This window comes from Sebastes fasciatus, chromosome 9 (assembly GCF_043250625.1).
Source record: "Sebastes fasciatus isolate fSebFas1 chromosome 9, fSebFas1.pri, whole genome shotgun sequence".
In the NCBI taxonomy this organism is placed as follows: Eukaryota; Metazoa; Chordata; class Actinopteri; order Perciformes; family Sebastidae; genus Sebastes; species Sebastes fasciatus.
The window spans coordinates 26,369,270-26,498,572 of NC_133803.1; the positions used below are offsets into that span (position 1 = coordinate 26,369,270).

Genomic DNA, 129,303 nt, shown 5'->3' on the forward strand with positions numbered 1-129,303 from the left:
TGTCTATTCCCACCCAAGACATTAGGACCTTTTCGAAGGCAGTTATTGTAAATGTTGATCAAGTTCACACGTTTTTGCTCCTCTGTTTTAATATAAAGCAAAATAACTAAATAAAACAGCTCAGGGTTTGAGATAATAAAGATATTTTCTTCAAGAGGAGTCATCAAACTTGTGTGGTGCACTTCAGTGTTGACTTCTACTTCAACAGCACCATCTAGTGGATCCAAAAGGGAAACACATCCAGTCACAGTCTAACACCTCAGTGCACCTCTACACACAGACTTTATGGGTAAATGAAGCATGAAACTCACAATGCTCCGGGATTAGAGGCGTTTATTGTCAGGAATCAATGTTTTCCTAACACAAAGCCTCAACACTGACAATCATCACCTGATTACTGATTCACAAATACTGGCTCTAGTTCAAACGTTGGAGTGCTGGCAGCGTTTTACCTTTTACATTTAAGGTACAGCACTATACAGAGAAATCTTTCTTTTACTTTTAGAAGTATTTCATTGCACAAAATGGATACATGATCAGATGAGAAACACACAATTTAGATTTTTCATCTACAACTCGAACTCTTTAATTATAGGAAGCTTATTTTTTGTCATTAAGTCATTTGAAAATCTCACACAAAAATATTTGTATTTAATTTGATTTTAAAATACTTTCTGCTACAAAAGAAAAAAAAAGCTCATGCATGATCAATTTCCTATTAATTATTATTTTTTTAATTAGTAGAAATTCTATATTTTGCTGAAGTATAAAAATCTAAGATGCAAAGGTGAAATGTACTAAATCATCTACTACATGTGATCTGTGTGCCAACTTAATTATGCAGAGATCAGGTCAATACATCCGTAGATATAAAGGAAAACTGGGCTAAGATTTTTAGCAATGTTGTAATAAAATATGGTAATTTCACTACTCTGTAATGATGGATGAAATTTCAACAAACAGAATAATTAAAAGTTTTAATTAGTTAAATAGTTTTGGGGGAAATTATAGATGGACCTCATAACTTCCACTTGATTGCAGTGTTTTAAAATTAAAAAATTCTCTTCATGTTCATGTTTTATATCACCTAAAGTATAGGCTATATTAACAATATTTTCACCAATTTGAATTAAAAAAGAAATGTTAGTCTAAAAATATGAAACCTATAGGTGTTGTATTTCCTGTCAGAGTGGGTCATCGATGCTCTGGGTGATGTGTTCTCCAGTGTACAGGCCATAGTGCAGGGTGTCTTTCTGAGCTGCAGCCCAGGCCATCTGCCGGCTGGAGAACCGAGCGGCCCAGCGACCCTGAGGGTCCACAGTCACCACCCCACCCAGACCTTCCACTCTGGACTTCATGTAGGCCAGGCCTAGATCACTGGCAGCCTCCGCTGACTGACCTGAGATCAGAGGAGAGAAGAAACAATAACTTTATACATCACTTTGTTCGGTGCACTAACTTTCGGTGTATTACCAAGAGTAACTGAACTACTCTTCCATATCCAGAATACTGTATGTGTGTGTGTGTGTTACCTTGCTCCATGTGGAACAGGATGAGTCTGGCCAGAGTGACTTTCATGATGGCTTCTCCGTGGCCTGTCGTCGACACGGCTCCCACCTGGTTGTCAGCGAAACCTCCACACCCTGCAGTGACAATATGATTTAGTTCTAAATTCACTCATTTTTATAGGTGCAAAGTTTTTTATTTGTAGTATCAACGCAACGTGTGACTCTCAGGTGGGTGTGACAATACAGTAAGCTAGAAATGAACACATACTGTGGTAAATAGGAGAAAATAATAGACTGTTAATTTAAAGCTTTGTTTTTTTCCAACAGTTTGTTTTCCTTTAAACATGTCAGAAAATGAAACCTTTGCTACTCTGGTTAGGATTGTGAGGTGTAGGTTTACACAACAGAAAAGAGGTGAATCATTAAAAGGTTCAGACATTAACAGCTGTAGAGGATCCAGTCTGTAAACCAGACTGACTAACAGACTAACAACCAATGACTGTTTAACTTTCCTGTGATTTAAATGTTTCTGTTTCAGTGTTTGTGCTTTTCATCAGATAAATGATGCATCTTATAGCAGATAGTCTTTGTTGTTAAAGTTACTACAAGGAGTTTTTAACTGGTTATTAATACTGATGCCTCTATATGACCTACATAAGTAAACAAGACCATCAGTGAGAAGATTGGCTATTTTATATAAATTTATTTCTATATAGTTATTCTTAGTGCCTGTCATTTACGGCACACAGACTGGAAGAGCCTATGTTTACATGAGTAATACGATAACCAGTTAAAAGGAAGCAGAAGGAGATTTTTCATTCGAGGAATTTTATTTTTGACGTTATATTTTGTGGTTGTGGCAAAGAGAAAAAGAAAAGAACAGACTGAAGAACAAGAAAAAGCTAAAAGGGACGGTGATAGAGTACGGGCGAAAACAAGAGTCAACCTTGGCTGCTCATTCACCAGATGGAGAGAATTATGGGGTTTGAAAGGATTCAAAACCAATATTGATATTGTCTCTCTTCCTCCTAGAATAATAATATGTCTATTTTATTTATGAAATAAATTATGATGCGGGGTTTTACATCAATATTTGAATTAACGTTGGTGACGAAAGTCATTGTATTACAGGTGTTAATCTTACATAGCCACAAATAGATACATTACAATCACTATGCATCTTGCAAACAGCTGAGTATAAATAAGAAAAATAGTATAAAAAAATGAGTTTCTTTAAGTGTATTTCTTTCACTCGCTTCCAAAACAAACGTACATGCCAGCCAAATTAAAATCTTTTCAACACAAACGGTGGTACTCATGGAAACGCTGCCGCTTTTGTCCACAAGGGGGCGCCAAAATCAACACAAAATGAAAGTTCCTTGCAGTTGCTTTAAATTTGACGCCTTCAGAGTGAGTCTGTAACTTGGACACTGAACCGTGTCTAACTATAATCACTCATTTACTGATAGTGACAGATTAGACAGGCCTGAAGCAGCCAAGACTCTCAGACTCTTTCACACCAGTGTTTACTCATCTTCTCAAATGACACTTTGGATTCTGGCAACATTAGGTAGTTAGTACGAGCCAGTCAGTGCTGTGGCGCTGACACGATTTAGATGAATTGGTCAGTATTACACTGGTAGATTCAAAGGGAACATGCATTTAATTTCTTTCTACATAAGAATCAAAAGTTGCTCCATGCAGTGTGTGTCAGCTTTGTTGTAACAGAGCTCGTAGCCAACTACTAACCAAGCAGGCTTTGTTTACTAACCAACCACACATGTCCAACTTCTTCTGGTCAAAGGTCGACAAACAACGCCTTCCTATTGTTTTTGTCAGACTACGATGTCAGCTGGTCTTTCTCACTGTCTCTCAAAGGCATTAAATTCCAAACCCTATGTGTGAGGAGGACTGACCTACGCAGGGTGTGTCGCCCACCCGTCCCTCCATCTTGTTCAGCATCCCACCGGTGGAGGTCGCACAGGCTATGTTGCCCTCGCTGTCAACCGCCACTGCTCCAACCGTTCCCATCTTCCCCCTTCACAACAACACATACAGGAACAGCAGAATTAGGGTTGAATTACTACTCAGTTTTATACGGTAACCTGGTAACCAGGTTATAACTAGCTAAACCCAGGTTAAAAAAGTATTTATTCTGTAGCGTCAAAATGTTATTTTCCCATCAGGCCCTTCTAAAAAACGTTTTCCCCACGTGATCTGACGTAGGTTTTTGCATGATGACGCTGCTAAATGTACAGTATTTATACATCCTTATGGTCAATGTATTAACGTTACATGCAGTAACTTAGATGCTCCGAGTTTGGAGAAGCAGACAGGAGTACCGGGATGGAAGCTAAGCAATGTATGCTGTGTGGACGCCAAGCTAGTTTGGATCTGAAAGTCACACAGTTACACAAACAAACGAACCGATCGATGCAGCGGTAGACCAGCAACTCCTGTGTTACACAAGGTGAAATTATTGGTTTTGTGATGTAGTCTGGTGGCTTTGAAGACAGTGATATAGCGGCTTCAGTTCCCCGTCGGAAAAGGCTGTCTGATGCCAAGTTCAAATTATGAAAATATTCTAAATTTAGCGTACACTTAAACTGATATTGTTTTGTTTTAGGTGGGTAAAATACGTTTTTCTGTTGCTCCCGTCCAAAGCCGCTTTACCTCGCCGTTAGACAGCCCTTTCCGATGGAGAACTGAAGCCGTTTTATCACTCTCTTTAAAGCCACCAGGTTACATTCACAAAAATAGTCATGTTACCTCGCAGAACACAGACAACCCCACTTCAAACCTTTATTATTTTGTTATTTCCAAGCTGACATTGACTCAGCTCGTGCTAGCATTCACATTATTCATAATCTTATTGATTAGCTTTGATAAGCTTACTTTGGTAACCTACGTCACTGCTTTTTGCAACGGCTGAGTGGGCGTTTCCATTTGAAACAAACAGAACAGAACGTCCTTTAAGGAACACCTTTCTTTTGAGTATCAGGTCCTCACAGCTTGTAGGCTTAAAAAACAGCTCTGAAGAGTTTGTAGCTTGAGAGGGAGTTACAGCAATAACAATGAATTCCAAAGATGACCCAGAGTCAAAGCAAAAAAAACCTGTGCAAACATCCAAAGAAGCTTCTCAAACTACTACTCCTGCTGCATAATCCAAACTGCCATTCGTGTGCTCAGTATGTTCCAAAAACTCCTTACTTTCCAATAAATCTTTACTTCTCTACTTCAGGCGATATGAGGAGGCAATACAATAGTGTATTTAGTTACGTCCAGGAGAATCTGTGGGGGCTTTTTCATTCAGCTAATTATGCTTCCTCCCGTCACGAAATGGGAAACCTGCCATCGCTGAGATGTTCCAGTCGCTTAAATGTGTCTCCGAGGAGACAAAGAGAGAGGAGGCTTCAAGAGGAGTTTCGAGCAAGGAATCCCCGGTGTATCTTATGAAATGTTTATTTTACTGGACGCCAGCACCCCTTCAATCACAATCTGTTTAGTGATTGGTCAGCTGATCTGATGAGACAGTTAAAGGATTGATTGCTTTGCACACAGTGTGACACAGTATGGATCAACAGATTATGCAGCAGGAGTGAGCTTCTATGAACGTCTTGATATGCTCTGACATGTTTTTACCGTGTGTTTCTGAGTCAAGTCAAAAAATGTTTCGACTCACATTTGGCACTCCACATGGTTAGCCTCAGATGCCAGGTTCTTTTTCCAGCGCATGCGGGAGTACTCAGTGATGAGGGACTCTAGGGGCACCTCGGGGACACCCATAGACCGGGCAAACTGACTGGCCCCCTCTGCTGTCAGAAACGCATGACTCGTCTGAAACGGAGATCAAAGTTCACATTTATAGACTATTACTGAACCGATTTTTAACTGGAAAGCACCGAGTGTGTCCTAATTCCCAATTTAATGCCCTTGATCCATATTTAAATGTACGTACCTTGTCCATAACCAGTCTTGCTAGCTGTGTTGGGTTGGCTATGTTGCGTACAGCAGACACGGCACCACTAGCCAGTGTTTTCCCATCCATCACCATGGCATCCATCTCCACCTCTCCTTTGACATTCAGCACTGACCCGCACCCTGAAACATGATTAAAGAAGTGATCTGATAGAGTCGTGCCTCTGGGGACAAAGAATCTATCGTGTACAGAGGTGACATTTGGCCTATGGGTGGAGCTACAGGACAGCTCATGCAGTAAGATTAAAAAGAGTTCACTTGGGAGTTCTTTTTGGGGACATGATTCATATATTTCACAGCAACCTAGCCATTTGATTTAGATATTTCTTTTTTAGTTATAGGCGTAAAGTTTTGCCTGATGGTGGCCAACATTTAGTCTGTTTTAATCAAACTCTGGTGCGGTTCGTTTGAGCATATGTGAACGCAGTAATCGTACTCTGGTGTGGACCAAAACAACCGGTCCGAGACCGCTTGTGAGAGGACCGTTTCCAAGTGAACCAAAACGCTGGCTGCCTGTGTGGCCATTCGTTGAGATAGAGATGAAAAATAAATAAATTAGCTCCTTCGTACACGCTCCTCAGCTAATTATTTTTATTATTTGAAAAAAAAAGTATCAATTTCACTCTGACCCGGACTAACCAAGGCTTGTGAAAACGCCCTTAGCGACCTTTAGGGACCACCTAATACAAATAACACACCTCAGAACGCAACTCATGGCCATGAACAAGCCAGCCATGTTATAGTAGAGTGCACTGAGTCCACTACATTTTTATTTAATTTAGGAGCACAAACATGATGCCTAAAATACCAAGAGTAACAAGTTATTTTGGTTGTGCAGTCATGTTATGTGTGTTCAAAGATTCATCATGGACAAAACCAAATATGACATGTAGGCCTACACCATCATCCACTCCTTGAATAAAGCAAACAGTACAGTGTCTAAAAGTAACCAGTGATCACATGAATCAACATGCACAAACCCACAGCATACAATCAGACTATTATGAGTCAGCAGCGTTTAAAATTAGCTGTTCTGGCACGGATAGTGTTAGTTGTATCACTGTATTACTTGTATTATTACTTTGTACTTCCAGAGCTTTCATAAGAGCCTAATATCAAGGCTCTATGACGAGTTTGAAGGTAAAAAACAGGTTCATCAATTAGGAATTCCTTCACCCAAAAAGTCCCAGAAACGTTGTATTGTTCAGCATTGTAGGCAAAACCATTGAAAAGATAATGTCACTACAAACGTTGGTTTCACTGAACTACCTTTTCGAAGCCTTGAGTTCTGCATTTTGGCCGTTCCATTTTATTTTTTGGCTCTCGCAATGTTGTTTATTTGCAACCAGAAGTGACACGAGGGGATGGAGTACAAGTACAACCAAACCTTGAGAAATTAAATGTTACAATTAACTTTTAGGAACTGAAAACACACTGTGAAAGGGTTAAAGTTCAGGCAAGGCATACCCTGCTTTATGGTCTATTTGACTCTAAATGGGACCATAATTTACTAAATGAACATCATGCTGTATTGAAGAAGACTTGAAACTAGCGATTGAGACCATAAATTCATGTTTACAATGTTTACTGAGGTAATAAATCAAGTGAGAAGTAGGCTCATTTTCTCATAGACTTCTATACAATCGGACTTCTTTTTGCAACCAGAGGAGTTTTCCCCTGCTGGCTATTAGAGAGAATGCAAGTTTAAGTCACTTCCTCATTGGCTTCCCATTTAAGACCTCGGAGGTTGCCCACTGCTTTGGATTTAGGACTCTCACAAAGTTAGCCGGCATTTTTGCGAGGTGCATGGGGGCTAAATTAGTTTTTTAACCTTCATAGAAGACAAATCCACTGAGAAACGAACCCCCTGCTTTCCACGTTCACAGAATTGCTGCAGATGACAGAACTATAGTGTGTGTGTGTGTGTGTGTGTGTGTGTGTGTGTGTGTGTGGTTTTACATTACCTGCATTGAAGGAGGGGTTATTCTCCAGCACGGTCACTGCCTCCACCACAGCGTCCATGCTGCTGCCGCCTCCCCGGAGGATGGTGTACCCTGCTCGGGCTGCCGAGCACACGCCCGAAGTGGACTTTTCTGACCGCTCCTTTGGGATATGACCCGCCCCTCCATGGACCACCACTACTGGAATCATGTCAATCACCTGAGAAGGAAACGTGGAGCGATAAGATGCAACACAGGATGTAAACACTAGTTTTATAGAAGCTACATGTACAGTAACATCAGGGACAGTTATAACATGATGTGAGTTTTATTTCCTGTATTACTGCCTCTGTTTTGCTCGACTGTAACTTTTCCAAATAACTGGTAATATCCAAAGAAACAGCCCTCATTGATTTTTCTCTGTCTCATTTATGACAATATTAAAAAAATGACAATAGCTGTCGTGTGGATTGCTTCACCAGATTGCGCAGTAAATAAAAAGATTGTTGTTGCATCATCAGCCCAGTAAAGCCATAAACTTCTCACTTTATATCAAACCTTTGGTCTCAGATAAACCGATTGGATGGTATACAACACCATTTCAAACTAATCTTCTTTGACTTACTATAAAATAACATAGTTAGAAGTTAATTATTTTGAAAATGCATTATCTCAAATTATTTATTGGCTTACCCTTTTATAATTAAACTTTACCCTGTAGTAGTTTGACACATGTCCCTATGGGATGAAACTAAAAAAATAAAAAATATTATAATAATATATAATATAATAAAAATATATTAAAACAGGTGTCTAACGCAGTTAAATGATACATATACATTAGTAAATATATTAAACGAGAGGCGCTTGGTGAGCTGCAGAGAGATACAAGCAGAACAGTTATAGACTGTCATAATGCTGTTGCATGTATCAGGACTACCATGACAGCAGTGCACCTACTTACCCTGCAGATTGAGCTGTTTTCTTGCAGTTTAACGGGATAATAACGTTATCTGATATTCAGATCATTAATTTAAAACGACACGAAAGCCTGCATGCACTGATTACACAAATCATACCGTGAATACAGGAAGGTAAACAACAGAGGTGCTTCTGTCTAAAGTCTAAATACCACCGACGGGTCGTTAAGTTCACAGAAAGCTACATCACTTCCAGGATGTGACAATCACACTTTCAAAATAAGATACAGCTAACATGCAGCAGGCTACATTATATTTTTTTGTGTCTTATAAAATGAAAATTAGATTAAAGAGAAGGTATTCATGATATATTTGTAAAACAATAAAATAAATAAAAAAACCTTCCCCAGCCAAATTTTACGTTTAATATAGAGGCTTTTATTAGTTGAAGTAGTAGTAGTAGTAGTAGTAGGCGGCTAGTAGTGTGCTTTCTTACTCCATTTACACAGCACTGTTTTTTTTGTGGTTTTTTTTAAATTGATGTTGTTCTTAGTTAAGGAAGTTATCATTGTTGTTGTTATTATTTTTTATTATTTTTATTACTATTATTATTATTATAATTATTATCATTATTAGTCATAATAGTAGTAGTAGGTTAGTAATGTGCTTTCTTACTCCATTTACACAGCACTGTTTTTTTTAATTTTTAAAAATTAATGTTGTTCTCAGTTAAGAAAGGTATCATTGTTGTTTTTATTATTTTTATTATTATTATTATTATCAGTCATAGTAGTAGTAGTAGTAGTAGTAGTAGGCTAGTAGTCTGCTTTCTTACTCCATTTATACAGCACTGTTTTTTAAGTTTTAAAAAGGAATGTTGTTCTTATAAGGAAGTTATTATTATTATTATTATTATTATTATTATTATTATTATTATTATTATTATTATTGTTGTTGTTTGTTGTTATCATCAACATTATCATTATTAGTCATAATAGTAGTAGGGGGCTAGCAGTGTGCTTTCTTACTCCTTTTACACAGCCCTGTTTGTCTTAAGTTTTAAAAATTAATGTTGTTCTTAGTTAAGGAAGTTATTATTGTTGTTGTTATTATTATTATTATTATTTTTATTATTAGTCATAGTAGTAGTAGGCTAGTAGTGTGCTTTCTTTCTCCATTTACATGGCACTGTTTTTTTAAGTTTCAAAATTACTTATTTTTTTATTATAAAGTCAAAATTGCCTAATTTCCGTTTTATTTTGGGTTGCTTGGTGCAAGCAATCCAATACACATGATTTAAATCAAAGCATAGACTGAAAGTTAAACAAAAAACAAGAAAGTCTGGTAACATGTGACTGCAGGTAACAGCAAGAGTCATCAAACTCTTCCAACTAGGAAATAGAGACAGAATCATTGAAACATGCCAGACACCTAATTACAACCCTTAGGCCTTGTTACATCGAGTATTTCCAGCATGGTCGACCTGACATGACCCTCAGTGCTACCAGTAAACTGGCCATGTGTTTTTTTTTCTGTCTATCATTTATTTTAGCAAATGCAGTGAGTGGACATTTCCGTCTTCTTTGCCTTTGCGGAAGGGAGCTGTTCAATGCCCTCTTGAAAAGTGAGAAGTCTGAAAGAAAGTGAAACAGTAGTAGTTGTGCGTGTTAAGTATTTGGCTCTCTCCCAGAATATTGCTGCCCAAAATAGGAACCTCCCTTGGGTAAGAGCTGTTGAGCAAGTCAAGCAAGTATGCGTTGTTGCGTGCCTGCTGTAATTGTTTGTTGGTTTGGGCATGTTAGATGATGATGATGATGATGATGATGATGATGATGATGATGATGATGATGATGATGATGATGATGATGATGATGAAGGGTTTGGGCTGAGCCAGGGTTGTCTTTTTTTTCTTAATGCCTATTCTATCCCAACATGCTCCTGGCTCTGGTCCTCTCAGTACATGCTGCTGTTCAGTGAGCTGACCATGGTGCTGAAACACAAATGGAGATTTAAGAGCTGCTTTTACAATCCACCATGAAGTTACAGTGATACTGGTTGACCTGGACTCAACTGGTTTACAGCACAGTGTATAAAGGGTCTCCTGAAGGTTCATAAAAATGTGGCATAATCTAATTTTAACTGTATAAAATGTCAGTTTCTAAACCAAATCATGGTCTTCACTGATTCTTACACTGTTAAGAATTTCCCAGTAAAATAACAGTAAAGAAATTTACAGCTTTGTACTGTTAATGAAAAATACAGTTTGAACTGTTTTTTTTAATTCATTTCACAGTATTTTACAGTTAATTTGCTGTTTAAAGATACATTATATAGCTGTTTTTCACCTTTCTTTTACATTATCTTACTGATTTGTTTTAATGCACTATTTAGGTTGTATTTTTAACATACATTTTAATAAACATTATTTTTTGCCTAGATGAATAGACGAAAAATACAGTTTGAACTGTTTTTTTTAAATTAATTTCACAGTATTTAACAATTAATTTACTGTTTAAAGATACATTATATAGCTGTTTTTCACCTTTCTTTTACATTATCTTACTGATTAGTTTTAATGCACTATTTAGGTTGTATTTTTTACATACATTTTAATAAACATTATTTTTTGCCTAGATGAATAGACTTAGCAGGTTACAGACATAGGAATAGTCACACTAAATACAATTAAAGGCACTTGTTAGGAAAAAGGCTATAATAGACTTGTTGACACTTTTCCCAAAATGTGTGTCTATAGCTGGCTACAAGCACAGAATGCAAACCATAACAACATGTGAGTGAAGAACAGAGCTAATTCACTGATTTTACAATCATGTAATCAGGTCCCAGAATTAAAAAAACACTGCATAAAACTGTTACTGATGATACTTTAGACAGATGATCAGCAGTAAAGTGCTGTTTTTTAAGAATGCATTATAGTTCAGTTAAAAAACGGCCTATAATTTAACAGGTTTTCTTTTGTATTAACAGTAAAGCACTGTTTTTAGCAATAACAGGTTAATACTGTTGAAATCCTGCTGTAAATTAACAGCAATTGTTTACAGTGTAGGTATATCAGATATTCAGATCTGGATCTGTGGCTATAAATAGTCCAATAAAGTACATTTGTTTCTAAATTTAGATCAATGTGACACAATTAATTATCTTGTTTTGTTATACAGTTTGTGTGATTTACACTTCCCAGCTGTGTGGCACATTCTCGTCCTGCATCTGAATAGTAATGTTTGGGAACCTCCTCTCTCCATGCAGAGAGCTATAATTAAAATGTTGTAGGCCTACGCTGACATACTGTAAATGTCACCCTGTAGCCATACATGTGCATGGCTATGTGGTAAACCTCAGGCTCCATTCAGATTGTTTTTTCAGCATGAGGAAGTCGTGTCAGTGTGTGTGTGTGTGTGTGTGCTGGGAACTGCTGGAAGGATGGATAAGGAGGAAGGACAGAAGGAAGGAGTGGAGAGAGAGAGAGAGAGAGAGAGAGGGAGAGAGGGAGGAAGGAGAAAAAAAGGGGGATGCACGTCATTCTAACACGCAATGATTGGTGGGAGCGAGGAGGAGGGTGCAAACACTCTTATTGTGAAGGGTTTCATACAATACTAGAAAAGGGTTCTTTAGACTTGCAGTCATTTCTTTTATATTACTAATAGAATTGTATTTTGACCTATACCTACCACGTACGCTAGGCCTACATTTCCTTTTGATGGTCTAGTTTTTAAGCTTTTTCATTAATTTCATTCAGTCTTATCGCTTCTTCTACACTGTGTATTTAAATAAAAATAGAAATAAAGCAAAAATATAGTTATATCTTTGTTCTATTGGTAATTTACTTATTGAAATAATGGTTAAACTATACACTATAAAACTGAATTCCTAATTTTTTCATCTTACAATTCCATTCATATTATTATTATTATTATTATTATTATAATAATAATAATAATAATAATAATAATAATAATAATAATGATATTAATGTAATAGCCACCTATAAATAATAATGTAAATATATTAATAAAATAAATTAATCATAATATATTAAGGTATTTCAATGGATTATCTGTATGGTTTTAGTCAATTTTAAGGGGAGTCATCCCTTAATTTGCAATTTAAAATGGCTTTAATTTTTCAATTAAGGTGAACATTCAGGGTTTGACAATATTATAGTTTTTTTTTCACCTTAAAAGCCCTTAATCTATGCAGAAAACCCATTAAAAATCCCATATTACATAATGATCTATTACCATAATTTACCCATTAAAGGGACTGTTTGTAACTTGTAACTTGTATAAATCTACCGGGTCGGTTTCCCATGCGCGCTTGCATATACACGCTCGCGTGTGGCTACGCTCTTCAGACTCAGACCATGGCTGTATTAAGAGACTCAGACTCCAACACAAACTACACAGAAGCACCAAAACAGCAAAGTTATATCTAGTGAAGCCCGTCTGATAAACAGTGTTGGCCGCGGTCGGAGGACGCGGGGGAGACCGTAGCTTTGGTCTCCAGGGCCGGAGTCTCTGCTGTACTCTGCTCCTCTGCCTGCTTGCCTTCACTCACACAGTGCGCTCGTTCTCGCTCCACCTCACGTTCATGCGCGCACACTACACACTGCCCAACGCTGACTTTCGTTGACTTAATGGCCACAGGTGTCGCTGTTAACAAGCATTTCTGAAAGTTACAAACAGTCCCTTTGATAAACCACAATTATCGAGTGAATCCCTTAAGTAACGATTTATATGAGCCTAAGTGATATATAAGATTTTTATTTGGTAGATTAGGTGTTAGGTGCAGATTAGGTGTTTATCCCTTAAAAATGACACCACTAAACATTTTCAATCTATCCATCTATCAAATATAATCGATTGATATATTGATAATGATATTGCCTGTTCATTAATCCCAAATTTGGGGTGAACCCTTAAATTGCGCTTGAATGAAGTTGTAAGCCTATCTACATTGTGACAGATTTTTAAGGACATTTTACCTCTTTAAAAAAGCAATTATTATTATTATTATTTTTATTATTATTATTATTATTATTATTAATAATAATAATAATAATAATAATAATAATAATAATAATAATAATAATAATAATAATAATAATAATAATAAATAATATAATAATTGGCCTAATTATAATCCATTAAATTAGAAAAATTAATAAAAAAAGGATTCTTCTGTTTAAGTGTTTCCAAACGTCCATGAGTGATCCTCCTGGTCCTACAATAACCCCCAATGCATCCTCGAGTGAACCCTTTATCTCCTGAGTGTGCTATACAGGCTGTCGTGAGCGCGCATCTTGACGGTGAGTGGAGCCCCCCATTCTCAAATGAGAGCCTGTGCGCGCTCTCGCCTGCAAAGAGCGAAGTGAACGCGCTTGAGGGGCTGCGGTCCCATTGACGGTTCCGTCTCCCTGACAGCAGCATCAGCATCAGGACCACCATCACCATCACAATCAGCAGCAGCATCAGCGGCGGCGCTGCACAACAAGAAGAAGAAGTCGCAGCCACACACCGGGACCGGAGTGGACCGGAGAGACCCAGAGGAGGACCCCCCCTCTCTGCCCGGCCCTGAAGGAAAGGAAGGAAGGAAAGGAAGCGAGATCCCCCTCCCTGTGTGTGCCATCATCCCGACCGACCGCCGGAGAGATGGGCTCCGCGTAAAACGGAGGTGGTGGAGGGGAGAGGCGGGCGGGCGGGCGGTGGGAGGGGGGTGGGGGGAGAAGATACCGGAGCAGGGAGAAGGAGAGACTGAAAACGGCAACCGGGAACCGACTACCACCACCACCACCGACACCGTCACCGCTGCTGCTACCGCCGCCCTGGGTACCCCCCGCCACCGCCGCCGCCATGGCAACCCAGCATCAGTCGCTCCATCCGCCGCTGCTTTGTCCGTGGGCCATGTCGTGATCCGTGGGCTCCACCAGCGGGTTTTCTCTCCGTGATCCCGTACCGAGGAGGAGGAGGGAGGAAGAGTAGGAGGAGGTGGTGGTGGTGCTGGAGGTGGAGGTGGAGGTGGTGGTGGTGGGGAAGATGTTCGCCTCGGTGGGCCCTCCTCGGGGCGGCCCGCCGCGCCCACCCGTCAACCCCCCGGCCATCCCGGAGCCGGACCTCAGCCATCTGACGGAGGACGAGAGGAAGATCATCATGGCTGTGCTGGCTCGGCAACGGGAGGAGGAGGCGAAGGAGGAGGCCATGATAAAGTAAGAGAGGGATGGAGATAGAGGAGAAGTGTGGTGTGTGTTAAAGAGAGAGAGAGACTGGGCCTGGTTCTATTTCCGTTCTGAAGAAGAAGTCCATCCACCTCCTCTTATGGATGCTTCAGCATCACTCTATCTCACCATGCATGCATGTATGTGTGGAGCCTATATCCACATCCTGCAGGTCTCTCTCCACACACACAGACAGGCAAAGTAAGAGAGGGATGGAGATAGAGAGAGAGGAGAAGTGTGTGTGTGTGTTGAAGAGAGAGAGAGAGAGAGACTGGGCCTGGTTCTATTTCAGTTCTGAAGAAGTCCATCCACCTCCGTCCTCTCCTTATGGATGCTTCAGCATCACTCCACTGTGTATCTCACCATGCATGCGTGCATGTGTGGAGCCTATATCCAAATCCTGCAGGTCTCTCTCCACACACACAGACAGGCTCCATGTATAGGCTATACAGCTGAGAGAAAACCAGCCAGGTTCACCTCCAGTTTGCAGATATATAGAGGCTTAATGAGTGTGTGGTGGGTCAGGAGAGAGGGATAGAGATAGAGAGAGAGAGAGAGGAAAAGTGTGGTGTGTGTTAAAGAGAGAGAGACTGGGCCTGGTTCTATTTCGGTTCTGAAGAAGTCCATCCACCTCCTCTTATGGATGCTTCACTCCACTGTATCTCACCATGCATGCATGTATGTGTGGAGCCTATATCCACATCCTGCAGGTCTCTCTCCACACACAGACTAGGCTACATGTATAGGCTATACAGCTGTAGGTGCAAGAGACAGGTTCACCTCCAGTTTGCATATATATAGAGGCTTAATGAGTGTGGCGGTGGGTCAGGTGTAACTTTGCTCATAGAGGAAGAGGATGGTGGGAGGATGATGAAGGGGCGTGTCACCATGCCCCCATCATCAGCAGCATCACAGATGACAAAAAAAAGAGCTGATTTCTCATCTGTCCTCAACATCATCATCATCGCACCGATGCCTGAGTCAAGTATTTTTGGACTTTACCTCATTTATATAGATGCAGCAGAGGAAAGGCTCGCTTAGTTGGCACTGACAGTATAGTAAAAAAGTCAAAAACCCTCCCTGTTGGCTTTTATCTGTGCAGCATCCTCCATCTCAACAGCTGCTGTTCTCAGCTCTGGGGTACGGTTGAGCCTTTCCCAGCCGTATGCACCGTATGTAGGCCAGTGCTCTTACAACAGACAGGCTGTTATAGAACCAGTAGGCCTATAACGGGGGGAAGAAAAGGTGCCTGTGTGTATATATTCACTGTGTGCATCCTCCTCTATACCACCACCATACATGCATGGAGAAAAGTCTTTATTTCGATCGGTGCAGACATGAACCCCCCTTTTCCAGCAGAAAAATGCATCAAGTTGGAGCTGCATGCATAGATGTGCAGATAGAAAGACAGACCGACCCACCTATAAAGCGAGGAGGAGCTCCTCAAGCTTTACGTCCCTGTTCTATTTTAAGCCCTCTGTGCGGACTGATAGCCCAGCACTGGAACGGAAGATCGATTCATTGCATCTAAAGAAGGAAATGTCCAATATATGGCTCCGGCTCTAAGTGGCTATGCATCATTTTCAGTAAGACGCCGTGGATTCGCTCGTATCACATGCTGCAAATACTGTCAGCAGACACATACATGTCTCCTTAACCTATATTGGCTTCAGCAGCGTTTCCTCTCATCACTGTTTAGGATGGAGATTGCCATAGCAAAGCAGTGTGCGTGCCTGCGTGTGTGTGTGTGTCTTTACGATCTGCACTGAAAAAGCTGCACTGGTTGACTAATACATGCATGGTGAGTGTACTAGCAGCAGGGTAGTGTGGGTTGTAATGCAGAGAGGCAGAGAATACACTACTCTTATGATGAGGATTTAAAGATATCGTCTTGCTTTTAAAGCATATAGGATCACAGTATGTGGACGCATACCTCCTCGATGGTATATAGCCATGGCGACAATGATGTAATGGTAAATAAATTGTGGGTAAACAATGTCAATAATTCTCATGAGGTAAAGTGGTTTATGATTTACAGAAAGAAAGATGGATAAACTGCAAATGACCTCCGCTACAATCCTTCTTTAAAAGCCTAAAATCCTAGTTACATAAATGGAAAGTACAGGACTATAGTACAGTAAAGCTCCTCGCTACAGCAATATAACAAAGCATCAATGTTCAACATTTCCTCAGTGTATTATAAATAGGGCTGTCGATCGATTAAAGTATTTAATCGCGATTAATCGCATATTTATTAAAGGGAGATTTGTCAAGTATTTAATACTCGTATCAACATGGGAGTGGGCAAATAGAAGCCCAGCTGTCAGTGTGTCAGTGTGCTGACTTGTCTATGACTTGCCCCAAACTGCATGTGATTATCATAAAGTGGGCATGTCTGTAAAGGGGAGACTCGTGGGTACCTATACAACCCATTTTCATTCACATATCATGAGGTCAGAGGTCAAAGGACCCCTTTGAAAATGGCCATGCCAGTTTTTCCTCACTAATATTTAGTAGTGGAGCGATATTTATCCTCAACAAGCTCGTATGACATGGTTGGCACCAATGGATTCCTTAGTATCTTCACTCTCTTTAAAACTGAGCCCGGTACAGCCTAAAAATCACAAGTTGTGTAAATGCCTTAAAGAAATTAGTGGCTTTAAGACAAATTTGCGTGAACTTTGACAGCCCTATTGATTTTATTTGATACATTAAAATACACCACACAAATATGTGTCAGTACTAAAATTCATCAAGATGTCGCAATAAAGTCACATGACTTATTTCCATTGTGGTCCGGTAGTCAGGCTAGGAGACAGGCAGGGGAAGGGGATGACATGTATATGCTACTAATATTTAATTTTACAGTAATACACCTAAAAACATAAATATTTATACAGTCATGAAATTAATTTAAAAAGAAAACAAATTCAGAAACCAGACCAAAGCTTAGAAGAACTGTCCTGGATAGGATGTTTCACTATACTAACTTACATTTTTTCAGCGTTTTTTTTTTTTAACTTTTCTGAGAATGGACAGATTTAAGAAAAATAGATTTTTTAGAAAAATGTGCTTCTCCCTACTTTACTTTTCAGATTGGATTGTTTCAGGTTAGATAAACTATAGCCTTCGTATTCAGGCCATGAGAGTCCCGACCATTCTGAAAATACCCAATAAAATAATTTGGACATAGACCTTGTAAAATCTTGACGACCATAATAAGTTTTTAACTGTTGAATTCTACCTTCAGACGGAGAGCCAATTCAACTCTTTAAAATGGTTTGGGCTAATATGCGTTCTTGGACTGAGACGAAGGACGACCCTCATTAGTGTGTTCTGAGCTTTTTGAAGCTCATCTATTGTTCTTTTAGTTGTACCAAGTTATGCAGGTATAATCAGAGTGGCATTGAACTAATGATGTAACTAGTGTCCTCATGGTTTGCTTATCAAGGAACATGGATATTCTTGCCAGATACTTTACTTAAAGACACAGTTCACCTCGAATCAAAAATACCAATATCCCTCTTACCTGTAGTGCTGTTTATCAATCTAGATTGTTTTGGTGTGAGTGTTGGAGATATCGTCCATAGAGATGTCTGTCGTCTCTCCAATATAATGGAACTAGAACAAAAAAATACATTTGAAATGTTCAACAATGTCGTTTTCCAGAAGAAAGTGTCTTTTCATGGACAAGAGGCTCGTGGTAACATTTTCCATCTACAGGTAAGATGGAAAATGTGTATGTTTGATTTTGGGGTGAACTGTGTCTTTAAAGGTGCTAAATTTGATATCCAGAGCATTAATATAGCAGCAAACAACTATTGTCCATGTGAAGATATAGAGGAGTAATGTCTACCTGAGAAGAGAATGAAGTCACTCTCCCTCTGTGTGTGTTGTAATCTGAGTTTCTCTGTGCTTTGTTGACATCGCCGGGCTGGCCGTGCGTGCTTTTAGTGCATGTTGGTGCATGTGAGCGCGCCCCACTAGCTAGCTCATGGCTGCTGCTCTGCACTGCTCTCATTTGGCGGTTACAGCTGATAATGCCGTCCTGACCGACGACGGTGGCGTCCCGGAAGCGTAGCACCCGCCCTCAGGTTAACGCTGTTATCTCTGTCAGCACTTTCGCCGTTGTTTGCACTGTTTAGCATTGTTAGCACCGTTAGCTGCAAGCTGTAGCTCGCCATCACTATGTTGAGAGCCATTGAGAGGCAATAGAAATGCTTACAATTCCGTATTTAGCACCTTTAATATCAGTATAAGCCTTACTCTCTGGAAGTAATTGATCACTTATTATCATTTCACAGAGAGCTAGTTTATGTCAGTGCTCTCACCTTGAAAGTAGAAACATGTGTTGGACTTGTCTCAGCCCTAAGTGAATACACAGGAAACACACATACATATATCCATTGTAAAAGCTCAAGTAGATGAAAAACATGTTACGTAGGTGTGTGGTGTTCATGCTTCTGTTGCTGCAAGTTGCTTACATCTGTTTTTTCTTGACTAGATGAGTAAGATGTGCTATATACTGTAGGTTCATTGCAATGCACTGTACTCTCTACTTTAGATTGAGCTGATTTACCAACAATGCATAATATTAATTCAACAATAACTATATTGTTATCTGATATCTAAAAAAAATTAAGATATGAGTATGTGTAATAGTTTCCGGAGAGCTGTGAAACATCTCTGAAGTTCAAGCTAAACAACTTAAAGTCAGGCCTTTTCTTATATTCAAGAGTGGAATCTGACCTTAAAGGACCATAACTTATAACTTGTTTTAGCCCATTAACTTATTGGGGATGCAAAAAATCCAACTTTTTCCTCCTGATACTGTTTCCGATATCTCATTGTAGGGAATCTGCCAATACAGAGTATGAATCCAATATCGGTGCTGTCTGTTTCCACAAATTACATTACGTGCTTGTGTGGTCTTGATTGAGATCCTTGTTATGTAAGGTAGCACCAAGCCAGGGATTAGTCGAACACTAAAATTGAATCGACAGCCTGTTTGGAATGAATAATATTTGGTGACGGAAACACTGAATTTTTATAATGACATACTTTACTTTTTTTTTTTTAATTTAATGTGAATCGGGTTAATGAGGTCAGTGTTGGTGCTGATAGCAGTCCATAGGATTGGACCGCTTCATCCATATTATTTACAAATCACGTAGATTCTTCATCATAGCTAACCATTTTGTAAACAATGCTGCAGTATTTTAGAAATTTGAAGGCATTTTTCCTACAATTTCAGACATCTTTTGGCTTCCATACATTTTCATACAAAATGAAAATCTATTAGCAAACTTTTGAAAGTTGCTGGAATAAGTGTAAATCTGCACGTATTTTTCTAACATTGCAGACTTTTCAAATCAAATCAATTTGCGCTTTAAACTTGTAATGTTACTATAATAATGTAATGTCATTGACAAAAATAAAACAAAACGGAGACGTTCACTGTGATGGATTTCACGACTCAAGCTAGTCTGATAATTGATTTTAACGCCATATAGGAGTAAATGGAAACCAATGAACACCTGAAATGTTGGATACATCCAGAAATAGAAAATGTGTAGCATGCATTTGAAAATGTCAGCAAAAATGTAAAAAAAAGAGCTTTAGACACAAAACTCCAGTAATAGCCTAAACCTAAACTTAATTTAAAGATGTCAGACATCACTTGTGAAAAAGTAGCATTATAGTTCCCTTTTAAAAAGTAATGCAGTATACTTTACAGTGTAATCGGAGGATGGCACATCTACTTCAATCACTACTTATTTTAAACAGCCAGTGGATGGAACAAAGAGATATCACCATAATGAGAGGGGTACCCACAGTGTTGACGATAAAAAGACATGTCTGTTTTAGACAGCGTGGGCGTTGGCGGGGATTTCGCTCTTGAGTTTCCTCTGTGATCTGACTGATCAGAGCCCACTGTTCATGTTTAAGGATGAGATGGTTTCGAATCACACCGTGAATGTGTCAGTGGACATATTGAAAGAATGTCATTATCTGTCATTGACGACCTAAACGTATCTTCAACACTGCAGTGACAGTCTAAGTGAGCAGTTCAGGTTGTATTTGGAGCTTTTTTTGGTTTGGTTTCTGTTGGTTGAGTGAGTGCAATGTCATTCGAACTCAGGTGACACAAAATAGCTGTACAATTCATTAGGAGTGAGAACATAATCAGAACCAACTATAGAGCTTCAAAACACAAGGGTTTATGCAGCCCGTTCTCATTCCCAGGGCGTCAAATACCGACGCTTTATCATACCGACGCACAAGGCACCCTTTAGCGTCGGTATAAGATGCACCAGGCGTTCCATTAACTACTATGTAAACCCATCCGTGTCAATATTAAACGCTCAGAGAAAGTGCTGTGGTGATGTAGTTTAAAGAGCAAATAGACGGAAGCCCAACCACGTTGTTTTTTCTTTTTATCGTGGTTTTGTTGCCTGAATCTAGCAAATTTTTTTGTTTAATTCACAATATTAAGCACGTGTTTACTGCGACCGAAAAGTGGCGCCGAAAGGTTTGACAAAGCGTCAGTATATGACTAGTTGGGAACGTGTTGGTTTATGAGGCAAATATTGACATTTGAAAGCTAGCAGTTACTCATAGGAAAGCTTAGCGTAACAAAATGAACTCGGGGCTAACTGCAGTCTGGACTGATGCTCGTATTTATAGTTATTTTAATTTATGTGAACGTAAGAGAGGCAGAAAGGCACATTGTTAACATTTTCCTACCTCCGTGTGTTTCAGAGAAGAGAAGCCTATCCAAGCCAGAACGGTGAACCTGGTTGGGCAGAAGAAACCTCCGCAGCAAAATGACGTCCGGTGAGTGGCAGCAGTTGTTTTTCAACCACCAGCTCTATATCACCTGGTCGAATTTAAAGGGGACATATCGTGCTCATTTTCAGGTTCATACACATACACATTATTTTTCTCATACTGTCTGTCTGAATACACCTGTATTCACCCTCGGTCTGAAACGCTCCGTTTTAGCGCCTGTCTCTTTAAGAAAAGCCCAGTCTGCTCTGATATGGTTCACCTTTGCAAAGGTAGATCTCAAACTGTGGGTGATGACATAGGAAGAGGAGCAAAATCTTAATGACTTGCTGAATCACATGTTTCCTGATCTAGGTAGAAACTGAGTGGGTTGTCTTATTTCACAGTTTGTGGGTTGGTAGGCACTCTAGATTCCCAAATGTATGTGCATAAGCACTGAAAATGTAAAATGTCCCCTTTAAAATGAGTTTAAAATGCGTGTTAATGTTTGCTTTTTGCGTCACGTTAACGTCATTTCACCCCAGTGGCCCAGAACAACCTCCAATCAAGAGCTGGCGGTCTGTTCTTTTGCATCACATTCATGTTTTGTTGTGAAATCTCTTTTACACCTTGGATGAGTCAACAGTATAAAAGATAAACTCACGCTCTGGTGACTCAAGCCATTATTACGGAATTTGTATGGCACTCTAAGTTGAATGGCATTGCACAGGCACCTCTTTAGACTTTTTGATTTATATTTAGTGAATATGCCTCGGTTGGTGTCACTGGAAACATGTTTTTAGCAAGCCACCCTCTTCTTTACCTTCTGAGTGAGTTAATATCCCGTTAAAGACACACAAATGTAGCTGCTGCCTGTCATCTATCAGACGTAGTTGTAAAGATGGACATGGTCATTGAGTGTGATAAGTCCAGTCCAGATCCTGTTGAGTCATTAGAGACTAGATAATGCTGTCGTCCTCCTCCGTAGAGTTGGCTTAGGCTGGATTCAGATGCTCTGGGACTGGGTGTCTCACAGTTGGCTCAGCTCTCCTGCCAAGCTGCCCGTCTGGAGGAATGACTCCCATCGTGTGTGTGTGTGTGTGTGTGTGTGTGTGACATGTTTCAGTTCAACTTCTTCTCACCTGTATCTGGAATTTCACATGAGCTTTGGAAAACAGTTGAACAATACATGACCGCTGTGATGTATGATTAGATTGACCAATATAGTATGTAAGAATATACTATCTCTAGTCAGTCACATTGCTCTCCAAGCTAGATAGCTTGCTGGCTATGGTCACGGATGTGTTTTGGTGTTAGTGAACACCTATAGCAGTTCAAAATATGTAAATCTTTGGAGTCCAATTTACAAAAGAGTGGGTACAGGACATTCAGATCTACAAGCCAAATGCCAACTACCCAACCATCCGGATAAAGATAATGTTATGTTAACTGAATACTAAGAAAACGTTGGCTAATACTGCGTAATTAATCTACCGGCATCTTGCAAAATGAAACCCATAACGTCAGCTATACTTTTGTGTCTGACTGTATACTATATATACTACAATTTGGCTTTTAAATCTTATTCACTGTGCAGTGTTTTGTGTTATTTTTTGACAGTTACAGTGAACAGCCAGCGGACGGCACTCTCACCCTTTATCCTCCAAAAAATGTCCGACGTCCACGTCACGTCACATTCCCATTCCCTATATATATATAGCTTATTTAAGATACGTTGCTGACTGTTTGTACCATCGACTCCCGTCTCTTAACTGTCTACAAACTGTGCCTCTTTTTGTGGAGCAGTTTATAATCTGGAAAAGCAGGGTTATATACAAATAGATGGTGCAAATGAGCTTTAATAGCTTCCTCTGTTTGACGTGCGAATTAATCGCACCAAAAAAACCCCGCCCCAGGTGTGTAAAGACCTTAAAAGCACCTAAAGCTAGCAGCAATAAATGTTTTCATGGCATACCCACAAAAAAAATGTGACCAGTAAAGTTGTCTATCCCTGCAATCTTTTCCCCACTTTGCATTAGACTACAATTATAGGCTTTATTATTAGGCAAATAGTGTTGCACAGAAGGAGGAGTTATATCTGTCAGGGTCTGTGAGGGTTGGGAAAGTAAGGACCAGTAAGAACCCGGATGGACCCATGCTGAGAATCATGGGTACTGTAGTATTTAATGCTATTTGACATACCAAACAGAAAATTTCTCAGAAACAAAGTTGAAATATGTATTCCAGATGAACATAATAATAACATATCGCTGTAGCGTCATGGAGTAACTGAGGAGACTCCTATGATTTTGACTGACATTGAGGTTTATTGTTAAAAGTACACTTTCATATGCAAATTCACGTTGGGAAATATTCATCTTCAGTGGTGCCAACCTCTTCACTTCTTCCTCTAAACCTGCTAATCCCTTTGCTAGCTTGCCAACTACCATCATACTGAGAATGCAGGTGGTTAGAGGTTAGCTTTCACTGAAACATCGCCTTCCATCTCGTCTCCAATTAGTGGGGATTGGATGCTTGATGGGTTGGTTTATAATGGCTCAGCTCAGTGATTGTCTTTCCTTCTCTGTGTGTGTGTGTGTGTGTGTGTAAAGTCTGGTTATTTGATCAGCGGTTGTTAATACAGACTTGAATTGCAAACTTTATTTCAAACAGACTGTCGTTTTCTCTCTTTGATGTTATATGAGCATCCCCGTCCGTCCCCGCTGGAAATGCGAGTTTCCACGCATTCCTGTTCGCGGTGACCTCTGGAGCCAGTAATGTCTTTTTTTTCCTGCCGCACAATGATCAAAGGATAAAGCTTGTTTATGTTCTCTCTGTGTGCACTGTATGTGTATGTGTGTGTGTGTGTGTGTGTGTGTGTGTGTGTTGTTGGATCAGAGAGTGAGGTGGGATTACAGAGTAAGTCAGCTGGAGCACATCTGCTTCTCTGAGGAATCCCACAATATGGCCCCCGTTTATAACATTATACAATCGGTGCCTCTCTGGTCAGTATTCCCCGCATTATTCACCAGACGTTACAGTCAGTACTCCTTCTGCAGAGGCCATTGAACTGGGACAGTTGTCTATAAAGTGATTTTAATACAAACTACAACAAACCAGGAAGACTGTTAAGCTCCTTGAGGGACATTTATGATCTGTGATATTGGGTTTTATAAATATAGTTGACATGACTCTGTTAGCTTCCGGTGTTTCGACCAAAAACAGTATTGTGTTAAAGGGACAGTGTGTAAGATTTAGTGGCATCTAGCGGTGAGGTTGCAGATTGCAACCAACTGAATACCCCTCCCCTCACCTCTTTCCAATGTTAGCTGGAAACGTGAAACCTGATAAACCCAATCCACGTTTCTTAAAGGGAAAATTCGCCACCTTTTATGTGGACGTCCAATCAGTGTTGATGGTAAATGTGGTCAATTGAAGCAATAAATTCCTCAGTGTGTGCTACATTGACCGAGAAAGATGAGTTTGCAGCTGCAAAATCTGTAACCAGTGCCGTCATTTGACGTAGTTTACTTGGAGACAAGGATGAACTACAGGTTAGTGTTTTGGCTTACTCGGATATTCAGACGTATTTATTTGAGCCAGAATATACGGCCAAAGAAATGCAGCGGAGAGAAGCCGAGGCTGCGGCTGCATTGGCCGTGCAAGAGGATATGCATCGGGCGCAATGCATCCTGGTACTGCCGGCGCAGCTCTGTGAGCAGGAGAACTGAACTTTCTCTGCTAATATAGCACCAAGGAATTTATTTCTTCAATTGACTACATTTACCATCAACACTGATTGGACAGCCACATAAAAGGTGGCGAATTTTCCCTTTAATATCAGCATCTCATAATGGCGAACACTGGTCGTTCCTGCATTAATTTCAGTAAGTAAAAAAACATACTAGCTCAGGGAAACCCTGGATGGCAGACTGTTCATTGTGTATTGCTCAAGGCATAATGTTTATTCACAGAATGAGTCTGTCTGTAGGAAATAAAGTGGGCAGGGAAACCTGGCTGCTGATGGTCAGTTCCTGCCAAACGTTTGTCAGGTTGATCAGCTCAGTAGAGACAGAACGGACTTCTGGTGAGCTGTTGATTGAGCTGCTGGCACTCTCAAAGCTCTGTAAGAGAAAATGTCTTGGTCTAAACTTGACCACTGTGTACTTCTGAGTTCATCTCTTGGTAGTTTTAAACTTTTAATAACCCCAGGAGTTGTAGATGTTTCTGAGTCTGTAGAGGAACATGTAATCCTTCAGTATATGCAAGGCTTTCAAATGATAATATCACTAAATTACAATGTGTGTTATTAATGATGACTGAATGCATTTTAATTAGCATTTTCCCATTAAATGCCCCATGTTTATTAGTCATTTGCACACTTGCATGTTCTCTTGAAAGTTATTTTGCATACCAGTGTTACATGGAGTTTAACTCATTTAACCTCAAAAAGGACTGGGCAATATGACAAAATATATCGTCAAAATGATATAAAAATGTCTTTCATGTATATTTTTCTATATTGTTTCTATCACAATATGGACTAGGCCTATATTTTTTTTTTTCTCTATAATTTCTGTGCTTGCAATTTTGCACTCAAGTTCTTAAAATGAGAAAGTACTCTTCATTTGTCAATGAAATTCACACAGGAGTCTTCAAAAATAGGCTTTACCATGTGAATATATATATATAAATATATATTTCTGTTGACAGTTTTAAAACACAGCTCAAAACTCAAAACTTATTTTTATGATCTTGCTTTTGATTCATTTTTTAACCTTTTTTATAATATAATTTTATGCATTTTATTGTTTTATTGGTCTTATTTATTGGTACATTTTGCTCCTGATGAACTCTGTCTTTCACACCTGTGTTGTTGTTTCTATTTATTTTATTTTACTTTTCTTGTAAGCCACTTTGAGCTGCATTTTATGTATGAAAGGTGCTGTATAAATAAAGTTTATAAAAATAAAAATAAAAAAATAAATAAAAATAAAATAAAAATGATAAAAATATTGCGATAGAATATTTTGTCTATATCTACCAGCCCTAATCCCAATCCGCTCCAATGGGTTCTTCCTCGGCCCATGCTACACCCTTCCACCAGGTTTAATGAAAATTGGGCCAGTAATTTTTCCATAATCTTGCTGACAAACGGACAAACAAACCAAAAACAAAACCTCCTTGGCCGAGGGAATAATAATAGACCTGTTAACAAATTATACTGTATGTAACAAATATTGTGGTCACAGAATATGACTGAGATGAAATGGGTTAATAAACGTTTCTTCAGTTTTACTGCCTTTTTCACCGTGACAACACAGACTGCTCAGATCAGTGCCGTCACTTTTTCATGCATAATGATCTGGTCCTCGCTCCACCCTTGTCTTTACAGTAAACCCCATGCTTCTGTAAAGGCAACATGTATGTGCTGCAGTGTAAAGGTGTTTACACTTCACATCACTAAATGTGATTGGCCAGGTGTCCCCTGATGGCAGGGTACCATGGCGATGGCCCAGCAGCCCCGTAGTAACCTCATTGACCCCTGGGATTGGCGAGGAGTCACTTCCTCACTTCCTTCAGGGATTGGCTGTTATCCTGGTCTTCCCATGAGTCTCTGCTCCGGCGGGGACCGGGGAGGGACTTGACTCACTCTCACTTACATTTCTGTATGCTTGAGAGACTTCCATCTTTACTGGATAGGACACATTTCTTTTTTTTTGTGCTTGTAACTGAATCTTTTGCGTAGTCTGTAGGAAGGAATGAGGATTTTCTGACTTGCTGGTGTGAATCAAACGTTTCATGATCACACAGTGTAGAGTATACACGTGGAGGCTCTACACATTTATGATGTTTATGTTCAACTTGGGTCTTATTTTTGAAAAACTACTTCCAGTAGTATTAATAACATTGTACGCTTTGGGAACATGGCAATATTGTGTGCAAACATGAGCAGTCAGACGACCATTCAGATTTTAAGCAAACCTCCAGGACTAAATTTATTTGGAAGAGAAAACAAAGGTGAACACTAACATTAAAGGTGCTCTATATGATATCCAGAGTATTAATATAGCAGCAAACAACTATTTGCTGTGTAAAGATATAGAGGAGTAATGTCTATCTGAGCAGAGAATGAAGTCACTCTCCCTCTGTGTGTGTGTTGTAATCAGAGTTTCCCTGTGCTTTGTTGACATATCCCAGCCAGCCGCTGGTGCCTTTTAGTGCATGTTCCTGCATGTGAGCGTGCCCCACTGGCTCGCTCATGGCCGCTGCTCTGCACTATATGCTCATATTGCGTTTACGCTCATAATGCCGTCCCGACTGACGCCGCCGTTGCAGAAGCGTAGCACCTACCTTCTGGTTCCCCCTCAGGTTAACACTGTTAACTCTGTCAGCACTGTGGCTGTTGCTTTCACTGTTAGCACGTTAGCTGTAAGCCATGTTGAGAGCTGTGCGGAGCACCTTTAATACCCAAACTGTTGGTTGTAAACATGCATTACAGTTTAAGGTTTAGTAAGATTGAAATGAACTAGTTCTTCTGATGTGTTTTCAAACCATGTCTAAACGCAAAAATAGTTTATATGTTTTTATACCGTGATTGTCGGATTGTTATTCTGTTGATTTGTTTCAGAAAGTTGCAAAAATCAAATCAAATGCAGCCCAGTTCTAGTTCTGCCGTTGGAAATAGGGAAAACGCACGCTGTTAAACTTTGAAGCATACTGGGGCTTTTACAAACGGACATCCTGGTTTAACTCTGAACTACAGAATATGCGATAGAAGTTCATGCAAACACTGTATGTACTCTGTATTTCAGGTGCGCTGACTTTCAGTTTACAAAAGTAGTTTATACGCTCACTAAACTACTCTGGATTGGCTGATACCCAAAGCCCAGGTATCGCTATCGGAACTGAAAAGGTCGGATCGGTTCATCTCCGTCCTCCAGTCCGCATGTTAAAGTGTGGGCTAGATACCGAACCCCAAATTGCTCCCGAAAGCTGTGCCATCGGTGTGTGAATGGGTAAATGCTGACATGTAGTGTAAAGCCCTTTGAGTGGTTGGAAGACTAGAAAGGCGCTATATAAATGCAAGTCCATTTACCATTTATCATGTTTCCATGCTCTCAGATCTCAGCAATTACTTTGACGACTACACTTTTATCATAACAACAGCAACACATAACTGGCCGAGGTTCAGCTTCCCAATTCTGCATCTTGGTTTGTGTGGAAAACGTAATCCAGTGATTGGCACATAATAAAAGCCCGCTATGCTATCATGTTCACTGACCAGTTGTAAACGTACAGTTTTATGATTTGAAACCATCCATACAGCGACACCAGCCAAAGGTGACCTTGTTTTCTACCCCGGTGAGCACCTTATGGACGGCTGCAGTATGGACAAACATACCAGTTGGGATTAAAAGAGAAATAGAACTATTTCTTGACATGAAGATACCGATATATCACATTGGATGTCATTTTTTTAAAGAGTGTGTGTGTGTGTGTGTGTGTGGAGGGGGTGGCTCGGTCCCCCTCAGACCGAGCTCTGTATATGTGTGAGTACATGGCAAAGTGTGAAGCTGCACTATGTGTGATTGTTTGTGTCGAGGAGTATGTATACATGCCGTGTGTCTGTGTGGATACATGCTGTGTATATGTGTGTTTGTGCTGCCTGGCTGTGTATGGTGTTGCCAGGCCATATGGAGCGCTGTCTGGGGAGCACACTACCCACTTAGCTCGGCTGTTGGCTCTGGTGCTCTCTCCATCTGGCCCTCCTCTCTCTCTCTCTCATCCCGCCCTCCATCACACCCTCTCTCTCTCTCTTTCTCCTTATCTTTATCTTTTGTTCTAGCTATCTTTAATCTTTTATTTCTAAGAGCTTGGTCTTTTCTTTCCTTTCTCTAAGTCTTCAGTGTTCTACACACTTTATCTCATCTTCCTTGGGTATTTGTCCAACTACAAGTGTAGGTTTGCATGTTAGTGTGTGCACTAGGGCTGCAACTAACGATTATTTTCATTGCTGATTATTTTCATGTTTAATCGAATAGTTGTTTGGTCTATAAAATATCAGAAAATGGTGAAAAATGTAGACCAGTGTTTCCCAAAGCCCAAGATGGTATCCTCAAAAGAAGATATTCAGTTTACTGTCATAGAGGAGAAAAGAAAACAGAAAATATTCACATTTAAGAAGCTGGAATCAGAGATTTTTGACTTTATTTTCTTAAAAAATGTAAAAATATCAAAATAGTTGGCGATTAATTTAATAGTTGACAACTAATCAATAAATCTATTAATTGTTGCTGCTCTAGTGTGCACTCCAGTAAGTAATAAGGTGTGTGTGACAAAGCTAAGTGTGTTCTTAAGCACTCTTCTTCTCACACTTTGTTTTTATTTGGTGGTAAATGCTGTTGTATTATATGGGAATAAGATTGACTGGATTATATTTTCCAGAAGGATAAAACATTACATTCCCCTTATTAATTAAAAATAAAACACCACTAATTTATGAGGGAAATGTCTTGGTTGCTGGAAAAAAATTGATAAATAATGCCTGATAATGACTGATATATTTGACTGCAGGACATCTCTGACTACATACATGCTGAAAATCAAACATTCTTACTGTATTAAGTTAGATATTTTCCAAAGTAAAAGTCCCTAGAAGTGTATGGTTCAACTTTTTAACATGGTCGTGTGTTAAAAAAGTGAACAAAATTGCAATACATCGTAATATCAAATCGCAATACTTGTAGAATCGCAATACTTAAAAATCGCAATATATATCGAATCGGTACCCAAGTATCGTGATAGTATCAAATCGAGAGATCAGTGTATCGTCCCACAGCTACTGTGCTCAGGTGAGAGTGGTGCTGAGGTTCAGAGCTCGACCAACACCGTCTGAGCTGGTGAACGCCCTACTACGGGCCCCAGACTGCTGCCGGTCCATTTATTCAAAGGGCAGGTTGGGATCCTGGAGCCAATAATCGATGAAATGACCGGTGGGGGGTCTGTTGTTGTCGGCTCATTGACAACAACTGGTAACAGAGTACATGCTTCGACCAACCTCCCTAATGCACCTCAGCCTTCCCAGCTAAGATGCCGGGTGTCCACAGGTCCTGGAAAAGTCCCAAAAAGTCTTTAATAGTATTAAGCTAATTATATCTCTGGCATCATTATTTATACAATTTGAAGCAGTGTTTATAAGGCATCACGCATGCGGCAGCACATGGTGTGCTCATTAACATTTACCTGAAGTGCATTGGGATCAATTATAAGGGGATTATGATCACTATGAGCTGGTGATGGTGAGCCTCATACTGTAGGGCAAACATCAATAAAACACGAGGAGAAGCACTACTTCCTGCCTCGAGAAGCTCTGATACATCAACTAAACATTACGAAACTATGACGTAATAAGTACAGAAATGTCAAAGATATGTCTGTCTAGATTTGAAGAACTCATTCTAATGAAAACATAACGATTCTTAGTTTCAGTTCCTCGAAGTTTTACACACTATTTTTTTAAGGTGGAATATTCACAAGTTGCGGAATACTCCAAAAAACACAGCGTCCGTATTCGCGAGGTGAAAATCCGCTTTGTATTTGGTCTGAACACACTTTGAGACAACATCTAAAAATAGCCTGAATAAATTAACACCAATTCAGACTGGTTTTGTTTATTCTTTGGTTGAACCTGGATCATAAGCAGGGTTACTGTTTGTGACAAAAAAGAGATCCTTTTCACTTGTCGTACGTCGTGTCTTAATTGAAAATACTTCTTCGGGCTTTCACTGTTTTCTCATTTGAGTGAAGTATATCCAGAGAAGGAGGAGGAAGGGGGAGGTGGGAAGAGTAGAGGAGGGAATGAGGAGGAAGCAGAAAAGTATAAAGGAGAGAGTTGGTTTCGGTGAGCTTCAGTTAGAAGCATCTCATCTACTCATACTGCATTAAATCACACCTGTCAGTTTTGGCATGAATCACCACTTCTCTTCTCTGTTGGGATTTCCCAAAACCCCAATCTGTTCTTCTTAAGTATGTTTTATAACCAAAACTTTCAGTCCCAATGCTTTAAAAAAAAGAAAAGACTATAGTACTGGAGACAAATTAGTGCAATCGCTGATAGCAGACAAGATTAATACGTGTCTCTCTTCTCTAGTACGTTGTAAATATCAAAAAGCGTAAGGGAATAGGAGAGAGTGTGATATAAGAAAAAGGATGGGAGGATAGAGGGAGGGAGGGAGGGAGTGGGGGAGGTGAGAGTACATCCGAGCAGCTCAGCATGGTGAGTTCTCTGACGGAAGTGAGGGAGGGGAAGGGATGGAGGAGGAACAACAGAGCTTGGCACATAGAGAGAAAACTAGAGGGCGAGAGATTCTCCATGTCCCCGCTGCCATATGGTGAGCAGCCAGGCCGCAGCACACAGCACATATATGCACTGAAAGGGCTAATTATACTGCAGGGAAAAATCATATCGATCATATTTTTCATGAAAAGATATCGCTTTCTATTTTAAGCAGAAGCAACATTTGAACGAGAATATTATTTATTTTGCATGTAGAAATAGTTTAATTTAATAAAATACGTATTAAAAACAATCATATCATGCAACTTACAACACCAAAGACAAAATAAGGCCCATGCTAAATTCATAAAGAGCCAGAACAGAGCAAAAAGGAGAGTGAATATTGGACTTACATTCATCAGAAACACGACTCCAAATAAATGCTAACATTGCTCTGTGACTGCTGGAAGTGTAAACAGGTAACTGTTTGCAAACACATCAACTTAAAAGGTGATAATATGTCAGTGTTTTGTTTACAGCTTATTACCAGTGCCCTAAGTGGCCACAAAAATCAATTAATGCAGGTGTCAAATTCTTATTATTTTCAAATTATACATTTGAGTGTTAGTATTTAAGGCAATACAGTATTTATACTCTATGCATGAGTTAAAATCTAGTTTTTAAACCTTTATTATTTCAGTATATATTGTGCTTAAAGGAACAGTTTGTGGATCTAATAGTAGAAATGGAAATATTAGCTTAGAATAAGCCCTTCATATCTACATAGGGAGTGGGTCCTCTTCACGGAGTCCACCATGTTGCTCCGCTATGTTTCTATAGTAGCCCAGAATGGACAAACCAAACACTGGCTCTAGAGAGAACCTTTCGCGTTTTTACGTTACCTGAAGGCCACCGTAGTTCTCCGACACTCTTATGAAACTGCGGTAAAGTAAGCTGCAGAGTGCAAAACCGTGTTACCACCTACACAATTAATCGAAATGTTATCTAAATCGTAATATGGCCTATACTGCAATTTTTTAAATCACAGGAGGCGCAATAAATATGAAATATGAAATGTGTCAAAATACCATTTTAATTTAAATATTGTGGTGCTGTAGAGATGTCCTGGCCTACAGTACACATCATATTCTACAGATTTAAGAAAACATCTCTGGTTGGTACAGATCCCCTCAAAAATCACACCATAATCATTCTAATATGTTTTTTTCAATGAAAATGAGAATAATGATGTAAAAATGATTGAATCGCAATTGTTAATTGTTCGGCTCTATATAATAGCCTGGGTTTTGTAAATTGTAGTTCAATGCCAAAATCTAAAATGTTAGCATATGACAGTGTCTTGAAAGTCATTTCTCCAAAACACACAAAATACGTGTATGAAATAGTCATTCTGACTTCATCCAGCAGGACTAAAGGTGTCCTAATGCATATTTTATGAAAATATAGCTTACGGTATCATGATGTTAATAACTCAAAATAAATATGAAATATATTTTATGTTCAGAATGAAACCATTTTTTTCTCACCTGTGGTGCTTTAAAAGACCGTCTTTTTATATGAGTTTCACGTCAGTTTGATGCAACCCAGCACAATATACACGGCCAGTTTCATAATCCCCAGATTTCTATCAGCCTGTAAAGGTGATAAACTATTTTCTGCAAATAATACAGTGTTAAAGTGAGTGTAGGTGGATCTCCTTTGCATGCAAACAAATTCCTTTTCTGTATGCACACACACACACACACACACACACACACACACACACACACACTCAGACACACACACAAACACACACGTACACACACACACACACACGGTTGCTGCAAACCGGAAACCCATTTCTAATTCTGGCGTGCATTTTACCTTCCATTCAATTTCACAAATAGCATGAGAGGGAGGAAACTTTTTAATACTCGTCTATTATAGGACACAGAATGAGCTCCAATCAATCTTGTAGATGACTCCGTGTGTGTGTGTGTGTGTGTGTGTGTGTGTGTGTGTGGGGACTAGATTAAAAGACAGGAGTGGGGAGGTAGAGACGATGCTGCGAGGGAGACGGTTTGAGAGAGAATGAAACTTTTGAAGGTCTTTACTTAAACATCTCACAACAGCACCGAGTAACAAACTTTAAAAATAAGTGTTGGAGAGCAAATGAGAACGAGACGGAGCGCTTAATTTCTAAATAGGTGCGAGGTGATTCTCTCTGACACTGACTCATTGTTATTTGATTCATGTCTGCCTGCGTTTTGAATATCGATCCAGGAACTGGAGGAGTGACTCATACTCGGCCATAGAGGCCTGAGTCACTACAGGAAAAGAGTCTGGCTCCCGATCCCGTCCCGATGCCACCCTGCTTTATGAAAGCCCAGGACCGGGGAAGGCCGAGCCAACGGTTGGCTCAGCCGCAGTAATGATGCTCAAGGACTGAAGGACTCAGCTATTTTATCTGCCGTATTTTTAGACACATCTACTGTGTGTCAAGCAGGGGGGTCTTAAACTTGTTGGAGTTGTTTAAGTGGAACTTTAAGCTTTGATTGAGGATTCAGGCTCTGGGAGAGAGCGGTCCAAAACCATTTTGGGAAGCAATTGCGGAAATTGGAGGGAAGCTTTTACCTGCAGAAATAACTGGGAGCTCATTAGTTGTTAGAATGAGTGGAGCACACAATGGTGATTTTTGGTTCAAACTTGAGAATATTGTCATTAAAACTGAATATTTTGCTGAGTATTGGTTAGTTGAAAATGGGCAGAGAGGAGCATCCCTCCCATCCTCATCGTATCCCTGCGACGACGATCTCAAGCCATATATTGTCCTTTATGTGGTTGTTGAGGTTGTCCTGTTTGTCGTACATTATTGGGTGTTGAGAAGGGGACGGCCCATTGTTATTCCGAAACATCAATAGATCAAACAAATGGCCAATTGGGCCAAAAAAGCCCATTTGTCCGGCAGTCCGTTACCCCGAAAACAAACGCCCATTGCTCTGAAAATACACACTCTTCATGCAACAAACATGGAGAATGACTGCCATCAGTTGGAACAAAGCATTTCATTGGTCAAACATATATTTCCACAGGCAGAAATCCTCTGAAATCGAGGTCCTTCCGAATATATTTTCCCCGCAGGGATGTGCAAGCATTCATAAAAAAAACACAAAATCAGTTTTTTAAATTTTCGTGTGAATTTTTCAGACAAAATCCGTGCCTGGTATGAAACAGCTTTTATTCTGTATTTTTATTATTGTCAGCAAATCCCATAAAAAAAAGAAAGTATTTTCCTGGGATTTGTAGTTTTTAGCAAACTCAGCCATGGATTAATACACATTTGGTGTGCTAGTGGCTCTCAGGGGCCCCAGAGGTGGTAATTTGGTGAATTAATGGTTTGTTTGGTAATGATAAGCACAATATAAACTCATTTTACCATCATCTTATGTCTTATTTTAATACCTTTATGCTTTTCAGTGGATATTGCACTGCAAACAAGGGGCAGATTACCACTTTACCTGATGGGTACTTGGGGGACCACAACTCATTTTATTTACCCTGGAGCCCAACGGTAGATTAATTTGGCCCTGGCTAATATTTATGGCAGCAGGACGGTGTATGTGTGATTATCTCGAAATAAACTACAGTGTGTGTGTGTGTGTGTTCATGGTAATAAAGGTACATGTCACCCAGGGCAGTGCTGTACTTCATTCATGTGTTTTTAATAGTTTTATTGGCACAGAGGAATAAGATAGAACAGGATTCGGCTACACAGATAGACAACACTTAGATTGTTGGTTTTGGTCTTTTTGTGGGATCTGTTATCAAGGATAAAGATAACACCAGCATTATCCTTCAAGGAGCCCTGTGTGTGTGTTTCTATGTCAGTTTCTGCACAGTACATGGATGAAGGGGTCAGGGGAGGCTCACAGGTTGATTAAAGGGCTAACGCACACACACACACACACACACACACACACACACACACACACACACACACACACACGATCAGGAGACCAGGTAAAAATGTCAGTGACCCATATGAACACCTTTTCAAAGCTTCCATCAAACTGTAATCATCACTGAAATAGAAGGAAGAATTTATATACTAGAACCACTATAGGACTGCTATTGCTTTTGCTTTACAGTGACGTTTTCATTCAGGATTAAATTCGTAGACTCTTAAGTTTTGGCTGCACAAAACTCAAAGTTAAAGGGTTAAGTTAGGGGTAAAATGCCAACAAGGGACATCCCTGCAAGAAAGATGTGTTAAGACGTTAGTCCTTGCCTGTCCAGCTTTGAGTTACGGTTCATTGTAGCTTCCGTCACAGTGCTGTATGGTTAGACCAGAAGCTCCTCCCTGCCTCTCCACCCCTCTACTCCTCTAACCTCCATCCTTTCTTACCCTTTTCATGCATCGTATTTGCTCTTCCTGCTCTCCAACCTTCTTAGTGTGACTAAAGCCTGATATATAGTTATTATAGTTACTTATACCTCTGTCTGTCATAGCGTTGTCCAAAATCTATTAAAAGCACATCAATGAGCCACACTACACAGGGTGACATGTTCCTTTATTACCAAGAACCATAGACTGTATATAAGAAGTGGACGTAGTCGCCATGATGTCACCCATTGGTTTGTGGGCTGCCGTTTTGAAGCCTCGAGTTTGACATTTTGGCCATCGCCATGTTGTGCTTTTGCAACCAGAAGTGACACGAGAGGGTGGAGCTAAGTACAACTGAACTGCTGATTAAGACGTTTTCAGGCGACCAAAAATGTTATAGTTAACGTTCATAAACTGAAAACACACTGTGAAAAAGTTGTAAGACGAAAACACGGTCAACTCCCAGACCGGACAACGCCGCGGTAGCAACCTGTCAATCACAAGGTAGCCACGCCCTAAAGAATCCCCTGCTTTATGGTCTATTTGACTCTAAATGGGACCATAATTTACTAAATGAACATCATGTTGTATTGAAGAAGACTTGAAACTAGCGATTGAGACCATAAACTCATGTTTACAATGTTTACTGAGGTAATAAATCAAGTGAGAAGTAGGCTCATTTTCTCATAGACTTCTATACAATCAGACTTCTTTTTGCAACCAGAGGAGTCGCCCCCTGCTGGCTGTTAGAAAGAATGCAAGTTTAAGGCACTTCAGCATTGGCTTCACTTCTCAGACCCAGAGGTAGCCCATAGTCAAGAACACACAAACTGTATTTTATTTTGACTCAATGCTGCTGCCGGAAATACTCACTAGAGTAGAGCACCAAATGTTTATTAATCCGCAGCTGAAAGTAGTCCCCAACAAATGCACTATTTCCTCCTGTTTCAGCAACATTTGCTAAAAACTACAGTGCCCAGCTGTTTTAGGAAATTACTGAGTTAAAAAAAGAAATTAAACTTGACACGTTGTGACCCATTTTTAAAGATTTACGTCTTTGAACCAATGGGTTGAGCGCCATAGATTATTGTTTTGGTCTTTTGTCTTTTCATGGAATTTGTTGACAGTAATAAAAATATAGAATAACGCCAGCCTTCAGTTTTATATCACTTTAATAAAATTGACAAGACCATTTGTAAAGTCAATTAAGAAGTTATTCTAGTGACAGATTTGCTTGCTTTCTTTAAGAAACATAATTTAAGGTAAGTTTAAAGTACACTGGCTTGTTATGATGGATGTCTTTCATTTCTCGGATGTAGTTTAAATTGCATATTCATAACAATGCTTTACAGTTTACCTATGCACATCAAAAATGTCTCTCTTGGCAAATAATTTAATCACCATCATCATCAAAAAAAACAAAAAAAACGTAGCCTATTTTTCCTCTGAAAAGTTGGCAATGTAAAATGTAAACTATAAATGACCACTTTACTCAATGAAATCCAAATAACAGGTTGATTTACTTTGGAAATTTTCCCACTTTCATTAAGATTTTTTACGTTTCAGTACCAGGCTAAATGAGGGAACCTCTTTTGCAGTGTGTATCTTGTGTATATAATCCAATTTAATTTACATTCTCATGGACAAAGCCTAGGTTTCTCTCTGTGTGTGGAGTCAGAGTGCAGAGCTTGTTAGTGCTGCACAGCTTAGTTAGGAGACACTTTATGTTAATGTTGTATCCTGCTGTGAATCATAGGCCATTTGTTTACAATATGCATGTATGCACCCACATAGACACACACATTTATTTTTATATTCACATACATTTAAGAGTAAAGGTATTGAACGTTTTGATGTAAAAGTGGAGTGTGTTTTGAGTTTGTGTGTGTTTGCACAGGAAAGTGAAGCTTTTATGCTCACTTTGCTTTAACCTTGTGTCTTCCTACATTTGAATATGGATATTTCCCTGCATTTTCTTAATGAGCTCGCTCTCTGTTTCTCCGTCACACTGTACATTTCTCTCTGATCTCTCCCTTCTCCCTTCCCTCCCTTCGCTCTATCCTCCTCCCTATCTCCTTCTCATAATGATCTGCCAACCCCCTCCATACATTTCCCGACACTGTTATTTGATGTGATAAAGATTTTTTTTTTTCTCACCTGCAAGAGAAAATTTGATGGCTTGTTGTGGTTGACTGATTTACGGAGACATACTTGATGTATTTCCTGCTCCTGTTTGCTTCTACAGTGTGTCCTACTTTGCCACATTCATTGCAAAAACACACTCACAAAACCACACACAAGGGTAACACACCACATTTGCGTTAGATTGTCCAATGCCTACCTGGTTTCTGTTCACTGAGGAGAACATAGACACCAGATGATACATATCTACAGTAGATCGTTGCCTCTGGTAGGCTTCTCAGTTTAGTTATTGTTGAGTGATAGTAGGCTAACAGTTAGTATGTGTTGAGGGAATCATTTCACATAAACTTTAGTGAGTGACAGTAGCCTATATGCTACCAGATTAGCATGTGAAGAATCATTTAAACTGTATACTTTGTTGAATGGTATTAGACGCCATGCTAACTGTTTAGCATGTTGTGAAAGAATAATTAGGCTACATATAAACTTTGGTGAGTGACAGTATGCTACCAGTTTAGCATGCTATGTTTCTAACCGCGAGTAGCCGGACATGGGTGTGTTTTATTCCTGTCAACCAGAGTGTATTTCACTGGTGTTTATGACCGCGAGTAGCCGGACTTGGGTGTGTTTTATTCCTGTGAACCAGAGTGTATTTCACCGCTTTTTCTGACCACGAGTAGCCGACTTGGTTGTGTTATTTCATGTGAATCAGAGTGTATTTCACCGGTGTTTCTGACCGCAGGTAGACGGACTTGGCTGTGTTTTTTTCCTGAGAACCAGAGTGTATTTTACTGGTGTTTCTGACCATGAGTAGCCGGATTTGGTTGTGTTATTTCATGTGAACCAGAGTGTATTTCACCCGTTTCTGACCACGAGTAGCCAAACTTGGTTGTGTTATTTCATGTGAACCAGAGTGTATTTCACCCGTTTCTGACCACGAGTAGCCAAACTTGGTTGTGTTATTTCATGTGAACCAGAGTGTATTTCACCGGTGTTTCTGACTGCGAGTAGCCAGACATGGGTGTGTTTTTTCCGGTCAACCTGTATTTCACCGGTGTTTCTGACCGTGAGTAGCCGGACATGGGTGTGTTTTTTCCTGTGAAGCAGAGTGTATTTCACCCCTCTTACTGACCATGAGTAGCCAGACAAGGGTGTGTTTTTTCCCGTGTATTTAACTGTGTTTCTGACCATGAGTAGCTGAACATGGATGTGTGGAAACGTGCCTAATTCATATCTCTTTTTTTTGCGACATTTCAAAAGTTTGCTTAAAATTAGCTTGACAATTGAATGGAAACACGGCTAATAAGGACTGAAGTGTAGTAAGGATGAAGGAATGCACTTAGCCCCTCTATGTATTTAATGGTACATCCAGCCAACCTGGATTTATTAAGACTAATACCAACAGAAGCTATTTTGGATTAAAGCCACCTATCATCAACAAAAATGCCTCCGAAATAACAAATAACACCATAATGAAAAACAAAATATATACCCCTCATATTCATAATGAATCTGACAAAAATCACCAGATTCAATTCAGCTGAAAGGCTTCCCATGAACAACCAATGTAGTATTGATCAATAAACATATAATCAATCACACTGAGTCTATTTATCAGCCCGTACTGTATATTGGTACAACTCTATTGGGCTCTGAACGGAGCCAGGGGTTGGGGCAGGCACAGTGAGAGCCATGGATCAGGAAGTAAATCCTGCGGTGCTGCAGCAGCAGGTGACCTCTCCGTGACCTTTGGCTATTGCTTCCCAGGAAGTGCGTGTGTGCACTTAACATCATCAGCGGTGGGTTTGCAATGAGTGTGTGGATGTTGTTTTTGTGCAGAGATTACACAAGAAGAGATGGTGTGTGTGTGTGTGTGTGCGTGTGTGTGTGTGTGTGTGTGTGTGTGTGTGTGTGTGTGTGTGTGTGTGTGTGGGTAGGTGTTAACATTTCCAGGGGCAGGTATTGTTTCACCCACTGGGTCATGGAGTCTCTGAAGGGTTTTCTTCAGGGTGTATTTAGAGAAACAGCTTGTCCTGTTTCACACAAAGGAGCGATGTCGACTTCTCTATCAATCGACTGGATGTTGGACTTTCTTTTCTCGGGCCTCTACTGCTGGGATTTGTAGTTTTTTTTTTTAACGGCTGGGCTGATGGGGGAGGAAGCTGCACCGCTGACTCCCAGTCTGTGAGTAGTCTGTACTGCAGCCAAAGCAAATTATATGAAATGCTGTCAGATGTCATATCAGGTTAAATGCTCTCTATAGTTTTGAGCAGATTGAATGAGCAGGATGTGGTTTTTAAACTTGTAGTCCAGCAAATCAGTGTTTTCTTCGATGGAGGTCAAGAGTATTATGTGTCTTTTCTATTTATGTCCATTATGATGGATTGTCAAATGCATATTGGAAGTTATATTTAGCGTCTAAACTGACTCATATGAATAATTTAATCACGTTTGTCATCTTTAAAATGTTTGCAGGCATTAGATGTTTTAAATTTAGGCAAACATGTTAAAGGAGCAGTTTAACTTTATGACAGATTATGTAGAATTAAACATCTCTCATATACAACCATAAATAAAACCCTGTCCTCCTCTCCTCTTTTATTTTCTCCTCCTTTTCTTCCCTCCTCTCCTTGTTATCTACTGTCCCTTACTGTTTCCCTATCTCCTCTCCTTTTCTCTTTTTCTCTCCTTTATCCTCTTCTTTCCGTCCTTTCACCTCTCCTCTTTTATAATTTCTTCTCCTTTTATTCTATCCTCCCTCTCTTCTCCTCTTCCCTCCTCTCTCCTCTCCTCTTGTTTCCTCTCCTCTCCCTCCTCTCTTCTCATTTCCTCTCCTTTTCTTCTCTCCTCCCTTTTACTTCTCTCCTCCCTTTTACTCCTCCTCTTCTTACCTATACCTACCTACACTTTCCCTATCTCCTCTCCTCTTCTCCTTTTCTCTAATTTCTTCGCCGCCTCCTCTTTCGGCCCTTCTTCTCTTTCCTTTCACCTCTCCTCTTTTATCATCTCTTCTCCTCTTCTTCCCTCCTTCTCCTCCTCCCTCCTCTTCTTTCCCGTCCTCTCTTCTCATTTCATTTCCTCTTCTTCTCTCCTCCCTTCTATTTGTTCACTTTCTCTTTCACTTTCTCTTTCCTCTCCTTATCTATCCTCCCCTCAGTTTTTCCCTCTCACCTTCTTTTGTTTCCTTTCTACTTCTCCTCTTCTTTCCGTCCTTCTTCTCTTTCCTTTAACCTCTCTTCTTTTATCATTTCTTCTCCTTTTATTCTATCCTCCCTCTCTTCTCCTCTTTCCTCCTCACATCCTCCCTCCTCCTGTTTCCTGTCCTTTCCTCTCTTCTAATTTCATCACCTTTTCTTCTCTCCTCCCTTCTACTTGTTCACTATCACCTCTCCTCTACTCTTTCCTCCTCTCCTCGTTTGTCCTCTTCTCCTCTCCTTTTGTCTCCTTTCTTCTCCTCTTCCTCTTCTTCCCTACCTTGTACACTTTTCTTTTTCACCTTTTTCACACCTTTTTCACACCTTTCCTCTTTTTTTATCTATCACGTCTATCTTTTCCTTTTGTCTCCTTTCTTTTCCTCCTCTTCTTTCCTACCTTTTTACACATTTTTCAACTCTCCTCTCCTCTCCTCTCCTCTCCTCTCCTCTCCTCTCCTCTCCTCTCCTCTCCTCTCCTCTCCTCTCCTCTCCTCTCCTCTCCTCTCCTCTCGGATGAACTCTTTATTAGCATGAATGTTACATTATTGCCAAAGCTACATTTTACATTATTGAACTATTACATTTTACAAGGAAACAAAATAGATAAATAATCACGAGACAACAGCGACACACTCATATACAATCCTTCAGAACATACAACATGATTGATGTAAGGAGGTTTGTCTTCTCTTGGTAGCCATGTTTGGTCGCTGTTTCAATATCCAGGCTAAGTCTGTACATTGTCAATGTTTTCCTCAGCTTTTTATTAGCTATAGTGGTGAGTTATAGGGCTATAGTGTTTTAGGGCCAAATAACAGTTGAGTTTGTGTTGTGTTTTGGTTATTTCAGTCCGATAAGTCAGGGAGTTTTTTTGTGTATAATAATTTAGTTGAGTTGGATTTTTTTTGTTGCCAATTTGATGCCCTGAGGCTCCTCAGTGTTTGTAATACTGGGTGTTACTGTAAGTCACTTAGTTTTTCCTCCCACCTATACTGTACTCTTTCCCTCCCTTTCATCTCCTTTCCTCCTCTTTTCCTCTTCTCTCCTTTTCTTTATTCCTTCCCTTTCTGTTCTCCTGCCCATTTGTCTCCTCTTTTTTATTTCTTCTCTTCTCTTCTTTTCTCTCCCTCCTCTGCTCTGTTCCAACATCCTCTCCTATTTTCTCCTCTATTCTCTCTCCTCTTGTCTTTCCTCTTTTATTTTCTCCTTCCACTTGTTCCCTCTCTCCTCTCCTCCTTCTTCTTTACTGTGTATTTTATTGTCTTTTTGCTGTCTTGTCTTGTCTTTTCCTTGTGTAATATTGCAACACGTTTTCACCCCAACTTGTCACATACCGCCGCTTTGTCACGCCCCTCAGCATCACTTTATTTTTGGCATCAAAACCACTATAGTTATTTTCAGGAAAGAACTATATGGTTGGGTTTAAAACTACTACGTTTATAAAGTGCAAATGAAACTGAACATTGTGACCACGGAACACAAACTATCAGCTGATTGTAACTTGAAAGTGAAACTTAACACACGAGACACGGACAGCGGTCTCCTGGATGAAAGCCTTATGTTGCTGGACCCATCTACTTCCCCTCCTGCCCGCACTTATTGTGTCTTTTTGCTCTTTAAACTACATCACCACAATTCCGGCGTACTTTCTCTGAGCGTTCACCGTTGCCGCGGATGGGTTTACATTGTAGTTGAAGGAAAGCCTGGTGCGTTTCATACCGGTGCTAAAGGGCGGCCTTGACAAAGCGTTGTTATTTGACGTCCTAATGAGAATGGGCTGCATATTGCTAGTTGTTTTTGTATGTACATATGTACAGAATATTTAATGTGATTTTCTGTTCTGTCGTCCCTGCCATCTTTGTAATGTGATCTTCACTGATCTGCCCGCTCAGATAAAACTTGGGGTAACTAGCCTGACTATATAAAATGAAAAATGTATGTACAGTATCTCCTCTCCTGCTGTGATTCTCAGCCCATCAGTTCCTCTCCTCTTTGGTCTGTTCCCCCTCTGTTTGCTCTCTCCTCAATCTCCACAGTGTGAAATCCAATTAATCAACATACTGTAACGCCTTAGATAAAACCAATACTCTTCCCCTCTCTTTCTCATATCGATTTGAAGAGTTCTCGTGTCTGCAAAGCAGCCTGAAACAATAGCAGACACACAAAAGTTGATTGCACCAAAACACACAAACAGTCCAGAGAACAGTGATATCGACTGGACTTAATGCAACGGTTGTCTCCTTCGCTGTCTCTGGTTTCACTTCACTTCTCCTCCCCTTTATTTATTTATTAGTTATCCAATAAAAACTCTTACCATTCCTTTCTAGTTTTTATTGTTGCTGATCACCCTTTAACTTGATTTGTAGTTCTAAAGAGCAGTATGGAGTCCTGACTTTTTAGCCCATTTCTCTACAAAAGATGCAGGAGGAAGTTTATTTTTTCAGATCTTTCAAAACTAGCTATAGGAATGGAAAGGTTTGTTGGTTGGTCGGTCAGTTGTTGCAGCGCTTTGGATCAGATTGAAATGTCTCAACAACTATTGGGTGGATTGCCAAAGGATGCCAATAACTTTTGTGATCCCTGACTTTTCGTCACAAAACACGTTTTTGGCCATAACTTAAGAATTCATATGCTAATTATGACAATTTCACACAAATGTCTAACAGGACAATATTATGAAGTGATGACATTTTCGACAGACATAGATGTAAAGTGCAATTTAGCTGGTTGGCGGAGGCTGTATTATGCGCTGGATGTTCGATGTTCGGTGTCTGTATTATGAGTACGGATCAACTGATTGTGAAATGACCCCAACAAGTCTTGTTTGAGTATTTCCACAATTCATGTTCTTGTGTTTGCATACTAATTCGGAGTTACCAAGGCATTCATGTTTCCGTCCTGTTGTTTTTCTTCCAGAGGTATCCAGCAGCAGTTGTCCAGCTACAGGGAGACGGTGATCCGGCAGGCCACGGTGGCGGCGGGCTCGGCCGTTCACCGGGACGACGCGCCAACCTGCGGCATCTGCCACAAGACCAAGTTCGCGGATGGCTGCGGGAACCTGTGCTCGTACTGCCAGACCAAGTTCTGCGCCCGCTGCGGAGGGCGAGTGTCGCTGCGATCCAACACGGTAAGAGAGACGGAGGAGGTGTGACGATGGATCACGGTGTGTCAATGTCATTATGTCAACATTTTCTCATGGCTGTTTACTCATACGGGTCCTGTAAAAAATGACAAATTCACTGTATTTTTATATCATACTTTTGTCAAATAACATTTGGAGAGATGAACAAAAGATATTCCCTCATTGTGTGTTTTGTTGATGTTGGTGGAGAGCGCTGTCTGTCGGTATTCTGCTGGGCTGAGATGTGAGGACTGTGAAGGCCACACCATATATATATATATATATATATATATATATATATAAATACTGGATATATAATTTACAGGATTATTTATTGAAATATTCAGTTATATGTTTGACTTGTCTATAATCTTTTAATCTTTTACTTTTGACGTTTTTAGGGGTAATATTTTTAAAATATTGTATCTAAATTGTTCATTTATATTCATTATACCAGTTATGTCCATTGGCCTGAACCAACTGTTGTATGAATTGGTCTTAATGGAAAGATTACATGTTTATTCGTGTACAAATCTGCACTTGATACACGTATAGCACATCTGTATCCAATCAGGCCACACCACTGGGCCTCAGGTGTTACAACTCAGGTGGAGGTGATGAGCCGTGGCACCTGTGTGTGTCTTCATGTGTGTCTTTATAAGCAAGTGTATAGTACGTTCTGGGTGTGTGTCGATATGTACTGCATCAACACATAGCCTGTGTGTGTTACTGTGTATTTATGTGTGTGAATGTGATCTATGCTTGCATGCGTGTACAGTATGTGTGTGTGTGTGACCCAGGCAGGAGCTGGTAAAGGTTAATTGGGCATTACACTGAGCTGTGGACGGAGGGGGTGGTCTCCCACTCTGTCTCGGTCTCCCAGGGGTCCGGAGGTGCCCTATACACACACAGCAGGGTGTAGGTGTGTGTGTGTGTGTGTGTGGTGGCATCAGGAGGCGAGTCTTCCTCTGAAATAAGTGACGTCCCCTCTCCAACCCCTTTCCCCTCCCCTACATCGCTGGTGTGGCATTTAATGACCTCACACACACAAACACACACACACACACACAGTCAAAAGTACATCCTAATTAGTTAGTGCCTGACATGGGGAAAGTTCAGCGGTGGGGTCCTGGGTGCTGTGTTGGGGCGGGTGGCAGCTGCATTCAGTGGGAGAAGGTCTTTGAAAGGTGGATTCTGCACATGTACACACAAACATAGAAGCTATCTTGAACAAAATCTTCACACACAAGGTTCTACTGTTAGACGTGTTACTTGGTATATACATTTATATTTTAATATGATACTTTCGTTATTGCGTAATGGTAGCAGTTTGTTTTCTCAGTGAGAGGGGGAATTGCAATAACTAATGTTGAGAAAAATGATTGAAGGGGACATATCATGCTCATTTTCAGGTTCATGTTTGTATTTTGGGTTTCTACGAGAACATGTTTGCATGCTTTAATGTTCAAAAAACACATTATTTTTCTCATACTGTCTGTCTGAATATACCTGTATTCACACTCTGTCTGAAACACTCCGTTTTAGCGCATTTCAACGGAACGGCAACGGGATTGCGCTGCTAGGAAACAGCTTGGGTCCATGTTTACGTCTTTTCAGCTGATGTCATTCACATACACTGCAACAGGAAATAAACTGGGACACATTTAGTATGTTTACGTTTAAAACTGTGAAATGGTCTAAATATTGTAGATTTGTGACATCACAAATGGACAGAAATCCTAGCGGCTTGTTTCAAATGCACAATTTCTGAATACGGGCTGTATGTATTTCTCCATGGATTGAGTGTTTTGATACTTTCACAGTATTTATATATCACTATAATATAAAAGGGCCCTGGGTTACTAGCTGCCGATGGCCGTTCTCGCCACTGATCGGTAGGCGTAGATCTCTGATTGTCTGGTCTCGCGAGACTAGTAGTCGATTAGCTCAGCCCAAAGCTTGGGTGCAGGGGGTAACAGCTAGCCTGGCTCTCTTCAAAGTTAAAAAATACACCTACCATGGATGGTTGGAAAAACTTTAGTTTGGCAAGAAATTGTTTTAACATTTCTGTTTGTGTAAGTGTTAAATAGTGAGCTTTAGAGGTGCTAGTAGGTGTATTTTTGGACAGAGCCAGACTAGCTGTTTCCTCCTGCTTTCAGTCACTGTGCTAAGCTGTTATTTCAAAACCGGTCAACACCACAACCGCTTGGATATCACTAAATTGTCTGTGCATTGTGACACTGCGCATTCTGATTTATCTGTTCATCATTACTGTAGTTGGATGTAAAACTTCCTGCTTCAAATGCAGCCAATAACTTGACTCATTTCTAATTCAATTTTTTTGTTACTATCACCGGATGTCATCTCTTCCCACCCTCCTTTCACACGCACACTACCATAAAGAAATTTGTATTGTGATAGACGGATGGTAAAACAAAGAAAAGGATTGTTGATTTCAGCTCCTTAGTGTTTTTGTTTGCTCATTGAAAACAAAGGGAAATTCCCCACACATAAAATTCACTTTATTTTATGAGACATTTCTCAAGAGGTGAATGAAGAAAATCTTTGTTTTCTGTGGGTGTTTTTATGGGAATGTGGGTTTTTCAGATCAATTTGAGGAGTGCCTCTTCGTTTGCTCGTTACACATTTTATCTCAAGTGTTTCATGCAGTGCTGGATTCACACTGGTCTTGGTCTTGACTTGGTCTCAACCCCTCAAAGTCTTGTCTCAGTCTTGATACACTCTGGTCTTGGTCATGACTTGGTCTCGGTTTAGGTGGTCTTGACTACAACTCATTCTACCACCACACCAAATTATGTTCTCAAACTCAGCACTTCACAGTTTCTTTAAAGTTTGACTTTGACACATTCGCATCCTGTCTCCTACCAACACTTAACAATTGATCTAGTTGTTTAAGTATAAAGACTTGTTGGAGCATTTCAATTTAAATCTGATATTTAAGAGTGGTAGCATAACTGAAATCTCTGTGTATTACCGTGTTTGTTGCTGGTAGGGCTGCAGGATCATTGCCATGCTTTCAGATATCATCTTTGCTCACATTCTCTCTGTCTTTCTTTTCATTATACATGGATGGCTGACTGGGCTGCAGGAGGACAAAGTGGTGAGTGCTGTGTTTTTTCCTTTTTCTTTTCTGGACTACATAACTCTGCCTGCAACCTTTAAGACAATCCGTCTTAATGGGTTCAGACAGTATGTATGTATGTGTGTGTGTGTGTGTGTGTGTGTGTGTATGCACCTTCAGTCTTTCTGTCTGTCCATGTGTCTGTTATTATCACAAGTGGTACATCAGTAGAAGCAGTAGCAGTAGTAGTAGTAGTAACAGTGAGTAGTATATAGGAGCCTTAATGGTTGATTTAATAAGATACTTTAATCGCCACCACAATGATCTCCTGGACTGATCTACATCATTTCTTAGATTAAAACGATCCTTTCATCCTTTGTTTTTCCATAATATTCCTATAGCATCACCAGCATGCATTTGATGCAGGGAAACAACCTCAGAGGTAGATCACATACACAAATCAATACACTATGGACAATTTTAGATTTTGCAAGTGAAAATTTACCGTGTGGGAGGAAGTGGCTACAAGCCAATACAAACATGGGCAGAAAGTGTAAACTCCATGTACTGTAGAAAGATTAGGAACACGTTCATACTGACAACATTTAAGATACTCAGTTAACAGATTTTATTTCATCGTGGAGTAAAGCTGTGTCTTAAAGCTGACACTTACCACCTCACCCACCACAAGCTTGTTTAAAGACATCTGCCAGTCTGCCTCCTGATGCACTGATCCATACCTGAGATGTACCTGAGTTCATTTTGCTTCCACGGCTGCTCTGGAGACAAAAATAATCGTATTGAGTGAGTGAAATCCTGAATGGATGGAGCCAAATTTGAAGTAAATGTTGGATTATTAAACAAAATCTAAATTTAAAAATGTCAAACTATTGCTGTGGTTGGTGCTTGGACCCATCAGACCCAGACCGACCACCCAAGCAGTCCACGGCTATGCAACCTATTTCACTGCCCCAGTGGGTCAAGCATAGTTGAACGCTTGCAAGTTTGTTTTTCATGGTGAGCGCAGTAGCTGTATGTAGGCTACAGTCAGATATGCAGATGGAGGACAGAGGGTTGGCCACCCTACCTGTCCTGTTTCTTGGGGTTTGTGGTTGTATTGACCTGCTCCGTTGCTGTGAAGAAGACGTCCTCCATCGTGTGGCCTGGTTAAACAAGAGTTAAGCAGATTCGTCCGATATGATAGTGCTGGAGAAACGTTCCTGGCGGACATGCCTTTAACACCTTCCTCTACTTGTGTAGTTGTGTCAGGTTTAGAACCTTACTTGGCCTTGGCTGCCTTCCCTCAGGGCAGCTGCCAAACCGGCACTTTGATGATACTTGGCCGGGCTCGAACGCCACGGCTGTCCAAGAGTGCTTTGGTGTGCTGTACATAGCAGTCTCACTCCCTTTGCTGAAGCTCGGTACAACAATCACTGGCTCTAAAGAGGGGAACTTTTGGCAGAATGGAGGCCTTATTTAGCGTTGGCTGTATAGCTGGACATGGATTCATTTAATTACTTGGGGATTGATTAATCTTGCCTGGCACAGCGGACCAAAAGTGCAAAGTTACTGTGCCCGCTTTTTCCACTCTACTCAAACTAAACACTCAAAGTTAAAGTGAAGAAATGTTGGCAGGGATTTCTCTGGGCCTGAATGATATGTAGCCTAGCAGTGTGTTGTATCGTCTAGATAACTGTAACAGTTAAAAGCACTTTTTAAACTAGTTTTCCGTGGGTCTTTGAGGTCAGTTCATGGGAATATGTAACACACAAAGGTTAAGGTTTTATTTCACCTACCACAGTGACATATCAGACACTTCACATGCGATCCATAATCTGAAGCAAAACTAATAGAGAGCCCCTGAAATGAACATTTTAGTTCATCTAATTTCTTGTAGTTTATCCTTCCTGTCCTGCTATTGCTACAGCCATGTCTGAACTGCAGCTAATTATCATGGACGGCCTTTTCTGTAAACTTGCAACAAATTCACCCACAAAATGATGGCTTCTTAATGCATTCACATAAAAAAAACCAATAATATTAGAGTGTTAAAAAAAATAATACCACCCTTAAAGCTGAAGTAGGCGAGATTTGAGCAAATATGATTAAAAAAAGTTATTTTTATAATACGGCTGCTATATCGTGACAGTAGTACATGAAACAGGTAACCTGAAAAAAATCATGTGCCTCTGTGTCCTCCGGTGTTCCTAACGGCATCTGCAAGATTTCACATACCGGAGGAAAACAAGCAGTAAGAGCTGATCTGAGGTCTGCTGTCCATCTGCTGTCTACGAGCGCCAGCTGTCAATCACTTGCAAACTCCAACCAAATGGTCAAACTAGGCAGCGCTGATCAAATATGAATAAATATTATGTTACGTTAATGCCTATTTATCTCCTCAAATGTTTTCTGAATCATCTTGTAGTGCACGGTTTAGCTGTAAAATGAGAAATTTTGTGAAGCCACCGCTATTGTGAAATCTGGTGAAGGAACGCCAAGTTCCGGTCACATGACCGGAGCACAGCCAATAGGAACACTCTCTCAATGAAATGACCTGTGATCCCGTCATGGGCAGATTTTCTAAAGCCTGAAAACAGAGCCATGAGGAGGTGCAAAAGTCTAGTTTTCTCTCAGAACACTTGAATTACAACATGCTGAAAGGTTATTATGGAATTGTTGCCCAATGATGGCAAAAAATATACTGCCTACTGCCACTTTAAACACACAACATACTGTCCAAGGTTATGTTCTAAGGCTTGATTTTTAATTATTTACGATCATACATAATTTCTGGTTTCATCTGGGCTCTGTATATACACCAAAAAACATCTTTCCATTCATTTCATCTGTACTGAATGAACTGACGTGAGTGTGCTTCCCTGCTTTTAAAAGAACACTTTGAAAGTGGATGATAGAGAGATAAATAAAGTTTGAATAAGCGTAACGATATACAGCGTGTGCTGCACGCAGCCGGTGTGTTGTGCTAATGATATTCAGGGCTCATTATCTGCACTGACGGCTGAGCTGAGAGGAGTGTGTGTTGTTGTGCTGAAGCCAAGTGTTTCTCACAGAAAGGGCCATTTTTGAAGTCTTGATTCCTCCTCTCATGGGAGACGAGAGAAGAGTGTTGTGTGTTACTTCTTCTCTCACACACACACACTAACACCTCTCCTCTCTCTAATTGTAATGTCCGGGGCTGTGTTTCTGTGCTTTTATGTGGTTTTAACTCAGACTGCTCAGATGGCTGTTTTTAGACCAGTTCTGATTCAGAATTACTGGCATCGCTGCCTCATCCACTGGCGTTTCCAGCCCACTGGTGCTGTTAACCATAGACGTAATGTTGGTTTTATAAATGTACTCTATACAGAGCCTTTTCCCGTTGAGGATGAGGCGGAGAGGATACCGGTAATCGTCTGATTGAAATGTCAGGAATTGTAAGAGTGGATGGAAAGCCTGCAGATATTTAGTATATTTTCTGATTATTTAATCAACATTTAGTGCTGCAACTAATCATTACTTTCATTATCAATTAATTTGTAAATTTTTACAATTTCTTTTGTTTGTTATGTTGTTTTATTTTGTTATTGTAATTTATTACACGGCTTTGTTGAATACTACGGCGTTCTACGGTCTGTTATTTCTTTATAGCAGACCGTTGCTATGTATAACAGACCGTTGCTCCAGCGTACACTTCCTCTCAGGGTTAGCAAATTCACTCCCTCCTCCCTCACAGCCCCTTCCTGTATTACTTTTAGGAATGTGTTACAGGAGACTCAGCATGTTCATTCGTCACGTTTGTTCAATTATGTTGCCATCATGTTAACGTAATAGTTGTGCATCACAGCTTGCCCCTGGGAGAGGTGTTTGTGAGCTCAGAGACAAGTCTGTGTCATGCTTGCTTGTAGATTTGTTCCAAACATCACAGAGTGCCACACTCATTTACTTTTGTCTGGGTCAAAATGCCACTAACGCAGTATTGTTGGGTGAAGGAACGACCACGATGTACGTAAGCTGACACAACTCCCTCTGATTGCCACTGTGACCGAAAAAGTTACACCTTGAGAGGACTGAGCTATCAAATAAAGGCAAAAATACCTTAAAAAATAATCTTACTATGCGCTTGATACTTGTGCAAATGTATATCTATTGATCGACGCCTACAAGGAATTATGGCTTTGTGCCGCTTTGTGTCGGGGTGCAGCGCACTAGAAAAGCCTGAGCAATGTGTCATCTGCTGTTAACGCCACAGCGCCTCATGATTACTATTGATCGCCAGTCTCGCTAGCTGCGTCCGTCTCCACGTCCATCTCTCATTGACTGGTCTTAAGGGGGCCATCTCTCTCCTGGTCGTTGCTGTACACTCCCTTATGAAAGCAGGCTCGCACACAAATAACATTCTCACTGTATGGCGTTCACACTGTAGTGCACACACCCTTGGATGTGCAGCGCTGTTACACACACACACAAACAAGGAAGACACATTCACATGGTCATGTACGCATACATACATAAACACAAATTAATTTTCTTTGCTGAGAGAGAGAGAGAGCTCAATGTTGCTTTTAGTGTCTATGACTTTCATCAGTATAATGAAGATGTTTTTCTGTGGTTCTGAAAAGGTTGTAAAACTTCAAGAAGTAGTTACTAATGTAGATCTGATCAACCTCTCCGTTCTCACTCCCATCTCGTCAAATATACCGATGCTCCGATGCACCCTTTAGGCTGCATTCACACCAGATCCGGCAGTGCGGTGAAAACATTCCTCCCATTCAGTTTGATCAGTTTGATTTTACCTTAACTTTGTTACATAATGTATACTTAACGCAGTGTACGTTAGTTGCGTAACAAATATAGTTATTTTACGTAACAAATGTACTTATTTTAACCCAAACCACAATCTTTTTCCTAAGCTTAACCAAGTACTTTTGTTGACTAAATCTTATCAAGTTAACCTAAAAACTAAGTAAACTGTGTTGGAAGTTTATTGTAATACAAAGTATGAATGTAATAAGCGGAAACTGACATATATGTTATTTTTCTGCCTGTTCCAGTGCTTCATTGAAGCTATAAAACTTTGACTGTACTGTTTTATGGCTGCACCACTGCTTAAAATGGACATTCTATATGTCTACATGTATAATTATGTACACATAGTTCAGCCTGATAGACGGTGATTGGTATCTTTGGAAACTTTATTTAAAGGGAAAGATTAAGACGTTTTGTGCCTTGGTTACTGCGAAGGTCAATCAACAGAAATAGTCATCTCAGTTTCAATCTCGGGGCCAGAAGTCAAAAACTGACTCAACCTCCTAAAAAAAACGGTATACTCCTCCACCAAACACACACACACTTTCCTTCCTTGATCCCTCTTTTTCTCTCTCACACACTTGAAGCACTCACTCACCTCCTCACACACTCAGGCAGAGCTTTACATTACCAGGTGCTATGTTTGCTAACTAGAGACATTTAGTGGTGGAAAAAGGGAAGTGCAGCATCGTGACTACCCTCAATCAGATCAGAGAAAGAGTGTGTGCATGTGTGAGAGTGTAAAACATGCTGACGATTGGTGAGGGGGGATTCCAACACACAATGAAATATCAACATATTCTGGGAGAAGAGTGTTAATAGGGGAGAGCGGGGTCGTTTGGAACGGTGCCTTTGGTAACAATTAATTTTACAAATTTCAAGGTAAGTGGTAATAATTTGCAAGTAACCTCTTTGAAATTTCTTTGGAATTACTGCCAAATTACCCCAATATTTACCTCAAAATGTATCGAAAATTACTTTATTATAAACATTATTTAATAATTATATGCTAAAATAGCATATAATCGCAGAGAATGGAGCTTGAGCTAAAGTTGTCCTCCCATTGACCCAATAATAATAATAATGTGTGTGTGTGTGTGTCAGGGAAACATCTGGTCTGGTGACAGAGGCCCTCACCTAGACCTTTTGTAACATCTGTAGGGAACCAAAGTAAATTATTTACAGTATTGATCAACATCTAACTGCAGATATTTAATGCCCCTGTGCATATATATTTTTTTACTGTATGTGTGTGTGTGTAAGAGAAAGTGTGTGTAGCCCATCATGCAATGTGCTACTTATAGGACTAGTATGTGTTATTGTACAAATACACTTGGGTGTCTGCAAATACACTTATTTATGTATGAGCTTTCTGTGCAGGTGCATGTGTGTACTGTATATGTGATTGTGTGTGTGTGTTTATATTTTACGGTGGGTGCCGGGCCGTGCTGATATAGTACCTCATTAGCTGATGTGGACACTAATCTCCTTTGTGGCAGTCTTTCATCCTTAGCGCAGGATTTATAGACGCCCTCGGTTACGGCGCCCGCCTCGCGTGCTGCCAGTGCCATACGTCAAGCTGTCATTGGCTGAGGCTACTTCCTGGTCCCGCCCCTCCTCTTCCCACTCCCCTTCCCTCTCTTTTAGAGAAGGCTACATGTGGTCTCACCTGTTAGGCGGCAGGCGTTTGGCGTGTTTTATCTCAAGAGGAGTTCATATTTTCAAACTCTTTTTAACGCCATCAGAACCCCTTGTTTGATGTTTCTGGAGATGTTGGTGGCTTATAGTGTGTAATTAAAGAGGACTTATTATGCTTTTGTGCTTTTTCCCTTTCCTTTAGTGTGTAATATATTTATATATAAATATATATATATAAATATATATATATATATTTTGTGAATGTAAAAGGTCTGTAAAGTTACAAAGCCCAACGTCTACACCAAAGGAAGTTACTCTGCCCCACAGAAACACTGCTCCTGAAAGGCCTGAAACGCCTTGATTGAAGTTCTACCTTTTCTTCCGTTAAGTGGTGATGTCACCAAGTAACACGGTAGGGATAATGTACAGCGAGCTGGTCATTGTTGTGAAATAAACCCCGACAGGGCAATGCGGTGGACCCCAACGCGAAATGGAGGGGTCTTGCATCGCCCTGTCGGGGTTTATTTCACAACAATGACCGGCTCGCTGTACATTATCCCGCTTATTGCACGACTACTTACTTAAGAAATCAATAATTTTACACAAAAATGGTCCTCCAGTGTCCAACATCAGAACTGTGCCCATAGCAACGGTCTTTTATACATAGCAGCGGTCTGCTATAAAGAAATAACAGACCATAGAACGTTGTGATTGACCAATCTGACTTGAGTATTCAACAAAGCCGTCTAATAAATTGGCATATCCTGCTTAGTCAGCCTGCATGCACAAAAAGGTGTGAGAGTAATGCGCAAGGCAAAAGCGTGCAGTAATGCCCTTCTTGCTTTAGGCGTTCATTTTCACGCCATCTAGTCTGTACTGATTGCAATGCAAATGCATTTGCATGAATATGCTATATTCTCAGAGCTAGTGACGTAGAATAAAAACAGAGAAAGACTGCTTATGGTAAGCGGGAGGGGAGGTGGATGGGTTCAACAAACACAGGACTTTCAACCGGTGTTTGAGACCGCTGTTTCGTTTTGCAAGTCACGCTAGTGATGTTTGTCACGTGTTTTGTCGTAGCGTTTGTGACGTGTTTTCTGCACTGATGTTACGTCGTTTACGTATGTATTTTACTAAGTTTACGCACTCATATTAAGTCCAACCATGATGACTTTCCTAAACCTAAGTGGTTTTGTTACCTAAACTAAAAAACAGTGAGTGGTTTTGTAAGGAGTTCAAACTGCGTTTTTTGAACATTGAAGTATGTAAACATGTTCTGGTAGAAACCTCAAATACAAGTATGCACCTGAAAATAAGCATAATAGATCCTCTTTAAGAGAAAACAACATGGAAAGTTTTGGTCTGACAGTTGCATTTCTTTAAAGGAATAGTTCAGTATTTTTGGAAATGATGTTTATATAGTAGAATAGTATCAATCTCCTCATCTCTGACGCTGCTACTTGGAGTAACATACAGTACAAAACTAGAAGTGCTAATAACTGGACTGTGTGATTTCTTACTGGTTTTCCTGAGATGGATGTGACTAACAGACACCCCTCCTCTCTCCCCAGAGGCGGTGGTAGTGGTTGTTAATTAGCCGAACACAGAAGCTGGTAATGAGCTTGATAACATCTCTATTTTGGACCATAGCACTGTTTAATCTTGAGTTGTCAGTTGAGAAATACATTTCCAGGATCTCCATAATGTTCTTCTGTTCTGACCACTAGATGTCATGTCAGCGAGGAAACAAAGAAAAGTTCATCCTCTGGTACTTCAGTACTGTTACATATCGTCAGCTTGTGGTGCTCACTGCAATCCAGGAGTTCCTCTTCTACTTCTGTACTTTTTGAACATAACCTCACTTAACAGTATGTATAATGCTCATTCAGACGTGGCTGTAAGAGTAGCAGAAAAAGGGTATTGATGTGTGACAGCAGACATTAGAGCTAAAAAGTTGGAAAGATGACATTAGAAGAGAGCTTGGGTGGATATTATAGATCAACCAACAATTACAATGTTGTGTTACAGGCAGTGCCAAGCTAGTAAAACTTAATAAGAGCTTGTAAGCCAACAAATATATCAGTGTTTAACTTAATTACGCAAATTCAGATTTTAATTCTAATAGAAAGTACTGTAGATAGATACTCATTTATCTTAGGAAAACATTTCAACTGTGTTTTTCTTCACATCAGACAGATAAGATATGACACATAGATGAGTTTAACAGTGAAATCATCATGAATATACTGTAAAACAGCCGTCCTCAAGATGAATCCTACTCCATCACATCTGTCAGGACATTTTTATGCTTCCTTTAGAGCAGACATTCCCAAAGACTGGGACAAATCGAGTGTTTGGCCATTGTTCTATTAGCTCCGTGGTTGTTTTAACTGTGTACTCTAATTTTTAAGTTTATATCTTACATAATAAACCAAATTTTAAAAATAAAAATTTCATTTAGTTTTCTTCACAGAAATCAATGAAATGCTGAGATATATACGCCAACTGTATATTTAAAATGTAAAATTGTCTGACACCCCTTAAAGTCAAAAAGGCCTTGCGACCCCCGTGAAGCTTTGGTGACCCCTAGTGGGGGTTAGGAACCAACCAGTGCATTAGATGATGCTTCCAGGATGGATCAACTGTTGCACATTTTCAATACTTTCTCTTAATTTTTTTCACAGATAATTTTGTTCATATGAGTTTGCTTTATTTATTTATTTATTTTTAGAACAACAAGAACAGATTTAGTGATTTAGATGCATGTTGCTTACTGGCCAAAGTGACAAGGAGATTTGTTTCCAGCAATAGACAAATTGTTCTGAATGCATTTGGCTGATCATCATGCATATTTTTAAATTCAGTTTATCCATTTGAAATGCTGCCTTCCACAAATTTATATCTACATTACTTATTTTATATTTATGTATGTTAATATTTAAGCCCTATATTTTAACTTGCTCCATTTTATGCCTTTGATTTTTTTGCTTTTACTTGTGTGATTTTCCTTTTTTATATATACACATTTTATTGAGCATTTTTGAAGGGTACCTGAGAGACCCAAGATTTTCATTGCAAACGACTACTTGAAAGAAAGAAACTTGAAACTTGATATAGATTTAAGCCAGTTATTTCATCTTGAGAGAAAAAGAACAAAGCATATATAACCGTGTGAATGTAGGCACCAGTGAAGAGCTTGCATTGGGAATTGAACCTCACATTGAGTTCACCCATTCCACATATTTTACAGTCTTCTCTTCAGGAAACCAACACCTACAGCTACACAAACTCCAAGATTTCATCACTTGATTGTTCCCTTTTTTACACCGCATCACATGCACCCAAACGCACCATGTACACACACGAGCAATGATGCACACAAGACTCCCAACTCCTCGACAGACAAGAATAGACATATACACAGATGGACGCACACACACACGCAGATGCAGCAGGACGCAAAACAAACACACACAGGGGTTTGGTGTCCTAGTTTCCATCTGTGGAGAAGCTATTCTCTCTCTCTGGCTCGCTCCTTCACTCACAAACTCATCTCAGGGGGGGTCTTACTGTCGTCATGTGACACGTTGCTCATGTGTGGATAAGAAAAGGCTTTTGTGTCTGCGTATGTGCATCGCTGCTCATGTGCATATATTTGATTGTCTGTTTGGTTTTGTGTGAGTACGCACAACAAGCCGCCTATATGTATGTCGATCCTTTGTGTGTGTGTGTGTGAGCTCACTGTCAGGCTGCTCTCTTCCTGCCTACGGTTCCTCCTCTCCGGCGCTTGTTTCACCATCAGAGTGTGATCTAATACAGGGATTACTATGGGATTAAGTGAGTCTCTTATAAAATAACAGCTCACCGCTCCATATCTCCACAACACTGGCCATTTGTTCTGCGGTATCAACAACGTCTCACAAAAGGCGAAACACAATAACTGCTCCAGCAGGGAATGAAATGTGCTGAGAAAGGGAGTGTACACCAACAGGAAAACTGACAGGTGAGACAATCTACCCCAAAAAACATGGTGTAATCCTTTAAGTCAACCAGGGAATTTCACTTGCCAATTTCATTTTTTAGCACCTGAACACATTTGTATTCTTTAATTCATGTTAATTGATGTTAGAATCACGTTTGTTTTGCCAAGTACATACATACATGGAATTTGACTCTGGTTTAATGCAGCTCTCTCAATATACTATAATAATGACCAACAGTAAATAAAATAATAGTAATAAATAAAATTATATATATTATATATATATATATATATATATATAATATATATAATATATACAAGTCTAGTCTGTTCTGGAAGTTGTAAATAATACAAGCAGTGCAAAGAAATACATACTATGGATATACATCGACTGGATGATTATGTTAAGTATGTACATGCAAAGATGTTTATATATACTGTATGTACAGTGAGTAGGGTTTATATTGGCAGTGACAGATGAGATGTACATATTACATAAAAATGCACATTAAATAATCCTAATAATACTTTCCTAAAAAAATGTGCATTAAAGAATGTAAATTAAAATCATATTTTATATTATATTCCTAACTGAAGAGTTCATAAATAAATAAATAAATAAAAATAATGATACAAAAAAATCTACAGTGGTAATGCAACATTTTGGTTGCCTGAGCCATTAAACCAAAGATGAAGACGTTTAATATATATATATATATATATATATATAAAAATATATATATATATATATACATACATTATTTTATATTTTATACTATTATTTTATTTTATTTTATGTATATCTGTTAACAATACAATAAACAATTAAACCGTTACATGGGTAAATACATATAAAGAAATTGAAGGGATAAAAATAAAATAAAATAAAAAATAAAAGAAGAAGAAAATCTGAACTGAACTGGTCGTCATCATCATCATCATCATCATCATCATCATCAGGTCAGAGGTCAAGCTACTGATTTGTCAGCAGCAGCATCAAAGAACGTATATTGCCAAGAGGTGAAGGTTGCAACATCAACTCCCAGCAGCAAAGCTACGCCCTTTTGGAACCGAAAGACACTACCTGATGCCATTAAAACGTCCGCCTAAAAAGTGCCACAAACAAAAGTATTTCTCTTCTACTGTCATTCTACCGAAATGGCCTGTGTTGAACAATAATATATTATAAATATAAGACGCTTTTTCCCTCCAAAAGGGAAGCAGCGGAAAAAAACACCGGAGTTAATCTCTTGGCTTCTACTATACTCTTTGGTAGCAGGTCGCGCAGCTAAGGAACGGTTGCTAACCAACCAACCAACCGCTGACTGCACTTGATCTTCTGAACGACGAGGATGTCCAGCCGGCGTTTCAACGACCGCTGGATTGTTGTGGATCAAATGTACGAAAACCCGACATGGGATGCATGTTACGCGGTCCTCGACACCGACTGGCAGTTCGCAGATGACACCGACGGGCTTGTTTCAACGATGGAGTCCGAGTTGGATGAGTAAGTTCGGCCACGTCTTTACAACTCTGTACTGTTAGCTTAGCATAGCTCGTTAGCATAGTTAGCATCATCAGTGTCGAGCAAGTTTAACTATTAAAACTACTTTATTGAGCATTCAGGGACAGTTTGATTAATAAACTGATAGTTTGGCCACTTGTGTTTTCCACCAGGTTACATTTAACCTACAATATATTGGGAATTAATGTGTTTATATGTGGAGGCAATTATGCTAGTTAGCCTTAGCTCGCTAGCTAGGTGTTAGCTAGCTATTTATGTTTTATTTAGGGCTGTCAATGAATTCAGTTATTTAATCACATGCATGATTACTTGTGATTAAACGCACATGTTTTATCTGTTCAAAATGAAATAGCAAACTGCAGCCTACCAGGCAACAACAGCTGTCAGTGTGTCAGTGTGCTGACTTGACTATGACTTGCCCCAAACTGCATGTGATTATCATAAAGTGTCTGTAAAGGGGAGACTCGTGGGTACCCAGAGAACCCATTTCCATTCACATACAATAACTTGAGGTCAGAGGTCAAGGGACCCCTTTGAAAATGGCCATGCCAGTTTTTCCTCGCCAAAATGTAGCGCAAGTTTAGAGCATTATTTAGCCTCCTTCGCGAAAAGCTAGTATGACATGTATCTTCACTTTCGCTTTAAAACTGAGCCCGCTACAACCTCCGAGAGTTTGATTGCGTTAATGGGTTGAAGAAATTAGTGGCGTTAAAAAGGTTTTGCGTTAACACGTTATCTCATTAACTGCGACAGCTCTCGTTTTACTTAAAGGGACTATTTGTAACTTTCAGAAATGCTTCTTAACAGCGACACCTGTGGCCGTGAAATCAACGAAAGTCAGCGTCGGGCTCGCGCTTGCTCGCTCTCAATATACCTGAACGAGCATCACTCAAAACAGTGAGACTACACAAGTCAGCTAAAACCACAATATCACTCTATATTTCAGCTGCTTGGCAGTAATGTTAGCTGACCAGACGAAGGTCTCTCCATGAACATGATTTAGATCTGATCCTAGTGTTGGCTTTTCCTGCCTAAGTGCAGGCTGAGGCAGCGGGGCTCTGCAGCGTGTCTCTCTGCTCTCTCCGCCCGCAGCCGGAGAGAGCAGAGGAGACACCGGCACCCGGTCGGTAACGAGAAGACAACGTAAATCTCTGTAGAGCTCCGTCACTTCACAAGACACGGGAAACCTCTGTTGGTCTGGAGGAGCTGCAGCAGTTATTTCTGCACAAACGTCCCCTGTACATTCACTAGATATTCTCAGAGCTAAACTAACTCTTCTGCAGTGTGTAGTGAACGCGCGTTCACGTATAGAGGTGGAGCGAGCTGAGCTGTCTGAGTGAAGGCGAGCAGGCAGAGGAGGAGGGTACAGCGGCTACACGCGAACGCGCATATGCGAGCGCGCATGTGTGACGACCCGCTACATTTATGCACGTACAAAGTTACAAATAGTCCCTTTTAATTATTCTTAATTTTTTAAATTGTTAAAATAATTGCAGATATGGTGAGTGATGCAGAGGTCTAGAGTCGGGCTCTCTTTTGGTAGTAGCACATTAAGACTCCTGTTGCACTTCTACTGTCGGGTTTTAAAATTGATTAATGCCTGCCTGTCTGTGTGTGTGTGTGTAGTTTCACTCCAGAGGAGAAGCATCATGTAGATCCAAAGGAAGAAGAATGGTGGGTTTCTGCTCCTTCTTCCCCTGCAACATCTTGGTCACCACCCCACAACGCTCCGTGGACCAGGTCTCATAGGAGGAGATCCAGGGGAGCTGCTGCATCACACCGCCATAAGGCTCAGCAATACCGTGGATTTAGGGCACCTTTTTCCATGCAACGCAGACGTGGCTGCGGCTGCAACTGTAGCCGATGGAGATACACACCAAGGAGATACAGGCAAAGAGGAACGTCATGGGAGCACCTTCCTGTGGCCATCCAGCCTACCGAGTGGTACCAGGTTGTCGGGAGTAGGCAGTGCAGCCACTGCAAAGCCCAGGGGCGGCACCAGATGACGTCCTGGATGTGCCGGATCTGCGAGGTGCCCCTGTGTCTGACGCCGCTTCGGAACTGCTACTCCAAGTGGCACGGTCAGGGATGTTAAGATCAGAGGGTGGAAGTTGCCTGTCAGTGAGGAAATTTAGTGAAAGTTTAAGCTCCCAGTTCTTGTGTTCGTGCAACTTTAGTTTGCCTGTAGGCTTTCCCTCTCAAATATGTTGTTAATTTGCAAGACGCTAAATGTTGTACTGTAATGCAGAATATTGATTTGGTGTTTACAAGAGGGACACCACTTGTTTTTACTCTATCTGAGTAGTAGAGTAAGACAAATTATCTTCAAAAGTTGCTGTAGAGAAAAGATTTTTTGGTTGTGGTCAACTGGTTTGCACTCTATTATGTATTCATATATTCCCATTGTGATTATATATTTTAGGGAAAACAGTTTCTATTAAGTTTTCCTGTTCCTGTAAATGTTTGCTTCTAATTAAATTTCAGAAAAGTTTATATGGTTGTTTTTGCTTAATTTCTATACTTGACCACTTAACATTTGGGAGGCTTGATATTGTAGTGAAAAGGGTTACTGAACATAAATATCCAGAAATCGTACAATGTAATGGGATGTTAATAAGATACATACACCTTCCTCATGTTTACCAGCTGCAAGAAGGCTGCACGATTTCACTATTAAGTTTTAATTTGTGGACGGTAAAGAACATACTGTATACCCACTGTAACATTTCATTTTGGTTAAAAGAGTGAATATGAAATGTCAGATTTTTGAATGGACACTTCACTTCAGGTGATGTTTCTGAGGGTATTTTTAGATCAAAACTATCAACTCATTTTGTTAACAAATGTCTCATGAGATTCTGCTTTCCATTCAGTGCCGTTGCATGTTCTGCAGCTATTTGTGCTGCTTAATTTTTCAAGGTTGTTCGTTGTGTTGCTTGGTTCAAAACAAAGACATATTCCCGCTGACTGTACTGTGTAACTGCAGGAGCTCGGGATGAAAATATCTTGTTTTGACAATTTATACTGCAAAAGTTGACAAAGAAACAAAAGAACACATTAAATTAGTCGAGATTGTGTCTTGATTTTGTTAGAATGTCAGAATGTATGGGAATTTCCTTTGCATTAAGGAAAGTACCCGCAGCATGAGAAATAATCTTTTTCCTGTTATAATTCACCAGTAAGACCTTTTTATTCTTATGTTGACCATGTTTTACTTAGATTTATATTTGTGACAATAAATAACCAGACAGAAGGAGGCGCTAAGCATACAGCATGGGTTTTTGGCATTTATGTACTTGACCATCAGTGGTGGAAAGAAGTATTCAGATGCTTTGTTCGAGTAGAAAGTAAGAAAAAATCATTTAGAATGGCCTCTTTCAGAGCACTATTAATTATTAATACTCTGATGTGTAACTAATGTTTTTTTTAATTGAATATTGAAGCTGTTCTAGATGGTGCTACATCAGATTAGTACTTCACTAGTACTACTTCTTTTTTTAGGTAGTGATTTTTAGCAATGCATTATATTATCACAGTTTAGCGTTTAAGATATTCTGTGTCATTTTCACAACAGACATTTAGATTTTTCAGAGGAGGAAAAGCACACGTGTTACTAATAACATGAACAATGGCTCCGTTCTATTCAAGTGTCCCAGTAAGCCATGACAGTATGACAATGAGCCATCATGACCCTGAAATGGAAGCAGCTAAATGGAATTCAGCCATCCTTCATTTACTTATCTACACCTGGGCTTTTCCTACTGTGTGCCTCCAAATTTTATATTTACAACTGAAACATTTAATGGATTTGTTAAGATAATTACTCTGCAACAATTTTGATAAATGATTAATTGCCATTTATCAAGCAAACGTGTCAAACAAATGATGGTTTAAGCTCCTCAAATATGAGGATTTATTATTATTATTATTTATTATTTTTCTCTTTTAAATAATTGTAAATTTAATATTTGAGGGTTTTGGACTGCTGGTCGAACAAAACTAGTAATTTGAAGATCACACTTTGGGAAACTTGTGATGGGCATTTGTTATGTTCCAGCTCTGTTGTGCACAAATATCCATGATTTTAAATAACTTAGTAGCATTTTTTACACCTTTTCCAGAAGTGTTCATACTTGCTCACAGTATTTTGAATTCTGATGATGTTCAGTGTGGTTTCTCTGTTAACACTGTTATGAGCAGGTTGATTTTTATTACAGTTTATAACACGGCTTTGTTGAATACTCGATTCTGATTGGTCATTCACGGCGTTCTATGCTTTATTTTTGTATTATTTTTTTATAGCAGACCGTTGCTATGTATAACAGACCGTTGCTATGGCCGCAGTACTGTGATATCGTACTCTGGCAGACCATTTTTGTGTCAAATTATTGATTTCTTTAGTAAGTAGCCGTGTAATAAGTTGGATAATGTACAGCTAGCGAGTCATTGTTGTGAAATAATGTGATGTGGTCACGTCGGGGTGCCCCGGTTTGAGTTTATTTCATAACAATGACGGGCTCGCTGTACATTATCCCTTACTTAACGCCTGCTTGTATACATTTTGCCATCAACGGTTAGTTGAAATGCATGAAATAAATTAGGAAACAACAATAATATATTTACAGGATGCATTTAAAGTCCTTTATGACTACAACTAGTCATCACCGCCTGCTTGTAAATGTATGGACAAGTAGACTAGCACTGCTTGGTCGATCTGGCAGCCGTCCACCTCGTCGGTCTGGCTGCAGAAAATCACAGATTGGTGGATGTTTTCACCAAAGCTATAACGTCCCACATGAGGCAGTGTTTTGCTTTCTTTGCTGTGTATGTATGTATGTGTGTGTATGTGTGCGTGTGCGTGTGTGTGTGTGTTTGAGCACACGTTTTCCCTCTGTCCCTGGTGGTGCTGGGGTGTTTGGCAGGATAAATATAGCTGCGTTGGTGTAAAGCTGTTTTCTCCTCGGCTTTTGTAGCTTTAATCAAAAGCAATCTGGAGGAGGGAGAAATGGAAGGGGAAGGGGGGTGAGAGAGAGGGAGAGCAGGATGAAGGAGGGAGGGAGAGAGGAAGGGAGGGTGGCCGATGCCAGAGTGTTTTATTTTAGCTCTCTTTAAAGAGTCATTGGGGAGTGTTCAGGAGTAATGAGAACCCTGGTGGCTGGAGGAGAGGGACTGACTCTAACCTCCCCTCGCTCTCCTCCTCCTCCATCCTCTCTCTGTCTCTTCACTTCCCGCCCAACCTCACTTCCCCTGTCATCCCCCTCTTCCTCACTCCGGCTCTGATGTCAACACAGGACTATGACTACACGGCTGCGTTCACACTGCAGGCCCTCACGCTCCGCTCTGTCTTGCCGGATGAATCCTCATATCTATTCTAGGATGTAACCCACATCGCTCATCGATATGAACTGACAGCGATGTTGACAAGACGTGTGCACAGGGGGAACAGTCATCGAATACGTCACGTTTGTTTTTAATGCATTTTTGTTAGTGTATGTAATAAGTCGAGCTGGATATTATAGGCTTCCTTTCATCTACTGTGATATCACTTGGTCAATGAAATCACTGTAGATCAGAATTGTTGCTATTCAGTAAGAGAAAAATGTAGAGACGATAAAAGACTTAATGTCAAGGTAGCATTCAGAGTTGAGTGTTCACATGTAGGTCATATGCTTTGGGATCCCATTTTGTAGCAAACTACATCTACATATGCAAAAGTTCTTAAGTAGTTAATCTTCTTGTCCTCTATAAATCAATTTGTTTTCGCTGGAAACGACGTGGCCTGCGATAGTTTCTGTTGCTATTTACAGAGCTTTCAACCGCATCTCGCAGTCCCCCTCAGTGGATTGAGTTTGCTAAGCTCATAGAGAGTATTACGTACTTTCTGCTTCCCAGCAAGTGCTCCCTTAAAAAAAAAATACTTTATTACGTTTAGAAGAAGAACTGATGAAATATTGTTCTTTTTCTAAATGTAATAAAGTTAAAGCTAAATTGCTAGTTTTGTCAAGGGATGCACCGATACTGATACTGGATCGGATATCTGTGATAATGAGGCCGATCTATTCAATTCAGTGTTTATATACTATATACATTATATACCGGAATTTTAATTCCTATTTAAGATTTAACCAATTAGTTGCTGCATTAAAAAAAAGTTTATACTTGAATTGTAATTAATGTAAATAATGCCTGTTAATTTTGAAGTTTTCTGGAGTACGATTTATAAATTAAATAATAAATAACAATTCAGTAAATGTATATCTATGTATTTATTTGTTACACTTAGTTTTACAAAGTTAAGAAATCAATGTTTAAGTCCAGCCTGATCTGTACTGAATACCGGTATATGTTGCACTGACACTCTTAAAATCTGTTAGTCGCTTATCATTGTGAAAATGTGTTGGCATCAGATACTGTATATGTTACATCCTGAAATGGACACGTTTTATCTTTTGAAAAGAAATATGAGCAGGAACTAAAAAAATTAGAATTAAGACATGCAGTGTGAATGGAGCAGATCAAGACTGTAGACATAGAACAATGTGAGGGGGGTGGAAACAATCTGAATTTGGACACACTCAGCTGTAGCGTGTGAACACAGCCAATGTATAGTCGGTGTGCATATGTGTGATGGGACAAATAGAAAAGCAAGAAGACGGGAGATATTATTTTGGCAGCGAGCTGAATTTCCTTTCATCATCCAGTTGGCTTTGTGTGCTTGATTTGGAGGCCAGAAGCAGCCCACAGTGGAATCCAAGCTGCTCCCTGGTACAACTGCCACGATGTTGATCTTAAAAAAAGCTCCCATAAAAGCCTTTTTCTGGACCACTCGTTGGCAGCGGTGCAGCTCTTTAGGAAGTGCATTGTTCCATTTCCTGTTTGACAGTCGCTGCGATTGAAGCCGGGTGTCAGATTAGTGGTTGGCAAAGAGATGGTTTTCACCGGTGGCAGCAAAGAATAGTTACTTCCTGTTGGAAACTGTCAGCCGATTCTCTGTAATGTTATGTAAATGTACGTCATGTACTGTACAAATGAGTGCTATTGCTGTGATTGTAATCTCTACCCATGCGCTGTGTTTAATCAGGTGATCTGGGTGTGTAACAACTGCCGGAAGCAGCAGGAGCTCCTGACCAAACCGGGCGAGTGGTTCACCGGTCCGGCTGGGAACACCGCTGGCCTCGGTTCGGCCGTCAGCGAGCCGTCTGTGTGCCAAACGCTCGGCGACAAGAAGCTCCGGTCTCGCTCTCAAGCACCTCCGGGCTCCACCACTGCAATCCAAGACCCCAACCGACCCAGCGCACCCGGGACCACGCCTGGCATCGACCCTCGGTCACGTAGCGAACCACCACGAGACACGTAAGCTGAAGCAATGTCGTAGTATATACTATAAGACAGAGTAAGGGCAGCATGCAGACTGATGAAATATTCTGTTTTACTGTAGTGATACAGAAACCTTATCACACCCCATACCAACATTTGACATGCTGTATAACCTTTTACTCTGACACAGGAAGTGTGTTGTTATCCGAGCAAAACTAAGCCAACATTACTAAAAAACGTTTGTATTTTTTTTTTAGGGCTGTCAATCAGTTAAAATATTTAATCGCGATTAATTACACGATTGTCCATAGTTAAACGTGATTAATCGCAAATTAATCACACATATTGTATCTGTTCAAAATGTACCTTAAAGGGAGATTTGTCAAGTATTTAATACTCTTATCAACATGGGAGTGGACAAATATGCTTGCTTTATGCAAACGTATATATATTTATTATTGGATGTAATAAGACATCCTGGTGTTTTTGGCATACTGCATCTACCATACTATGTATTGGGACATATTAAAACTCTTTTAGGCATACTACATAGTTTGGTAATTGTGCACATGGAACGCTTGGCGGGCCAGAAGTAAAAAAATGTCAGTTGTGAAACTCCGCCCTCCGATGGTGACCCGAACGCAGCATTAGACTTTAGAAAGCTCCTCCAGAGCCACAGGAGATTTTTTAAATTGCGTCCTCTCAGCCACCAGAAAGAAAGCAGTCCTTGTAGAATATGTTAATATTTGTATTATTGAGCATTATCTCCTGCATTCATCATTTGCTTCTTTTATACAGTGGTGCATTATGTCTCTTAAGCAAACAGTGTGTGTCGTTGTTTCCTATTCCATTTATTCTGATAGATGTAATGGAAGAATGCAGTCGGTTCCAAAACACTGGAAAGCAGAATGTGTTGTCACTCGTGACTTTCTATTAGTGGACACTAATGTTAACAATGAAGTGGGAACGGATGTAAAATCACAGCAGTGTTATTTGTTAAGTAAGAGTAGAATAATTACGTTTAAGGCTGTCACGATATCAGATTTTCACACCGCGATTATCGTGGCCAAAAGAATTCAGGATAACGATATTATCATGATATCGGTAGAAAATTTGAAAAATATAATAATAATGCCATCAGTCAAATTCATCTGTTTATTGTGCATTTTTTCTCTTTTTTAGCAAATGAATTACACTCAAAATCAGGGCTTAACATTTTTGAAAAAATATCTAATTACGATTCTTTTAACTGATATTGCAATTGAGATAATAGAGGGAATGATCATTTTTACATCTTTATTCTCATTTTCATTGAAAAACATTGAAATGATTATAGTGTGATTTTTTTTAGGGTCTGTAGAATAAGATGTGTAGGCCAGGACATCTCTTCAGCACCACATTATTTAATTTAAAATGGTATCCTGACACACATTTTGCCTTCAACAAATATTGCGCCTCCTGTTATTTGAAAATTGCCATAGGCCATATTGTGAGTTTGATACAATTTTGATTAATTGTGTATTTGTTGAAAGTTTTTTGAATTTCTACCCTACTTTTTTGTTTGTTTGTGTTTTCCTTTTTCTTTAGTTAATTTAAAAGACTGATTGAAACAATAAAGATAGGTTGTTGCAGGTGTATATGTTGATGCATATGGGTAGGTACGTTTAAGTGTATATAGATAGATGGATAGTAACTGTGTGTATATGTGGATATGAAAATATGGGAATATATATATATATGTATATCTGCATATAAAAGGGTAAATATGGAGAGAAGTATACATACGGATGAGTATGTATATGTGATTGAGGAATAGTATCCTGAAATCAGTCATTTTATTTTATTTTATATTCTGCATCGTTAAACTATTATTTTATTTTCCATGTTTAAAAGAGAAAAATATATAGGAGATGATCAAATATTTGGGTATTTGTTCATCTATCTCAATAAAAAGAATAAAAAAAGAATAAATCAAATAAATATTATGTTTCTTTTTTTAAATAAAAAAAGAAATGAAATCCCTTGTCTGTCAACAGCTCTCATCTCTTCTTTTCTTTCTCTCTCCGTCTCCATGTTGATGGCTCCCCAGGAGAAATGGAAGGGGAGGCGGAGGAGCTGGTCGGGGAGAGCGGCGGCCGGGTCAGCCCAGACTGCAGACCCAGGTCTCCATGGACCGGGACCTCCGGGGGGAGTCCAGGGAGCGCAGAGAAAGCCGGCGGCTGACAAAGGGACGCTCTCTGGAGCACGATCCAGTGGGAGGAAGTGGTGGTGGAGTAAGACGGACAGAAGAGGGGGGCTACCACCACATGGACCACAGCGGTGCCCCCCCTCGCCAAGCAGGGCCGGTCCCTCCTGGAGGCCGGGGCCACCCTGTGCCCGTGCAGGGTCGCGGCATGGGCGTAGTGGGGGAGGTAGGGGATTGCGTGCGGCCCGGTCAGAGGACGGTGGGTGGGGTTGGCGGGCCACATGAACACGCCCTCGCTCAGCAACCCCCTCCCCCTGAACTCAGAGAGCCTCCCGGTTCGGGCCCTGGCTCGACCCCCGGCCAGGGACCCATAGTGAGACGGACCAAACGGGAGAAGGCTGAGAGCATGCTGCGCAACGATTCGCTAAGCTCCGACCAATCGGAATCTCTGCGTCCGCCGCCGCCGAGGCCCTACAAGTCGAAGCGAGGGCTGGGGGCCGGAGGGAAGAGGCAAACCAGCGTCAGCAGTTCGGAGGAGGAGGGAGGGACCACGCCTGAGTACAGCAGCTGTGAGGACGCCGAGATCGAAAGTGTCAGCGAGAGAGGTGAGAGACCATATCAGTCATCGCTTTTTTGTCCGTGGAAAAACTGTTGTTGATTTCCACCAGGGAGGGTGTAGAAAGTATTGACATCTGTCAGTTCATTCATTTGTTTATCCATCCATCACATGATGATGATCCGCTTCACCACCTGCTTTATGGAAGTTTCTTACACTGCTTAAGTCAAGGAGGTACTTTTATCTTCAGGTCAACACTCATATCTCTCAGATCACATGTTAAACTGACATGACATTTAATGCGCATGTCCTATCCTTGCTCTAATTTGATATATGACCGTCATACTCCACCCTGAATCTGTTTTTTGAGGTGAAATGTGTCTTTCTTTGTGGTGAAGATAGTTATCATCCGTCTGAATTAATGTCAGCAGCCAGCATTTATTGTATGTGCTCAAGCAGTATATATGTAAGGGATAATGTACAGTGAGCCGGTCATTGTTGTGAAATAAACCACAACCGGGCGATGCGGCGGTCTTTCATCGTCCTGTTTATTTCACAACAAAAACCGTTTCGCTGCACTTAAGAAATTGAAAATTTGACACAAAAACGGTCCTCCAGAGTCCAACATCAGAACTGCGCCTATAGCAACGGTCTGCTACAAAGAAATAACAGACCGTAGAAGGCCATGATTGACTAATCATAATCGAGTATACAACAAAGCCGCGTAATAACTTAGGTTAAAAGACATTGCTAGAGGTTAATGCAAATTGTTTTACACAATGCATTGCTTTACATTGTTGATAAATAACAGTCTAGAAGCTGATCCTCTTCACAATTGTACAACTTATTTTTGACCGGCCAAAAGAGTGATTCCTGGGGGACACGTGTTAACTATTGCCTTGATTCAATTTTCATTTTGTTATATTCTCCGAGGCATCCTGGAGCACAATGTCTCCTACAGCTATACTGTGTAAATCAGCCTGATAAAGTCATTAGCATGAGGGATAATAAAAAAACACATCTCACTAACAGAATTTATAGTTCTCCAGACATTTACAAGCCTCTTCAACCAGGACTATGTGCAGTAGTACTATTCATTTAAGGAAATAATGATATAATACAATTTATTTCACACACTTGCACTCTGTTTGTGTTTAATTATTGCAATGTGTGAGGTATGAGGCACTGCGTTTTTGGTGTGTGTGTGTTTGAACACTCCCACTTTAACACTGTATCATGGGAGGTGAATGTAAGGAGGTGAAGAGAGCTGTTTAGCCTCAGTGTGCCGGAGACGCCTCCCTACTTTAACTCCGTGATCAGACCAGGTAAGACTGCTCAGATATAAGCTACTAGTTTGGGGAAATAATGTTTATTCTGACTTTTTTATTCCGTTTTATACTGTTTTATGTATTTTCTAACTTCTGTGTACAGTGCAGTGCATGCTGGGGGCTGTAGCCGGCAGTCTGAATGTAAAGTGAGCAGCTATACCAGGGTGCATGTTAACGAGTGTGTGTGAGCCTGTGTGTGTGTGTGTGTGTGTGTGTGTGTGTGTCTGAATGCTTTCCAGTGTGTCATATTGTATTGTTTTCAGCTTGGCCCCGAGGGGGGAGAGGGACTATCCCACACTGAGCGTACATGTGTGTACATGTTAGTGTGTGTGTGTGTGACGGGACAGTTTGACCCCAGTTGAGCCCAGCGTTGACAGTGTGTGGCCTCACATAGCCAACTATGTCCCCAAGCCTGAGAACACACTACTGTCATGTCCAAGCTGGGTCGTGTCACTTCACTACTAACCAGTCCAAGACACTCTGGCTCACTGCTACTGTATTAATGTAACTACGCTAGAGGAATAAAAAAAGAGTGGAGTAACATGGTAGCCGGATAGAACTACTATAAAACAACACAAAGTAGACCTCCTGGGCAATATTACTGAAGAGAAAAGATTCAGTATGTCCAGGTAACAATGAGGTGGTCATTGAAATTTGATGCACTTTTCGAACTTATATTAGCTGAGAGAAAAGTTTCCCACATGTCACTGAAAATTGTTCAGGAAAAGATTGAACAGCTGGAATCTGTATTTTGGACGAGAACAAATTCAAATCAAGTGCCATCATTTTTTTTTTTGCAAAATGAGAGAAAGAAAATCTTATCTGATCCACTCAATATCTTTTTATCCGTGGTTTTCAGCCGTGTATCTCACGGCCTTCATCAGCAGATGGAGTTTGCGTAGCTGTCATGGAGTCACTGAAACACGCAGTCTCCCTGACAACTGTGCAAACTCCATCTGAAGTCGAAAGCTGTTGAAAAGTAAGTGTGTAAGTGGAACTTTAGTTTAGATTTTATTCTGTCAATCTACTAATTCTTGTTATTCATGCTTATATAATGTTGTGTTTTTAGTATTTTATTGATAATGGCTTTTAAAAGTTATCACAAACATGCTTCAATTAGTTCTTCTTGAACCTTGAGACTGTTTAATGAAACACCTTTGTCTCATCATGAGCATAGACTAACCTAACCGTGCGTTCTTTAAATGACACTTAGACAAAAATAAATTTCTCAAGGTTGGTAAAAGAAATGTCATACATGCATACACTACTATGTCCATCCCCAGAAATTACACTATTTCTTTTGAAAATTGAGAATTTTGACTGTTTTAACCACATCCAGAGATTTACACATAAACTTCAACTTTATAAGATTGCAGGGTTGTCTCCAGCATCACTTTTTCGTTTCAAAAACCGATCCATTTTGCGTCACTGCATTCAAGACATATATGTCTGTTAAGGGGAGACTCGTGGGTACCCATAGAACCCGTCTTTATTCAGATATCTTCAGGTCAGAGGTCAAGGGACCCCTTTGAAAATAGCCATGCCAGTTTTTCCTCGCCAGAATTTAAAGTAACTTTGGAGCATTATTTACATGACACAGTTAATACCAATGGATTCCTTCGTTTTTTTTAGTGTCACATGATACCAGTATCTTCAATCTAGCTTTAAAACTGAGCTCATTACAACCTCTGAAAGACAGAATAGTAGCCATCTGATTTTGAAGAGGTTAATCTAACCATTTGGTAGTACCTCCGCGACCCACTACCTGAGAATAACTGTGTTACAGTAACAAATTTAAGCACTTCCATGAAAGTATAACCATACGAGCATATCAATCAAATGAGCATAAATCATTTTTCTAATAATAGAAGTGGTTGTATTAGTTGTTTACCTTTTAATTACAGCTACATTACAGTATTTACCGAACACGCTGTATCTGACTGTATCCGCGCTCATGCTACATTAAAGCTACACTTTCATCGATAGAGTGCGTTGTGTCCTGATGAGAAAGAGGGAGCACGCAGCACCAGCTGGCCCTGGACCCACACCAGGCGCTGCGACATCGATCAAGTGGAGGTTTTAGGATGAGAGTGTTCTGTCAGGCCGGGTTTTAAACACACCGGCGTGGCAGCAAGACGCTGCTTCCTTTTTTAGCTCGAGACTGAAGCCAGGTCAGCTCCGAGATGTGGTTGCTGGCAGCCGAGAGGCTTCCAGGCATGTAAATCATTGTAGGATCAGCGCAGGAAAACATACACACACTCAAATATGCAGTCAGTCACAGTACAGTAGATCCTATTATCATCTGTGCAAGTATCCTCCTACATGCTACCAACTCATCCTCTGATAGGAAGGAAGGAAGGAAAAAACACGACACAAATATGATAATACATAGTAATACTAATTTTAATACTAGCTTGATTATCAACCTTTACTTTTTACCTCCTTATCCCAGAGTGTGTCAAGTTTTTCTGCTTGTTAACCTTTTTAAAGGCCCCCAACTTCTCCAGCAATTAATAAATATGTAATTTTTTTCTATTAAATCCACCACTATCCCTCAATGCACTTGTTTTTTAAATGTCATACATCCCTATCTTCTGCACAACAAGTGACCCTTCATGGGGTCCTAAGAACACACACCCACCCATGTGGCCATCCGACTGCACAAATTTACGTTCGCGCTCGAGTTGTGAAGCCGAGAACTGAGTTGTCTATCGTCAGAGCGTTTGCTTTAAGATTACATAATGTCACTATAAGTTGTCACTACTCATTAACCTCATAGCCTCCTGGCTCCTAGGAACGCTTGGCTCTGTTTTACTCCGTGTCATAACAGTGTCGTCTTGAACGCCGCCCCTCGGCCCATGTGTACAGAGGAGGCTGTGTTTTTGGACTAAATCAGAAGATGGGCTTGAACCATTGACAATATTTTTGTGTAATTGTTTAAAATATCCCACTGAACCAGTTCCTGTTGAGAGCTCCCTGAAAGACAGCTGAAAAAAAATATCATTAGATTGTGTTTGCATACATACAGTTTAATCTGGCTGTATCATTACAAGGACTTATTGAATTAAAATAAAACTGTGCCGTATACCAAATTAATGGAACTTATTTAGAAATATTTAGCAAAATAATTCCTACTAAAAAATCCACTAACCAGCTTTTTTAAGATGAAATATTAAAATAAAAATTTAAAATTATGATTCCATTTTAAAATTCAATTATTAAATTTTTTAAGACAGAATAAGTATAATAATAATTTAATTGATTTAAAATTGTATTTAATTTTAATTTTTGTGTTTTACTTTAAGTTTTAGAATTTATCTTTGAAATGCAAATTTAATTATGTTAAAAATGTTATTTAAACATGATCAAAGTCTATGATTACACATCTTTGAATTATAGAGAACTGTTTTTGAATTAAAGTGGTACATTTAATAAAAGTTAAAATTTAAAATCTTTTTAATAAATCTTTTTATATTTATTTGATCTATGTTCATAAAGTTTTTTATTTATTAAACAAAATATTATAATAAGAATATCTAAAATTGCCATTCCATTTTAAAATTCAATCATTAATAGTAAACTTTCAAGACAGAATAATTAGAAATAATAATTTGATTAATGTAGAATGTAATTTTCTTCATTTTATAGACTTTTGTGTTTTTCTTCCAATTTTATGATTTAAATGCAAATTTAATTACTCAAGTTATAATAGCTTTTTGAGATTGATGAATTATTTAAACATTATCAAAGTCTGAAATGAATATAGAAAATAATGTAAAGGAAAATATGCATTCTGTAAATGCTTTTCTGCAGCTCTATTTTGGTTATATTGCTCCATAATGCCCATCAACATATGGCCATCATTTACCAGAGTGTTTATTTAGCCTTACAGCCCTCCATTACCCCTGGAGTAATACCACGACATCTAATCTGTAAAATATCTGGGAGGGATTTCAGGCATTTTAAAAGGCTTAGCTGTCCTTTGGTATCGTCACTGCCTCGGCGGACTACTTTGAGGCCGAGTCCTGCCGCTCTGGTGATAAATTTCTAATTCTAGCCCAGGCCTGAATATTCAATAAACTTAACCCTCTCCACTGTAAACAAATACCTTCCACATTTGGCAGGGCTGTGTATGAGAGGACTCAGGCTGGTATGTGCTGTGTATACAGCTTCTCCTGTATGCGTGGGTGTGTGTGTGTATGTATGATGGGGATATGAAGGAGGTTGTGGTCTCTACTTCATCCACAGTATCTGAGTTGGTCTCTGTTTCTCTTTTCTCTTGCAGGCGACTGGGAGTGCTACCCACATGACCCCACTGTATGGCATGTAAGTCACTATTTTTCACTTTTATCTGATGTTTTTCATATTCAGCTTAAACAATTTCAGATCAGCATGAAGTGGAGCCAGAGTGTGCCAAGTTTTGTCTTTGCGTTTCAAAGGAGATGACAGGGGTGTCAACAGTTGTGTGCATGTTAAGTGTGTATGTATGGCTGCCTGTGGTGCTGTAAGGTGCTTGTTCCCGTGTTGTGCACTTCTCAACCAGTGGTGGAAGAAGTATTCAGATCATCATCAGCACCACAGTGTAAAAATACTCTGTTACAAGTAGAATTCCTGAATTCAAAATAAACTTAAGTAAAAGTACAAAAGTATTAGCATCAAAATATACTGAACGTACCAAAAGCAAAAGTGATTTCTCTCACCGACGGGCTCCGCCGCTGATTCAACACGCTGAATCGACACGCTGAATCGACCAGAAAAACTCAGACACGGGCGGACTAGAGCTGATGTTGCAGGACAACACAACAAAAACTAGGCCGACAGACGCTCGACGACGGCCCCAAACTGTCCAACCGTCGGCTTGGTGTATCAGGGCCTTTAAAGAAACCAGGCATGCATTTAGCCACATTATTAAGAAATTGAAATGCAGTGTTCTTTTGATCCATATACATATTAAACAACTATTTTAAAGGGAAACTTTTACATGCTAATCTAACAAAGACGCTTACACAATTTAAACAGGAAGCACAGGTAACAACATATTATCAAAAGATGGGAAACAGCATTAGACTTCATATAGTTTACTGCAGCCAAAACATGATCAAAATATAGAATATCATAACATTTAAAACTGTTAACATTTCTCCAGTAGTAGCTGATTTTGTATTCCTGTGCGTGTATCTGGGTACATGTCCTCTGAGTGTCAGTGTGCACGTATCTCTTGTTGTCTCCTGTTGCAGCATCCTGTAACCTGGCAGCCGTCCAAGGAAGGAGACCATCTGATTGGACGAATCACCCTCAGCAAGAGGAGCGCCACCATGCCTAAAGAAGCCGGAGCTCTGCTGGGGTTGAAGGTCAGGAGCGTTGCTTATTTATGGTTGTGATATTATTATTGTAATGGTATCCAGGCACTCCATATATTACGGCTATGACACTAATCTCTCTCTCTCTCTCTAGGTGGTGGGAGGCAGAATAACAGAGTCAGGGAGATTAGGTGCCTTCATCACTAAAGTCAAGAAGGGAAGCCTGGCTGACGTGGTGGGACATCTCAGAGCAGGTAGTCTAAAGACCATCACGTGTGTTAAACTGTTTGCAGGTCTTGGCAAAGACTGAAAAAGTCATTATGATCCAAATGTAAGGCTTTTAAAAGCATCTTAAAAAATGTTTTAGAGGTCTTATTTTTCACCGAGCAATGGCAGGTTTGTTGCATATAAACTATTAGATTAAGCAAGGCTGTTTTACGAAATACATTTTTCTGGTATTTTTTGTGGCTTTATGGTTTCATATCAAGTTACTCTTATCATATTGAACTATAAAACCTAAGGAATCCATTGGTACCAACCATGTCATGTTAGCTTGGAAGTTTGGAAGGGGGCTGAAAAAGGTGTATCAATCCGAAAGCTGAAAATAGTTCCCAGCAAATGCATGATTCCCTCCAGTTTGCTAAAAACTACATTGCCCAGCTGTTTAATTACTAAGTCTTTTTTTAAATGAAATTAATATATTTGTGACCTGTTTTTAAAAATGTATGTCTTCCATTGGCATGAATGGACTTCGGGCTGGGTAGGGAAGCTGTAAAGTATTGAGAAGTGAACTAACACATTGTTGTTTTTTATCTTCTCATGGGATTTGTTGACCAAAAATGAAAAATATAGAATAAAGATGAATTATCCTAACTTGGTGAATATCACAAACAATCTCAAAATGCACGTCCAATTCCAGGAGATGAAGTTTTACAGTGGAACGGGAAGCTGTTACCGGGGGCGACCATGAAGGAAGTTTACAACATCATCCTGGAATCTCAAGCTGAGCCTCAGGTGGAGCTGGTGGTATCCAGGCCTATTGGGTAAGTCAGGAATAAAAAACACACCCTTTACACCTGTGACTGTCATATTTGAATATTTGTGAAAACCATTTAGTTATAAGTCAGTCACCAGTCTAAATGTTGCATTGAATTTAACCCTTATTAAACCAGGCAGTGTTGACTGAGACTCTGATTCGGAGCAGGCTGACCTCAGATAAGACAGGAGACAGGGGACATTTATTCTGACTGCATTCAAAACATAAAAAAGTAGCCCGCCATTACCTGCTGCACGGGTTGCCAAGTTTTGGAACAGGAGATTTCTATTTGTCTCATGTGTCCCCTTTAAAAAAGCACTTGCGTTTATTTCTAGGATGATATAAGGTGAATTATTACTGACCGGCTGCAAGCTCCATAAAAAACGAGAAGTGGCTGCATCAGATGTTTTTTTTGTTGGTTGACGCCTTGTTAAAATTCAACCAAGCCGGTCAGGAACATGTTTGTGAGCGCAATAGTTTAAAAGAATGCATCATAAAATGTATTTATCTAAGTCAGATAATGGTTGATATGTTCCCTCTAAAATGACTAGTCTATAAAGGAAAACTCAGCATCCTAATTTAGGTTTTTATTTTTTGATGCTTTTTATAAATGTTGTGGATGTATTTTTTACTAACTTATCATAATATCATTTTATTTAAATTGAATGATGTAGACATGTGTATTAGGGACGTATTTCATTATTCCACGCAGACAGGAAATAATAATAATATATGCAGATCAACAACCTCATAACTTAACTGATGAATCTCTCTTGATCTAATGCTGACTTAATTGATCGATCTCTAGCTATCATTTGTTTAAATGTCTAGAAGTCACAATGACTGTAGTATATTTATTGCTATTAATAATTTAATAAAATGCATTTTGTTTTTTTTCAAGTAGGTTTAAACTACTGTAGGATTAATCTAATTTGTGTGAAGTGCGGAGGATAAATGATGCATTTACTGAGTTGTGATGCGAGAGACATTTGGAAAAGATTATTTAAATGAATCCACAGCCATAGTTTTATTGATGAGGGCTTGTTTTTACACTATAATATTAAGAAACATTCAACTTATCTCACTTTACCTTAAGAGCAGATATTATGTGTCTTGAAAAAAAAAAGTTAGCGCTTTATTTTACAGGTCTGTAATTTCCAAATAATATCCTTATAATTTCTTTGGAAGTTTCCCTGATATAACTATATAATTTAATTTCCTTGCTTCATGTAAACTCTAATAAATATTTGTTCATCATTCATTTCTTATTGATACTTTATTCTCTACACATGTTGAATTGGATGCCTTCCTAGGTTTTACTAGCAATTAATTTGAATTATTACTCAGCTTTGTCGAATACTCAATTCTGATTGGTCAATTACGGCGTTCTACGGTCTGTTATTTCTTTATAACAGGCCGTTGCTATGTGTAACAGACTGTTGCTATGGACGCAGTAACAGACCGTTGCTATGGACACAGATCTGATGTCGGACTCTGGAGGACCATTTTTGTGTCAAATTATGGATTTCTAAAATAAGTAGCCGTGTAATAAGCAGAATAATGTACAGTGAGCGGCTCATTGTTGTGAAATAAACCCCTTCCGGGCGACGCAAGACCCCTTTGCTTACGTGATTAATTGGAAGTGTACCAATTGAACATTGTCTCTACTTCTCTGTTGACTTATAAGTAGTAACAAAAAACATATTCCTGTCCACTTCCAAGGAAATTATTAGAACATTTTAAGGAAACTACACACCCGTAAAATATAGCGTTACCATAATATCTCAATATGCATATCTGAAACAAGTATGTCACATAGGACATGGCACATCTATATACAGTACTCTGAATAATTGGCTAATTTCTGATTACGTACCTGATCCTTGACAGAATCTTGAAGGTTTGCTTGATAAGTTTCCAGGATAATCTTCTCAAATAAATAATGTTATTACTTAAAGATACTTCCGTAACTTCACATAGAACAATGAGTAACAAATGTACAGTACAAGTTGTGCTTCAGTATTTTTGATAAGCTATTGTTGTGAGCCTATTGTATATTAGACTTATTTCACAGTTTCTTCAAGCTCTTGCAGGCTTTCTTAAGATTTAACCTCATTTGCTCTTTGATGGGGAAAATAGTTGAATGTATTAATTTCTCTCCAAACACTCGCGAAGGGTTTATAGAAAATATCAGTAAGTAATCTCTGCCCATTTTATTAGGACCCCTTAATCCTCTCATGCTTATGGAAACAATTTTGGTTTTGCTGGTGCCATTTTGCATCCCTAAATGAACTGAACAGAATCCTAATTAGCAGGGATGCCAATTGAGGTGAATACTGTATTGGCTTTTGTGAAATTAGTTGTCATCTCCGATCAAATTTCAACAGAAAGTTCACTCAAAGGGATGCAAAATGGCCAATGGGAAATGTAGCATTGCTTTTGCAAGCTTTTTTAAACTGTTTGTGCAGCGTCTGGAATTCCTCTTTTTCATTCCTGGTTAAGTCTTAGGATCCCAAAGTTAAATCCAGCACTTACAGTGTCAAATAAGAAATGCTTATTTTCTTTTTAATCCCTTGGTTTGAAAGACATTGGGATTCATAAAGCAAGCAATATTTATTTTATTTTATTTACATGTTTGAATTTTTTGATTTTGGAGCGGGCTCCAAGGGAACCCAGGGTCCATGAAACACTTATCAGTGTAATATTTGTATTTAAAATCAAAAGTTGAAATTTGAAAACTTGAAACAGCTCAACATTTTGGGAAAAATACCAACCCATTCTCATTCCCGACTCGTCACATACGGACTCTTGGTCAGGTCACTTTGTAACGCACTGGGTAGCCCTGCGCGTCAAACTATGACGCTCCACTACGGTCGCAGTTTTAAACACGTAGTTAACGTTGTGAATTCAAACATAGCTACTTGGTTTGGTTTAGGAAAACGTGGTTTGGGTTAAAATAAGTAATGTAAGTAAAGTTACGTACATAAGTTAAAGAGATAGTTTGGGAGTTTTGAAGTGGGGTTGTATGAGGTACTTATCCATAGTCGGTGTATTATCTACAGTAGATGACGGTCGGCACGCCCCCAGTTTTGAGAAATAGACACGAGTACCAACACCAGAGCAAAGCAATACAGTGCTGTGGACGGGGGTCAGCAGAAAAATTTATTTTAGCCACTTAAAAGAAAGGCTCACCTAAAAAAAATCTGTATCTGTTTAAGTGTACGCTTTACTTAGAATATTTTCCCCGCTTTATCTTGCCGTCAGAAAGCCCTTTCCTCCTCCTTTCCGACAAGGAACTGAACTGAAAGTGAAATTTATCTATGCTCTCTCCAAAGCCAGCAGGCTCAGGTGCCAAAAACAGTATACTGTAGGTACATTGCACTTTCATTTCAGTTCGCCGTCAGAAAATATTCTAAATATAGTGTACACCTAAACTGATATTGATGTTTTTAGGTGGCTAAAATATGTTTTTCTGCCGTCCCCATCCACAGCACTGTATTGCTTTGCTTCTGTGCCGGCGCTCCCATCTGTTTCTCGATGCTGGGGGTGTGCCGACTGTCATCTACTGTAGGTAATACACATTATAATTTATAAGTACCTCACACAAGCCCACTTCAAAACACCCAAACTATCCCTTTAAGTAGTCAATATAAATAAGTCAACGTTGACTTTTGGTTTCCCGCGGGACACGAGCAGCGGCGTCCTGGGTGAAAGTCATGTGTTTGTTTGACACATCCATCAGTTTGTTTCTCTTTACACTACGTCACCTGACTTCTGTAGCAGTCGCTCTAAGCGTCTAATATTGCCACGACAAAGCGTCGGTATTTGACGACCTGGGAATGAGAATAGTCTGGATATTCCTATTTGCTTTTCTTTCCGAGAGTGAAATGAGAAGATGGATATCTCTGAAGATGAGAGGCCGTTCATCTTTGCCGCTTCCAGTCTTTATGCTAAGCTAGGCTAACTACGTCCCGACTCCAGCTCTGTACTTTAATGCACAGACATGAGAGTGGTATCCGTATTCTCATCTAACTCTCAGAAAGAAAGTGAGTGAGTGTACCAAATGTTGAACTATCTGCTGTTGAATATCAGTTTGTCACCCCATGAGTGGCTAAAAGAATTCAAAATACTGCCTCCTCATGTGCCACCAAACGTACGCTGACAAAAAAACCCTCAAGATATCGGTGGTAGGGCTGCAAATTTTAAATACTGAACTTTTCCACTTTTTAGATTTTTGAAAATGAAAAATTACACTGATAAGTGTTACACAGGTTACCACGCTTTCTTTATATTACATGAAGCTGGTGCAATGGATTCTGGTGTTTCCCATGGGATCCCTAATTGTAGTGGTGGTGGTGGTGGTGGTGGTGGTGGATAAGACAAGATGGTGGTGTGGACAGAATTGAGCTACTGGTTCCCATCCATTATTATTATTTCATTGGCCAGACAAAATGTCTGAATGAGTCTTGGAAACACTGAAGTCATGAGAAGAACTTGAACTCTACTCTCGTCTTCCCTTTGGTTCTCCATGTTTTTTTAACCATTTTAATCTTCAAATAACTTTGAATTACAGTGCTACTTTCTTCCACTAAACTACTACTACATTTATATGCATGTATGCCTGTGCATCGAGAACACTACTAATTTTGTTTAATCCAGTTAGATGCCAGTACGGGAGTGGCTGACACAGGTTTTTTTATGCTTCTTTTCCAGTGATATCCCAAGAATCCCCGACACGTCCCACCCTCCATTAGAATCTAGTAGGTATCTCCTGCGGGATGTTGTTGGGACATCTCTGTATTTGTCTGTCTGTCTGTATTTGTCTGTCTTGCTTGCTGATCATCTGTCTCAAACATACAGTTTTTAATTTTAAAATATCGCACAGTATGTGGTTTGTTCAGGTTTATACATGAACATAATCTTCGGATAATTAACATGTTTTATGCATAAAACTGCTTAGAAAGTAAATAGAAGTAGGGCTTTGATTGATTAATTAATTAATTAATTTCAGATTTATTTTAAACATTTGCTCAACATTTGTTTTCTTTTTGAGAAAGCAAATATGTCTGTGTGTTAACCATGGTGCTTGAGCCGGGAGGTGATTAGCCTAGCTTAGCATTAAGACTGGAAATGGGGAAATAGAACAGCTAGCCTGGCTCACCTCTGAAGCACTAATTAATGTAATATAAATATATATTTTGAAATATAAAACCACGAAGGGTGACTTCCTGAAGTCTGTCACAGTGGGGTCGCCAGGTTTTTTGTTCCATTGTTCCCGAACAGAACCAAAAACTAAAAGGAGGGCGCCTGGGTTAGCTCAGTTGGTAGACCATGTATTAAGGCTTGGTCCTGACCGCGGCGGCCTGGGTTCGAATCCGGCCTGTGGCCCTTTCCGCATCCACTCTCTCTCTCCCCCCTTTCAAGACTCTATCCACTGTCCTGTCATAAAAAAATGGAAAATGCCCCCAAAAAAATAACTTAAAAAAAAAAACTAAAAGGAAAATAAACTAAAACCTGTGTTCAATACAGAAATAAAATAGGAGTAGAATAGACATTGAGCTGTTTTCCATGGTCATTTGACTAGTACAAAAGACTGGTGTTGTTACTTGTTCAAGGTCACAACAGAACAAACGTCAAAGGGTTAGACCCAGCACTGCCGCTGGCCACCAACACACATGGTGGAATTAGCAAGCTCGCTAAGTAGCCTGCTGTCCAATAGTTAGCTAGGTAACTTGCTGATTCAACTATGCTTTAATGATACACTGGTTATAGAAAAAGAGCCAAACACAGTTGTTCTCATCTGGCGATGAGTATGTGCTTTCCTACGCTGTGACAAGAGTGTGTAGATGAAGCATTAAGTTGTTAAATTTGGTTCTCTATGCTTCATAACAACGTAACATTACTACGCCACTGCTTGTTTTTATTCGGTGCAAAACCTCACCTCAGTGAGTCCGTGACTTGCTGTAAGTCGGTTTAATTTATACAGAAGTTAGCCCACTACAACGATCGCTATAGCAGCGGTACACTTAAAAAATGTCCACAGTCGGTTTAGTTTATATTTAGGTGCTATTTTTAACATTGGAGGTAGCTGCAGTATGAATGCTAAGCTAGGCTAATCACCTCCCGGCTCCAGCTTTGTATATTAACACACAGATATGATAGTGTGATAGTGATAATCTTCTTGATTCTCAAAATGAAAGCAACTCAGTTTACAGCATATCCCAAAATGTTTCTTTGCATTTGACCACACGGGATCAATGAAGAGTTCTTTGCCAGTACTGTATGTTTATGACAGCGTTCCAGCGCATCCACCTCTCAAAATCAAGGACACGGTTGTTTCTCCTTTTGTAGCTCATCATCACAAGCAAAAAAAGTCACTGCGTTCTCGTTCCCCTGTAAACTCACAGTTGACGATTCATGACTTTAAACAGTAAGGAGAATTGCATTATGTCTTATGTCTATGATGTATGGCAAGAGTGAAGACATGGTTTTCTGTATTAGTCAGTAGTTGAAATGACACTTGATGATCATAAGACCATTTTATAAGGAACATGAGGCAGCGATACTTCTAAACAAAAGCCTGTAAAGTAGGACAGAAGCTTGGTAATTTATCATCCTGACAGGTTGGAATGGTCTGTGCTCTTTTTATGTGAAGTTTTCCAAGAAAAGGATTGGATGCTGGATATTACGTAGATATGAACTCTCTGACCAGATTACGTTTTCACTCTTTCTTTCTTTCTTTCTTTCTTTCTTTCCTGTTCTTTTCTTCTTGTGGTTTCAAAGCATTTTCTTATCCCTTTGTGTATTCGTAGCAGGTTCCAGTTCTTTTGAGTCCCAGAAGATGGAGAGACCATCCTTAAATGTCCTGTCTCCCTCCAGTCCTGGGATGCTCCAAGATGCTCCACAATTAATGCCAGGGCAACTCTCAGTGAGTGTATGTGCTCTTTAAGTGGGTTGGTCTCTTGATGTGTTAAACATGGAGACCAGGCATCAGAATTTGTTTGTGTGTGTGTTTCCCACCCAGGTGAAGCTGTGGTATGACAAAGTGGGTCATCAGCTAATAGTCAACGTGCTGCAGGCTGCAGAGCTTCCTCTTCGGCCTGACGGGCGGCCCAGGAGCCCATACGTCAAAATGTATTTCCTCCCTGACCGCAGGTATGCCACCCACCAACAGACTACCAACAGGTTTGTGAACCCTGGATTTAAAGCTCGCTGCCTTATTTTTCAGTTGATTGGAGCCATATAATCCAAATTTGGGCAAACAGGAAGAAGAAGCTGAGACAACCAAGCAGCAACCACAGTTGTTTGTGATAGATTGAGAGTCCTCCTTAAAGGGATTGGATGTTTTGAAGTGGGTTTTGTATGAGGTACTTCAGGTAATCAGTGTTTTACCTACAGTAGATGGCGGTCTGCACGCTCCCTCCTAAAAAAATCAATATCCGTTTAAGTGTACGCTATATTTCGAATATTTTCATCTCTTGCATTGCTGTCGGGGAACTGAAGCCGTTATCTATGCTCTCTTCAAAGCCACCAGACTCCTTTGACAAAAACAGTAATTTTACCTCGCAGAACACGAGAGTCACTGGACTAACGCTGCCTGTTTGGTGTTTTAAGGGGTCAGTTTGGATTCGACAAAGTCTTAATCTGTTGAAATCAGTAGGACGAGAGCTAGTTAACGTTAGCTGTTAGCTCCGTGCAGGACTGTGCTGCTTACCGGCTGCTAACAGTTAAAGTTAACTAGCTCTCGCTTTGTCGATTTCAACACGGGAGGTGCCATCGATTTACATTATGATGCGTTCAGGCTCTATTCAGATGAGTATTGGGTGAGTATTGTAGTTTTTGGTGAGAAACTTGAATAAATCCAGATGTTTGAAGGAGATGTTTTCACAGCAATATAAAATAGATACTAGAAAGGGAATTGTGATCTGTTTAACTTCCTCACAAAAACCAGTATGCAAAGGGTAATACAGGATGTTGATGTACATGGGATTTATGTTTTACTTTTGTTTTTTACCGTGGTATCGAATTGGTAAAGAGAGTCGTGGACTAAATTTCTCCCCTACTCCTGTCTGTTTCTCCAAACTGGGGGCGTGCCGACCGTCATCTACTGTAGGTAATACACCGACTGTGGATAAGTATCTCATACAGCCCCACTTCAAATCCAAACTATCCCTCATAAACCACATTATATACTTAATAAACTAATTCATTGCAAACTTGCCAATAAAATACACTTTAAATGATCTTAACAAAGGAGTCCCCAACATGTTGTGCAAAACTTTTATTGACAGTTTAGTCTTACTCTTTTGAAAAGGATACTTTTTTTGAAGAACTGCAGGTTACAGCACCTCCATCAGTGCTTAGGTTCAAATATGTAACCTGTAACCTCAACAAAATGTCACCTGTAAATGCATTCCAGCTGATATAAGTGAAGTAAATTGAGATGACTGAGGCACAAGCAGGCTTGGGATTTGTGTCTAGGTAGTTTGGACAAACAAAAGATGTGAATCCAGTAAAAAAAGGGAACTTAGTTTGGCTGAGTATCTGTGTTGTGTAACGCAGTGACAAGAGCAAACGAAGGACAAAAACAATGAAGAGGACCTGTGAGCCCAAGTGGAACCAGACGTTCGTCTACTCTCATGTCCATCGCAGGGATTTCCGCAACCACATGCTGGAGCTGACTATATGGGACCAACCCAGGTCACCGGACGAGGACAGCACCTTCATGGGAGAGGTACCACAAACACACACACGCACACAATGAAGGCTCCTCTCCTTATCAGTTTCTAGCACTGTATTATTGTCCTTTCCACTTGTTCTTGATGCAAACATGAGGTTTGACTTGGGGGCTTCTCGACCGATGATTTGAATCATTTAAGTTTGGAGACAGCAGATGTTTAGAGCAGCACATTTAAAAGTTTTCCTGGTATATTTTCATAAAGAGCTTCTATTGTTTGCGTTATATATCAATCAGCAGTCATGAACGACAGCAAAACATTTCATTACTATGTGGATTATGACTTGAGCAGATCCTGATAGAGCTGGAGACGGCCTTACTGGACGACAAGCCTCACTGGTATCCACTCCAAACCCACGATGTCTCATCCATACCGCTGCCCCGAGCCTCCCCGTACCTGCCCCGCCGACACACAGACGCACCCGGCAAGAAGCTGCAGCGTAAGTCTGTGATTGAATATATTTATGTATAAGCTCTTTCATAACCTGTGTGAGTGTGCGTGCATGCTTCACTGAACAATAGAGAAAGGATTGTGTGTGGTTTACCATCAGTGAGCAAAGTGTAACATGGATATCAATGTTTTCCCTTCCCTAATACCGCATGCGTATATGTGTCTGTGGTATATATACATATCTATGTGTGTCTGTGTGTCTGTGTCTATGACGTTTAGGTTCTCAGCGTGTAACAGAGCCTGAATTTGATGAAGGTACAGCAGTAGTGTCTAAAGGTGGGTGGGGATCGTTTCCTGGTATTACCTTCAGTGTTTCCCACTAACTCTACTTTATTTGTGGTGTAGTTTCGGGGCGGGGAGGGGGAGAGGGGGTTGCTTGGCTGGAACAGGTGTATGCATTACTTTTCATTTGCGTATGGAATAAGTTTTGTGCCAAAATGTATCCCATACGCGACAAGCAGCCCTTTCACTTGTAAGCAAAGGTTACACCAGCTGACAGGAACTAAAGAGAAGCTAAATTTAGATTTTTCGAAAATTGTTCTATTGTATTGAAACTAATCTAGAAACTGTCATTAATGTTGACTTTGAATGTAAACTGACCTTTAAGTCTTCATCAAATATTTCTTCCTTTTGCTATTATTTTAAAATATTCTCTGCAAAATTACTTGAAATAGTATTAAAAATAAGAATTGAATTTAAAAAAAATCATTGATAAATAATTAGATATAACAGTATGACCACAAATAAATCATGTGTATGGGAAACACTATCATGTCATAGACTCGATGTTGGCATGGGGAGAAACCGTCCAGGCTCCATGCACCACTCAGGCATGGTTCTGCTTCAGCTCTGAAATGGATCTAAAATATAAATGATTATGTTGAAACACTCCGCCTTTTGTTTGTGTGTGTATTAGAGTACAACTGTATACTGTAAATGTCTGTCTTAAGTGTTTGTCTATGTATGTTAGGGTTGGACTGGTATATATAGATTTATTGATATGGATTGATTGATTACATATTTCTCTGATGATAAGGATGATCTAAATTATCTGAATTGATTATCTAACGTTTTGATCACATGCCACACAGGTATGGGAGAAAAAAAAGTTGTATTATTGTTATTTATTTCCAGGATTTAGTACCATTTCATTATATTTAAAAAGTATATAATTTTTTACATTAAATGACATTAAAGAGATAGTTCAGGTGTTTCAAAGTGGGGTTGTATGAGGTGCTTATTCATAGTCAGTGTATTACCTACAGTAGATGACGGTTGGCACGCCCCCAGTTTGGAGAAACAGACAGGAGTAACCACATGAAAGCAAAGCAATGTACTGCTGTGGACGGGGCCGGCAGCAAAACGTATTTTAGCCCCCTACGAGAAAGGCCCACCGAAATAAATCTCTTATCACTTTAAGTTTACTTTATATTTAGAATATTTTCACTGCTTTACCAGTGAACTGAAGCTGTTGTATCCAACTATGATCTCTTCAAAGCCACCAGACTCCAATGATAAAACAGTAATTTTACCTCACAGAACACGAGAGTTGCTGGTCTACCGCTGCCACGATCGGTCAATTTATATGTGTTATTGTGTGACTTTGGTGAATCCGAACTAACCCTTTAAAACACCAAAGTCACACAATAACACAAACAAACTAACCGATCGAAGCAGCGGTAGACCAGCAACTCTCGTGTTCTGTGAGGTAAAATTACTGTTTTTTGTCAATGGAGTCTGGTGAGTTTGGATATAACGGCTTCAGTTCCTCATTAGAAAGGGCTGTATGAAGGCAAGGTAAAGCGGTGACAATATTATAAATATAGCGTACACTTAAACTGATATTGATATTTTTAGGAGATCCTTTCCTTTAGGTGGCTAAAATACGTTTTGCTGCCGGCCCCGTCCACAGCAGTACATTGCTTTGCTTCCGTGTCGGTACTCCTGTCTGTTTCTCCAAACTGGGGGCGTGCCGATCGCCAGCTACTGTAGGTAATACACTGACTATTAATAAGTACCTCATACATATATACCAATTCAAAACATCCAAATTATCCCTTTAAATTTGTCAAATTCAAAGATCAGCTCATGGTATCACCTCGCTATATCAGTCGAACCCTACTATGTATCTGTGTTTCTTGTTAATGAGTACCCAAGTTAAAAAGAGAGACAGAAGGGGATGGAAAAAAAACCACACCAACTTTGACCAACTTTTTTCTTTTAATTTCCATGCATGGTAGGAATAAAAGAAAAACCTTGGTAGCACTTTCCAAAGCAAAACTAATGGCCCACTGTGAGCTGTGAGGTGCTGTTCTTTTGGAAATGAAATCAGTGACCATGGGACCACAACAAAGCCTGACACAGCCCCACAGATCCCTTCAAGGCTGATCAGTCTCTGTTTATATTTTTATCTTCAGAGATTCTTCTGCTGCACCACAAAAGAAAGTTTTTTTTTTGCACTACATTTCAAAAATACAGGACACAGTACTGAACAATAGCCAGCTGCGGTTCTATTATTAGGCTTATCTTTAAATAGTGTGTATCCTTGAGACAGACTGTCCTGTTGTAGTTGCCTTACAGTATGTTCAGTGGTATCAGGCTCCATGCTAAGACGTTAGCATGTACAGTACACTCTGTTAAGAGTAGTTTTACCTTCACTTTCTATGTAACGTTACTTTTGACAACGATATCTAGTAGTTTGGGACCTAATGACCACAAAGTAAACATCATTAATCGGTCGGCATCACAAACAGAACACGTACAAAGTGTCTGCTAGCCGTGTTAACTGGTGACTCTCAACCGAATGCGTCGTGGTTGCTCGTAGTGACGGCAGCTGTGTCCTCGTAAAAGAGCCTTCAATTGGACTTTAATCCATTTTAAATACATATTCATCTGTGTTTATTATCTACTCCAACCATTAACGTAAGTTACTACGAGCAACCACAGATGCAGTCGGCTGAAAGTCACCAGTGAACACGGTTAGCAGGCAGTAGAGTCACTACGACTTGCCACCCCAGTAATGACGGCGCTGCTAGATCGCAGAACACACAAAGCGGTCGCCAGATTTGTCCATATATGGAGAGATAATTAATTACTGAATATAAATACATTGAGGGACTTTTGCTACCATAAATAGATTAAAGAAATGGTTTGATTTCATAAAAAATTTAGGGAAATTATATACTTCACTTTATAGTTTTCTACTTTTTGATGATTTTGGGTGTCTGGATAACGATAATTCATATTCTAATGTGTAATTGTAAAGGTCATTTTAAATTTAACAACTGTGGATCAGGACTGCGAAGGCCGACACTGAGAACTACCAGAGTTCCTTCTGTTTATGACATATTTACATTCACTTCTGAGCATTTACATTTACTTATGAGTGTGTGTTTATATGTGTGTGTGCGTTGCCGTTCCCACCCAGCAGCAGATGGGCGTGGCAGGGAGAGGCAGCGGGAGTCCGCGTCTACCCTGGAGGTGCCGGACCAGCAGAGGACGCCCGCCCATCACATACGTTCCCGCTCGGTGTCCCCGCACCGCGAGGAGCAGGGACGAATCCGGTCGCGGCCGCCCAACGTTCCCGCCCAGAGGTGAGGGTTAAAGGATGAGACTTTAGAGTTGAACTGTTTTACTACGAGATATTATGAGGCATTAATCAGTCAAACACAGAGCTAGGGGTATTTAAAGAGATATACTCCCAAATCTTCTAATCTATAAGCTTGAAAATTGGCTGTAAAACATTTTATCCTTCATACAGAGTGGAAGCTATGGTCAGCGTCAGGGTCAGTGGTTGCAATGAATTCCAACAGTGACAAGTTTATGCATGCATAATCCACTCCTTTACGGCCCATTTATCTCTTTAGCATGCTCCAAATGGTCATATTTTAGCCAAATATAATACATAGTTTACGCAATTTATTATCAACTGTTAGTCCTCAGAGGTTGGCAGCGTGGCCCGATACCTGGGGGGAAGACATTGGTCACCTATAAGAAGTAAAAGCAACGTGGTAGAGGGAGAGAGAGAATGAGAGAGTTTGTTGGAAGCCAGCAAACAGAGTCCATCTACTAATGAAATGTCTGTCTGATGCAGAACACACAGTGCTGCCAGCTCTGCTTTTACTGGCCGAGCCAAATGAGCCCCGCCAAGAGTCTGCTGCAATACCGCCTGACCACTAACCTGACATTCCTTCCTTCCTTCTGTCCTTCCTTCCTTCCTTCCTTCCCTTCTATCCTTTCAGGAGTCTGGATGATGAGCTTCCTCACGCTCGTCGTTCTCGTTCTCCGACCCGCTACTACGACCCTGCCAGAGGTCGCCACCAGGAGGAGGAGTACCTGGATGACAGGTGAGTGCCTCTGTGTGTGAGCACCGCTTGTAATATATGTAATTAGACCAGTGGTTCTCAAACTGTGGTGCGCACCCTACTAGTGGGACGCAGAGGCATGACAGGTGGGGTGAGCAGGTTCAGAGGAAAATGCGATGCGCAATTCATGTTTTGACGTCGGAATCTTTTTCACGGCGGAACAGTAAACAAATCATATCTTTATACATCCGTGGTAGCAATGGTGTTTATTCAGACAGGTAGTCTGTAGGTTTACAGAATGGACAGATATTTGACAGGGACGAGAAGAAAACCAGATGACGCTTGGGAGACGAAGTAGGGCTGAACGGAGTAGTTCGAAGCTTCATTCACAACGTTGACATTCTAATTATGATTAAACTTACAGATACAGAGATCTTATTATTTCCAAAATTCACTACATGTTTTTATCTAACAAAATATTCTGCTTCAATCCATATTTTTTGTTGTTTAGTCTTTCAAAAACAAAAACTTTTCTCTCCGGCACGCACCTGTTACGGGGCGGTCTAGCAGCAATCCAACAGCACCATAAATTACATTTATATAAATATAAATAATAATGAGGTGATGGGAGATGAGGAGAGACCAGTGTGTATTTTATGACTGAAAACTCTGGCAGCTGTGAGACCCAACAAATTAAGAAGACATTTAGAAACATTACATCCAGTCACGTCAATAAAAAATTGGTTTGATGAAGTTAAACTTTCATCCTATCAACCTATTTAACATACTAGGACTACCGACTAAATAAACTATAAGAAACAACCAACTTCAACTTAAAATATTTCTTCTTCCAAAGTGGGAATGACAGAAAAAGTTTGAGAACCACTGAATGAAACTATAGATGTCATCAGAGTTGCTTGGTTGGCAAACAAAACAAAAAGATTCTCCGACAGTATGTTTTTTTGTGTGTGGCATTGACCGCTTATATGTGTGCGCAACTGTGTGACTGCTTGATTCTGTTTTTACACGTCAGTGTGAACGCCTGTCATGAGATTTGCTAAAACTTTATTTCATCAAACAGGTTAAAACCTTTTTTTTTATCATTTTAAAAAATATCTCCTGATTTAGTTTTTCTGACTTTTCTTTCACCGAATTTCCCTTTTTTTGTGGCTGTTTTCTTTGGGCTTCGAACGGCGCTCTCCGTTGATTCTCATGTTGTATAAAGTGACTTTAGAACAGTTTAGACAAAACGGCTTTGGTTGCAAAAATCTGTGGCATTGCTGAGTGTGTGTGTGTGTGTCGTGTGTATAGCAATCAGCGGCAGCTTCTCTTTCCTATTCACCCTCTTCTCCTTCTGCTCTTCTGGTTTTTTGACTGTTGTTGATTTCCTAATGTGTCATCCATCCCCATGGTAACCACAGTGAGGTCATCATGATCCACCAGTCAATGCGAGGCAAAAGTGCCGAGTGCCTCCACACCAGGTAAACTGGCCAATCACGACATATTGTTTACATTTTTGGTTTCTGGCTTTTTGGTTCTGGATCAGTTGTAGTTGTATGTGCGTAGTGTTTTTTATCAGATTGTAAATCACCGAGAATGAAAGAGCGAGAAAATACCCGACTGAAATCGAGGCTCTTTTAATTTGCTGTAAAACTTAAATAAGTGTTTTAAAAGTAAATTATTTGTCATTTAAAATATATACAGAAAATAATAATTACAATATCTTTTTTTCCAATGCAATGCAAAAAAAGAAGTCACTTAAAAACACACACAAGAGTAGAAGTAAAATTGTGGACTGGACTGAAAAGATAAGGATGGCAATAATTTTGTTATTGTCAACAAATCCCATGAAAAAAATACCTACATTGTCTACATTGTCTCTCAATACATGACTCAGACAGGAGGAAAAAGGTGCATTTGCTGGGGACTATATTCAGCTGCGGATTAATCCACTGACTATGTTTACATGCACACTAATATTCCACTATTATTCCATATTTGATACGGGTCGTGTAAACAGCATATTCCGTTTAGATATGGGAGTGGACACATTTTTATTAGCCATGTAAACAGCTTAGTGGGAATATTTTGTGCATGCAAACATAGTCATTAATGTGTTTTTAATCGTTTTTGGACACCAATGTTGCTCTATGGCACGAAGGAATAACAAATCAGGCTTTGGATGCACACACAATACTTGTTAGCAGGATACATTCAAGTTTTTTTTTGTCTTTTCATGTGGTTTGTTGACAGAAACAAAAATACAGACTATGATCACAGATTTAACTTGACAATGATTTATCATTTTCCCTATAATTTTGGGTAATGTGGAGGTAGCAGAGGTTAAGTAGATCAGACTGAGGACAGGAAGCCCAAAGAGCTGATTATTTAGTTGTACTGCTGCCTCAGATCCACAAGAGGACACTACAGGACCATGCATGCATTCAGACCATCTCATTCTTAGCATGCTACTATTCTACAACCACGTCTCTCTGCAGGTCTTGTTTCTGCACTCTGTTCTCATATCCTAGTACAGTTTATAATTTGCCAATCACATGTACCGTAGTTACGCCCACATGGGTCTTAGATATTTATTTGATTTCACACAGTCAAAGAGGTAAGTTACACGCTTAAGAACACATCTCATCAGAGGCGTCTCCTTTTACAACCATACTTCTCAGATAGAAACATAATACGCTGGCAACGTTTTCTGTGTGAACTTGGAGGGTGTTTTTAAGCGTGTCAGTAGAGATGAGAGCCGGCTTTTGATGCTTGTACGCCTGTCATGCAGTGCTGTAGTTTTACTCGCTTACACCGCAAAAAACCTACAGGCCTAGCCAGTGATTTTGATAGGAATGCACTGTTTAGAAACAATATGACTGTTTTAAAGACATAACTGACAGTCCTGAAACATGAAATTTGATAAATCAGCTTATGAGCAAAATCTCTTTGAACAACACATCTTCAAATAAGCTTAATAACATACGACGTAGTGCATAAAATCACTGGATAAGTCGACACCTTTTTTGACCTACAAAACTTTCTGTCTGTTGTGCAAACAGTCCCACAGACTTTTTTTTTTTTTCTCCTCTTCCACCCATTCCTCCCATTTTCCTACTTCTGTCTGCTGCATGCATGCTAACATCAGGAGATCTACTAGGCACAATAACACACTGCCACCTAAGATGCCCCTTTTGTTCAACGGTATCCACAAACACACAAACAGGTAAGTCCACAGGTAAGGGCTCAGTGTGCTTCAAACGAACAGTGTTCATCCAAATTTTTCTTTAAACAATGTCCTCAATGTCACGGAAAATAGAAACACAGGACATCATTTCTGAGAAACCACGTTTTCTGTGTCAGTTTGTCATGGCACAGCTATACTGTAGATACTACATGAAAGTTAATTGTAACATTTTGTTCGCCTAAAAATGTCTTGTGCAGTGTTCGGTTGTACTTAGCTCCACCCTCTCGTGTCACTGCAAAAAAACAGGATGGCGACGGCCAAAATGCCAAACTCGAGGCTTCAAAACGGCAGTCCACAAACCAATGGGTGACGTCACGGTGACTACGTCCGCTTCTTATATACAGTCTATGGACGAAACAGCTGTAGCAAGTTCAAAACACTTTGTCGTTGTACAAACACGCTGCCATATTTGCTGAAATCATCTAAAACTGACCCAGAATCCAAAAGTGAATTCATTGAAGCAGCAGATTGTATTTTAATCTTTTGCTTCTGCCCTCTGTTGCCATGCAGTATGCAGTATGTAACACAATTGTAAGCTTGGTGATTGGATGTTTCTTGCCACAAGTGCACTCTGTGAGTCTAAGTTTACATTTACGTTAAAGTTGCGTTTACACAGGCTTATACACTTTTTATCAAAGAACAACATTATTTTCTAATGCGGGTGTTTGTCTTTTGTACTGATTGATTCAACTGGAAGAGTTTCGTGCCCATTCAATCCGAGGAAGTGCTCCAACTATGAGTCACCTGAAAACTGTCTCAGGAGAAAATGAATGACACTTTTACTTCCGGAAACAGGGCTGCCCAAAATAAGTTCGTCCAAAACGTCTGCCATCATAGCCTCTTCTTGGCTGAATCACACTGCCTCCAATCTCTCTCCAAGAATTCCGTTGTTTTTTTTGCGTGCATTTGTAGTCTTGACGCAATGAAATGGGGATAACTTTGTGCACATTCGGAGAGTCTTTTCTCAGAGGAAGGATGAAGGACCTCAAAGAACAACTCAAAAAATGACAGAAGTACAGTAGTTGGTTAAAGAATGCTTGAGAGAGAAGTTCAAACCCTGCCTACTTTAACCCCTCCGCACCCCTAGCCAATGTTCTGTTTCAGAGATTAACAAAAATGGTCCGGTGTCCTATGTTGGAAAAGGTCTTTCAGAAACTGTTCGACAATTCAAGCACTTTGTTTGAAGCATACTGAGGCCTTTACACATTTCCTGGTGCCAGTGTGAATTTTACCTCAACCTGTGGAGAAGCACATTATCCTTTTTATTGTAGTAAATGTTGATCATCTCCAATATTAGAGTTAGGATATCTGCCAAACTTCCTTTTTTATGTGAGTATTTCCTACCGCAGCAGGAGCTTCACAGATTCGTTTCCAATCTGAGCTTTCTTTGCTTTATTTTGTTTCATTTTGCCAATGCATGCTGTTTTTTGAAATTTCCATCTTGTGACTAGTTCCACGCTGCCTGCATGTCGAAAGATAAGCTCTGTCATGGGATCGCACGTGGTCACGGCAACGCACTGCTCCACCACACAGCGTGTTGTAATGTTCACAGATGAGGTGACCGTTAGGTAAGAACACACATACATGCGTACAGATTATTATTATTATTATTATTATTGGCTAAACATATGAGCGTTGGGAGAAAAGTGCAGAGAGCATTCCATCCTTCGCAATCAAAAAACACATTTCCACTATACCCCATCTCCATGACAACCATGATAGAGACACTCCCATCCCTACGCCAGCCAGTCATGGTTTATTCTAGCATTATGATTTTGGGAATCTAACCGGACTTTCTTTTAAAACATTTTTTTCTGTTTGTCCATTGTTTTTCTCTTTGTGTTTGTTTCTGTCCTCTCCTCCTGTCTCCTCCTCCTCCATTGGATGGCATGTTGTGCTGTGGTGCCTCTAGTGATCTGCAGCCTTCTCTGGACAGGGTTAGGAGCGCTAGCGCCAACTGTCTGACCCCAGACAATCATGCCCCCTCATCAGAGACTGAAAGGTACCAGCCTCTGTCCCCGACACCCCCCTCCTGTAGTGCTCCAGTAGTGTCTCATCCTCTACCTTTTCCTGGTCTTTGTAGCTCTTTCCCCTCTGAATGGTCCTACACCAGCTGAAGATTACGCTTCCCCCCTTCCTCACGCTACCCAGACCCCCCATCGCTGTGCACCACTCTGTTATTCACCCAGCAGCTACCATGTTTTGCCACAATCCGCAAGTTGTGTATGAAGGTGGAACGATTTTCTAAAAGTAGATCATGCGCTAGCAAGGATCATTAGTAATACTTTTATTTGTTCAATTGCTTAAATATTTCATATCATTGAAGTATCACCATCTAGAAACCGTCATCAAAGATTGGCACCCAGACAACAGAATCGGTGCACCTCTTCTCGTACACCTTACCTAATCTAAAGATGAATCACTTCACCATCCAGCCTACTTTACCCTCACATCGTCCCGACCCTTCAACCTCTCATGCATCTAATTTGTTAGCTTCACTCCTTAATAATAATCAGCATAACAATCACCAGTGTGTTTTTATTAAGACTGAATAAGACCAGCTGTCCTGCTTGATCCAGAGATTTCTGGTGCCATTGCTGCTTTCTTGGTCAACCATCATCCACAAATCAAAATACTTTGAAGGATAGGTTCCAATTTATTCAAGTTTATTTTATTAAAATACTCACATGCTATATGTATGTTGAAAGAGTTGTGGGCCTCTGTAATCATCCATCCTGTCCACACAGGCCGTGCAGTGATACCTCCGTAGTGTGACTACTGTATAAAATATGATGATAATGGTGTTTTGTTGGCAACAAATCTAGAAATAACTAGAAGGACACTCTCCAAGGCCATGCCCCGTCTTGCGATGTCAACGAAAAGTGAGAAATAATTTGGGTATCCTTTTCGTGATTCGGATCCGCTCCAAAATGTAATGGGTTCTTCATTGGCCCATGCTTCACCCTTCCACCAAGATTCATAAAAAATCAAGCCAGTAGTTTTTTTCCATAATTGTGCTGACAGACAAACAAACCGAACCGAAAACATGACCTCCTTGGTCAACCCTGTCTCCCACAGAAGTATATTCCTATACAACTAAACTGCATTCTCAATTACATTTTGAGGGAAGCGTATTTTGTCCCGGATTACGGTCGCAGTTTTAAACAGTTTTAAACATATGGTTAACGTTTTAAATTGAAACAAAACAAAACAACAAAAACGTACTGTGTACTGTGCTTAGGTTTAGTAAAAAAAAACATCATGGTTTGGCTTAAAATTACTATATGTCACATGGGACACAAATAGCAGTCTCCAGGGGGAAAGTCCGATGGTTATTGGACCCATCCGCCGCCCTTCCCGCCCGCTAGTAGTGGACTTTATCGCTTGTTATACTCATCATTATACCAATGTAAATTTCATCAACGGTTGCTCAGTATATTACATCAACTACTCTGCGTGTCGCTCGATGTCACCTGCTACGGACAAACGTTAAAAAACGTATTTGTGATATGTCAAATCGATCCGTGACAAAATACGTTTCCTTCAATACGTAAATGAGAATTGAGTTTAGTCGTATGGGAACATAATCTTTAGGAGACAAGGCTGCCTTGGCGGCGGTAACTAGAAGGGCCTTCAGAGAGCGCAGACCTCTGCGAAAGCCGTGCCCTGTCTTGCGATGTTAACAAAAGTGAAAAATTATTTGTGTATTCACCCTGTGATGCGCATTCGCTCCATGCTCCATGCTACACCCTTCCACCAAGTTTCATGAAAATCAAGCCAGCAAATTTTCTGTAATCCTGCTGACAAACAGACAAACAAAGCGAACCGAGAACACGATCTCCTTGGTCATGTCAGGCACAAAGAGACTCACTAGGTACATACCCACTAATGGAATAGAATGGCTTTCTGATTTTTGTAATGGCTTGCTGATTTGGTCATATGGGTGATATATTTTGTATGTGTACACATAGAAAATCTTTGTCCCATTCCCTGCCCCGGAGACGTCCGGCCAGTCCCAGGATTCTTATCCAACATGCGTCCCCTGAAGATGACAGGTACCCTTGTGTGGACCCCCGGCCGCTTCCTCTTAGAGCTTGACTAATGCCTTAAAATCTGATGCCATTACCAACCAAACCCCAAAGTGTTTAGTTGAATTATGATAAAAGGAGAAAGGCTTTTTACAAGGCAAATCACCACCCAGTATGTCACCAATTCCCAAGTTTGTTTTCAGTATTGTAAGGAACCGACTGAAGTCCTCAGTTGGGTCTTATTAGGTTCAGGCAGATGTCAAGCTCTACCTCGTATTTGCAGCTAGCACTAACCTCTTGCTGAATTGTGATATTTCTGATTAGCTGGTAGCGAATTCGCAACCTAAACTATGCCAACTCTTTCTACTCTGAAAAAGTGAGTGATTTTATCTTGTGTAAGTATAATTTAACTATTTAACTTATTTTAGACACATTTAGTACAGTAGTTAATTGGCTGATGTTCAAATTTTCAAATGCCTTTAAAGAAACAGTTCAACATTTTGGGGAATACGATTTTTTCACTTACTTGCCGAGAGTTTCCGTTGAATACAGCGGGTAACTCTGGGGTCTGAAAAGTGAAGCCAATGTGGAAGCGCCTTAAAACTTGCATTCTTTCTAATAGCCAGCAGGGGGCGACTCCTCTGGTTGCAAAAAGAAGTCTGATTATATAGAAGTCTATGAGAAAATGAGCCTACTTCTCACTTGATTTATTACCTCAGTAAACATTGTAAACATGAGTTTATGGTCTCAATCACTAATTTCAAGTCTTCTTCAATACAGCATGATGTTCATTTAGAGTCAAATAGACCATAAAGCTGTATGAACATAAGTATATATTAGGGTGTGACAACCTTGTGATTGACAGGTCGCTACCACGACGTTGTCCGCTCTCGCACTTGTCCGTGTTTTCGTTTTACAACTTTAACACTTTCACAGTGTGTTTTCAGTTCATAAAAGTTAATTGTAACCTTTTGGTCGCCTAAAAACTCTTATTCAGTGTTCTGTTGTACATAGCTCCACCCTCTCGTGTCACTTCTGGTTGCAAAAACCAAGATGGTGACGGCAAAAATGCCAAACTCAAATACAAACCAATGGGGGACGCCGTTTATCCCAAAATGTAAAACTATTACTTTAAACTTGCTTAAACCTGAAATTGTTATTTTCTTGAAACCAATAATAGCCGCAGTCACAGTTGCTTTTTTTTTATTTAATTTTTTTTTACAAATACAAGGTCAAAATCACAAACTTTTCTTGAGTTTTTGCAACTTAACTTCCTATTGCTAACCTTCTGGTTCGTGGTCAGTGAGCTGGACACAGTGAGAGTGAACATGATGTACAATGTAGAACTTGTCAAACTCAGTGTCCCGTAGGCCTAGACAAGTTCTTCTTTGTTTCATACCGTGTCACTCACATTGTGTAAAGGGTTGCTTGTATGGTTTCTCAGCTTGTGGGTGGTGTTTTCCTGGTTTTGTAATTTGTTGCAGAATCACAGCGATAGTTTTCGTCCCTAGTCGTGGTTGTTGTTGCCGAAGTTTTGTCCTGTTGCTTTTCTATCCTTCCTTCGCGGTTTTTAGTTCTCAGTTTGTTCTCTCTTGAACTCAGTAGTTTGTACTGGTGATCATGTGAACTCCTGCCTTGTTGACTTTGCTTCCTGCAGTCTTTCCGAGTGTACTTTTTGTTCTGGGAATTGCATCTGCAGCTTCTGTGTGCTCGCCTTCTCCTCTCAGTCTTTAAGAAGCCTCTCTTTTTCAAGGCTTAGTGCTCAGCAATGACTTTGAATTCATGATGTCCATAATTCATATCAGAAGTGTGACTGTGCGTGTTCTTGTGTGTGTGTGTGTGTGTGTGTGTGTGTGTGTGGCGGTGCATGTATCATCCTTGTCATCTTCATGTCCATGAATGGAGAATATGGATGCTACTTCCTACTCAAGAGACTTTTATTCACCTCAGTACAAAGAAGAGGTACACACACACACACACACACACACACACACACACACACACACTTGCGTGCACACACACACACACACATGGGCAGACTTACAGATGAAGCACGAGTGTGTGACACCCCTTATTCATATCACAATCACATCATCCATCACAGCATGCCTCCTATTTCCTGTTTTCCAGATCATAAACTTATAAGGCCAATGACAGCCCCCCCCCCTGACACAGTCAGACTCCTCTAAATCTAAATGATGTCTCCTCCATCATGCTCTCTTCCATCCTCTCATCCTCTCATCCATCCATCCATCTCTTTTTTTTTTCTTTTGTGTATTGTTCCCTTTGCTCATCCACCATTCTCCAGGCAGCCTCGGACCCTGGAGATACCCGAGTGTCAGACTCTTGGCAGGAAGCTCGCTGACAGAGGCAGGTAAGGCATGTACTGTAGGCTCAGCACATGTCAGACAGTAGAGTGTAGGAGGTCATTGACGGGAGCTGGAAATTACGCAACCAACTTAAAAAAAAAAACTCTATTGCTGGTAGCTTTTTTTTTGGAAGAAGCAATCTTTTCTTACGTTAGTTTCAAACCCCATTTGTGCAGGATTAACATTACAGAGGGAGGTGGGGAATGAAATATTCACTGGGCTCCTCTGTAATTTAATTATCGTTCTGGACGGCATTTTAAAATCAGAAGATATGGCTGTAATAGACATGGAACATAAGTTTATGTATCTTGAGGTATTTAGTTCATACCCAGATAAAATTCAGCCAAATTATGGTCATTAGTATCATATAGTAATAGTAGTATAGTGTCGTACAGTGACCATCTTAAATTTCTCTACAGGCATGCTAGCAGCTCTGTGAGGCCGTCCTGAAGTGGCACAGTGGTGCTAAATACTAATATCAATGTTAACATGCTGTAATATTTGTGAATTACAGTAGCATTAAACACAAAGAACATTTTAGTTTGATGGGAATGTCGTTAGTTTTGCAGATATTTAGTTAGAGTATTAAAAGTATTGGGCAAATTAAAATGTTGACATCGTGGGAGTGTTAATATGAAAAGTTATTACGCTTCATCTTGTAGGAGATATGAGGTCCTGTCCGTACCAAATTTAATGTCAATCCATCTAACATTTCACTTGAATGTCACATGATTTTGGATGACTTATTATTTATTTGTATTCTGTTGCTTTTTTTTCTTCCAATTTTTCCTCGACCCCCCCATCTTTCTTCACGTTTTTTGTTCCTGCATGCTGCTGCTTCCACACTGTGTTGCGGGGGCTTTGGGTTTGTATGGCACTCGTGTGACTGTACGAACGTGTGTGTGTGTGTGTGTGTGTACCAGAATCAAGCCCACCTCCATCTTAAGGGGCTCCAGAGGAAAGAAGGCCCCACTGCGGCTCCTTGGTAAGGGGATTCCCCTTGAATGAGTTCCACTAGTCTAACCCAGTCTGACAGAGAGGGAGTTGATAAATACAGTAGATACTGTGGTGGAGAGGAACAAGACAGGGCTGCTCTCTCACTCCTTCGTACCTGTGTGTGTGTGTGTTTCTGTGTGTTTCTGTGACCTGTCTTTGCCATTATCACAGCCTCAGATGCTGCTGCTGTTGTGTGTTGGTGTATTTATCGTGTACGTGTTGTGTGAAGGTTATTGTTTAGTAATTTCTGAGCGGTTGCTTAAGTGTTCGGTTAGGTGTTTTGGTGAGTGTTAAATGCCCGATTTTGCATATTTTGGTCTGTTTCAACATTCCTCAAGCAACATCTGAAAAATTGTAAAGGAATTATTACATAATTCAATAATTTAGCAGCAGTAATTGTATTATCTTGCCCTATTATGAGTATAACGGCCAGTGGATGGCCAGTAAAGTGACCATTTTAATCGGAAGTTTGTTACAATAGAACTGGTGGTGATGTATCCATGTAAAGAAAACAATGATATCCACATTTTTAAACCTTTTATACTTAACGGAATAATGGAAATATTTTTTTTTTTAAGAATGTACAATTGATATGACAAAACACATGGAATTGACAAACTAATTATGGAGAAAACCTGAATAACTGTAGAGAGAATGGATTCTATTGAATGGATGTCGGCAGATATGCTGGGATTTGTGCTTGAAGGCTTTCACCTTCTCTCTCTGTTCTTCTGTCTAAATCTTTATTTGCTGCTCTTTCTGCAACAGGATCCCTCACTACACTATCAACCCCTGAACAAGCTTCACTTTGCTTCACTTTGTGAATATGTTGTTGCTGCTACAGATTTTTCACTAAACTCTCGTTGCTGTTCTTTCATTTCCACGACTGATGCTTTTCCTGTCACTTCATTTATTTTTTTTATACAACTTTATATTTGATGTTACACATCTTAAGACAAGAAATGTGAAATGGCAGCAGGCTCCGTTGGTTAAAAGCTGTTTTTTTGCTCAGTTTTTGTGTTCCTTCAGGTGAATTTCACCCTCTTGTAATGTCACAATTAACTCAAGACATCTCCAACCAGCAAGTGTCGGATGCTGCAGTGTGAACGCCCCGGATCACAAACAGATTGACTTTAATTTTATTTTCTCTCTCTTTTTTTATCCCCATTCTTTTCATCCTTGCTTTTGTTCATCTTCTCTCCATATCTCCCCGCCTCTCGTTTGCTTCACTATCATATTATTTTGTGTTAGGGGCCACCTCCAAGGTGGTGCGTCTCTTTCCTCCTCAGTGACGTCCTCCTCAGCCCGCAGAGTACGGCAACTCCCACAGCTTCCCCCCAAGAGCAGCACCGTAGAACAAGGTAACCATGTTGATGATTTTATGTGTGTAAAACTGAATCAGGTAGAAGTCAATAGGTGAGGGATGATTTGTCATTGACGACGACAGTACAGGACTGCAGTGCCATTATGACATTATTATTATCACAAACTCACACACCCACATCTTCAGAATGCGCATGGTTTATCATTAAGTGCAAAACAATATGAATCTTGGTTTAAAGGTGCAATTTGTAAGATCTGGCCACATGCTCCAAAAAAATAGGGGTCAGCATTTCACCTCTCCTACTGGGTCCAAACAATCTAAATTTACGGTTATCCTTAATTTAAAAAAAAAAAAAAAGACTTAAAACTTAACGGCACTTTCTGGAGTATCTGCTGGTTGCCTAGCAACCTCACACAGACTCTGAGAAGTGACTACTCTCTGCCAAGAAATAGTCCGTCAAATAACCCTGTGTAAAACTACAAGTTGTCATTTTATTGTACATCAGTTAAATTACATATTTTATAATTTTTGTAACGTTGTAATGGCGTGCTATCTTGGCCAGGTCTCCCTCGAAAAATAGATTTTAATCTCAAGGGACTTCCTGGTTAAATAGGGTTATAAATAAATAATGATGTCCTATAACTGTTGCTGCTATTTACTGAAATATTACACTCGCTGTTTGACCTGAAAGACCAAGATTAATGAAAACAGGTTGATTACTATCCATGCTGAAAGGGAACATCAGAGTTAGTGGGTCCAGCTTTTTCAGCACTAAATGTTTAGGTTCTGCAAATAGGGTCAATTTTCAGTGCAGTGTGTGATTAAGTGGAAGTTTATTGAGCATCTTATATTTCTTGTGTGTGTTTTTGTAGCCCTGGTAGCAGAGGAGTGTGTTCGTCAGCTCCAGATGAGGGTTCATTCCAACCGGGCGTCAGCTGCCACCACGACCTCCAGCCAACAGGACCTGGACCGAGCCCTCAAGAACAAGCGGGAGGTGGGCAACAACTTTTTTAATTATGTTTGGCTTCATTTATCCTGACAGTTCACTTTAACTCATCAGGAGAATGGACGGAGACAATAAGGGGTTCCAGCCAAAGAGCATGAGCCATAATGTTGCTCAAGTGCATCGCAGTGAATTGCATTTACTGTCTAAGAAAGTAATGAATTATCTTCCAGTAATGGTGAAGACCACACTCAGTAAAATGAATTGGTTCCGACTGGGCAGCCGCTGAAGAACGCACCTCAAATACATGAAGTGTATAATCCACGCTGGCTGGTTTATCGCTCCCTAACTGACAGTTTAACGGCGATATCCTGACTTTCACACATGTCTACATGCCACTAGTTTCACTTTTCTGTATGCATCATGTCAGCGCTGTCTTTGTGATGCATTACACCGTCCCCCATCTGACTGAATGTGAAATGATTTAAATCTGACGGTATCAGCACAAACTGACTAAAACATGTGAAAGTGTCAGTAATGCTGTGACATGGATGAAAGCATGTACAGTAGCAGGTTTGATCATTTTCAGATTTACAATAGCTTTTATATTCCGTTATAAAATCTGAATTTGACGGAAGTTATTCAGTCTCCTTCACAAGCTCCTATGACATGGTTGGTACCAATGGATTCCTTAGTTGGAATAGCTAACGTGTTAACACGCAGTATATACATGATATGTTATTTGTGTGATATGTGTTTCCTGCAGCTCTACAAGGACCAGAGGAGGAGCAGTGAGAACGTTTCCCATAAGTCCTCAGACAGTGATGTCAGCGACGTGTCAGCCATCTCTCGAACCAGCAGTGCCTCTCGCATCAGTAGCACCAGCTACATGTCCATCCAGTCAGAGAGACCCCGGGGACGCTTCAGGTACTCACACATACTACCTCACTTAGACAACAACTTTGTGTATTATTCATATTTACTTTTCAGTAAAGGAATTTAATTAATTCATATAAAACAAACTTAGTTTTGGGTGACGTGTGATGATCAGCAGGGCCATGCGCGCAACGGGCCGCCACATGATGAAGAGCACCAGCGTGAGCGGCGAGATCTACGGCATGGAGCACACCGACGGCAGCCAATCAGACACAGCGCTCGGGAGCCTGGGGAGCGGGATCAAGAAGCGGCGCTCGAGCCTCAGCCAACGTGTTGTCGCCATCCTGCCATCCAGACGCAGCCGGAGTACCTCGCAACTCAGCCAGACAGGTCAGAGAACAGTCTGACTGACAGGCTGAGAAATCTGCACACAGATACATATAACTATATATCACACAGCAGTATCTAAAACTACACGGCACCACCAACCATAGACCCTCACTGAAGGCCTTTAAAGTTGCAGTGTGATCATTTCATCAAAGAATCACCACCACAATCATTTTAACCCATTAGTGTAATTACTGTAAATAAATAATACCATCGCCAAGAAGATTGGCAGCCTCTAACGACATCTAGTCTGTTTTATATTGTGTGGTAAATCTTTCATTGGACAAACTAAAAGGCTAATATAAAATGTTTATCCGTAAAAGCTGAAGCAGCAAGTTTAGCTTGAAAGCTGGTTTTTCTGAAAGCCGCTTTAGGAAGAATTTTTTTTATGTGATTACAGCATCTTTCAAATCATTGTGATGGCATACAGAGACAATCCCAGGAAATATATGTGGCTGTCAGCTATAGTGTCTTTTTGAATTCTACCTCCAGGGGGCGTCAAAGTCAAAGACATTTTCTGTACACATAGTGGCTTTAAAGAGTACTTTAAAGAGCGACAACACTTCCCAAACGTTAACTTATTTATCATGTATCTTCCGTCCTTAAGTGACGCCACTTCTGTAGTTATTTTAACCCAAACGTCAACTTATTTATTATGTAACTTATATTTTTAAGTAACGCCATTTCCGTAGTTATTCTAACCCAAATGTTAGTTGCAGCTATGGTTTCGTTGTCAAGGACAATGGCAATAAAGCTCTTTTGAATCTCTTGAATCTTGGAGAGTGCAGTTCCATGTTAACTAACTCAAATGCATCTCTGCTTCGAGAGCCGGTTCGGATAAAACAAATGCATCATGGGTGCATTTATTTATGAATTTGATGCGTTTTTATCGATACAGAATCAAACAGAGAAAAACACTTTCTCATATTCTGTAAACGGAGACTTCAATGCAGATAGTCAACAACCTGTAGGTCGCTAACACTGGAACACATTTAGATCATTTCACCAGTGTATCCAGTGTTGCTGTTGTTTATGATGATGTTTATTGGCTTTGTTGTTGTTGTCGTTGTTGTTGTTGTGTGTGTTATTTCAGAGGCGGCGGGTAAGAAGGCGGAAAGACAGAAAGGTAAAGCAATAGTTAGACAGACAGTTTGGTAGGAAGACAGTCAGACACTGTAAGACAGGAAGACAACTGTACTTTACTTCAGGTGATGCTTCTAAGGATTTATAGCTGCCATCAATTGTTGGTGCATGATAAACCAAGCATGGTATTAAAGTATATAGCAGGATTGAATACATTATGGAGCAGCTGTTAAATGTAACTTCACAGATGTTTTTTTTTTTGTAATTGCATTGAGAGATGTTAAAGAATATGTTAATTAATAAAGCATCACAGTACACTTTTTAACAGACTCTTAACAGACTTTTTAAGAGACACAGATGCAGACAAAATAGATCAAACTCAGTCAGACAGGGAGCCATAGAGAGAGAGAATGATAGCGAGGGAGAGTTGTAGAAGTTCCCAGCACCTCCAGCCCTTCCTGAACTCTGTCTCCGGCACGCTTCCTTACTCCACCCTCTTCTGTCATGTTCAGTTCTTCAAGAAGCCCGGCTGAATCCAAAATCATATTCTCAATTAGTCCGATTTTTGTAACCTACAGGCCGTATCTGCCTTTCATTTTCACTAACATAAAAAAAAACGAAATCTGAAACACTGGTGTTCTTTTTGGAAAGGACGCCATGTGTTTATGAGAAAACAAACAGCAGGCTTTTAAAAAGATCTGAACTCTCCCTTTAAACCCGGATTTACACTGTATGATTTCTTCAACCCTCCGAGTTTTACCTTTACATCCCTGCCAAACAAGCCATGTTATCTTCCAGCAGTGACCTCATCACCTAAATAACAATAGATATTCCTTCAGATTTTCCAAAAAATGATGTGATTGTCTGCACAAAACTTTTTTTCTAGCATGCTGAAGATTGCTCTGTATTTATCTTTTACAGAAATTCTGTTTTGAGATGTTGGTGAGGTCACCATGAGATATTAATTTGCATGGCTTGCATATTGATGAACTTCAGCCGATAGTTATCGGGCTTTTCAGAGTTACTACCTTAAATTGATGCAGAAAGTATGACTGCAAAAAAAGAGTAGTATTATAATCATACTCTGTAAAAATGCAGGTGCATTTTGGAGTAATTGTTTTTTTTTCTGCCCCAGAAGCTCCAACGGGTAAGAAGGTGGGTAAGGGCAACGTCAGCAGCAGCATCCAGAGGAGCGTGGAGACGGGCATGGCGGTGGAGTACCCACGGGGAGGGTCAGGCATGAACCGGCAGGCCAGCAGAGAGTCGACCGATGGCAGCATGAACAGCTACAGCTCTGAGGGGAAGTACGTACACACAAGGTGCATTTTGTGTGGACTATATGTGAAGTAAACTACAACATATTGTGATGAAAAAAAGTGTCTTTAGATGATGGATCTACCAAGATGACAGATATGATGGCATTTTAGCAATGCAAGATGCGTTTTGAGGCAAATCTTCCCGTTAACATTTCTGACCAATGAGACGGCATCTTGCTCTCGCATGGCATTTGTTTACAACATGTATACGAGCAACCTGAAGCATATTTTTTCACTTCAAGTCTATTTATTCTGTTTTACGCGTATACTGTAACTACAGTGATTGTGTTGGACTCGGAGCACTACCAAAATGCAGGTGACCAACACTCAATACTGTGCCTGAACGCATCGTGTGCAGACAGATGGAGGACTGAAGCTGCTGCTTCTGCTCTGCTAACATGCGTGTTAGTCTTGTTTCAAAATAGACCTCCCTTATGCTCCGACTGATATTTTATGGGGGCTATACAGTCAATTTAAAGGGTAACTTCGGTATTTTTCAACCCTATTTTCCTATGTTTTTGAGTCCAAGTTAGTAATGAGGACAACAATTATTGAAATTGGTCCAGTATTGACGGAGAGCGCTGTAGACAGCAGCCGCTAAACGAGCTTCGAGGGCAAGTGAGCTGTGTCAATGTAACGTTAAGTCCTCTAAAAGTGCTTGATTTAGCCACTGACAGGCTCAGATTGTTATTATAAGTGTCTGACAACATTATAGAAAGGACCCTACAGAGAGAAAAAAAACATTTTTCTCCGCTCAACGAGAAGTCCTGTTGTTGAAATCATCTAAATATTCAGCCATGACATTGAAAATCTTTTAGATGACACTAGGCTACGACAACAAACACCGGCGCTAGCAGTGTTTCCACCGTTGTCTTCCGGCAACCCATCACCTCGCCAGATTTCACAAGACTTCTCCTTGAGCGAGACTCTTTCCATAATGTCAGACACTTAAAATAACAATCAGAGCCTGTCATGGCAGAAACGAGCACTTTAAGTGGACGTAAATGACGGTGCCAGCTTGCCCCAATAGGATTACATTGCAGCCTGTGAGCAGCTGCCGTCTACAGCGCTCTCCCTCAATACGGGACCAATTTCAGAAATTGTTGTCCCCATTAGTCAGTTAGACACAAAAACATGGGACAATAGCATCCAGGTTGTGGCAGACAAGGGTAGTAACCAATGATATACAAAAAAGAATGAGAGCAGACAGATTAGCTCTGCACAGGTAAAAGTTTAAGCATGTAATAAGTATTAAAAAGTGTCTAGAGACCCATGCAGGTGACCATGCTCTGTGCTATTGTATAACATAAAGCAGTATAGTGTAGGGTGACAGTAATGTTTGCTTTCCCAAATGTATAATTGTATCTTTAATTGCATTTTATGGTATTTGTTTTGAGTGGTGATGTAGGAATTGTTCAATAATTTCTGTGTGTGTGTGTGTGTGTGTGTGTGTGTCAGTCTGATCTTCTCAGGTATGCGGTTGGGTGCCGACAGTCAATTCAGTGACTTCCTGGATGGTTTAGGCCCCGGTCAGCTGGTTGGCCGGCAAACACTGGCCACACCTGCCATGGGTGAGTCATGGCTCCATCAAATCCACCGCACATCCCACACCTCAAATATCCTATATTTGTATCACAAGAACGAAACTACAAATATTAAGTTCTATTATACATGTAAAAATAGAAGAATACCAGTGTACTTCACCTTTTCTTGATGTATATATACTGTATATATACTGTATATGTGCTGCTTTGAGAACTTGGAGAAATGTGCAAACTACTTATTCAGATTAGGAACAAAAAGTAGAAGTTTCTGATAACTTTACAACAATTTGTCTAAATGTGGTTTGTATGTGCGTTTGCATAATATGTCTCCTATACGTACAGGTGATGTTCAGATCGGTCTGATGGATAAGAAAGGTCAGCTGGAGGTGGAGGTGATCAGGGCACGAGGCCTTAACTCCAAACCAGGCTCCAAATCCCTCCCAGGTAACACTCACACCGTAAATACAGCACTGATGCCTGAATGTCAAACTCAAACACAGACACACTCCAACAAAGCTTCTCTCTCTCTCTTCTTCTTCTTCCTCCCTACTCCCTCTGCTTTCACCACCTCCATCATTCTATCTGTCCTCCCTCTTTCTCTCTCGTTTGCTCCGTCCATCCCCAGCTCCCTACGTCAAGGTGTATCTGCTGGATAATGGAACTTGTAAAGCCAAAAAGAAAACCAAGATTGCACGAAAGACCCTGGAGCCACTCTACCAGCAGCACCTGCTCTTTGAGGAGAGTCCCCAGGGCAAGGTGCTTCAGGTAATCCTCTGTGTGTGTGTGTGTGTGTGTGTGTGTGTATACGTGTACCTAATAACACTTTAATATCAAATAGACTGAACGACTAACCGTTGCTCACTTTGTGATGAGAATGTTCATAAAAAGAATTAAATACAAGTTTCTTTTGATTAATGGCATGCCAGCGCTGCAGACTTGAGACTATCAACTTGAATAAACTTGAACTTAAATTACTTGATTTGACATGTCTTGAATTATTTGAGACTTTACTTGGACTTATCTCAAATGACGACATTTGACTTGTCTTTAAGTATTTATACTTGACTTCTCTCAAACTGACCTGGAACTTGACTCAGATTTTTCTTGAATGAGTTCAAACTTGACTGAGTTGTCTTGAATTACTTCAGGTTTTTTCTCAAATGACATCAGATTTGATTTGGACTTGTATTGAAAGACTTCTGATTTGACTAGAACTTGTCTCAAAATACTTGAGACCTGACCAGGATTTGTCTAATACTTGACTTGAAATTGTCTCAAATTACTAGAGACTTGACTTGGACTTGTCTCGAAGACTTGAGACTTGACTTGTAAACTTGACTGAGTTGTCCTGAATTACTTGAGACTCGTCTCAAATGAAGTCAGATTTGACCTGAACTTGTCTCAAAAACTTGAGACTTGATTTGTATTTGTTTCGAATTATTTAAAACTTGACCAGGACTTGTCTCAAAACACTTAAAAACAGCTCTGCATCACTGACTTTGAGAATGTCCATTTGCTGATCTAAAAGCATTTTAAAAACATGAACTAAGTTTTAAGTTTTGCTTTGAAGCCTCGTAGTCTTCATGGCTGCCTTTACGCATTACAAAATTATTCATAAACATATCATAATCTGTGTGTCTTTCTCCAACTCAATACTTCCTAGTTTAACTCGTCTCTACCGTTCTCTCCTCTAGGTGATAGTTTGGGGCGACTATGGACGATTGGACCACAAATGTTTCATGGGTGTAGCACAGATCTTATTGGAGGAGCTGGACCTCTCGAGCACGGTGATTGGCTGGTACAAACTGTTTCCGCCGTCCTCATTGGTGGACCCTACATTAGCTCCGCTCACGCGGCTGGCGTCTCAGACGTCATTGGACAGCTCAGGACCGCCACCGGGCGTTCGGTCCTAGTGACCGAGTGGCGACCCGCAACCCCTCAGCCCCCAAAAATATCCCTTAAATGACAAAATAATGGACCACAGCTACTGGACCAGAACTGAGCAGAGGGCGAGAACACGCCCCGAGGACGACGACGACGACAAGCCCTCGGTCGACCAATGAAAAGCCAGACGGAGCAACAGGGAATGAGAGCGAGAAAGAGAGAGAGGGAGAGACAGAACAAGCCAATCAAAGCTTAGCTGGAGTCTGACAATCACGTCTCACACCTTCCCTCTTCCTCCTCCGTTTGCCTTTTTGTTTTCAAAGCTTTGCTTTCTTTGTTTTTCTCCTCTGAGCTGCAGCAGTGGAGCTTCCTGTCCAACATTCTTCACTTCTGTTTTTCTTTCTTTCTTTCTTTTTCTCCTCCTTACTTTCTTGTGCAGTCCCGATCAGAGAACCCGATCAAGGTGGAGTCCTCCGCCTCGCAGCCAATCAGAGTTCAGAGCTCGCTGCTAGGGCCACAGGGTACGAGAGGTGTAAACAATGTGTGGGAGTTTAGCGAGTAGCAAACTGAGGCGGCTTCGTTCAGCCGTACCGCCACGTAGAGGTTGGCTTGTTGTCTCTGCTGGTGTTACCGTGGTAACAGTGTGGTCGTAATTGAGCAGGGTTTGGCACGGTTTGGTTACCTCTTCAGGTTGAAGGGAGCCTGCACACGCTCGTGCACATTCTTAGCCTTGTCGTGACGTATGAAAGCAAGCACAAGGAAAGCTTGACTCCTTTATTCGGACAGAATAAGAAAAAAGTTTTCGTCCGAACAAAGAGGAAAGAAAATAGAGGCCAAATTTTTATTTTTTCATTTGGGATCATTTTTTTTCTGTCTTTGTTTCGAGTTCAGAATGGTACCATAAGGTGCAGACTCCCTCTGTGTACGTTTGGTTTTCGAGCGATGGTGCGCCGACGATAAAGGTCAGGTCCCATTTGCCCGATCGCCCACCCTCACCCCAACCCCCCCCCCCCCCCCGGTCTCCTCCCCTTCCCGACCCCTCTAACTCCCCCCCCACCCCCCACCCCCCAGTAGGAGGGAGCAGCATGACTCGGGGACGCCCCGCCCCCCCCCCCCCGGCCCCAAGCTGCATGCACGTTTCTTTTGTTCCGTTTGTTTCGTTTTCTGTTTTGTTCTCTAACTTTTTTGTAAAATAGAAGATGAGACGAAATTAACGAACGATTCTCAAAAAAACGAAAAACAGAAAAAAAGACTAGACTATGTGTGTTAGTTCCACATACTTTTAGGCCAGCTTGTATGTTGCATGTTCTTGTACAGTTTGCTCGTACTGAATATGAATACAAACCGAGAAAAGCCAAGCCATCCCCGCCCCCTAACAGGAGCGGACCAATAGGGGGGGGATCAAACTCCGCCCGGGCCACGCCTTCCACTCTGGGTCTAAATATCCATATTAGGAAGTCTCTGGAAAAAGAATTCTCTTTGTTTCCGTTTTTTCTTTGGACCCGTTGAAACAACAGTGCTGTTCTGTAGTACTGAGCATCCTCGAGCCCCGGGCGTATCTGAGGGTGTAGGTGTCTAAACTGTAGTTTACGACAGTCGGGGCTAGAGACAGAGATAGAGAATGTGTGTATAACAGCTAAATGTATATGAAGTATAATTATGAGTTTGACAGAAGTTATAAAGATATAGATATATGAATATAAAAAGAGTGTATCTGACTGTACACCCGTCACACACACATGCACACCTTGTACATACAAACCAGGATGAGCGGCTTGAACTTAAGTTATGAACAAACAAAAACATCGCTGACACACAAACATTCCTGGTCTTGTTGAAGGGAATTTGCGTCCTGTGGATGTGCTCGAGCCGCTGAGCGGCGCTGAGCCACAAGGGGGCGCTAATAGGCCTTTATTTTTGTCCTAGTTGCAGAAAAAACAAGCAGAACCAATTGGAACAAAGTTTACTTTCTTCTCCTTTAATCCCCTTCCCCCTGTTTAGTGCTATTGGTTTGGACTGGACTTCTAAAGCCAATGAGAAATCTGATTTTGCAGACATATTTTGCAGACGTTTCTGTTGAAACCCTTGGCGGTGTGGCCGACTGCCCTTTCCTTTGTCAGTATTACTCCAGGAATACTGATTGTTTACAGCCCATGGCTCCCCACTCCCAAACCACGATTTTAGACGAAAGACTAAGTATTCACTGCAACAGTTCTTGTTTGTATAACAGATGTGGCTCTACTGATGTGTATGTTTTATATTCAAGAGTTCATTTTTATTATTTACAAATAAAAGACTGTGTGGAAGAAGATCATGGCTTTTTCGAACGGAGTGGTCTGAAATTATTGTGGAGAAGGTGACTTCGGAGCCTTATTTAACATGTGAATGTGATTGTGATTATTTTTCACTGGTGCACAAACACAGAGAAAGCCGGAACAATACAAGGTAAACCTTATACCCTTATATATAAAAAATGTACTTGCCATATTCCAGCTTTTTTCTTGGTTGGTCCCTTACTGCCCCTAATGTATAGGGCCGTTTCATTACTTTCCCAGACACCAACTTGCGCCCTAAAGCTGAAACGATTATACAGTAGTTCAATCAGGACAGACAAGTGATTAACTGTTTGTTATAACAGATGATGCGTGATAATAAAGTCTTGACAGAAAGTCTTAGACTCTACAGGGAGATGTGTAATCGAGGGGTGTCTAACCCCGAGCAGCAGCAAGATAAATCCCCCCATAAAGTCCAGACACTGTCCTGGTGGTGGCGGCTGAGGATTTTGCTGAGACCGGGCAGTGATGGGGAGGTCAAGGGTTGCGTGTAACAACAGCATGAATGTATTATACGCAGAGAGAGCATCATATTTAAGAAGAGGCAGCAGCAAGATGATAGGCTAACAAAGTAGGTTTGTCGTTTTTGTTGTTTTCTCAGTACTTTATGAAAGCAATCTAAATATCTCTGGGTTTTGGACTGTTGGTCTGACAAAACAAGACAATTCAATGTTAACTTGGGCTTTGGGGAATTGTTGTGGGCATTTTTCACTATTTTCTGTAGTTTAGCCATCTGACATATTGCACACCATGGTAAGTAATATCACAATGATTAGTTATATGATGAATAATACTTATTTGATGGTGGTTAAGTGGTATTACTATAGAGGATAATTTAGCTTTTAAAAAAAAAAAAAAAACATTTACCACCACACTGTGTGTGAGTCCTTGATCATTTTAGTTTCATCATCTCCAGCGTGGATTGACTGTATCTGTTTTCATCCTAGACTGCCGCCCTCTGGTGTGACAAGGGATTACTATCATTTTTTAAATCCACTCTGATACATTGCTTATTTCACTCTATATACTTATCAGGCCAATAAACCTATTCAATATGTTTGAGTTTCAAATCTTATATACATAATTTCCTGTTTATACTTCTGCCATATAACAGATACAGGGACAAATGGCCTCTAACAGACACATGGTGGAAGATACAGTATACATGCATCACTAAAAAATCAGGACTCCTTAAGCTATTGCTTGGATTTAATTCAAATTTGCACTTATAGTGCCCTGATATCTGCACTTCAGCAATATAATATCAAATTATGTATTTAAAAGTATTTTTTTTTTATTTAAATATTATTTTAAAAGTCATAGTATAGTATGTCAAAAAAAAGTCATAGTATAATATGTCGCAAAAAGTCATAGTATAGTATGTCGAAAAATGTAAAAAAAAGTCATAGTATAGTGTGTCGAAAAATGTAAAAAAAGGTCATAGTATAGTATGTCGAAAAATGTAAAAAAAAAGTCATAGTATAGTATGTCGAAAAATGTAAAAAAAAGTCATAGTATAGTATGTCGAGAAAATGTAAAAAAAGTCGTAGTATGGTATGTCGAAAAATGTAAAAAAAAAAAAAAAGTCATGGTATAATGTGTCAAGAAAAAAACAGTATAATATGTCGAAAAAAAAGACAGTATAATATGTCGAAAAATGTATAGTGTGTCGAAAAATGTAAAAAAAGTCATAGTATAATATGTTGAAAAATGTAAAAACAAATCATAGTATAGTATGTCGAAAAAATTAAAAAAGTCACAGCATAGTATGTCCAAAAAGAGGCAAATTATAGTATGTCGAAAAATGTAAAAAAAAAAGTCAGTATAGTATGTCGAAAAATGTAGAAGAAATCATAGTATAGTATGTCGAAAAATGTAAAAAAGTCATATGTCCAAAAATAGGCATATTATATTATGTTGAAAAACGTAAAAAGAAAAAAATGTTTTAGTATAATATGTAAAAAAAAAAGTCATAGTATAGTATGTCGAAAAAATGAAAAAAAAAATCATAGTATAGTATGTCGAAAAAATGAAAAAAGTCACAGCATAGTATGTCCAAAAAGAGGCAAATTATAGTATGTCGAAAAATGTAAAAAAAAAAAAAAGTCATAGTATATGTCGAAAAAAAAGTCATAGTATAGTATTTTTAGGCATAGTATGTCGAAAAATGTAAAAAAAAAAAAAGTCATAGTATAATATGTTGAAAAAAAAGTCATAGAAAAGACATATGTCGAAAAAAGTCATAGTATAGTATGTCGAAAAATGTAGAAGAAATCATAGTATAGTATGTCGAAAAATGGAAAAAAGTCATATGTCCAAAAATAGGCATATTATATTATGTCGAAAAATGTAAAAAGAAAAAATGTTTTAGTATAATATGTAAAAAAAAAAGTCATAGTATAGTATGTCGAAAAAATGAAAAAAAAGTCATAGTATCGTATGACGAAAAATGTAGAAGAAATCATAGTATGGTACGTCGAAAAGTTTTACCAAAAAAAAATTTTTTTGGTAATACTATATTTTCGACATACTATATTATGACTTTTTTCATTATAGTATACAATATTTTATGATTTTTTTTTGACAAACTATACTTTGACTTTTTTAACGAAATAAGATTTTTTTTGACATGCTTTACTATTCATGTTTTTTTCAAAAGACTATACTATGACTTTTTAAAAAAAATACTATCCAATGACTTTTGTTTCAACATACTAAACTTTGACTTTTTTGTACTCTTTTTTTGACTTTCCGTATAATGACTCAGGGCGGTTGTTATGCTCCCCCTCCTTCTGATCATGCTGATCCTGTCATGCCTAATCTTGGTCTGTGTCCTTAACTCCAGGTGTGGCAGCTCCTGCTTGATTGGAGTCAATAAAGCCAGGCCTGGCCTTTATTGACTCCAATCAAGCAGGAGCTGCCACACAGCCACAAGAGTAAATCCTATCCCTTTAAGAGCAAGTGGGACATAGCGGTGCGAGAAAAGGAGAGGAGGGGGAGAGAAGAAAGAGGAATTAAAAAAGAAAAGGAAGTATGAGTATAGAATGTCTAAAAATTCCATGTAAAAAGTCATAGTATAGTATGTCGAAACATTTCATGAAAAAAAGTCATGGTATATTATGTTGAAATATTTCACCAAAAAATGTCATGGTATAGAATGTCAAAAAATGTATAGAAAAAAAAGTCATAGTATAACATGTAAAAAAATTTCACTAAAAAAAGTCATAGTGTAGTATGTCTAAAAATTCCATGTAAAAAGTCATAGTATAGTATGTCGAAAAATGTATTGAAAAAAAGTCATAGTATAGCATGTAAAAAAATTTCACTAAAAAAGTCATAGTACAGTATGTCGAAAAATGTCATGAAAAAAAAGTTATAGTGTAGTATGTCTAAAAATTCCATGTAAAAAGTCATAGTACAGTATGTCGAAAAAATGTCATGGAAAAAAAGTCATAGTATAGTATGTCGAAAAATTTATTGAAAAAAAGTCATAGTATAGCATGTAAAAAAATTTCACTAAAAAAGTCATGAAAAAAAAGTCATAGTGTAGTATGTCTAAAAATTCCATGTAAAAAGTCATAGTATAGCATGTCAAAATTTTTTACCAAAACAAGTCATAGTGTAGTATGGCGGAAAATTGAATGAAAAAAGTCCAAGTATAGAATGTCAAAGAATTTCACCAAAAAATGTCATGAAAAAAAAGTCATAGTGTAGTATGTCTAAAAATTCCATGTAAAAAGTCATAGCATAGTATGTCGAAAGATTTCATGGAAAAAAAGTCATATTATATAGTATGTCAAAAAATTTCACCAAAGAAAGTCCTAGTATAGTATGACGAAAAATGTATTCAAAAAAAGTCATTGTCGAAAAAATTGAATGAAAAAAAGTCATAGTATAGTATGTCGAAAAATTTAATGAAAATTGTGGCCCTAATATCCATCGTACCATAGACCTACAACAATGATAAATAAAAATAAAAATGTAAACAAAAAACAGTTATTAATTTCCATGTTTAATAATCCACAGGGAGCCACTGGAGAGGAGTAAAGACTAGCTTTTTGTTTGTGAGTTCTTGATCTTTTTTTTTCATTTTTTTTTTAGTCTTTATCCCAGACTGTTACTGCCACACTGTGGTGAGACTAGAGGTTACTATCATTTTTAAAATCCATTCTGATAGTGTTTCAATTCAATTCAAACTTTATTTCAGAAACACAGGAGGGTCCATAGCAATAAAATAAAATAAAATAAAAAGAAACAAAAAAACATACAAGATAAGACCACAGCAGATCATATATAGGCTATCTCGCCAGTGTTTTCTGAGCCTGGATGAGTACCGAGAGCAGCTCTTGCTTGGGCTGGTTAAAGCCTCTATGATGCTGTTCTCTGACTCATCCCAACGACAAATACAATCATACATCAAATGTCTTAAAAGTGCTTCACATTTAGGAATACCAGAGGACACAAACAGTTGACTGGCACTATGCCATCTGGAAACCCGTCTGTTTATTTCACTCTATATACTTCTCAGGTCAAGAAGCCCATTCAAATCTATCTATTTGCTATATCCAGTAGTGGAAGAAGCTATATCAAATCTTAAATTGGTATTAAAATGTGACAATTTAACTATTTTGTATACTAGCATAGTTATGGAAAATACACACAGTCAAACTTTAACTTCAACTTTATTGTTCCTATAAGGGGGAAAATCATTCTGACGTGAACATAAGATACATTAAACACAAATAATATAAATAAAACATAAAAATGAAAATGTGTCAAACCCACCACACATACTATATAAAATCTAATATAGCCTACATCATTGCATCTCCAGAGAGAAGCTCAAACTGTCCATAAAGAGAGGAGAGACATCTTAAGCTCTTTAGTGCTATCTTGTGGTAAGTTGTATGAACTGAATTAGTTGGTAAAACCAATGGAAGCATTTAATATCACTCATTCCCCTTCTCAGTTTCAGCTTACCTTATAGGCATGGCAGGTAAATACAATGTGTTGACAAACCATTTAGAGAGTGAAATAATGAGTATAGAAATAAAGAAAAAGGCAATTAAGAGAATAAAGTCTAAAAACTGAACATTGAATTATGAAGGTTCAGGATGTGCAGGTCTTTCCTACAAGGCAGCATTGTATTATGTAATGTATGTTCAGTACTCTATGTGTTGATTTTATAAAAGTAAATTCATGGTAGTAAGTCAAATCTATTAATCCTACAAAATAAAAGCAGGCAGCTCAGTCATCAGAACGGATTCATTATCAACACGGTTTGAAATACACACCAAAATGATCATCGATTGGCTTTCTTTAGATTGTTTGTATGATACTACAAGTTCACTACTTTAGAGGCAACTACTGAGCATTTATTAGGTTTTTCCTCAGCATGCAAAATTATGAATGGATCAGATTCAGAAAATCAGAAAGTCTCAGAAAATCCTCAAATTACAGATCAGAGGATAACTGAGTGATTGAGACAGGTATCAGAACTGCTAATTTATTATCTAATCTAGAAATGATTCAGGGATATTGTGTTGATTTAAACTGATGCCCACAAAGATTTTTAAATATATATATATATATACATATATATAAGAAATCAACCTGTCAGTGCTGTCCGGCTCTGAAATGATGAAGATTCCTCCAAACCAGTCTGGAAATCCTGACATGAAAATGAATGAGATGACTCTCAGTTTCCTGTAGAGAGATTGTAGTATTCCATAGTGAAGTTTCACAATGATTGTAAAATAATGGACGACGCATCAACTGTTTTGGCATGAGTATAGCCACATTTATTGGAACTGAAATGTCACAACAAAATGTAACAAAGTAAAATAAAAAAAATGTCATTCCCAAGGCTTTGCCAAAATACTCAACTACACTACTGTATATCCGTCATTTGGTATAATGATGAAGATGCCTTTAAACTAACGTCGACCCCAAACATAATGATGAAACAATTCAAATTTGCTGAAGAGCCTATACAAAAAAAACACTTTACATTATTCCTTTATAGTCTGATAGTGTGTGCTAATATATACCCACGGCTTGAAGCATTTCCCTGGCCACATATACTGTTCTGTTCAACATTATGGTTATTTTCATTTTCTGTTATAGCACTTCAGTGTTCTTAGGCGAGTTTATAGTACTCAGTTGTGCGTTATATTTATCTTATTGCCCTTCTTTTTATTACAAAAGTCACCAAGATACAGAAAAATATCTTGTAACTGCCAGACTCTCTAAAAAAAACAGAAATCACTTAACCCTCAATATGGCCTCTTTGCATTGTTTTTTTTAAATAGATTTCAAGGTTTTACTTTGTGTCTTTAAAGCACTTGTCTGGCTCCATTATGCATTTGTGAGTCTTTGTGTCCATACAGGTACAGTATGTACAGTAACTTCAGATCCTGCAGCAAAAACTCTGCTTGTATTCCCCCCTTGACTAAGGATTCAAACTCAGGGAGATGTGCCTTCCTGCATCCTCCTTTAACTCCAGCAGTGGAAGAAGTACTCAGATCTTGTACTCAAGTAAAAGAAGTAATACCACAGTGTAGAAATACTCGGTTACAAGCAAAAGTCCTGCATTCAAATGTGTACTTAAGTAAAAGTATTGGCATCAAAATATACCTAAAGTACCAGAAGTAAAAAGTACTGATTATGCAGAATGGCTCATTTCAGAATAACATATATTATATATAATTATTGATACATTAAAGTGTTCATCAGTTTAATGTTGCAGCAAGAGTGGGGTTATTTTTTTAGGGTCTTGTCCTGCTTCTTTTATCTTCTTTATTTTGCAACAATCATTTCTATTTCCTTTTTTTCTCATGTAAAGCACTTTGTAACTTTATTTTGAAAAGTGTATAAGACTATAATTAGGCAAGTAGTAGGTGATTTGCTCTGATCCTAAAATATGACATGCATTTTGCTGCCATAATGTATAATGTAAAATATAGTTACTTCCTATGTGTGCTATTTATTATAGGATGAGTGCTTTATAAGGAAATAGCAGCTGGACTATAATTATGTGTTGTTTTAGGGTCTTTCTCTAGAGGGCACAATAAGAGAAAGATGAAATCATGGTAACTCATATTCATCATGTGTAATTTGTCATTCATGAAACCAACTTATTATCAATCACTTATGATAATAACATGTTGTCAGCCCACTTTGTCCCCAGTAGCAGTACACACAGTCCAGAGTTGAGGAGTCAGATGATATTAGACTTCTGCAGTAACTTTCTGTGGCCGCTGGTTAAACAGAAGGGTGTCATGTCACATTAGATTTGTTAGCCCGTCGGTGTTAATGGTTAGAAAGCTTCAGAGCCCATTAGAAAGCCTCTGAAAGCCGTGATAGCAGCAGTCATTACCGGAGTATTCCCCCGTTAGTCAGTCCGGTCTTAATCTAATTAGATAGACAGAGACGCGCTCCTCCTGGCTTTATTCAGGGGAGGGGAACTCCTTCTATTGATATTCATTAAAAATACATGATTTATCACTAAGTCTCTCGGAGCTGCAGAAACACACCGCCGGAGCGAAGATTTACCGGAATCCAACTACATTTAGAGCCGCTGATCGCTGCATACTGCGGGATTATTATTGGACCGGATTAATAATCCTCAATCAGACGCACCATGTTTAATATTACACCAATTATAGCATGGTGACTGAAACTGTTACTGGCATTATTAAAGATATGGAAAGCCCTATAATAATAACAATCATAATAATAATAAAAACAATTAGACATGAAATATTGTTATTATAAGGGATATTATAAGGATTAGGAAATCAGATATTTTTACACATTTGTTTTGAGATTAATCAGGTGCAATAAATAAATAAATAAATAAACACCCAAGTAATTTTACCTTTAAGCATCTATATAAAGACAATATTTGTTGCCTTATTATACAGTTTTGGCACATTAAAATGATCACATTTATTCTATTATTGGTTGTTGAGGATGTCAAGTTTGCAGGGTTTTGGTTTCATTTTGAACCATAAACACCAAACACTCAACACCAATGAACACGTTTAAATTTGAGAATAAATCAATAAATCTATAAATATATCACAATTTATAATATTTTCTGTTTTGATTTTTTATTCTCAAATGTATAACCCCCAATTTGGCTTCTCAGTGTCATCCTCTCTCTGTATTCAACATAAACCACCCCCTCTCCTCTCCACGCTCGTGTTTATTTGGTTGATTTTAATGAATATTTCCAGACTTTTAATTTTAATTAATTTCCAAATCAAATCCTTTAGATCCAGCCTGCAGCTCAGTTTGATGCTCAGTTTGATGCTCTGGGCCTTCAGCCTGCAGGGCCCCTTTAACATCTCCATGCGCTCTGACACTGGCAGTATATGACCACTAGGGGGAGCTAGAGTCCGTGTTTGAAGATGTTAAAACATGCAAGCTTTAGATTTCAACGGTGGTCTTTTATGATCTTTTATTTTAAAGATTATTTTAGATATAGATGAATTCAATCACTTAAAAAATACAACAGTGCACCAAGATGTTCCCTCAAGCAAGAAAAGGTGAATGTCAGAGAAAGTTGTATTGATGGTTGTAAATTAATAGTTTTAATGATACAATCCACCTGGGTTGTACTCTTAACAGCTGATAAATGCACACAAAGTTTGCATCTTTTTAAAAAATATTTTCTTGGAGTTTGGTGCTAAATTTTGGCCTAAAAATTCTGTTCCTCAAACATTTCCTTTATTCCTGATTTAAAATAACAAACAAAAACACTTATACTTGCAATTATTTGTGGATTATTTCTCTATAAAATCAAATCAGCAGCTTTCAGCATCACCTTCAGTCCAACCTTAAACCATCAGTAACTTCTAACCTGTGATGTGTTGGAGGACATCTCAACATCAGCAACACAAATAGGCCCCTTCAGACCACTGATGCTCTCACAGATCCCTATATATAGCTATATATATATAGGCTCCTCTCAGGGTAGAAAAAAACGCTCCGCTGTCCCAAGTGTCCCATTCCCCTCCAGTCATTCATCTTCATAACAACCCATTTAGTGTAAAATTAACAACGACTTAACTACGGTGGCCATAAACACGTCCGTGCATTACAGGCAGATGGATGGATGGATGGATGGATGGATGTGGATTGTGGTGGTGGTGGTGGTGGAGGGTTGGAGAGGAGAATGTGCATGAGTCTCCATAAAGACACCGGACCCTGTGTAAGTCTGCTGCAGGCGGGTGTGTGTTGTGGTCTGGGACCCTCCAGGGGTCCTTTGAAGGTTGAATGAGATATTTTAATGTAAAGATGAGATGCATGCTGTGTAAAAATGATCATGTATCTGTGTTGCACAAAGTTTGGATGCATCTCATTTGCATCACAACACAAAGCGCCTGGGTCAGTCCTTCATGCTGGTAGCCATCAGACTCTACAACCAAGGCTGACCCCCATATGAGAACTATTAGGACTTTAATAACTTTAAACATGCACTATCTACCTTTAAACATGCACTATCTGCCTTTAAACATGCACTATCTACCTTTTAACGTGCACTATCTACCTTTAATCGTGCACTATCTACCTTTAAACATGCATTATCTGCCTTTAAACATGCACTATCTACCTTTTAACAGGCACTATCTGCCTTTAAACATGCACTATCTACCTTTTAACATGCACTAAACATGCACTATCTGCCTTTAAACATGCACTATCTGCCTTTAAACATGCACTATCTACCTTTTAACGTGCACTGTCTACCTTTAAACGTGCACTATCTACCTTTAAAGATGCACTATCTACCTTTAAACATGTACTATCTACCTTTAAACATGCACTATCTGCATCTTGGACTCTAACCACTAGCGCACTTTACACTTACTATATACACTTACTTTACACTATACATCCTATATACAATTTTATAGACTGCACATATGTACATATTACATAATACATTTATTTATTGACGGACTGCACACACTATGTTCACCCATTCACTCTGTATCTTTTATATCTCTAATTATTATTTATTTTTTTATAATTTGTGTATACCTTTACCTCTCCTGTGTTTCACTCTGTTTGCTCATGTTGCTGCTTTGACACCTGAATTTCCCCTCCAGGGATTAATAAAGGTTAATCTTATCTTATCTTATTTCTACTTAATTTTGGCTGAATTTGCTCTCTGACTGACTTTAAACTCAAACCATCACATCAGTGCCACACATTATACACAGAGGAAGTGAGAGGAGGGGTCTGATAATTTGGTCTATAGCCGTGTAATCCGCCTGATTTCATCTAATACCACCGACCAGACGCAACGGCGTGCGCACACATCCCCCGGTGTGATAATGGCACGTTGTGAAATCCATCCTGCTCCCTTTATTGTAAAGCTTTTGGGATGGGAGGCTGGTAGTGGTGGTGGTGGTGTGCAGAGGGTATGTGTGTGTGTATATATGAGGATGTAGAGGGGGACTACCAGAGCCTGAAATTCCTCCGCAAAAAAGCCAGGGACTAGATTTATCAGGGATTTGGATCTAATTCCCACTGGAAATAAACACATGAAAGCCAGAAAACCTAGAAATATTTTTGTCACAGCACTGAGCATGATCTGCCACAGTATACTTGTCAGAAATGTCATTTTTGTATCTTATTTCTTTTGTGATTTTAATCGTCAAACATGAACTATTATAGCAATAACAGAACAACTGAGAATAAAAAGCCTAATAATAATAATGAATCAAAGATTTTGTGGCATCAAAGCGGACCCCATTGAAGATTTACTAAATAGCATAAAACTAACATTTACTTTGGTTCAAGTAGGATCGGCTCTGTAAAACAATTTAAAACGTTGCTTTTTCATGTCTTTGAATATAACCTACTGATGCGAAATTAATGTAAATTATAAATTATTTTGGAGATTTTTTTTTTATTGTGCTATAAAGTGATTACAAAACAAGTGAAGACATGTGCAGGCACATATATAAAAAAGACCAAAATATATTTTACAGAGAAAGACAAATAAAGTACAAAAACAAAACAAAACAAAACTAAAACAACACAAGGGGATAAATGCAGGTTGAAACATGTGTGTGTGTGTGTGTGTGTGTGTGTGTGTGTGCGTGCGTGTGTGTGTGTTGTGGATAATGGGTGTGTGTTTGGCATTGAATGAGGCTAGATGGTCATATATGACATATATCTACTCTTAATATATATATATATATATATATATATATATATATACAAATAAACAATTATTTTGGAGTTGAATTTAGTGTTTTGTTTCTGTTGATCACAGACTTGAGATCAGATCCTTTAATTAAAAAAAAGAAAAGAAACATGACTGTTAGGCCCCATCATCCACCGCAGGTTGAAGGTATTTGATGTCGCCTTTTAATTCGGACTTTGTGTATAAACGCCGGTAATGTCAGTTTACGCTGCGCGTCTTTACGCACGGTTTGGGAAATTATGATAAAAGCAACAAAAGCAGCTGCTAGAGAGAGAGAGGGAGAGAGGGAGAACTGAAGGTATGGAGAGGAGCAAGGAAAAGAGGGAGGGTGGGGTGTGTGGAGGGATTGGAGCTGATTTATCTCAGGAGCCCCCTCCTATGGTCATTTCCATATATTGAAATGCGCCTCCAGTCACTCAATTTCCCCGGAGCCGTGGTGCGTGCAGTGGAAGGCGCGCATGTGACCACCGCCGGTCTGATGGTCTGATGCCATGTATGTAGTCTCTCCTCTCCTCTCTTTTCACGCTCCTTACAAAAAAAACTAAATTCTTCCCCCTCCCAGTTTTATGAACCACCATCAACCATCAAAGTGCGCCTCTGTCCATTCACTCAGTGCACACACACACATACCTCCTTGAATATATAGGCTGATGAAAGTTGCAGCCTGCCTTAACAAGCGAATAAAAAGTGCTGAATAGGAGGAATAAAAGTTAAAGACGCCAGAGCGTGGCCTACATATGGCGCAGAAAATATACTACTATATCTTTTTTTTTTTTTTTATCTTAACACACCTGGACGTGCGGCCTGTGGCTTCCAAATTAACTCCAGGTGATTCCTGCTTATAACCCTCAATCTGTTTTTTGAATTAAGAAATAATTATGACTCGATGAGAAATAACTAAGCACACATATAGACAGTCTTTCACCCAGCCTGTGGCTTCCACATTAACTCAAGTTCAAGTTCAAGTTCCACTTTATAGTCCTTTTTCTACATGCATACATACAAAAAATGAAATGTAGTTGCTCATGGACCAAGGTGCAAACACACAGACATACAAAAACATAGTCACAAACATAGAACATAACACAGTGACAAAAAAAGTGCGACGTGCAGCACAATACAAAGTGGATGACATGGATATTAACAGAGTAAAAGCAGTATAAAAAAACAATCAGGTCTTTAAAAGTGCTACTGTATATATATATAAAAAAACAAATGACTCTCCAGTAGTTCTCGTATAAATACCTAATAATTCCAGGTGATTCCTGCTTATAACCCCTCAATCTGTTTTTTAAATTAAGAAATAATTATGACTCGATGAGAAATAACTAGGCACACACATAGACAGACATTCACCCAGACCCTGCTTCTTCCATGCATGCAGAGAGCTGCTGTACCTCCGCAGCATTAAGCATGCAGCCTGACTGATATATGTGGTGTGTGTGTGTGTGTCAGAGGAGGAGGATGATGGAGAGAGAGAGAGAGAGAGAGAGAGAGAGGAGGAGATGGGGAGGAAGAGAAAAAGGAAAAACACTCTTTGTTGCCAACAGATGGAGCAGGGTGTATAGGGAGAGGTCAAGGGTCAAGGTTAGTGCTCTCGGATGTGTGTGTGTGTGTGTGTGTGTGTTGGGAGGGTAAAACGAGGGCCCCTTTAAGTGTTGGGTACCAGTTGGGGATGGCATTAAAATCAGGAGGCGAAGTTTTTACTGTGATAGATGAGACGCACATAGCTCATAGTCTCAATCACAACACAATATGTTGACCCTCAGGTCTTTTGGGTTCGAGTAAACAAATTCTTCTTTGTTTTTTTACTTCTGTGATTATGAGTTGTTCTACAGTATTGTTATACTATATATGGTACAAGAGTTTGTCCACTACTTTAAAGTCAAATCTGCTTCACCAAATGAAAATCTGCTCAAAGATTAGGTCAAAACCCCTTGAGAAATTCTATGTATCAGCCTATCATAATAACATGTTAAGGCTGGTTAAAACACCATCATCTCTGACCCCAACCATGTTTTATTTATTTATTTAAAAAAAGGATCCCCATTAGCTGATACCAATGGCACCAGCCAGTCTTCCTGGGGTCCGAAATCATTTACATTACATTTATCACATACATACTAAATACAAGATCATATATTTGTTACCCTAATAACATTCCCATTTTCCAAATATATATAAATTTCACATTCATACACATCTTCCACAACCATTTAGCTTCAAGGTCCATCATCATTAGGGAAAAGAAACAAAAGAAAAACCATACATGACCAACACTGGACTATCGATCAGCTGCTTAAGTAATGTGTTCTTAGATGGTATTTGAACAGTGAATATCAATTGTTACCATCAAATCGGAGATACAGGGTTTAATAAGGTTAGACTGAAGAAGCACTCTTTTGTGCACCAGTCAATCCTAAAAGCTAAATATGGAGCCTAATAATCCCAGATCAAATGTATGTTGAAGGAAACCTGAATATCGTCTTCTGTGATTGTAATGTTTAAATGTATGTATCCTTTGTTTTCTTGTCTTTGTCCTTTCTGTGATGTTGAAAATGGAGCTGCTGTTATGCAAAACAAATTTCAGACCTATCTGACAATAAAGTATTATTCCTGCGTAAAATGCTTCTAAAGGTTTTTGGTGCCAAATTAAGCATGGACGTTGAGTGAAATGAAGCCCGTTTTACTTACATAAATATCAATAATATGATGAAGTCTCAGCTTCCTCCTGGATGTGTTTAACTCCGGACACTCCGCAGTGTCACCCAGCCTGTATAAAGGCTTCTAGTGTTACTGGATCAGGTTTCATCCAGACAGCAACAGGCCACCCAGGACACCCGATGCACCAGCAAAGAAAAGCCAAAATCTTCCCCATTTATCCCCAATTAACGCTCCTTAAAAAGGACGCTTCATTTCTCAAAGGAACAACTAGGAACTGTAACTCTAATCTTTTACACTCTGGATGATTATGGTTTAGTGTTTATGGGCATCTCTGATGTTTAATCCTTATCTGGACACATGGATGCGATGGGAGTGTATAGCCTCTCCATCACTGACAGCAGCATGTTTTTTTTTCTCTCTCAAGGTAAAACCAAGAGGGGTTAACATCCACCTGATTTAAATCTTGAAATCAGCACAAACATAATCTTATCGCAATAACTTCTTCCTCTGTCTCTCAAAAGTGCCCAAAATGAGGCAAATACAGAAGGAGAAATATAAACTTCAACGTCTGTGCCTTTTTGATCCACATAAATCAATTCTCCAAACCCATGCACAAAGCGATGCCTATCTACACAAATATTACAATAATTCAGTTAAAAATGTTTTCCTCTCAGTAATCTCACATCCTACCTTAATAGATTCCTGTTAAATTGTAAAGAAAATGCACTATATATGTCTATAATAATAAAACTATAATGGCCAGTGCGTCTACAGATACAGAACCGAGTAAAAATCTACAGATGAGGAGAAATAATCTATTTGCTTTATATCAATTTTGGATTGGGCTTCATGACAGAATATACAGCGACAGACTATAAAGTATTAAAGTGCACCAGTTCATGTCTGATAGATGGATTTAAACCCGCCTGCCTTTGCCATTAGATCACACACTGTTTTGTTAACATGAAATTATCACTAAATAAATAAAATGCAAGGTTTAAACCTGCCTGCACTTTGACACACGCGGACACAAAACGGGCATAATAATCACCCTGTGCGGGATAATAGCCATGCATGCACGCGCGCACACACATGCACATACACACGCACACACAGGTCCGTCTAATAAGCCACGCAGCGAGTTGCAACCTGCAAAATATTTCACTCACTGGTCATGCATTTTCCCCCCTTGACGTTGAACCTCCTCCTCCTCCTCCGGCTTCTCTCTCTCTCTCTCTCCTTCTCTTTCTCTCTCTGTCTCTCTCTCCCATCTCCTCCCTCCTTCCTCCTCCTCCTCCTCCTCCTCCTGTCTTGGCTCCCTCCACCTCCACCCCCTCGGTATTAAGTGCGCGTCCTCTTCGGTCAGTGCGCGTAGCTCCAGGTCTCCGAAGCGCCACTGGAGTCGCCACTGCTGCTGCAGACGCCGCCGCCTCTGCAGCTCCTTCTCCGGGCTTCTCCTCTCCACAGCCACCGCTGCTGCTGCTGGAGCTGCTGCTACTGCTGACTGCTGCTGCTGGAGCTGCTGCTGCTACTACTCTCGGTGCTTCTTTCCAGGCGAATCTCTCCAGTCTCCTCTTGTACCATCCCTTTCCACCTCGTCCACGCAGCACCCAGTGGCTCTCTTCTTCCTCACTTCATCATATCTGTGTTCTGAAACGCGTCTTATATTACCAAACCCCCTTTATTACCAGAGTATTTACAATCTCTTACCCCTCCTTCTTCTCCTTCTTCTTCTCCTTCTTCTTCTTCTTCCTCCTCCTTCTCCTCCTCCCCACCACCACCAACACACCCTCCCCTGTAAACCGTATGCAGCTCGAACCTGAGGCACATCTGAAAGTTATTACACGGAGCGCTTATGACTCCCACGGTCTGCACGAGGCTGCAGTGTGGATTTCACGCAGACAGATACAGAGACAGACAAACTGGACCCTATATAGTGCCCAAGTCTAAATTACCCCCCTCACACACACTCTATACAATACTGTACATCTCTGAGAGAGATATTCACACTGGAATGGCTGAATATTAATTTATGGCACAGACGCTCATAAGTGACTATAAGATCAGATATGAATTCCTCGTGTTTCTTAGAATAAAAAATAATAATAAAAACTTTTTCTTTAGGTTGAAAAAAACCTACTGATTCTTCAATGGAGTATGGTGCAAATGTTTTTTGTTATTTATCATAAATATAATGCACTATTATTGGGTATAGCTCCTGATCAGACTTAATAAATCTTAATAAATGTATAAACACTTTGTTATGGAACTGTAAAGGACACGTGCAATATTGCAGATCCAGGTGTATAATAATAATCCATATAATAATAATATGATTCTTTCTTTGTTTTACGGGTGCCGTGGATGTGATT

The 129,303-nt window shown here is 39.6% G+C and overlaps 2 protein-coding genes and 1 long non-coding RNA gene across 31 annotated transcripts; 2 read left to right on the forward strand and 1 right to left on the reverse strand.

Annotated features, from left to right (window-relative positions):
• Positions 1-316: 316 nt before the first annotated feature.
• asrgl1 (asparaginase and isoaspartyl peptidase 1) lies at positions 317-8,571 on the reverse strand. The gene is made up of 7 exons (XM_074646946.1): positions 8,391-8,571; positions 7,451-7,646; positions 5,467-5,609; positions 5,191-5,345; positions 3,425-3,546; positions 1,533-1,643; positions 317-1,399 (listed from the first exon to the last, which is right to left on the reverse strand). Exons 2-7 carry the CDS (start codon positions 7,635-7,637, stop codon positions 1,185-1,187), a joined length of 933 nt encoding a protein of 310 aa, XP_074503047.1. The 5' UTR covers positions 7,638-7,646; positions 8,391-8,571; the 3' UTR covers positions 317-1,184.
• Positions 8,572-13,619: 5,048 nt separating this feature from the next.
• LOC141774353 (regulating synaptic membrane exocytosis protein 1-like) lies at positions 13,620-111,510 on the forward strand. Of its 29 annotated transcripts, none has more exons than XM_074646947.1 (35): positions 13,620-14,569; positions 21,341-21,415; positions 44,262-44,472; positions 47,576-47,587; positions 66,581-66,852; positions 68,906-69,606; positions 75,171-75,211; positions 76,123-76,236; positions 76,340-76,439; positions 77,105-77,228; positions 79,397-79,414; positions 81,935-81,981; positions 84,034-84,155; positions 84,246-84,406; positions 85,784-85,955; positions 86,248-86,398; positions 86,629-86,685; positions 89,837-90,002; positions 90,651-90,755; positions 92,135-92,194; positions 93,862-93,939; positions 95,412-95,528; positions 95,873-95,962; positions 97,932-98,015; positions 100,297-100,362; positions 102,605-102,714; positions 103,550-103,671; positions 104,387-104,547; positions 104,672-104,886; positions 105,977-106,009; positions 107,105-107,285; positions 108,741-108,853; positions 109,169-109,270; positions 109,452-109,591; positions 110,521-111,510. In XM_074646947.1, exons 1-35 carry the CDS (start codon positions 14,400-14,402, stop codon positions 110,737-110,739), a joined length of 4,710 nt encoding a protein of 1,569 aa, XP_074503048.1. In that variant the 5' UTR covers positions 13,620-14,399; the 3' UTR covers positions 110,740-111,510. The 29 variants fall into 29 exon arrangements, with proteins under 29 accessions (XP_074503048.1, XP_074503049.1, XP_074503050.1 ...); XM_074646974.1 differs by lacking the exon at positions 79,397-79,414 and adding an exon at positions 99,894-99,950 and having other exon boundaries at positions 13,627-14,569; positions 84,034-84,149; positions 84,246-84,376; positions 86,251-86,398; positions 107,105-107,270; XM_074646973.1 differs by lacking the exon at positions 95,412-95,528 and adding an exon at positions 99,894-99,950 and having other exon boundaries at positions 13,628-14,569; positions 84,034-84,149; positions 84,246-84,376; positions 86,251-86,398; positions 107,105-107,270.
• On the forward strand, positions 58,899-61,992 carry LOC141774361 (uncharacterized). The gene is made up of 2 exons (XR_012595315.1): positions 58,899-59,481; positions 61,126-61,992. It is a non-coding gene; the product is annotated as an uncharacterized LOC141774361 (long non-coding RNA).
• Positions 111,511-129,303: the final 17,793 nt, after the last annotated feature.

Coding starts and splice junctions, on each gene's coding strand:
- asrgl1 (XM_074646946.1), bottom strand. CDS start 7,637: ATGATTCCAGTAGTGGTGGTCCATGGAGGGGCGGGTCATATCCCAAAG. Junction 3,547..5,190: donor AACCATGTGGAGTGCCAAAT/GTGAGTCGAAAC, acceptor GTTGTTGTGAAG/GGGGAAGATGGGAACGGTTG. Junction 1,400..1,532: donor CCTGTTCCACATGGAGCAAG/GTAACACACACA, acceptor CTCTGATCTCAG/GTCAGTCAGCGGAGGCTGCC.
- LOC141774353 (XM_074646947.1), top strand. CDS start 14,400: ATGTTCGCCTCGGTGGGCCCTCCTCGGGGCGGCCCGCCGCGCCCACCC. Junction 86,399..86,628: donor ACCCGGCAAGAAGCTGCAGC/GTAAGTCTGTGA, acceptor TATGACGTTTAG/GTTCTCAGCGTGTAACAGAG. Junction 108,854..109,168: donor ACTGGCCACACCTGCCATGG/GTGAGTCATGGC, acceptor CTATACGTACAG/GTGATGTTCAGATCGGTCTG.